General features: G+C 37.3%; 19 protein-coding genes and 1 long non-coding RNA gene across 28 annotated transcripts in view; 8 read left to right on the top strand and 12 right to left on the bottom strand.

Annotated features, from left to right (window-relative positions):
* Positions 1-1540, top strand: part of LOC119071660 (F-box/WD repeat-containing protein 4) — a 1647-nt gene extending 107 nt beyond the window's left edge. Inside the window, exons 1-4 of the mRNA XM_037176627.1 lie at positions 1-47; positions 123-337; positions 406-999; positions 1065-1540. The exon at positions 1-47 is cut by the window's left edge and continues 107 nt beyond it. Coding sequence (XP_037032522.1) covers positions 141-337; positions 406-999; positions 1065-1494 — 1221 coding nt within the window. The 5' untranslated portion in view covers positions 1-47; positions 123-140 and the 3' untranslated portion in view covers positions 1495-1540. The remainder of the gene's footprint in view (positions 48-122; positions 338-405; positions 1000-1064) is intronic.
* Positions 1541-1766: 226 nt separating this feature from the next.
* Positions 1767-2995, top strand: LOC119071662 (2',3'-cyclic-nucleotide 3'-phosphodiesterase-like). Its single transcript, XM_037176629.1, has 4 exons — positions 1767-1829; positions 1905-1940; positions 2010-2568; positions 2631-2995. The coding sequence occupies exons 2-4, from the start codon at positions 1926-1928 to the stop codon at positions 2948-2950; spliced, it is 894 nt and encodes a 297-aa protein (XP_037032524.1). The 5' UTR covers positions 1767-1829; positions 1905-1925; the 3' UTR covers positions 2951-2995.
* Positions 2996-3019: 24 nt separating this feature from the next.
* On the bottom strand, positions 3020-5557 carry LOC119071657 (zinc finger protein 2-like). Of its 2 annotated transcripts, XR_005086703.1 has the most exons (7): positions 5329-5557; positions 5094-5258; positions 4876-5034; positions 4761-4814; positions 4104-4703; positions 3193-4036; positions 3020-3141 (listed from the first exon to the last, which is right to left on the bottom strand). XR_005086703.1 is itself a non-coding variant. In XM_037176619.1 (6 exons), exons 1-6 carry the CDS (start codon positions 5524-5526, stop codon positions 3251-3253), a joined length of 1962 nt encoding a protein of 653 aa, XP_037032514.1. In that variant the 5' UTR covers positions 5527-5557; the 3' UTR covers positions 3094-3250. The 2 variants fall into 2 exon arrangements, 1 of the variants encoding a protein (XP_037032514.1); XM_037176619.1 differs by having other exon boundaries at positions 3094-4036.
* A 1307-nt stretch (positions 5558-6864) lies between these two features.
* Positions 6865-9583, bottom strand: LOC119071656 (gastrula zinc finger protein XlCGF26.1-like). The gene is made up of 7 exons (XM_037176618.1): positions 9346-9583; positions 9164-9283; positions 9037-9099; positions 8805-8978; positions 8544-8600; positions 8181-8489; positions 6865-8117 (listed from the first exon to the last, which is right to left on the bottom strand). The coding sequence occupies exons 1-7, from the start codon at positions 9541-9543 to the stop codon at positions 7059-7061; spliced, it is 1980 nt and encodes a 659-aa protein (XP_037032513.1). The 5' UTR covers positions 9544-9583; the 3' UTR covers positions 6865-7058.
* Positions 9584-10495: 912 nt separating this feature from the next.
* On the bottom strand, positions 10496-21484 carry LOC119071658. 4 transcript variants are annotated; one of them, XM_037176620.1, is made up of 3 exons: positions 11082-12582; positions 10928-11022; positions 10496-10831 (listed from the first exon to the last, which is right to left on the bottom strand). In XM_037176620.1, exons 1-3 carry the CDS (start codon positions 12083-12085, stop codon positions 10545-10547), a joined length of 1386 nt encoding a protein of 461 aa, XP_037032515.1. In that variant the 5' UTR covers positions 12086-12582; the 3' UTR covers positions 10496-10544. The 4 variants fall into 4 exon arrangements, 2 of the variants coding, with proteins under 2 accessions (XP_037032515.1, XP_037032516.1); XR_005086704.1 differs by lacking the exon at positions 11082-12582 and adding an exon at positions 21438-21484 and having other exon boundaries at positions 10496-11022; XM_037176621.1 differs by having other exon boundaries at positions 10496-11022; positions 11082-12392.
* A 6044-nt stretch (positions 21485-27528) lies between these two features.
* On the bottom strand, positions 27529-38767 carry LOC119072030. The gene is made up of 16 exons (XM_037177149.1): positions 38507-38767; positions 38326-38442; positions 38191-38259; positions 37956-38126; positions 37782-37850; positions 36302-37719; positions 32367-32512; positions 31724-32166; positions 31365-31659; positions 30882-30908; positions 30007-30197; positions 29823-29942; positions 29688-29750; positions 29452-29622; positions 29089-29172; positions 27529-29028 (listed from the first exon to the last, which is right to left on the bottom strand). Exons 1-16 carry the CDS (start codon positions 38702-38704, stop codon positions 27628-27630), a joined length of 4983 nt encoding a protein of 1660 aa, XP_037033044.1. The 5' UTR covers positions 38705-38767; the 3' UTR covers positions 27529-27627.
* On the bottom strand, positions 31109-32560 carry LOC119071661 (trypsin 3A1-like). The gene is made up of 3 exons (XM_037176628.1): positions 32220-32560; positions 31724-32166; positions 31109-31659 (listed from the first exon to the last, which is right to left on the bottom strand). The coding sequence occupies exons 1-3, from the start codon at positions 32527-32529 to the stop codon at positions 31360-31362; spliced, it is 1053 nt and encodes a 350-aa protein (XP_037032523.1). The 5' UTR covers positions 32530-32560; the 3' UTR covers positions 31109-31359.
* A 3230-nt stretch (positions 38768-41997) lies between the features above and the next one.
* LOC119071659 (pantothenate kinase 3) lies at positions 41998-52782 on the bottom strand. Of its 4 annotated transcripts, none has more exons than XM_037176624.1 (9): positions 52436-52777; positions 47583-47820; positions 45629-45807; positions 44262-44435; positions 44065-44192; positions 43861-43986; positions 43606-43782; positions 42861-42996; positions 41998-42549 (listed from the first exon to the last, which is right to left on the bottom strand). In XM_037176624.1, exons 2-9 carry the CDS (start codon positions 47722-47724, stop codon positions 42328-42330), a joined length of 1284 nt encoding a protein of 427 aa, XP_037032519.1. In that variant the 5' UTR covers positions 47725-47820; positions 52436-52777; the 3' UTR covers positions 41998-42327. The 4 variants fall into 4 exon arrangements, with proteins under 4 accessions (XP_037032519.1, XP_037032518.1, XP_037032520.1 ...); XM_037176623.1 differs by lacking the exon at positions 52436-52777 and adding an exon at positions 49690-50526; XM_037176625.1 differs by lacking the exon at positions 52436-52777 and adding an exon at positions 47920-48053.
* Positions 52783-55043: 2261 nt separating this feature from the next.
* On the top strand, positions 55044-57872 carry LOC119071654 (copper amine oxidase 1-like). The gene is made up of 9 exons (XM_037176616.1): positions 55044-55719; positions 55775-55893; positions 55956-56199; positions 56257-56398; positions 56469-56631; positions 56703-57341; positions 57397-57498; positions 57590-57638; positions 57704-57872. Exons 1-9 carry the CDS (start codon positions 55295-55297, stop codon positions 57804-57806), a joined length of 1986 nt encoding a protein of 661 aa, XP_037032511.1. The 5' UTR covers positions 55044-55294; the 3' UTR covers positions 57807-57872.
* A 149-nt stretch (positions 57873-58021) lies between these two features.
* On the bottom strand, positions 58022-60975 carry LOC119071655 (esterase B1-like). Its single transcript, XM_037176617.1, has 8 exons — positions 60572-60975; positions 59955-60390; positions 59524-59891; positions 59336-59455; positions 59060-59259; positions 58897-58992; positions 58536-58649; positions 58022-58267 (listed from the first exon to the last, which is right to left on the bottom strand). Exons 1-8 carry the CDS (start codon positions 60872-60874, stop codon positions 58024-58026), a joined length of 1881 nt encoding a protein of 626 aa, XP_037032512.1. The 5' UTR covers positions 60875-60975; the 3' UTR covers positions 58022-58023.
* Positions 60976-71545: 10570 nt separating this feature from the next.
* LOC119071649 (insulin-degrading enzyme) lies at positions 71546-83632 on the top strand. The gene is made up of 15 exons (XM_037176611.1): positions 71546-71762; positions 71921-72315; positions 72424-72671; positions 72739-73080; positions 73146-73231; positions 73295-73409; positions 73488-73599; positions 73664-73896; positions 73973-74186; positions 81954-82090; positions 82170-82401; positions 82460-82554; positions 82613-82897; positions 82962-83081; positions 83145-83632. The coding sequence occupies exons 1-15, from the start codon at positions 71698-71700 to the stop codon at positions 83580-83582; spliced, it is 3117 nt and encodes a 1038-aa protein (XP_037032506.1). The 5' UTR covers positions 71546-71697; the 3' UTR covers positions 83583-83632.
* A 142-nt stretch (positions 83633-83774) lies between these two features.
* Positions 83775-85446, bottom strand: LOC119071652 (beta-1,3-glucan-binding protein-like). 2 transcript variants are annotated; one of them, XM_037176613.1, is made up of 6 exons: positions 85201-85446; positions 85045-85139; positions 84832-84986; positions 84607-84770; positions 84140-84540; positions 83775-84083 (listed from the first exon to the last, which is right to left on the bottom strand). In XM_037176613.1, exons 1-6 carry the CDS (start codon positions 85352-85354, stop codon positions 83877-83879), a joined length of 1176 nt encoding a protein of 391 aa, XP_037032508.1. In that variant the 5' UTR covers positions 85355-85446; the 3' UTR covers positions 83775-83876. The 2 variants fall into 2 exon arrangements, with proteins under 2 accessions (XP_037032508.1, XP_037032507.1); XM_037176612.1 differs by having other exon boundaries at positions 84832-84996; positions 85046-85139.
* A 3570-nt stretch (positions 85447-89016) lies between these two features.
* On the bottom strand, positions 89017-101030 carry LOC119071648 (leucine-rich repeat serine/threonine-protein kinase 1). The gene is made up of 32 exons (XM_037176610.1): positions 100720-101030; positions 100371-100524; positions 100150-100306; positions 99539-99654; positions 99294-99465; positions 98979-99229; positions 98659-98916; positions 98441-98599; positions 98122-98380; positions 97951-98042; positions 97675-97878; positions 97470-97612; positions 97284-97404; positions 97041-97221; positions 96709-96982; positions 96417-96648; positions 96057-96356; positions 95513-95998; positions 95318-95435; positions 95031-95246; positions 94485-94967; positions 91944-92060; positions 91689-91880; positions 91250-91620; positions 91020-91176; positions 90779-90964; positions 90586-90715; positions 90316-90514; positions 89991-90245; positions 89630-89933; positions 89445-89564; positions 89017-89382 (listed from the first exon to the last, which is right to left on the bottom strand). Exons 1-32 carry the CDS (start codon positions 100817-100819, stop codon positions 89200-89202), a joined length of 6690 nt encoding a protein of 2229 aa, XP_037032505.1. The 5' UTR covers positions 100820-101030; the 3' UTR covers positions 89017-89199.
* Positions 92831-93735, bottom strand: LOC119071653 (phospholipase A and acyltransferase 2-like). The gene is made up of 2 exons (XM_037176614.1): positions 93184-93735; positions 92831-93122 (listed from the first exon to the last, which is right to left on the bottom strand). The coding sequence occupies exons 1-2, from the start codon at positions 93670-93672 to the stop codon at positions 92925-92927; spliced, it is 687 nt and encodes a 228-aa protein (XP_037032509.1). The 5' UTR covers positions 93673-93735; the 3' UTR covers positions 92831-92924.
* Positions 101031-101864: 834 nt separating the features above from the next.
* LOC119072029 (NAD(P)H-dependent FMN reductase LOT6-like) lies at positions 101865-102500 on the top strand. Its single transcript, XM_037177148.1, has one exon. The coding sequence runs from the start codon at positions 101865-101867 to the stop codon at positions 102498-102500; it is 636 nt and encodes a 211-aa protein (XP_037033043.1).
* Positions 102501-103227: 727 nt separating this feature from the next.
* Positions 103228-108054, bottom strand: LOC119071645 (facilitated trehalose transporter Tret1-like). The gene is made up of 8 exons (XM_037176608.1): positions 107641-108054; positions 107342-107574; positions 104663-104793; positions 104306-104498; positions 104094-104244; positions 103813-104027; positions 103554-103754; positions 103228-103493 (listed from the first exon to the last, which is right to left on the bottom strand). Exons 1-8 carry the CDS (start codon positions 107684-107686, stop codon positions 103275-103277), a joined length of 1389 nt encoding a protein of 462 aa, XP_037032503.1. The 5' UTR covers positions 107687-108054; the 3' UTR covers positions 103228-103274.
* Positions 108055-109809: 1755 nt separating this feature from the next.
* LOC119071646 (CD151 antigen-like) lies at positions 109810-121223 on the bottom strand. Its single transcript, XM_037176609.1, has 7 exons — positions 120619-121223; positions 111711-111886; positions 111447-111591; positions 111157-111348; positions 110720-110893; positions 110478-110651; positions 109810-110404 (listed from the first exon to the last, which is right to left on the bottom strand). The coding sequence occupies exons 3-7, from the start codon at positions 111534-111536 to the stop codon at positions 110261-110263; spliced, it is 774 nt and encodes a 257-aa protein (XP_037032504.1). The 5' UTR covers positions 111537-111591; positions 111711-111886; positions 120619-121223; the 3' UTR covers positions 109810-110260.
* A 1818-nt stretch (positions 121224-123041) lies between these two features.
* On the top strand, positions 123042-123521 carry LOC119071647. The gene is made up of 2 exons (XR_005086702.1): positions 123042-123175; positions 123241-123521. It is a non-coding gene; the product is annotated as an uncharacterized LOC119071647 (long non-coding RNA).
* A 4690-nt stretch (positions 123522-128211) lies between these two features.
* LOC119071644 (probable cytochrome P450 4ac1) lies at positions 128212-131357 on the top strand. The gene is made up of 6 exons (XM_037176607.1): positions 128212-128574; positions 128642-128924; positions 128986-129095; positions 129171-129770; positions 129825-130010; positions 130126-131357. Exons 1-6 carry the CDS (start codon positions 128409-128411, stop codon positions 130281-130283), a joined length of 1503 nt encoding a protein of 500 aa, XP_037032502.1. The 5' UTR covers positions 128212-128408; the 3' UTR covers positions 130284-131357.
* Positions 131358-135367: 4010 nt separating this feature from the next.
* On the top strand, positions 135368-136709 carry LOC119071643 (lipase member H-like). Its single transcript, XM_037176606.1, has 3 exons — positions 135368-135498; positions 135568-136075; positions 136155-136709. The coding sequence occupies exons 1-3, from the start codon at positions 135462-135464 to the stop codon at positions 136651-136653; spliced, it is 1044 nt and encodes a 347-aa protein (XP_037032501.1). The 5' UTR covers positions 135368-135461; the 3' UTR covers positions 136654-136709.
* The last annotated feature ends 2103 nt before the right edge of the window (positions 136710-138812 follow it).

Genomic DNA, 138812 nt, shown 5'->3' with positions numbered 1-138812 from the left:
AGAGTATTTACGTTTTATAAGAAGTAAACAAACTCTGTAGCCTAGTGGTACGTATCAGTTTCCTTACTAGATCAAATTACTGTTGGTGTTGTTATTTATACTGATGCTGTGACAATCGCTAGGTCTTTACCATTATTGCCATGAATTTACTCGATCTGAACGAACACACATTGCTGATTATATTCGTCTTTTGTTCTCTTGCCGATCTACAAAATCTTTACTTAACATGCAAAAAACTTCAAGAATTCTTTGTTCGGTTCGACCGTCACTTGTTCAAGGGCCATAGTTTCGATCTTGTAATGACTGGCAGTCGAAACAGTGGAAAAATCCATCAAAAGTACGTCTTATGTTTCTATGTTTTTTTATTCAACTATTTTGGTCTCTAAACACCAGTTTCTCAATTAGCACCTTACATGACTTAACATACTTGAAACGGATAAAACTATCGCACAATTGGCGCTATGGCAAATACGACGAGAAAATACTGTTCAAGCACAATGTAATGTATCCATCGCAAGTGTTGCTGGAAAAGGATTTATTTCACATGACCCACGGTGGACAGTTACGTATTCATCGACGACTGAAGTCAAAAAAATTGGTAAAAGAACAAGCCCACGAATTGATAGGCAAAAGTCGTGACGGTGATATTACGGGATTCGTGAAAGAGGGAAACACCATCTTCGGGGGACGTGATAATGGTTACGCTTTTATTTATGAGGACGGCGAATACTTTGAGGAACGGATTTCGGATCACATCGGGCAACGTAGAGCCTTCATAAATGCGGTAGATATTCATGCGGAGACATTTCTAACTGCTTCGATGACCTCAATGAAAATTTGGCACAAAATATACGAATTGGATATGGTGTCGCTGGAGCTGCAGGTGGAGAACGATGGTATATTCAAATGTATGAAATTGTCGCCGAATGGTGATGAATGCTTGGCTGGGAAATACTCGGATCGGCTGAAGGAAGCGCTAAGGCTGTTCGATATGGAAACGTAATTTGTTTTTCATTGAATGCCGGATCATGCAAATCTAAAAACAGTTCTCTCTTTTTAAACAGAAATACTGAACGGATTCTCAGCTCACCAACCAGTTCGGTATACAGTCTACTGTGGAAGGACGATAATACTGTACTCACAGCAAATTATGACTCAACCTTACGTCTGTTCGACATTCGTAGCAACGATGAACAAGTCTGGATGGATCCATACGATTCGTCCATATATTCCCTCGATTATGACGGACAGTACGGTGTTCTGTGCGGCATGATGTACCATTGTCGAGTGAATTTATTTGATTTAAGAATGGCAAAGAAATTCGTTCAGGTGTATTTTCCGTCACTGCAAAATGTTCGTGGTTCGCCGGCATACAGTATAGCATGCGATTCGACTCAACTTTTTATTGCGACAGATCACAATCTGAGGATATTGAATTTTGATGCAGACTGGGCGAATGCGAAAGATTATTGTGATATCTTCAATTTTGGTTGAGACGAGCCAAGTCGAATAAATTGTTTGGGAGTACTGTTGAGGAAAACGTTTTTCTTTTAAATTTAGATTTAGGAATGATTTTTGCTAATGCTAAGTCCACAACATAGTCCCCTCCAAGAAGCATCTGGTTTTAGCTAATTTTATCGTAACTCTTCGCTACTTTCACAGTCCGACCTACAGTGGATTAGAGCTTCATACCTGGAGCGGTCAAATTTAACACAGATGAAGAGAAATGTTGAATTCCCCCACACAAAACAAAATCTTAGTCCACCTTGAAAGTCTCACACGATATCAATATCTTGCAACGGAACGAGATAATCTTATCATCCAAATGTGTAATCTAATAGAACGTTGAACAAGTTGCATTGACACACAAATTTAGTAATTTCGTTTCTCGTTTTTCATTCCAGGAGGAAGCAAACCCCATAAAAATGCGAATCTTAAATGTGAGTGTGTGAAAGTGAACCTTTTGGCTTGAAATTCAACTTACAATGAAGTGAAAACATTTCTTTCAGATTGTGGGATTACTTCTAACCATAGTCACGACGCAGGTATGCAGTCAGAAAAGTCCGTATTTTTATGGTTGGTTCTTCAACGAAACTATAGCCAGTGGACTTGTCCAAATCACTACGGATTACTTAACACAATTGTATGCTGATGTCGAAGAAGTCCAAAAATTCCTACGTAATGTATCTACAACGGCAGACGTCGACAATCCATTGCTGTATTACACCAAGCCAGTTGATCCGAATACAGGAGATTACGACAAATTTTTCCACATCACAACGTTTTATTGTGGCACTGCTGATTGCAGCAATTATACGAGTCAGGTGACACAATACATTGATCAAGCCTTTACTACCCATCTTGTCGGAGTTTATTTCACACCAAGAACATATGGAATCAGAGTAAATTTGACGAGTGTCCAAAAAGAAATATTCGACCTAAATGAAGCGAATGCTGTGACATTGAGCCGGCTCAATAGAAACGATGAACCGTGTGATGCCCAGCTGGTGAATGGGATTCAATTCTGTCCTCAAGACGACACAAACTTCCATCCTACAGATACAAGAGGTGAGTGGCTTTGATCAAGACTTTATTGAAGGAATGAAACAAATGTTCAATCTTTTTCGTAGCTCACGTAACCTTAGGATGCGCACCGAATGTATCGGCAGTGACCACTGGATTGGATTTGATAGAAATTTTGAATTTGGAAATGAGTCCCAGCCAATTCTGTGCACAGATTCAGATCGACGAAGGAAATTTGATTCAAATGGGAGAGAAATGTGACATTTTTGTGGTTTATTTGAAGAAGAAAATGGTAGCTGAGTCAACGTTTGAAGCTTACTATCGCAGTGATGCTATGCTAACAATGTCGGTGCAGTGTAGGTTGCAAAATTTTGTGTTCTTGGTGCTAGTGGTCGTATTCCATAAATCCTTCCTACAATTTAACTGAGTTGTCGTTGTCGTTACCTGACAATTTAAATAAAGAACTGTTTGAATGAAGAACTTTTTTTTTGTCCAACAGAATGCTGAGCATATGACCTGACCTCAGTTTTAAGCGGAACTCGGAGTTCAATCCGAAACAAGTACTTTTAAGTTTTCCATTGAATTATATTTCTTCGCTAAAATTAACCAAACTAACACCTGGCTAACTCGTTCAATATTCCGAACACAAAAGATATGTACACCTTCTACACCCAAACGATACAATCGATTCCAGTGAAAATAACAAAACCTTCGTCTTACCGAACTCTTACTCATTCTCCTCTGGTGCCTGCACAAGATGAAACTGTCGTATATGCCGCCTCAGCCCATGTCGTTTGCTAAACGATTTGTTGCAGTACTCGCATAATATTGTTTGTTCGTGCACCTGGGTGGTGTGACTGTTCAGTATTTTCTGTTCGCGGAATGTCTGAAGACAAATGGTACACTTGTAGGGATTGTTTGGATTGTGAAGTGCTCTCATGTGCGGCTTTAAACGATTCGGTCGTCCCAATATGGTTTCGCATAATTCACAGGTGACTGGTTTCTTTGGGTCGGTATGTAGCTTGACATGTCGCTTTAACGCAGCCTCCTGATTGTATTTCTTCGGGCAGATGTAGCATTTGTACACGTACTCGTGTTCGGGAGCGTGAGTACGTAACGCATGCTGGCTCATCAAAAACTCGGTTGGAAATGTTTGTTGGCAAGTGGCACATTTGTGTTGGAACTCTGGATTGTGAAGCTTTAACCGGTGCAGTTTTAAGCGATATGGACTATGTAGGGTAATGTTGCAGTCGTCGCACCTGTTGATCGTTTTCTCTTTGGCACGGTGCGGATGAGCTGCCTTTGTATGACCTTCCAGTTCAAATTGTGATGGAAATTTTCGCGGACATTTGTTGCAAAGAAAGGTACTGTTGGGGTCGTGAAACTTTTTGCGATGTGTTAGCAGCGCCGATGGTTGACTGAATTTGATTTTGCAAATTTCACATCTGTATGGATTAACGTCGCTGTGATGTACATTGATGTGAACTTTCAGATGTGCCACCGATGTAAATGTCTAGGGCAAAGGGATTTAATTATGGCGCACCATTTAACAGTTTCAAAATGTTATATCAAATACTCACCTTCGAACACTTGGAGCAAAGTACTCGAGCCACTTCCGAATGTGATTTGGCCTTATGCTGCCTGAGCAAGTAGTTTGCAGGAAATCGTTTGCCACATTCATCGCATATGTACCGTTTATCTGTAACGTGTGTCAGTTTGTGCCTGCGAAGATTATTGGCTCTAGCAAACGGACGCGAACACACCTCGCACAGATACGGTTTCACCGCCATGTGTGTCGGGAAATGAACTTTCAGATGTAGTCTCGTTCGAAACACTTTCTGGCAAACATCGCATTCGAATGTCTTTTTGTGGTTTATGCTGTGCTTCAGGTAATCGTCCCGACTGGAAAACGTCTTATTGCATTCTGTACACGAGATAAGTTTTCCATCGGGCTCGTCGTCTGTTTTCGATTCACATTCAATGTTCTCGTGGTTGTTAGTGGTGTCGTGGTCATCGTGGAGTGACTGGGTATGGCGCCTTAACGATCGCAGCGATGACATATTTTTCCCGCAAATCGGACAACGGTGCTTCGAAGTTTTGGAGTTAATTTTGGCGGATCGACTCGATTTTTTCTTGACCATCGGATAGGAGTCCACACTTGAATCGTCATCGGTCTTTATCTGTAAAAAGATTTGCTTGTGCAATCGTAATTTCCTTAAAATTGAATTGCGATTTACTTCTCCAATATCACTGTTGTCATCGTCGTCGTCGGACAAGTACACATCAGATTTCTGTATATTGGAAATTGAGGAACGTTAACGACAACAAAAAAAAAATCTGAACATGACTTACGACAACGATTTCCTCACTACGTCCTGGGCATGAAACATTCAATTCATCAGGAGGCCAGTCTGGTTCAATTTTGATTTCAACTTTATCTGTCTCGCACTCTGGAGTTTGCGTTTCACTCACAGCATCTCTATCGTCAGAGATCGACAACGGGTCTACAGACTGCGTGTGTTTACAGACAATGTGGTCAATTTCTTGCATATGGTGCTGTATTGACTTACCTCATCACATTGTTCGAAGCAAGGTTCTTCTTTCGGCAAAACTTCTTCTACTTTCTCGAACTCACTGTAATCACCTAACTGTTTCGATGGAACTGCATTATCCATCAGCTTAATTCTACCACCAAAATATTTGTAGAAATCGTAGCCCTCGACATCCTTTCGTACCTGATCAAAGAACAAAGAGGAAAACCGTTGAATCTCTGCCACAAAAAAAAACGTAAACAGTGCACCTTACGTCAAAGTGATTTTCACAACAAAAGAGACGTTTCTTTGGTTTAATACAGCTGATGTCCCCTCCGACTAGTTCCAGCCATTGTTTCTTCTTAGTTTCGGGCACAGCAAAAAATATCCGCTCCGGATAGTCAGAATTCTTAGCATTACACACTGGAACTATACAAACTCGATTCTGTCGTGCAACTTCCTTGGAAGGCATTTTTTACTAAAAAAAAGTTTTTATTTTCATTACTGTCAAATTTGACAGTGGAGTTGACGTTTACTGATAACAGATGTCGTTGGGACAACTTCACCACCAGGCGATATTTTTTGAAATATGTTTGTCGTTTCAAATTAATTATTTGTGACGTGAGTTTGTACTTGTACTTGAATGCTTTGCAGTCTTGCAGGTCTATGTACCTAAAATTGTCCCAACCTTTTTGAAGTGCGTCTGAACTGAACGATCGCAGTTCATTTTCGGAACCGTTAACCAATTCGTATTGACTACACTTGAAAGATTTTAAATGAGTCAGTCCGCTAGTCACGCCATAAGTCCACTAAACATTTAAATTTTTTCAACTGACCCGAAAAAGTCCCGAAAAGCACTATCTTTTGAAAGACGTATTATGAGTTTGCATAATCGTTCTGACAATTTCCGTCGATTGAATAATTTAAGACTCAACGGTCTAAGGATTATTTCGCAAAAGATTTAACTTAGAGAATGGTTAGAAAGATCTAACTATAGATTGCCCCAACGAAAATGATTGTTGGCATAGCACTGCTTCTAGCATAGAAAGTATTTGGAAGTTGATGAAATCACATTAGGCACCGTGTTACTTTTGTAAAGATAGATGAATTGTTTTCGTTATATGAGTTAAAACATACAACAGATCCGTGTCCAATAGCAGTTTCGTCTAGTGTCAAATAAGTTGTTAATTTCAGAAAGCTAACCTCAAACAACGACAAATTCATATAAGTTATTTTAACATTGCTGTTAGCTCTGTGAAAATGACAGCTTATTTGACATCTCAAACGACATTGATAATGATCTATTCAAACAATCTTAAGCGGTAACTGAAGCCTTCAAATTTGACACTTGTCAATACAATTTTCATGCTAGGAGCAGTGCTGTGGTTTTTGGTGTTCATGATACTAAATTAAATATTATTTGCCTGATAAGTGCTTCAGCTCCGACGGACTACGGTTATGAGGCTATGACTACATACATACCATACCATACGCAGTGGAAGCGTGCTGGGCCCATAACCTATTAACGGAGTTCAGGTTCGATGAATCAAGGAAAAGATCCGAGACACTAAATTAACAGTTCTTTATTGTTCAGCTAATTTCCACAGAATGAAGAAGAAAATTATATCGAGAAAAGCGGTTGCTTTTGTTATAAACAAATTAAAAAATTTCATTGCATAGTAGATCTCCAACAATTCGATAAGTTTCTAAGCCTCAGACCAGATGTATTTGAAGTGATCGGTTCATTTATCATTTATCTGATTATAGGCGAACGAGAAAGGTTTCTAAAGAATAAGAAAGACATCAAGCTTGTACAACATCGTTATATTTGAATAAGAAAATAATAAAAAAAAAACTTTTTAAGTTTAATAACACAAGCTCCAGCTGTAATAAGACCTAATAACTAATGCAGCGTTGACTAAAAACAAACTGAGCCAAAATTTTCGTCCGAACACCAAAAAATCGATTTTGATTAACAGCTGCGTTGCATACCCTCCCGCTCAATCATTCCAATTTTATCCGTCTCGCCAACGACAGCATTTCACTGTGATTCCTGCGAAGATGCTGCCGCAATCCATCCCGTTTTCCGAATGTTTTATCGCAATACTGACACAGTATTGTCTGTTCATGCACTTGAGTGGTATGACTGTCCAACATTTTCTGTTCCCGGAACGTTTGCAGACAAATGTCACATTTGAACGGATTGTACGGGCTATGGAGCGCTCTCATGTGCGGCTTTAAACGATTCGGACGACCTAATATCTTCCCACACAATTCGCACGTAACCGGTTTCTTTGGATCGGTGTGGAGCTTGACATGTCGCTTTAACGCAGCCTCCTGATTGTATTTCTTCGGGCAGATGTAGCATTTGTAAATGTATTCGTACTCGGGGGCGTGCAGTCGCATAGCATGCTGGTTCATTAGGATCTCAGTTGGAAATGTTTGACGGCATGTATCACATTTGTGCGGATTGGCTGGATTATGCAATTTGGCCAAGTGTGCTCTTAATCGGTCTGGCCGACAGAGTGTGATGCCACATTCTTCGCATCGAATTATAACTTTTTGCGGCGGTTGCATTGACTTAATGGGATGGGTTTTCATATGGCGCTCCAGCAGAATTTGTTGGGTGAATTTTTTCGGACATTCTTTGCATGGAAAGGAGCTCGTTGGGTCGTGGAATCGCTTTCGGTGGCGTAACAAAGCCGATGGATGGTTAAATTGCAGTTGACAAATCTCACATTTATAGGGATTGACTTCGCTGTGATGCACGTTCATGTGTATTTTCAAATGAGCGTTGGTTGTGAAAACTTTACTACACTGTGCACACATAACGGTCGCCGCATCTGTGTGTGATTGGGTAATGTGTAGTTTCAACAAGTATTGAGCTGGAAATCGACGTCCACAGGTTTCGCAGACAAAACGCTTTTCTGTCGCATGTGTGTATCGGTGCCTTCGCAGAGTGGAGGCTCTCGCAAATGGTCTTGAACACACTTCGCACAAGAACGACTTTACAGTCATGTGCATCACATAGTGTGTCGACAAACGGAAACGTGTTTGAAATACCTGAAATGTAGATCGCACTATGCTAATGTCGCCCAGTTTGAACTATTCATGACAAAGACATACCTTCTGGCAGACATCGCATTCAAATGACTTCTTGTGTGTCGATTTGTGTTTGTGATACTCGTCTCGGGTCGTAAAAACACTTTCGCATTCCTTACACGTCACTGTGTTTTTTCCTGCTGCTGCTGGCTCCCGCTTTATTTTCCCTTCACCATCATGAACGGATTTCATGTGTCGCTTTAATGATTTCGCCGACGATAAGATCTTTTCGCACTGTGGGCAGTTATGATTGGCATCTATTTGACCAGAATTGATTTCATCAGAATTTAGATTGACGAAAGGATCTGGGGTTGAATCGATCTCCGTCTTTATCTGCACAGAACATTTACGATTAGAGAATACCGAATGTCACTTTTAATAACCTACTTCCGGCGGAGTATCAACTTCATCATCGTGGTCGTCTTGCACGTAAACATCGGATGTCTGAAATTGAGTTTTCGAACAATTAGTTATTTGTTTCCCATACCTTATATAATTCATGACAAAATTTTCTAAAGACAAAAGTTTTGCAAACTAATTTCGAGTTCTAATAAGTAGAAAACAGTTGAATAGTGAGACGATAACGAGTAAGTAATAGCTCTAAAGGATATTCCTTTCCCGATACGACCAAAACGTCGAATTACTTACGACAATGATTTCTTCACTGCGAGGTAGCTGCTTATCGACTTTGCTATCCTCTGTGTCCGAATCGGAATGTCCATTAAACTCGTTATCACTGCTATCTGAAAACGACTCTCCTTCGCTTCCATTTTCGTTCTCTCTGTCACTTGGTGTCGTTGGTGTCGCAAGTGGATCCACAGACTACAATAGAAATCAAATTTCAATTCAAAAATCAACTAAAGTTCTGCAGATTAATTACTTCGTCGTCACCAGCCTCATCCGATTCTTTCGTCTGCGGAAGCTGTTCTATCGTTATTGGAAGCTGCAGATTATATAAATATCTCTTTGTAAAAAGAATTCTAAAATAAAGCTAGTCGAGCGCTTACTTGGGGCGCTGGCACTGTGATATTGACGCCCAAATTTTTGTATGGATAGGCATGATTTTCTAACTTGATTCTTCCACCGAAATGTTTGTAAAAATAGTAACCTTCAATGTCTCTTTGCACCTTAGAAATGAAAAGAACATTACAGCAATTCGATTGAAGTCAGCGAAAACAAATTTCTTTACATCAAAATGTTTTTCACAACAGTAGAGACGTTTATTAGATTTAATGGAACTGGCCTTCGCTCCAACTATATCCAGCCAATTGTCCCTTTTACTATCTGGCACCGGAAAAAATATTCGATCGGGAAAGTCTGAATTCACTGCTTTACACGCTGGAACGATACATATTCTGTTTCGTCTTAATATTTCTTTTGAAGGCATTTTTCTATAAACAATAATTTGACAACAACTGTCAATTGTACTTGGGATTTTTCATCACAATCATCATCATCATCATCACAATCATTAAGGGGACATTCAAAAGGGACGTAACGCGATTTTCGAGAATTTTAGACCCACTTTTAGACCTGACCACTTTTTTTCAATCCCTCAACATGGTGTGTCCTTTTTTGCTAGACCCCTCCCCACTGAAGACATGAACGTCCTTTTTGAATGGTCCCCAAAAGAACAGCTGATTAGGTATTTGTCACTAATGTCATTTTAAAGATAATAACAAAGTCAAAGTACATATTGAAGAAGTAAGATGTCGCGACATGTCTCTTTGATCTATTGGAGTCAATATCGAATTAAATCTTATAGATTCGAATTGCAGTAAACGTTTTACGACCTCATACGTTACCATCACCAACGTCCTTACATCCTCATTTCCAAAGTTCTGAAAGAACAGGTTAAGACAACCACGAAGGCGGGTGACACCAAATTCTAAAAACAGATGCTGTGAGAAATCAAATTAAAGAAAATATTTTTCTCGAAAATTCAGAATTTTGTTTTTGTCTATTTGTATTTTTCATATAAACTTCGCAGCCCTTGACGCATTTGTGTGTCACCGCCCTCGTGATCAACTCAGAGTTATCTTAACCTGTTCTTTCAGAACCTTGCTCATTTCACCAGATCACTGGTGCTACCCAAGAAAAAACGAAGTTTCGAAATTTGTTGATGTATGTATACATGTTTATTTAATTAATTCACAGAAGGCTATCTATCATCTCTCTGATGTCGCACATAAATTACAATTTCATAACATGAACTCTAAACCTTTTCATTCGATTCTCATCTTGTCTTCATACAAACATAGAGAGAGAGAGAGAGAGAGAAAACATCAAAAGAGAGCATAAGAGAAATCGTTAAACCTAATAAAAATTTACTATACAACTGATGGTAACACTGAATTCAATAAATTTTATTTTGATAAATAACTTAAATCATTGTACATGGATTTTAGTCAAAGACAACAGATCTTTCAATTCATCATGCATCAGCTTATGAGTAATTAAATCTAATCTCTGTTTGTTCTGAAATATACTCTGTGGATTGGCACCCAACACCACTTCCATTCTCCCGGAATGGGAAAATGTGAAGCAACTTAGCGGAACATATGGCATATTGTCGGGAATCCCCAAAAGAGGATGAACTCGTTCAACGGGACAACCCAATAAATTATAAGTATCGGCGCCAATTCCAGTGACAAGATTATTAGCTGCTCCCATATCTGTGGTATTCGATGGTGTTAATAATGACGACATGACTCTTACGGGAATCAATTTAACTACTGGAACGATAGATAGTTTCAAAAATTTGTCCATACCGATGTCGAACAGTGAGACGTATTTCTGTTCTATTTTCTGCAAACGAAGCAGTGCATCTGATTCTCGCAAGGGAAACGTGTAGAAACCGCCTGTCCTGTATACAAACACATTTTTAGAGTATTTTTTGAGTATTAGAAAGACTAATGAATTTACCATTGATTTTGCAATCTGTCCGGTCCACGAAGATTTTCATTCATTGCCGGATGCTTTGGCCACGGTAATGAATTGCCCATCTTTATCTCCAATGGCAGTTCGTGCTCTTTAAATTTCACCTCTTCAATTAGAAATCGTCTTAAGGCACCCACAAGTATAGTAAAAATTACAGAAGCCATTCTGACACTTCCATTCCATTTCCTTAACACTTTCATATCATCAACTGGAATGCTGGTGAAAGAAAACATCCACTCCTTCTTACGCTCAGGAGATGACACAGGGTATATGCAGTGGAAGGGATTCTGCTCTCTAGGTAATCCTTTCATAGCACCGAGATGTGTTGGACCTTCAATGATCTGCTTAAACTTGCCGCAAAAATTCTCTCGAAAGTCTTTTACAAGATAGGGCGCCTTCGAGCCGGTAAGTTTGTCAAGGATGTGAATGAAAGAGTACACGTCGATGAGATTATGATCCATTTTAAAGGCTACTGCAGTTGTATCTTCCGAGAGAGGAATTATTGCTACCTGCCATCTCGATCGCTTCTCTTCATACCCGATAAGCATCCATCGAACTAGAAAATTCTCCAATAGTTCGTCTTCCTCCAGTTTAGTGTCAACGATAGTCTTAGATAAATCTAAGCAGTCTCTCATAATGGCTCGAAAGACGTAGCCCCCACGAATCACAAAATAGGAAAAGAATTTATCGTAAGGATCTTTTTCACCATTGAGATTAAACGTGCTCGAAAAATGGTTACGAAATTCGTTGACACTAATGTTCCCTTGCACTCTCAAACAAAATCCAATGTTATAAGGAATTTCCCATTGAGGACTGCCTGATGCACCGTCATCTCCCTTCAGTGGTACAAGTTTTTCACCCTGTATATTTTCAGAACTCCTGCAACTGATTGCAGTTACGACTAGTTTCACCAGCACTAATATGAATATCGGAATACCGAACAATAGCAAACAAATACACCAAATTAGCGCTCCTAAGACCACCCGCATTTTGAAATAAACTATTTTCTACGGTTCATTAGTGTGAGCCGCGAAATGTAACTGGGCTTCGTATAAACGTTCCGCTAAATTTACACCACAGAATTAGATTTTGTTTACAGAACTGCGATAAGATAAACAATTAAAGTAAATACTTCGATTACCAAATTTATATAAAATGACGAATAGATATGATTATCTATGAGAAAACTAGTTTTAAGCTCGGTTTTTCCGTACAGAAGGAAACCGGTTTGCAATCCCTAATTGCGTATACAACCAAAGTAATTAAACTGGGCAAGGCCTCTCACAACAGAATAGAACAAAATGCCGAAGAAAAAATTAATGAAAAATCAACTCTTGAATGTGTGTGTGACGTACTTTACCTCTATGACATCATAATGATTCGTATTTTTGTCTATTCTATAAATAGACAGAGATCATCGACATTAATTTGAGTAAATTACTGGATATGGATTCGAGTATTTATTTCCTATTTGATTGTACTTAAACGTTCAACGCCCAAACTCAACCGTCTACTACAGATATGTGCACAACCGTTAAATGAAAAGTAAAGGGGCCAAATTATGAGAAAAATTGCAAAATTCGGCCCGGGGAATAGAAAAAAAAAACATTTAAATGGGAAAGAACTTAAAGACAAAATTAATTTCAGTTCCTATTCGTCTCCTAATGAATCACGTTGTTTAAAAAAAAAAAAAAATGAAATCACAATGAAAGAACATCCTAAACAAAGATGGTAAACATAACAAACTTCTGCTTCTTCTGATGACTTCTTAAGACGGTCTGAACTCTTCATGTCATATGAAACGAAAAGATTGATACAAAAACGTTTGGTTATATTTCGAAAGCAAAATTTAGGCGCATAAAAAAGGTGTTGGATAAATATTTGAAATTGTTACTTTGGTCATCGTAGAGAATTTCGATGAATCGAGTAATACTATAAAGTAAAAGAAATCAATATTTAATGTTCACACTAAAATATCCGCACCCTCACACTTCGGTGACCGGCCAAAATCAGGACGCACAAAATACGGAGCCTCAAAATGCGGACAAAAAAATCCGGACGACACAAAATCCGGATGCTTCAAAATCCGGACACCCCAAAATCCGGATGCTTCAAAATACGGTAGAATCATCCAGGAAAAATCAGGAATTCCGGATTTTTAGCCCCGTACGAAGTACGAAGGGGCTTATAGGATTACGATGCCGTGTGTAATTGATGGAATTCGAAGCAGACGGTAAGGGCAAAGTGTTTGCCTATGTTCATAGATAACGAATCCGCAATAAAAATTTTGTCTGTCCGTCTGTCCTTCTGTCCGTCTGTCCGTCTGTCCGTCTGTCCGTCTGTCCGTCTGTCCGTCTGTCCGTCTGTCCGTCTGTCACGTCGATATCTTGAGTAAATCAAATCCGATTTCAAAAAAAAAAATTTTCCCTGAAAGGTAGTTGAAATAGTGAGGCTAAGTTCGAAGATGGGCGATTTTGGGTCGACCCCTCCAGAGCTGGGGCCCCATAAGTGCTTTAACGTTTTCCAAAGATTTCTCTGGCCATTTAAAGGCTACACTTGTAAGTGATACATCAAATGAAAGGTATTTACAATACCTATCCACAAAAAAAAAGTTTATGGAAATTGGATGACCGACTCGTGAGTTAGACCCCTTGGTGTGAACTAGGTACAGGGCGGCAATCCGTTTTTGCTTGTAGGTTAGTCAAATTTGAACGGATTTAGATGGATTTTGATTTATTAGATAGGTATTGACCGTACCAATCAGGGAAAAAAAAGTTTATGAAATTCGGTTTACCGGAGCGTGAGCTAGGTCTCTTGGAGTGAGCTTATATGTGGCTACTCGGCCGTACAGTGAAGGTGGTGTTTTTTGTTAATATCTCGAGTAAAATTTAACCGAATTTCATGAATTTTTTTTTGTTTGAAAGGTACTAACGAATGTAAAGCAGCCGTTGTACTTTCCACCTCCTAACAAAATGGCCGTCGGCCGCCATTTTGGATTTTTTTAAAATCAATATAAATAGGTGAAAATGATAATTCCAAAATCACTGATCAGTGGGAAGTGTAGTTTGTGTTACTTTTGAAAGGAACGTCGTACGGGGCTTCGTAATTGCGCTATGCGCAATTTTTAAGACGTACACATTGCATAAGAATTTTACGACGTTTACGGGCGCAATAGGCTTACGGTAAGAGTAGGGCGACGGACGAAGTAGGTTCATGTGCGCAAAAGATGTACGGGTTTGTACGGGGCTCAGTCGCAGCAAACGCTCCGACTGTTCTGACGGCTCGTTTTTTTAAATCTCATTAGTCCAAAGTGGAAGTTACAGAATATTAAAATGTAAAAGATTTTAAAAAATTTTCGCTTGCAACAATAAAAAAGGTAAAAATCTAAATAACTGCGACGTTAGGTAACGGTGTTGTTGTTGTTTTTCGTTGGAGATGGCACAGTACCGAAGGAAATAAAAAAAACGGGGGTACAGGAACGGTAGCCCCCTGCTTCTTCAAAAAATCTAAATGTTATTGCGGCATTAGTCAACGATGTTGTTTTTCTGAAATTGTTTTGTAGTGATGAAATAGCGCCGCAGGCAACAAAAAAAGCGGGGGTACAGGGGCGGCAGCCCCCTGCTTCATCAAAGAATCTAAATGTTATTGCGACATTAGTTAACGAAGTTGTTTTTCTGAAAATCTTTTGTAGTGATGACATAGCACCGCAGGCAACAAAAAAAGCGGGGGTACAGGGGGCGGCAGCCACCTGCTTCTTCAAAGAATCTAAATGTTATGCGGAATTATTTAACGATGTTGTTTTTCTGAAATTTTTTTTGTAGTGATGGCATAGCGCCGCAGGCAACAAAAAAAGGCGAGGGTACTTCATAAAAAAAGATTTATAGATATGTAGATAATTTGTTCATGACAAATTGGAGGTCACTCATCAACTGTGTTCTGTGCTACATCCGGAATCCCACAGGGGAGTCACCTAGGCCCCCTTCTCTTCATATTATTCTTCGACGACATAACAAAAGTAATACAACGTGCGAAGTGTCTATTGTACGCAGACGATTTGAAGATCTTTCGGAAAATACGAACAGTATTGGACTGCTCAGCTTTGCAACGTGATCTTGATGACGTCACACATTGGCTCAGGATTAACGGCCTCACAGTCAGCATAAATAAATGCAATTCGATCTCATTTCATCTGAACTATCATCCAATTCACTTCGATTACAAAATGGACGGTGAAAGTCTGGTGCGAGTCAACCGAATTCGTGACTTGGGTGTGATTCTGGATACAAAATTAGACTTTTCAGCCCACATCGAACATATAACAAGTAAAGCGTACTCAATGCTCGGCTTCTTGAAGAGGATTTGTTACGAGTTTCGTTCCGTCAGCGCCCTAAAAAGCGTCTACTGTGCTCACGTAAGATCACGTCTAGAATACGCATTCAACGTTTGGCAACCGCACTGCACTAAACAGCCTCGATGAAGCGGGTAACAGTGGCAGAGTCGTTTTGTCGTTGCGTCATTTTGCGACAAAGTGGTTCAACGAAAAAGTGACAGTTGAGAAAATTCTAAATTAGATTTTTTGTTTTGATGTGGTTGTTGTGATGATTTTTCGTTTTCTTTCGTACAAAAGTATGAAAATTTGTGATTTCATTATCAACAATAAGCTTTCAATATACTATGTAGTAAAGTTCGTGTGTAGTGTTCTCCAAAAAATTAAAATCCGTGTTCAATGTTCTCATAAACATAAACATCAAAGGCTAAATGTTCTCCAAAAATGTCCTGTGATTGATTTAAATAAGATTTTCTCAGTTCAGGTTTGTGCTGTTGCGAGCATTAGCTATGAACAATTACGGGCGTTAGCTAGGAACATTTTGAATATTATTTTGCACAAAAACCTCAACCCAAGCTAATTTAAAGCCTCAAACCAACCTGATTTAAATTAGATTTTATCGTTTCAGACAAGGTTTGAGCTGTAGTGAGCATTACTTAGGAATATTTTGATTATTTTTTGCATTCAATCAATTAAATCCAATTCTAAAAACTTCACATTCAAAAATGCTGCGCTAAAAAAAATCCAAATTTTACGACAGAACCACTTTGTCGCATTTTCTCATGTCGCAAATTTCCGTCTCTGCCACTGTTACCCGCTTCATCGAGGCTGTTTACACTGCACCACGAAAATATCTGCAATTGAGTCCATTCAGAGACAATTCATCATCTACGCCCTAAGACGAACTGTACGGCGTGACAATACCTTCAGACTGCCTTCATATGATTCTCGCTGTAGGACAGTTGGTATTGGGGCATTATCAAGAAGGCGCATCAATTTGAGTGTAACTTTCATGTACGATGTCCTCACCGAACGAATTGACGCTCCCGAGGCTCGGGCGTTTTTAAGCTTTTTGAGTTTTTCCACACTTTTTTTCTATCAATTCCTAGACTCTTACTTTCCGAAAAAGTGTGTATAATACCTTTTTGCAATTACACACTTTTTCATTTTTTTAGAGTAAAATGTGTAATGATTACACACTCGTAGACTGAAGAGTGTGTAATTATTACACATTTAACGCAGCTCCAAATTTACTCCTTACAAATCACAAATTCAGCGTCGAACGTGGCTTCGCTTTTATCTTTCGTTGCTTTTCACAAAAGGAGCACTCACACAATGCGCTAAGAATCTGTTTGCGAATTGGAACGGCTTGTTCCACTTTTTCGTCTTCGGACGATGATGATTTCTTCGATGTATTGAGCGTCTGGATACTTTTTTACTCTTAGCTCTAACCAATTGTTCAACTTTCTCTTTATTCTTTCGAAAAGACTTGCAGTAATGTACAGAAAATATTAAAAGAGCGAAGTAAGGTTCGAGTGTCTCATTTGAAATTAAAAAATATTAATTATCAGTTAAATGGATTAAGCTCATAAAGCTTCGTTTGGAATGAAGCCTCAGTTTTTTTTTGCAATAAGTCGATTTTTTACATTTTTTATTAGGCATAGTGTGTAATTTTACACACTTTTACTACGAACAAAAAAGTGTGTAAAATACACACTTTCAAAAAGTTTTTACACACAATGTGTAAAATACACGCTTAAAAAAGCCCGTGTCCCGAGCTGAAGTCTAAGATAAACATTCGACGACCTGCCCGCGATCTTCGTTCGAATGAATTTCTGCAAATCGACCAACACCGAACCAACTATGGATTATATGAATCAGTCAATTATATGAGCATGATCTTCAATCGATTTGCACATTTGTACGACAGATCAACCTCTAGGATTACGTTCCGTAATCGCATTCGTGCCATGGAGCTACCAGAGCGCTATTCGTTTATCACCTACAGGATGAGCTAAGTGTTTAGCTGCCGTTTCGTTCATTGCAATTTGATTGATTTGATTTACTGATTTGTTTTCCTCTTTTCCTTTTCTTTTTCTTTTTCTTGTTTTTGAATTTTCTTCAGCTTTTTTTATCTTTTTGACGAATATTTTTTCTTCAATTGTTTGAATATGATTCTTGTTTTCATCTTTAATTTCTATTTTTGTCATAAATATCAGTTAGTTTTATACTGTTGATAAATGAAAAAAAAAAAAAAAATAATAAGTAGTTGTACGCGCCGCTGGCCGTAGGTTAAATAAACCAACCAAAAAGCGGGGTCGAGGGGCGGCAGCCCCCGTTTAGGGGGGTCAAGGGTGGAGTATCCCCCTTGCAAGTAATTGGTGTGGATTGGCACAAATCTAACATATATCAAGACATTGCAGATATTTCATACTAAACAGCCTCGATGAAGCGGGTAACAGTGGAAGAGTCGTTTTGTCGTTGCGTAATTTTGTGACAAAGTGGTTCAACGAAAAAGTGACAGTTGACAGAATTCTAATTTAGATTTGTTGTTTTGATGTGGTTGATTGTGATGACTTTTCGTTTTCTTTCGTAAAAAGTATACAAATTTGTGATTTAATTAACAACAATAAGCTTACAGTATACTATTGAATAAAAGTCGTGTATAGTGTTCTCCAAAAAATTAAAATCCGTGTTCAATGTTCTCATCAACATAAAAATTCACGGCAAATGGTCTCCAAAAATTTCCTATGATTGATTGAATGGTTATTTGTGTACCTGTTTTGGACGATTGATTTTAGGCAATTTCGCGGATTGTAGGCCGAACGAAGTGAGGCTTACAAGCGAAAGTGCCTTAAATCAACCGTCCCAAACAGGTGCACATGTAAGTTTTCATGCAGAGGGCCGGAAACCCGAGAAAATTCAAAAAATTGCCCTCATTTTCGGCCCCGAAGCATGAAAATTAGATTTTCTTAGTTCAGATTTGAGCTGTTGCGAAAATTAGCTATGAACAATTGCGGGCATTAGCTAGGAACATTTTGAATATTATTTTGCACAAAAACATCAACCCAACCTGATTTAAGGACTCAAACCAACCTGATTCAAATTAGATTTTATCGTTTCAGACAATAAATTCCTACTTTACTTGATTGAGCTACTGAGAAATATTGGTGGCTACAAAATACGGACTACAAATTCGGCTAGATTTTGAAGCATCCGGATTTTGGGGTGTCCGGATTTTGAAGCATCCGGATTTTGTGTCGTCTGGATTTTTTTGTCCGTATTTTGAGGCTCCGTATTTTGTGCGTCCTGATTTAGGCCGGGAGCCCACACTTCACATGACAGTATTCATCATTATCATTCGGCACTCGTCTATCAAGTTACTTCATTCGAATATTTTTATTGCTTGCCCCATGCGAAAATTGATTCTTACATATCAATTTGGCCCCTGCGAAAATTGTCGATTACATGAGGGATATTTACGTGACACTTTCGTCAGGAAATCTCTATTTTCGCGGGGTGCTCGAGTCATTCATGTAAAATCAGTTTTCGTGGGGTGCAGCCATATGAAGGTGAATGCGTCATCTGAAATATTTTATGCTCTCTAACATGAAAACGGGAATAATTATTGATGTTTTGTGTTTTTGGACAATTATTTTGCAGTGGCGAGAGTTCAGTGTGGCAAAAGAATTTCAATTCTTAAAAAGAAAAATCACAAAACTGAAAGCGTCAGCCATATTTGTTCTAGCAATAATTTCAATGTTTGTTATGAACACACATGGCGAGCACTTTTAGTTGCGTATTTTTCACTTCAATTCGAAAACACTTCACACATTGATTAATTTTAGATACAATTCATTTCACTTCACTGCAAAATTTTTCGTCTAAATAACAAAAACAACAAAATCATTGCCTAGAATGTATTATCATGGAACGGAATAACAATTCAATGACAATATGGCACCTGCTATGGTGTGATCACTTCGATCACTTTCGGTACGGAAAATATTGGTATTGGTACAGCAGTACCAATACTGCTGTACCAATACCAATATTTTCGGGATATTTTTATGAAGAAGTATGAGCCGATTTCGGCTGTGTACTATTTGTTTTGTTGATTTTGTCTACGGAGATAGTTGTATTTAAATCAGCTTTTGTTGCTATTTATAGAAATTGATATGTAAGAATCAATTTTCGCATGGGCAAGCAATAAAATAGAATACAGTGCACTCTGCTGCAATGATTCATTACATGGTGGAACAATTTTGAAACTCGCAACTCACGCGTGTATGTTTAAGCGCCTCGATTTGAAAACTGTTATTTTGACGCGGGTAGTTACATACCTCGCCTTCGGCTCGGATATGCAAACTCTACCCTTGTCAAAATAACAGTTTTCAAACCTTGGCGCTTAAACACACACTTGTGAGTTGCTCGTATCTCAAAATTGTTCCCCCATGTAATGAATCATTTTCGCAGGGTACACTGTAACCTACTATTACTTGTATGTGGCATAAGAAAACTTGAAGATTTGGCGATTCCCGCATAGCTTTCTTCAATTTTTCAATCAAAAAATTTATCAAATGTTTTATTAGGACAACTGAATTTGGACATCGTTGACATCGAAATCAAAAAATTGATCGATGATCTGCCGTCCAGCCTGGTACCAGACACAGAAGCAAAACGTGAAAACCAAACAAATTGGGATTACCCGAATATGAAATTAATTTTCGAAACATTTTTGAGCAATGCTGACCAAACTGATGGAGCGAGCTTACTTGCATCATCCAAAAACGAATCGTCAAAGTGGTTGCAAGTGATACCGTCGTCTGAGTTGGGCTTACTTTTGAACAACAATACAGCTCGAATTCGGATTGTCATACGTTTGGGTGGGAGAGTATGCGAAAAATACACTTGCCGATGTGGAAAAACTGTCGAAGAAAACGGCCACCACGGTCTATCATGTATTAGGAGCGCTGGCAGAACTCCGAGACACGTAGGATTCATGAAAATAACCTTGAATGTCTTATCTAAAATCGATTTCCCGAGCATGCTTGAACCGCCTTGAATAAGCAGATTGGACGGTAAGCGCGTTGACGGTATAACCATCACTCCTTGGGAACGAGGAAAATATTTGGTTTGGGATGCTACAGTTAGCGACACTGTTGCTCCATCGTACGTGACCTAATCTGCGAAAATCGCTGGCTCGGTCGCAGACCAATCAGAATGCTGACTACAATTACCCCAAGAAAAAACGAACTTTCGAAATTCATTGATAGTTACTATGCTTTTTATGGTCGGACATTTTTTTTTTGACTCGGTTTTCCGAGGAAATCGCAAGTGTTACAACGACATCATTAAACATAATAAAATTTTACTTCGAAACACTTATCAGTTTCGAAGTAAAATTTTATTATGTTTTCTGAATTACACTGAATTCAATAAATTTTATTTTGATAAATAGCTTAAATCATTGTACATGGATTTTAGTCAAAGACAACAGATCTTTCAATTCATCATGCATCAGCTTCTGAGTAATTAAATCTAATCTCTGTTTGTTCTGAAATATACTCTGTGGATTGGCACCCAACACCACTTCCATTCTCCCGGAATGGGAAAATGTGAAGCAACTTAGCGGAACATATGGCATATTGTCGGGAATGCCCAAAAGCGGATGAACTCGTTCAACGGGACAACCCAATAAATTGTAAGTATCGGCGCCAATGCCAGTGACAAGATTATTAGCAGATCCCATATCTGTGGTATTCGATGATGTTAGTAATGACGACATGACTCTTACGGGAATCAATTTAACTACTGGAGCTATAGATAGTTTCAAAAATTTGTCCATACCGGTGTCGAACAGTGAGACGTATTTCTGTTCTATTTTCTGCAAACGAAGTAGTGGATCTGATTCTCGCAAGGGAAACGTGTAGAAACCGCCTGTCCTGTGTAAATTTTTTTTTTGCGTTTTTACTTTACAAATGAATAAGTATTAGAAAGTTTAATGAATTTACCATTGATTTTGCAATCTGTCCGGTCCACGAAGGTTTTCATTCATTGCTTTATGCTTAGGCCATGGTAATGAACTGCCCATCTTTATCTCCAATGGCAGTTCGTGCTCTTTAACATTCACCTCTTCAATTAGAAATCGTCTTAAGGCACCCACAAGTATAGTAAAAATGACAGAAGCCATTCTGACACTTCCATTCCATTTCCTTAACACCTTCATATCATCAACTGGAATGCTGGTGAAAGAAAACATCCACTCCTTCTTACGCTCAGGAGATGACACAGGGTATATGCAGCGGAAGGGATTCTGCTCTCTAGGTAATCCTTTCATAGCACCGAGATGTGTTGGACCTTCAATGATCTGCTTAAACTTGCCGCAAAAATTCTCTCGAAAGTCTTTTACAAGATAAGGCGCCTTCGAGCCGGTAAGTTTGTCAAGGATGTGAATGAAAGAGTACATGTCGATGAGATTATGATCCATTTTAAAGGCTACTGCAGTTGTATCTTCCGAGAGAGGAATTATTGCTACCTGCCATCTCGATCGCTTCTCTTCATACCCGATAAGCATCCATCGAACTAGAAAATTCTCCAATAGTTCGTCTTCCTCCAGTTTAGTGTCAACGATAGTCTTAGATAAATCTAAGCAGTCTCTCATAATGGCTCGAAAGACGTAACCCCCACGAATCACAAAATAGGAAAAGAATTTATCGTAAGGATCTTTTTCACCATTGAGATTAAACGTGCTCGAAAAATGGTTACGAAATTCGTTGACACTAATGTTCCCTTGCACTCTCAAACAAAATCCAATGTTATAAGGAATTTCCCATTGAGGACTGCCTGATGCACCGTCATCTCCCTTTAGTGGTACAAGTTTTTCACTCTGTATATTTTGAGAACTCCTGCAACTCCTTGCAGTTATGACTAGTTTCACCAGCACTAATATGAATATCGGAATGCCAAATAACAGAAAACAAATACACCAAATTAGCGCTCCTAAGACCACCCGCATTTTGAAATAAACTATTTTCTACGGTTCATCAGTGTGAAGCGTGAAATGTAACTGTACTTCTCGTATAAACGTTCCGTTAAATTTACAAAATAGAATTAGATTTTGCTTACGGAACTGCGATAAAATAAACAATTAAAGTAAATACTTCGATTACCAAATTTATATAAAATGACGAATAGATATGATTATCTATGAGAAAACTAGTTTTAAGCTCGGTTTTTCCGTACAGAAGCAAACCGGTTTGCAATCCCTAATTGCCTTTACCACCAAAGTAATTAAACTAGGCAAGGCCCCTCTCAACATAATAGAACAAAATGCCAAAAAAATGAATGAAAAATCAACTCTTGAATGTGGGTGTGACGTACTTTACCTCTATGAAATCATAATGATTCGTATTTTTGTCTAACAGAGATCATCGACATTGATTAATAGTAGATTATTCACCTCTGTCCACATGTTTATTTATACACTTGAGGAGTTATTGCATGAGCTGAAGGCGAGTGTTATAACCCCAAGTGTCTAAATAAACATTTGGACAGAGGTGAATACGCTATTTTACGAGGGGTGACGCACTTCCATTTAATCCATTTAATCCAAAAAAAATTTTTTTAGTTTTACCGAAATAATTAGGCTACCCACCTGAAAAATTTGTAAAGTAATTGCGAAAAATAGATTTGCACGATCCCCAGCTCGTTTAAGTACTCGTGAGGTATAAGAAAATTTTTTTTGTTAAAAATCATTTTTTTTTTTTTATTATAACAAATATTCCGTATTGATTGACATAAAAAGCGTTTATAAAATTAAAATTAAACGTCGTTTGATAAAATATAAAAAATTTCATCCAATTGCTTATCGTATTCAAATGTTCCCATGATACGAGCAGCATTTGTCCTTTGTATAGCGAGGCTTATGCGTTGCGTCAAGTATTGCTTTGATCGTGGTTCTCCTGTTGACATTTTAAGAATATTTCCCAACTTTCCAACGAACTCCAAAGCCTCCGCGCACCATGGTCCCAGTGTTTCACATGCAAAAGGTAAAAAGATGTAGTTGTCTTCAACAATTTTTTTGTAGTCATTACATTTATCTGTTGCTCCTCGTTGCGCCACACTGCCAGTTCTTAACGATGATGAATGTATGTATGAAGGTGCGAGTGTATCTCTTATCGTAGCATCCCATACAAGCATTTTACCATTGTACCATGGGACCAATGTAACGCCATCTGCTCTTTTTCCGCTGTCTCTGAAAATTTGCGGTTCGAGTCTTGCTGGGATATTGGCTGACCGAAGACCTCTGCACAAAATGTTGTTCATGTCGCTGTGACAGGCGTGTCTTCCAGCACTATATTTACAGGACAGGCCGTGAATTCCATTCTTGTTCACTTGGGCTCCACATTTGCACCTGTGTGGTATACAAATATCACATCCTAAACGTAATGCAACAGAGATACGAAAAGTATTGTTGTCGAGTAAGCTTCCAATTTGTCGTGATGGTAATACAGTTAACCAGGCACTAGATTCCTTTGCAATTGAAGCGTTGTATCGTGCTTTTTGTTCTTCGGTTGATAGCGTTAATGAATTTACGATTTTTTCAATGGAGATGATGTCCCATGTTTTTTGGATCGTTTTGTTTTCTGGCAATTCGTTGTCATATATCGCAGACCACAAGTGTAAGCTGTCCATGTAACTTGCAATAACCGCCTCATCCGAAATTTGTGGAAACATCATGTTGACGAGTTCGGCCACCGAATTGACGGAAGCTAGAAATGCTGGTAGTGCGATATCTTTGATTTTTCTGATTCCAAGGCCTCCATTTTGTATTGGAAGAGTTGCAATTGTCCACTGTTTATTATTTAGGCAAGAATTTATTGTTTTTTTCCAAAGCGAGCTTAATCATGTTGTCCATGTCATAAAGATGTTCTTCAAAATTGAAACAGCAGCTGGTTCTCAGTAAGTATGTTAGTTTCGGTATCGTGAAGCAGTGTTTCAGGATATAGAAAGCGACGTGATGTTTCAAATTACTGAGACGTTCAATCAATGTCGACAACTCAATTTTCTTTTTCGCCAGGATTCTTTTCGTTGCAGTTTCTGTCAGAGGTGCTCCAAGTAATTCCAGATCTTCAGTTATGATTTTTATTCCTGGTGTTACTTCGTTGAAATTCGCTATTATGGAGTCCTCCGGTGTCGAACAGAAGAACAGTTCGCATTTTGATGGATTCACATTCAGGCCGATTTTTTTGCATTCAATTATTCAATTCAATTATTCAATTATCATTAAAAATGGTATTAAATTTATTTAATCCATTTAATCCATTTAATCCACCTTACATCAAAAACTACTAAAAGTGGATTTCTTCGCTTTTTAACATTGTAGTATGAGTTGTTGTAAGTGGTTCGATCAAAATCAACAATTTTTGAGACTTTTACAGTATTTGGTAAAATGAAGTTTTTTTCTAATTAATCCATTTAATCCAATTTTTATTCCATTTAATCCATTAAATCCATTTAATCCATTTAATCCATTAAATCCATTTAATCCATTCAATCTAGAAGTGAGTTACCCCTCGCTATTTTATCTACCGACGGCGAAATAATAGCACTTTTTCACTGCTATTATTTCACCTAGGTAGATAAAGTAAATTACTGGATATGGATTCGAGTTTTTATTTCCTATTTGATTGTACTTTAACGGCTTAAACTTCGAATATTTACGTATCTGTTGTGGACGGTAGATTTTAGGCAATTTTGCGAGTTGTAGCCCGAACGAAATGAGGGTGACAATCCGAAGCGCCTAAAATCAACCGTCTACAACAGGTACGTGCACAACCGTTAAATGAAAAGGGGTTAAATTATGAGAAAAATTCTAAAATTCGGCGACGGGGAATAAACGAGCTATCAGAACAGTCGGAGCGTTTGCTGCGACTGAGCCCCGTACAAACCCGTATATCTATTGCGTACGTGACCCTAGTGCGTCTGTCACCATACTTTGACCGTAAGCCTATTGCGCCGGTAAATGTAGTTAAAGTAAAATTATTATGTAATGTGTACATCTTACAAATTGCGCATAGCGCCCCGTACGACGTAAACGAAAAACGAATGAAATTTACTCGAGTTCTATGTAAAATACACATAGGGCCCTAGTAGCATTTCACTTCTAAGGCCCTCACTCACGGTCCACTCACCCGATTTAAAAAAACTTTTTTTTCCTGGATTGGTATTGACAATACCTATCATTTGCCGTGTCATTTACATTTCCATCGATTATTTTGCCATAAGTATCACCAAAAGACCTTAAATCACTTAGGTGGCCCTAACTCACGAAGGGCCGACCCAAATATGCCCATCTTCGAACTTAGCCTCACTATTTCGACTATCTTTCAGGGAAAAATTTTTGAAATCGGATTTGATTTACTCAAGATATCGACGTGACGGACCGATGGACAGACGGACAGACAAAATTTTTATTGCAGATTCGTCATCTATGAACATAGGCAAACACTTTGCCCTTACCGTCTGCTTCGAATTCCATCAATTACACTCGGCATCGTAATCCTATAAGCCCCTTTGTACGTCGTACGGGGCTAAAAACGTTTAAATGGGAAAGAACTTAAAAATAAAAATAATTTCAGTTCCTGTTCGTCTGCTAATGCATCAAATAAAAGAACATCCTTAACACATATAAACAAACTTCTGCTTCTTCTGATGACTTCTTAAGACAGTCTGAACTCTTTATATCATATTATATTATATGAAACGAAAAGTTTGATACAAAAACGTTTGGTTAGATTTCAAAAGCAAAATTTACGCGCTTAAAAAAGATGTTGGTTATCAAATATTTGAAATTGTTATTTTGTTCATCGTAGGGAATATCTATGAATCCAGTACTATAAAGTCAAAGAAGTAAATATTTAATATTCACACTAAAATATCCGCACCCTCACACTTCACATCACAATATTCGTCATTCGGTACCCTCTTCAAGTTACTTCATTCGATGTTCACATTAAAGCTTAATGTTGGTAGGTTTCTTTATACGCAATAACGATCTAAGAAGGACTTTAAAGTCTGTTAGAAATTGCGCAAACTAGTTTGCTAACATTACTCTTATAGACGAGGAAAAATATGAAGTTATATTTACTATCAAATTCTCCTTATTCAATCCATAAGCACTGCCAATGTTACGATATTATTACGTAATTATAATTACACTTAAACTCAACTCAATTAAAGTTTGTAATTAGTTAGCATTCTACAGTTTTAATTGTCAACAAAAGAGGCGTACAAAGTATGGTTTCACTCACACGTGGGTGTGGAATTGAAGAAACGTAAGGTCTATGTGGTGGAATACGTGTGCGACAAAAAATAAAACGAAAGAAACAAACCAAACCCACCAAAAATACATTCTTATGATGAGTTCAGTTTAGTGTATTTTCTTTGCAAAATTGAAATTAACAGTTCAGAGCTTTCGACTGACCGTGTTTTAGCTTAGCACGGCAGTATAACGTGTGGATATTAAACAACTTCAATTGGATTCTATTCGATGAAAATTTGATTTGTTTATTTTCTAGAACCACGACAGAGTAAAGTTAACCAGGCAGGAGCGCAGATTTGACCAGGGACCTGAATGATCTAGTAGCCCTATATTTTTTGCGAGCAAATTTTTTCAATTTATGTCAGTGTTCATTTGAGTTCATTTTCATCCAGTGTATTAGGTCCCTTATTTGACGTTTCGAAAATGAACCGCTCCTGCCTGGTTTATTTTACTCTGCCGTGCTAGAACTGTACGCTTTTATACAAAACCGACGAAACCATAAAGTTTACTGCACTACGACCGCTAATTTTCTGTAATAAAAATATTGGAACAAACTTAATTTGTAATAAAAAGTATAGAAACGAGAAAAATTGGTCTAGCATCGCTTTCAAATAGGGCTGATTAAAATGTTTCGGTCTGGCTTCACAGCAAAATACAGCTGATGAATAAGATAATCGTGTTGACAAAGGCATGGTTGTCCCATCATTCCAGTTATACTCAAAATTTTGTATTCGCAAACATCCACAAAACATTGAGGGGAAAGAATTACATCTCTACTATACTATCTCAAGGTCAATTTTAATTCGGACAAACAAATTATTTTCCTAAAATTTTAATTTTACAATCAAATACGCAAACCTTAGAACGAATATATTCAATTAATCATCAGTCTCCATCTTAATTTCTTTTCCAATTGACAGCAAATCGCTGTGATTCCTGCGAATATGTTGTAGCAATCCTTCGTGTTTGCCAAACGACTTGGCACAATACTGGCATAGTATCGTTTGCTCGTGCATTTGAGTAGTGTGACTGTCCAGCATTTTTTGTTCACGGAACGTTTGGTGACAAACGGGGCATTTGTGGAGATTGTCGGGATTGTGAAGCGCTCTCATGTGCGGCTTCAATCGATTCGGTCGGCCCAGTACCTTGCCACACAATTCACATCTGACCGGTTTCTTTGGATCCGTATGCAATTTGACATGCCGCTTTAACGCCGCTTCTTGATTATATTTCTTCGGGCATATGTGGCATTTGTAAATGTATTCATGCTCAGGTGCGTGCAATCGCATTACATGCTGGTTCATCAACATCTCGGTTGGAAATGTCTGACGGCACGTAACGCATCTGTGCGGGTTTTTCGGATTGTGGAGACTGGCCAGGTGCGCTCTTAAACGATCTGGCCGACAGAGTGTGATGCCACATTCGTCGCATTTGAACACCGGCTTTTCGACAATTTTTTGGACCTTGTCCTTTAGTTTCAATTTTGAATCAAGAGTCATGGGTCTGTTCGGATGTGTTTTCATGTGGCGTTCCAGCATCTCCAGTTTTGAAAACTTTTTCGGACACATTTCGCAAGGGTACGAACTCCTCGGATCGTGAAAACGTTTTCGATGACGCAACAAAGCGGACGGATGTTTGAAATGCATGTGACAAATCTCACATTCGTATGGGTTGACCTCATCGTGATAAGCCTTGATGTGAATGTTTAACAGAGCCGTCGATGAAAAGGTTTTCGAACATGACGAACACATAACGGTGGTGTTGTTGGTATGGTATTGGTGTACATGTTGCTTCAGTAGGAAATTTGCAGAGAACGCTTTGCCGCACTCTTCGCACATGTGTGTCTTCTCAGTTACATGAGTGAATCTATGCTTCTGTAGTGTGGCCATCCGTGCAAATGGACGCGAGCAAATTTCGCACAGAAATGGCTTTTCGTTGAGGTGCTGCACGTAATGTGATTTGAGCAGAAACCGAGTTCGAAATGTCTTTTCGCAGACATCGCATTCAATAGTCTTTTTGTGCGTCGCTTTGTGTTTGATGTAATCTTCTCGAACCAAAAACGTTTCCTTACATTCCGGACACGAAATAGTGCGCGGCTTCTGATCAACGTGAAAGGTTTTGATGTGCCGTTTCAATGATCTGGACGATGACAAATTCTTTGGACATTGCGAGCAATTGTATCGGTTCGAACTGCTGCTATCGCCCACATCAGCTTTGCTCACTTTGGCCTTTTTACTGGTGGACACATCCGAATTGGACTTCTTTTCGGTCTTTACGGCCTGCCGGGTACGGTAGTCGTTAAATAAACTTTCTATTTTCTTCAAAATTATCAACTTTACCTTCAATGGAAAATCATCGCTGTCGCTGAAGTCGTCACCGTCGTCAACGTCGTCAACGTTCTCCATAGGATAGACATCAGATGTCTGAAATTTTAATAATTTGAGCATCTCGTCTACCCTTGTATAGTTTGAAGCGACTCAATAGAGTGACCAAAAACTGAAGAATATTTTTGACCGAAGATTTCAGCAACAACCGAACGCTTCAAGTGAAAATAACTACTCAAACGCTGCAATCTTTAGCCAGAAGACATCTCTAAGTGTCAATACACATTCGTATTAGTCTTTGGTCACTAAATTAAATCACAGCTTCTAGAGACATCTAGTTCGACTCTGCCGCAGAGTGAACGCAAACAATTCACTTACAACAACAATTTCTTCACTTCTCGATACCGCAGACGGTTTCTTGGATGGGTCGATCTTCGCTTCTTCGTCATCTTCTGAATATTGGTCGATATCGAAACCAGTATCATTGTTAGCACAATCTGAATCTTCCCCGCGGTCAGAATCATTTACAGTTGCAAGTGGATCTAAGGACTATGGAAGGATTGCATGTTAGTGTCGTATAGTAAACAAACAATCAGTGAATCATATTGAATTACATCGTCGGCACCAGGCTCATCATTTTCTTGTGGTTTTGTAGGCTCTGTAGTAATTATTGGTATCTACAAGGAGCCAAATAGAATCGAGCTTGTTAATTTTGTAAATGTTTTCGTCCATTTTATTAATATACTCACTCGACACGGCGGAGTAAATTTCTTTTCTCCCAAATTCTTGCAGGGATAAGCATGATCTTCCAATTTTATCCTGCCGCCGAACACTTTGTAGAAATGATAACCGACTATGTCCCGTTTTGTCTATAAATGAGAAAGACTGGCATTTGTGGAGTGCAAGTAAATAAATGAAGCAAATCAACCGTACACTGAAATGATTTTCACAGCAAAACAGTCGTTCCTTTGGGTCAACATAGTCACTGTGTTGACCAACGATTTCCAACCAGCGCCTTTTTTTAGCTTCCGGTACCGTAAAGAATATTCGATCGGGGAAGGCAGAGTTGTCGGCTCTGCATACGGGAACCATACACGTTTTGCATTTTTCTGTCGACGGCATTTTTCAGTTGAAATTTTACTTTTTTTTGTGTGTGAAACACGTATTTTGACAAGTTTGACAAGTCAACAGTCATCAACAGAGAGAGAGGATGGAGAGCATTGAAAAAAGAGAGAAATTTAAGTTTATTTCTTGAGACATTTATAGAGATGTCGTTGCAATCAGCAATGGATTATGAAAGTTTAAACCAAGGTAAATATAGTGAGGAGGTAATGCCATATATAACCGAATCAGATGTGCGGTGGCACGAAAGTTCGATACAAACGCCATCTCATCCCTTCGTTGAAAGCAAAAAATGGAATAGAAGGTCGGGTCATCTGTTGTGAGATAGTGAAAATATGTTTGTGAAATACAAGTAAATCGTAGTCAACCATTTAAGAAAAAAAGATGTCATTGGCATCGAACTTATGTGCTAGGCCGCGCGTCTGAATGGCATTACCTAGGTAATGCCATATATAACCGAATCAGATGCGCGGTGGCACGAAAGTTCGATACAAACGCCATCTCATCCCTTCGTTGAAAGCAAAAGATGGAATAGAAGGTCGGGTCATCTGTTGTGAGATAGTGAAAATATGTTTGTGAAATACAAGTAAATCGTAGTCAACCATTTACAAAAAAAGATGTCATTGGCATCGAACTTATGTGCTAGGCCGCGCGTCTGAATGGCATTACCTCCTCATTATATTTACCTTGGTTTAAACTAACGGTAAAAGACACTAAATGCCATAAAGGGTCTACAAAATGATTTCTTTATGAATCCATTGAAAAACGTGATGAAGAACACAATTGCAATTCGATCAATCTAGTTGTCTCGCCAACAGTGATTGGCATAAGGTAAGATAAGAGGGACCTTTTGATATTTGAACTCATGGCTACGATAAATCTCATTGAACCAACAGCGTGTATACTATGCACTGTATTTATTTGAATGCTTGCTTATAGTCTACAATTTCAGGCAAGTAGGAATAGCAATGCTCCTAGCATTAACATAGAATGTATTAGAATATATTCGGAGGCTGATGAAGGCACAGTAGGCTCTACGTTTATTTTGTTTCGATATAAGAGGTTAAACAAGCAGCTCCAAGAGTGTCCAAATTAGACGTTTGGTAATTCAGTGTTAATGCTAGAAGCAGTGCCATGCATATAGACACTTCAATTTTACTATGATCAACAATTTTCTTCGTCTTTGTCTTTATCTTCGTCTTTGGCCTTATCTTCGTCTTTATCTTCTTCGTCTTTATGTTTGTCTTCGTCATTATCTTCATCTTCGACTTTGTCTTCGTCGCTATCTTCGTCGTCATCTTGTTCTTTGGATCCAGAAATTACTTTCTTGATCCAAGCCAGATTGTCTGCAATTTTAGCATAGACGCCAGGTGAACGTTCTCCATTTTTTTGAGGACAATCTCCTCCATATGAAACTACTCCAATTTGTTGATTTCCATGCAAAAGTGGTCCACCTGAGTCCCCCTAATATAAAAGAATTTTTCAATTTTGGGTAGTTTAGAGCATAACTTTATATAACCCATCTCACCTCACATACGTCACCATTTTTAGGTTTAGGTCCTAAAGCGCAAATTTTATGTTTTTTATATCCGGTCGCTGAATCGCGATATGACCTAGCACACTGTGCTGTGTCAACAATTTTCAAGGAAACTTTGTAGATGTTTAGTGTTTTAGGATTTTCTGGATTTTCCCCCCATCCCATACTCGACACCTTTTCTCCAGCTTTGTACGCTCCATTGTTACGGTCCAGATGTACGTTCTTCACGGTTCTTTTGTTGTATGTAATCTTCTTTGTAAGTTTTAGAAGAGCCACATCGTGAGGCATATCAACTGGCTCATAGCTTGGGTGAGGTATCACTTTAGCTACCTTGTAAACACTACCTCCTTGGCTCCTGTTTGACGAGCCTATTCTAACTACGTATTGTGAAGCGTTGTTCTTTCGTAAACCACCCCGTACTTCCGTATAAGCACCTGACAAATATTTAAATTAAACGACCAATTGTGATAAATATTGATAAAGTTACAATGTGCAGCAGTTAGGATGAACATTTGATTGACGATGGTTCCACCACAAAATGAATAGCTTGACTTTTTATTGTACTGAATATAGGCCATCCAAGGCGCGGCAGTAATATCAATTTTATATCCTCCATAGATTCTCGATGAACTACCTCCATCGATTTTGGAGTCACCACCTCCATCGACTTTCGTGTCACCACCTCCATTAACTTTCGATTCGCCACCTACATTGGCTTTCGATTCACCACCTCCATCAGCAAACGCAGCAGGATCGAGTGACAAAAATATGATTAAAAAACTTAGAAACAATTTCATTGTTCGGTAACAGCTCTAATACTAATGTAATTGTCGTTCATTTCAAGCCTTTTATATGTTGAAAAGTAGTCCAACCTATGCATTATTGATGATTCACAATCAAAATCACTTTCAATCGCTGTAATTTGTAGCGTAATTACATTAAGTCTATGATAATTAATCGGATAATTATACGTGGCGCATTCCGACGTAATCGATAATAAGTTTAACAAAGTTGTTATTATGCACCTGTTGCCAAGATTGATATTTTGACGTGTAGGACATTACTGCCCTAGCCGAAGGCGTGGGCCATAATGCCTACACGTCAAAAAAACAGTCTGGCAATAGGTGCATATCATATTTTATCTGTCGAGAACAGATATATCGAGATAAACAAAAACTCCCTAGAGGGATAAGCTCGAGATTATCGTTCTAGACAGATAAAAATATTCCCTCTATGGAGTTTTTGTTTATCTCGATATATCTGTTCTCGACAGATAAAATATGATATGCACCGCACCTATTGCCAGACTGTTATTTTGACGTGTAGGCATTATGACCCACGCCTTCGGCTAGGGCAATAATGTCCTACACGTCAAAATACCAGTCTTGGCAACAGGTGCATAATATATATTACCCACTCGACCAATTTTGATGATTTTTGGCATACAAAAAGGGAAAAATTCACAGTTCCTGAAATACTGTGGTAACGCCCTTTGGTGATGTTGCCCTCATAGTATATGGTCATTGAAGTTGTCACAAAAGCTGATTAGTCATCCGATCAGTTATCGCCAGAAACGAAAAACACCCGGAGTACGTAATGTGGCTTTATATAATATAACGGATGAAGTAAAGTAATAAGGATCAGTGTAAAAATTTGGTTATCTACGAGTAACAAGCTTGTATCTTGAGCCTAAGACGAGAAATATAGCCTACCAAGTGGATAACCAAATATTCCAGCAGAAACATAAAGTATTTTATTCAAAAACGTAAGGTAAAGTTAAATTTACAACTTTACCTCAAGTTTCTGAATAATATTAGATTCCATACTTGTGCGGAAAATCGTTGTTTTGAAGAGTGTGGAGTCAACCACACGAGTCAAAACAATGATTTTCCGCACACTTATATAGTTTATTTTACCTCTTAAGTGCGGCGAAAGTGAATTTTTCTTTTGCAAGCCCCCTGCGAAAAATGAATTTTCGCTCACATAGGAGGTAAAATTGTTAGTTTTCCGTTAATTCCAGGAACAATGGACAAACAAGGACAGGTACAAAATTTAAAGAATTTATTAAAGTACAACCAAACAGTTCCAGTAGTAGAAACACACTAACTGAAAATCTTTTCTTCAAGGCACTCTTGACTTAAAGGCCGAATGCTTGATTATTACGATTATTCATAATCCAACACACCCCCTTAATCGTAATATATCTAGTATTCGTAATTGCGCTCCCTTAACATCAACGTAAACAAAATTTGTTATGAATATAAACAAATGACTTCAATCATTCGATAATTTCACTTTCCAATCACTAGATAAATTCCGTACCAGCTGGACTATGGCAAATAGATCCCACTCCCAACACCACTGATACCGTAACATCAAGCCCTCTGTATTTCCCTTATAATCGTGCATTCAATTCCGATGGTTCTATAATAACAATGCTGATCGTTTCCAATTCCAATTGTTTGTCAATTCATGTTCCAGACGTTAATTCCGATTATCTCACAAATGCCGGTCTGCGCGCAGGTTTCAGTATCGTTTATATTCCAGTACCGTTGGTCAATTCAATTTCTATCATGATCAATTCGAATCCATGATCAATTCTTCGCCATGATAACTTCAATTCCTGCCATGACCGCACCACGACTTTTTTCCAGTACCCATGACCATTTCTACCATTTCCCGTACGAAATTTCCAGCATCTACGGTCACTTCCAGTTCCAAAGTCGATTCTACGATATTTCCTCAGTAACTCAATTTCACATTGCGTTCCCTGGGCCCATAACCTGTTAGTTTTCCGTTAATTCCAGGAACAATGGACAAACAAGGACAGGTACAAAATTTAAAGAATTTATTAAAATGCCATCAAACAGTTCCAGTAGTAGAAACACACTAACTGAAAATCTTTTCTTCAAGGCACTCTTGACTTAAAGACCGAATGCTTGATTATTACGATTATTCATAATCCAACAAAAATACCTTACTTGGCCATGGGGTAAATGATGGAAATATGACTTCTTGTGTGCTTACAGACCTTGGCTACACCTTGATCGGCAAATTTGCCACAAGAAGTACCATTTTCATCATTTGTCCCATTGGTAAGAAATGTACTATTATTTGCCTAGAACGATAAAATTGCATTTATTCCTCTAGTGCAAAACTGTTTATCTCAATATATCTACTCTCAAGTGATAAAATAGTGTAAAACACCTCTGGTTAAAAGTAGCTTAGGACAAAATTCTTCAAACAAATCATTTTTGTGACGACGTGGTAAATACCTTAGAGCTATTTTTTCACAAAGAAAAGGAAGTTATTTTCAAAACCTATCGAGAATCATGATTTTGGTGGATATTATTTATCTAAATGCTGTGAGGCATTAAGAAAGAGCACAAAAGTGCTAAATTGGAGCCTTCTTATGAAATTTCTTAAAAACATCAAAGTATCGACCAATTTGTTTATTTGAGGAACATTTAAATATATCGGACACCATTTTGTAATAACCAAGTTTCTACCATTTAAAAAATGTCTTTAAACATGGTTATTACAAAATGCTGCTGATCTGTTCATGCCCATCAAAATGAAAGTTCACAAAATCGAACTTCTATTACTTTCTCCCAAATACTTCCATATCGTTGGCAACGGAAGATTGGCGAAACAAAGAAAGTAAAAAAATTTCTTTGTTTGAATATGCGACCCATTCTACATTTTTAATTCTCTCAAAAAACCAATTAGAAACCGAAATCGGTATAATTCATTTTCCGCAGCTCCCATCAACATTTTATTTTCATTTATGTCCAGTATAATAATAAAGAACTTTCCCTTAATTTTCCCATCTGACGAACAATTGCAAAAGTGTCCTCTTACACCACAACAAAGGAAGTAAAAGATTTTGCATCAAACAGTACGCAGAACTTTAAACAAATAAATGATCTAGTCATTATATCAAGACATGGCTGCCTTTTCTATATTTAAATCATTTCGAGGCGTTGGTCTTTTGGATGGCAAGTGAAATTCATTGAACCAAGTTAAAAGTTTAAACTACGAAAACCACATTGTGACCAGAAGATTTCTTAACAAACGTTGCAGACGCAGAATTTTGTCCCAAAAACATTTTCCACAGAGTCAGCCATGCAAAGCCTTTAGTCGGTTGCAATGATAGATATTTTCCCTCATGTAATGAACTACCTCCGCAGCATCCAATGTAATCTACTATTACTTTACTAGTGAGGTAATGTGGCCATTACCCTTTCCCTTACTCGTAAAGTAAAACGCCATACTTTACACGTGAAATAATTTGATATCTCGTATCACGATGAGTCAAAGTACCTCGGCTGAAGCCCTCGGATACTTTCTCATCTGGATACGAGATTTCAAATTCCTTCACTGGTACTGTAATCTACTCGCGTGAACATTTATTTATTTGATTAAATTAGAAATTCCTTTTCGTTGTCAATAGAGAGAGAACGTGATGTATTTTCTGAGCCCTGGCCACAAAAACGCAAAAGTTATTTGAGGTTTTTTTGATTTTATATTTTGTGATGTTACCGGTTCCTTATTATTTTACAATCAAATCAATTCGTTTGTTCGGATGATAGAAACTCACTGTGTATTCTACGCAGGTGCCTTCGCAGACCGTCACGTTTACCGAATGCTTTGTTGCAAAACTCGCATAAAATTGTCTGTTTGTGTGCCTGCACAATATGACTATCGAGAAGTTTCTGTTCTTTAAACGTTTGCCGACATGTGTCGCATTTGAACGGATGGTTGGGATTGTGAAGCGCTCTCATGTGTGCTTTTAGACGTTCCGCACGACCCAATATAGCGTCACACAATTCGCAGCGAACACTTTTTTTCATGTCCGTGTGCAGTTTGACATGACGTTTTAGGGCAGCTTCCTGGTTAAATTTCTTCGGACATAGCATGCACTTATACACGTATTCGTATTCCGGTGCGTGCAGTCGCGTAACATGCTGCGTTAATAAAATCTCAGTCGGGAATGTCTGGCGACAAGTCACACACTTGTAAGGGAATTCAGGATTATGAAGCTTGAGCCGGTGAGCTTTTAGGCGATCGGCCCGACACAACGTTATTCCGCAGTCTTCACACCGAATGATTGACCGTTTGATCGGATGCGTTTTCATGTGTCGTTCCAATTCCACTTGTTGCGTAAACTTTTTCGGACACTCTTGACAATGAAAAGAGCTATTCGGATCGTGAAAACGTTTGCGATGACGCAACAAAGCGGAAGGCTGATTAAACTGAAGCTTGCACACGTCACACTTGTACGGATTGACGTCACTATGATGCACGTTTACGTGCACTTTTAGATGAGTCGTTGACGAAAATATCTTCGAACATTGCGAACACATCACCGTTGCAGTTTCGGTGTGAGATTTGGTCATGTGCAATCGAAGCAAAAATTTTGCAGGAAATGCTCGACCACACGTGTCGCATATGAATTTTTTCTCTGTTACGTGCGTATAACGATGTCTGCGCAAGTTTGTAGCCCTTGCGAATGGACGCGAACATACTTCGCACAAGTAAGGTTTGACTTCCATGTGCATCGGATAGTGAACTTTTAAGCGGAATCGCGACTGAAATACCTTCTGACAAACGTCGCATTCGAACGTTTTTTTGTGGACAATTTTGTGCCTTAAATACTCTTCGTTGGTGCTAAACCTTTCGCTACATTCACTACATGAAATCGTTTTGTTATCATCTACGTTATCCTCGGCATTGTCTAATTGCGTCTCACACTTTCTCTGACTGCGAGTTGTCCGTTCATTTTTGGACTTATGAACGGATTGTTCGTGTCGGCGCAATGATATAGCTGATGAATAACTTTTCCCACATTTCCTACAATCGAATTGACTGTCCATCGAATCTTCGTCGCTATCATCGACGTGATTCGTTTCGATGTCATCTTGTTGTTCCTTCTTAACACCGTCGAATGGATCTGGATCTGAATCAGAATCATCATCTGACTTTACCTGCAACCATTATTTCGTTATTGAAGGACATCAACTTAGCACTAAAATTGTTTCAGGCTTACACTGCAAGCAGCATCGTCTCCGCCACAGCCATTTTCAATCGTCTCGTCGTTTATGTACACTTCAGGTATCTGGAATGAGATCATTTTACTGTCATTGTTGCTTTTCACCTTAACAATATGCGTTTTCAGGGGGTCGGTTCGAATTTGCTAATCCTCATTTCACATAACACTTACGACAACGATTTCCTCACTCCGTGTTTTCCGCGAAGGTTCAACTATTTTTTGGTCAGTATCGGTGTCTGAATCGGCCGCATCAAATTTGTTGCCATCATCATCACATCTCGATTCATTGTCGTCTTCATCTGCAACTATTCTGTCATCAGATATGGACAGAGGATCCACAGACTGACGACGAAAGAAAGCTTTTAAAATTCAACCTAAGCATCAGTTTAAAATGAAAAGAACTCACATCATCCAACGGTTCCTCTTTATGGTTTCGTTTTGCTTTCGGCAGTTGTGCTATAGTAATTGGCAGTCGCTGTGAAATTAACAGAAATTCATCAATTCTTCACGGCTGTCCATCAAACACTATCTTTCCACTTACTTCTGGTGGAGGTACAACGATATCACCCAAATTTTTGAACGGATATGCATGATCTTCCAACTTAATTCTACCTCCGAATTGCTTGTAAAAATCATATCCAACAATGTCCCGTTTAACCTAATCCAAAATAAACACGTTCAGAAACACTCTTCAACGTAAATGGTAAACAAACTCGCATTACATCAAAGTGGTTTTCACAACAAAACAGCCGTTTGTTTGGTTTGATGGATGTAATGTCGCCTCCAACTTTATCCACCCAATTCTCTCGTTTGTTCTCAGGGACAGGAAAGAATATCCGATCTGGGACGTCGGCACTTACAGCCTTGCACACAGGTACTATACAAATTTTTCCCCGTCTGGCTACTTCTTTGGAAGGCATTTTACGATACACATAATTTTCGTCTTAAAGAACTGCACAATTTGACATATTTACTGTCACTTATCATGAAGAAAGAGAGAATTCGTCAGGGAGAGAAAAACAGATGATTGAAGATAGTTTCAACTGTTGATAGCCTTTAATAGTGTTTCGCTGTTGTTCGAATTTTGGCGCGTTAAGTCGAAATACCAGCTTGTCGATAATAAGTACTACTCACCTGTTTGCTGACTATTTACGGGTGGAGACGTCAACTAATGAAGTAAAAGATGTTTTGAGAATCTGTTGGAATGCTCACAACAAAAGAAGTAATAGATTCGATATTACAGATTTACTTGTCAGAGTGTGAGGCTAAATTTTCTAGTAAGAATGTGCTTTATGGAAAGGAAAATTATGTGAAGCAAAGACAATATGTGTCTCAACATTGAGGTAAATGTGCTATTACCTGTCGTCATTAGGTACTGTTCAACTATACGCACTGCCATAATCTTTAACAGGGAGATGCGGGAAATCAGAAACAAAACTACATTTTTTATTTACATCTTTAAAAAAAAATTCTATTTAAAATCGCTAGATAAGATTTTAGTGCAGACAATTGAGTCGTACAACTTTACTATTGCATAGAAAAATAGGTCAGCATCCTCTTAAATTTTTTGTGTAACAGTAACTTATTAACCGTACGAAGAAACACCTTTGGATTTTTGGCTAAGACATGAAGAATCGATTTTTTTAACTGTGAAAATTCTATGTCTCCAGTTTCATGGCTGATCACAATGTGAATGTGAGATACTCTCAGAGTTCTACAACAACCAAATACAAAGTATACAGTAGAAGGTTCCAAAAATAACCAAATAAAATTGTACCAAGTCATACAAATCGAAACACTCCGATCCGAAACATGTTTCGAAGACTCTGCAGAATTCTGTGAATCTTGGAGACAGTGATACCGTACATCAAATGCAATGGAAGCGAAGGGAAAATGAATTTTGCCTGGTTTATGGTCCTCATAGACAGAGGACCTCGGCATTGCACGATATTTGTTTCTAAATTTGGTCACCCATGTCAAAAATGGTCTAAAATATCAGTCGATACTTTCCAGAATCTGGAAATAATCTGCAATTCTGGAAAAATTGGTCACTTACATCAAACGCAATGGAGGCGAAACGAAATTTAATTTTGTCTGGTTTATGGCATACATAGACAGAGGACCTGGGCATTGCACGATATTTATTCCAAAACAGGGTCACCCATATCAAAAATAAGTCGAAATATTAGTTTGAAATCAGTCGATACCGTGCAATATTGCACGGTAACGACGGTTTATTTACCCATTTTTCACGCTATTTTTGATATGGGTGACCCTGTTTTGGAATAAATATCGTGCAATGCCCAGGTTCTCTGTCTATGTATGCCATAAACCAGACAAAATTAAATTTCGTTTCGCCTCCATTGCGTTTGATGTAAGTGACCAATTTTTCCAGAATTGCAGATTATTTCCAGATTCTGGAAAGTATCGACTGATATTTTAGACCATTTTTGACATGGGTGACCAAATTTAGAAACAAATATCGTGCAATGCCGAGGTCCTCTGTCTATGAGGACCATAAACCAGGCAAAATTCATTTTCCCTTCGCTTCCATTGCATTTGATGTACGGTATCACTGTCTCCAAGATTCACAGAATTCTGCAGAGTCTTCGAAACATGTTTCGGATCGGAGTGTTTCGATTTGTATGACTTGGTACAATTTTATTTGGTTATTTTTGGAACCTTCTACTGTATACTTTGTATTTGGTTGTTGTAGAACTCTGAGAGTATCTCACATTCACATTGTGATCAGCCACGAAACTGGAGACATAGAATTTTCACAGTTAAAAAAATCGATTCTTCATGTCTTAGCCAAAAATCCAAAGGTGTTTCTTCGTACGGTTAATAAGTTACTGTTACACAAAAAATTTAAGAGGATGCTGACCTATTTTTCTATGCAATAGTAAAGTTGTACGACTCAATTGTCTGCACTAAAATCTTATCAAGCGATTTTAAATAGAATTTTTTTTTTAAAGATGTAAATAAAAAATGTAGTTTTGTTTCCGATTTCCCGCATCTCCCAGGAAAGAATTGATTTACTTTTTAATAAAATCAAACAAAACAAACTTAAAATTAAACATCGTTTGATAAAATATAAAATATTTCATCCAACTGTTCATCGTTTACAAATGTTCCCATTATACGGGCAGCATTTGTCCTTTGTATTGCGAGGCTTATGCGTTGCGTCATATATTGCGTTGATCGTGGTTCTCCTGTTGACATTTTAAGAAGATTTCCCAATTTTACAATAAAGTCCAAAGCCTCCGCGCACCATGGTCCCAGTGTTTCACATGAAAAAGGTAAAAAGATGTAAGTATCTTCAACGATTTTTTTGTAGTCATTACATTTTTCTGTTGCTCCTCGTCGCGCCACACTGCCAGTTCTTAACGATGATGAATGTACGTATGAAGGCGCGAGCGTATCTCTTATCGTAGCATCCCATACGAGCATTTTACCATTGTACCATGGGACCAAAGTAACGCCATCTGCTCTTTTTCCACTGTCTCTGAAAATTTGCGGTTCGAGTCTTGCTGGGATATTGGCTGATCGAAGACCTCTGCACAAAATGTTGTTCAGAAACAGGAAAGATTGTTTCAACCTCACCACTTATTATAGTCCAAAAGTCCAGAGATTTTAATCGGTCTACGAATGGGGTTGTAAAAATGGAGTGAGTGATCATGATGGCTCGCGCTTTTTTAAGATATCCACTCATGCAGAGCTCATACTTAGCGAATTTAAACAGGTAAGCTCTCAGTGCTCTCTAAAAATGCGAATGAAATTTTGATTGAAAGGTTTGTCGGGGAGAAAGGTTGAAGATTTGACTCTTGTCTGGAACTACCAGAATACAAATTGCATTCTACATTGGGGACCAATAGGGTAAAGGTTCTCCTCGCCTCATTTGATGCTAGTTTGTAACCAGGTGCCAGGCTCTCGGTCCATTAGGGAGTGGAGACGGAAATCGTTTTTCACAGTCTGGTGAAAGTCGCGGATTATTCCAAATGAAAGAAAAATGCCTGATTTAACCGACATCATCACATTTTTATTTTTCGTGTGTGTCTGTGAAGCCTTTGATGTTGTTTCTTCTCTCTTTCTCTCTCGTCAATACAAAAAATAAAATTTTAGATTCCTTTTCACAAAAGTATATCACTTGGCTGCGTTTAGCATAAACTAGTAAAGAGTAAAAGTAGTAAGATGTTTGCTTGCGTCACATTTTGTTGTAAAAAAAAACTTTTCTCTTTATTTAGAAAAAAAATTCGTTTTGTTTGTTCACTTAACTATACAATCTTGTACTTAAAAAATATTACACCCAACCCATTCTACTGTTTTATCTATCTAAAATGCCCGCCCAACATCGTTTTGCGGAACGTCAAATCGTGTTTAAGCACTTTGTCAATATAAGCACCGCGCATAATTTAAAAATTTATACAACAAAATTGTCAGCAACACAAAAGTTCTCTGGTTTTCTTGTTCGAAACGTCGTTGATTCACGCAAAATCTATGTAACACAATGATGTCCGTTTGTACGTAGTCACAAAACCATTTACTAAATTACACAATCACCGTTTTCGAAATTCGTTTGTGTTGTCTCAGTCTCGGTGCAACTAATTTCATTGTTGAATTGACATAAACAACCCATAGCGCCGAAGTATCCTTCATGTTCTAAAAACAACGCCTTTAGTGTACCCTTGGACCAGTAGTCCATTGCATAGGCCAACAGTTTCATTGAAATTGGATTGACGCGAAGGAAATTGCCAACGAACACCACCTGCAATCGATTGAAAGTTTAGTTAGATTTCAGTACCAATGGCCAAGGAACTATAGTAAGAAAGATTACACTGAAATATATGAATAAGGATCGCGATCCTTTACTTTATAGCGACACAAAACCTAAGGTGATTTATGACAAAGTAGGCATTAAGCTGAACGAACATACACCATTTTGTGGTGAAGGACTATGCGATGTGGTCCTTAATCATAACAATTTCTTGATATCAAAAGGATTTTGAACATTTCAGTACTGTCTTCCTTTCGACTATTTCCCATACAACGTGCACGTTACAACAGTACAGTACATACCTTTTCAATTTTCTCATTGATGGCACACATTTTTGCTATCGATCCAATATTGTTTGTAATGGTGACTAATGTTGCATTGGCTAAATCAGCTCTGGATACACTTCCTTGCCTGTCTTTTGAATTCATTTGACCGAAACTAAATGAAAAAGAACACAAAAATTGGAAATTTATTAATCTTTAGCTTAAAAAGGGTTTCTTAGCATTGACGTACGAAGCGACAAAATATTGCGGATTGGGCGCTACCTCACCGAAAATTCGACTCTCTCAATGACAAATTCACTAGACCACTACGAGAATTTAGATCTAGATCTGCAGAGAGTATCGGTGCTATTGGGTTTGAAATCAACTTTGTTAAGCTTTGCTAATGTGTAGAGGACATAAACCACATCAGCACTAGGGGGAAGGAAACGTTTTAACTCTAGTGTAAAAGTGTTGGTTCTACGGTGGGGGGGCTCGAAAATTCAAGAAAAATGCTAACATGGTTCATGGATGTCTCCTGTATGTTTCTTGGGGGAAACGACACGGCTCAAATCCCTTCAGTTGGAGCATATTTCAACCAACAGAAACGTTACTTGTCCAGGTTGATTTTCAATTAGACGACATTTTTGTACAGAATTTTTTCATGGCAGGACTTTTGATATCGCTTTAGGATTTCTAGGCAGCATGATACAACTTTCTACGGAATGCTACAGTGTTTAGTTCTACATATGCTACAGTGTCGCGTACAATGCATATATTTCCTTACCTAGCTGCAACTAACTCGCCCGGTAACCCGAATCGCTCATAATCGCCACCGTATATGTCTCGCACTAATTTATCTACTTTTGTGTGATCGCCCTCCGTTGCCAATTGTACCGCTTCCTCGAACGACTCACAGCCGGTTAGAAGGCAACACAAACCAAGGAATGTTCCGCCGCCCAAACTGTAATCCAAAAGGAGCATGATTGTGGTGGATGGAGTTTCATTTTTCCGATTATAATAGAATCAATCGAAGTTTTACCTTGTGCCTGATATTCGTTTGTAATGGTCGGGTCCCCAAACCGCTAACACCGACACACCAGAACCAACGTTTACTAAAATAAATGGATATGGTTGCGAGAAATCGTACACTTTCTTTTCGCCTTTTCTGTAAAAATGCGACAAAATTCAGATTTAGATTGAACAGATTGAAGAAGGACTCAATAGTTCTGGCATTAAGACTTACGAAATACATGATACACTACTAGCATTCTCAAAGTAATAGCATTCGGTTGGATTGTGTGTCTCAGCGAATAGTATTCCTTTGATCAAAGCATCCAATTCATCAAACTTTGCTAATCTCATATTGACTTCCTGCAAAAATTTCGTTTTTCTATCACATTTGAATTGTCCAACAAATGAATGCAATACAACGTCACCAACCTCTTTGAATTCCTTTTCAAATTTGAATGCTCCGCCGCCAGTCGCACAAACCGTTGTCACTAATTCGGCCATACCTTTCGACTTGGCCAATAATAAAAAGTTTACCATCTCTGACGTCGGAAAGCGGATGCAATGCAATGATCCACGTCGCCCGCGTATTGTTATATCGTCCATCTGTTGAAATTGTATTTAATATTAGTGTGAACGTGGAAGTCTCCTACGTTGTCCCAAAAACGGATAATATTGTTTTAGAGGTTGCACAACCTGTCATGAAGACTTTTGTAGAGCTTCCAAAGTAAAGTTCACCGTGAAAACACAGGAAGACAAGGATTTTCCAAGAGCGTTTGCATTCAAGGATGTCGTTTTCTTTCATTTTTTTAAGGATTTAAATTCCTTTGGATTTTTTATCAGTTTGAGGATCTTCAATTCCGAATGGATTTTCAAAGCAATAAGGAAGTACCTGCCACTCGTTTACAATGAACGAAATCATGGAAAGTTTGTGGAAGTAAATTTTTATGTGAATCTGTGAGTTTCTCAAAGGAGCCCTGGATTACGTGTTTTGTACCCGTGATAGATCAATCATTCAGGAAAATAACCAGGTATTTTCGTCATTCGCACAACGGAAATTCTGACATTGACCTAAGTGGAAAATTTATTCTAAAAAAGATTTGAATTACGTAAAAATCAAATTGAAAGCGGTGCAACTGTACTAAACGTGGCATTAATTTTTATAGAATCAGTGATGCACCATAGATCAATTGAACATTTTGCGACTGATATTGGCAGGAGAGCTATAAATTATCAAGATTATTGACGCAGTTGTTACGTAAATTGAATACGGTTTTGTTGGTGCGTAAAAACCGCTAATGTATGCAAACATAGAGTTCACTGTATTTCGTTGCACTTGACATTATCATTTTATAGGATGTTGTTAAACGTTTTTTCGTATTATAAACTGATGTTCGTTACGTTATTGCTAGATTGTTGCTGATTTATTAAATATTATATTGCCCAAATGCAAATTCTCGATTATAAACAACGTTCAACACATTTTTAATGGTGGAAAATTTGTTGTGAAACAATTTTGTTTTGCAATAAATTCATGTTTGCAATTGAGCTGTCTAATGAAATTTGTATTATTACGACGAAATGTGTTGAAAAATAAATTAAATTCAGCGATTTATTATTTATTAAAGGTAAGGTCATTTTAATGAATAATATTCGGCAATATTGACCGGGTATGACTTAGATTACAATTTATCGGGAAAATGAATGTCGTTGAACCTTAACATTAATTTTCACTTTAATTGAATTTCAACTGTGACAAAACTACAATATTTCAGATTTTGTTTATTTCTTGAACCCACCTGAAGATGTGTGTCCCTATGCCCTGTTTTACCATACGCAGAGTTCTTTGTCAAATATCGGCGAATGTTTCGCAGGATTTCCGCTTCCTGATCCAATTCGTCTGGTGTAATATCCTTTGGTTCGAAATATACTAATTTTGTTAATGTGCCGCCTATGTCCATGCCAAACCAAGGCATTGCTAAAAGACAAAAACAAAAAAAAGAAAATTTGTTATTGTAATTTGTTTGTTCGCAGTATTTTGCATAAACAAATATTTTAAGTCGATCAAGTGATAATTATAGAATATTCGTTGTCGTTAGTGACGACATATAAAATGCATGGTACAGTTCTGGACGTTCAGCGATTTTGTTGTACGTAATAACCCTTTGACTTCCATTCATAAAAATATAACAAACAAAATTTTGTGCTGCTAAGTACAGTTAATGTCAACCAAATTTGTTTCTTCGTTTGCTTCAGCAGCTTTAACAGCTGGTCCACTCATCGCATATACAATTTACTTGAGTAGATCATGTTCATAAAGATATTGTCTTGTCATTAAGGTTCCAGCTGTATTAACCTTTCCATTAAAAAAATGCTGTATAAGAGCGGCTTGGACAAGCTAAACGTCTCTCAGTATCAGTGGTCCGAAACACCGAAATATTGCGATTTAAAATGTATAAGCTCTGTAGCATCACGCTTCCCAGATGCTATACATTCTTATGAAACCTAGAAGCGCATTGAAAACGATTCGAGTAAGTTAAGTAATTCAATGAATCGGCTGTTGGTAACAATACCGTTAAGTAACAATACAGTTACTTAACATATAAAGCTAGCGTGAAATTTTAATCTAGAACGCTGCTTGCATTTAGTTTTTTAAATGGTGACACTACCAGTGACCTTGTATTTAATTTATTGCTTTGCCAACGCAAATAAGTGGACTGAATATTCATTGTTTTTCTTGATTTTGTTTCCAGTTGTAGCTGAAACTACTTTTTTCAAATACATTTCACTGAATCGAACAAACGTTTTTAAATTTCTAATTAATCCTTTGTTGATTCCTAGAGACTTGTTTCAAGATGTCTAAATGACTTGTAGCTTGTAGCTCGGATACGGTTTACCAGAATGCGGATCTTTTATTTACTTATTTTGTATGCACTTTGAGAAATACTTTGTTGCGCTTAGAGGTGCGTGCTGATATCTGTAGAAAGTTTCGTAAATATGACGTGAGATTGAACAATCGACCACTAAAAATGGTTTTGGTTTATATGAGAAATCAGAAGCCGACAACATATCTATCATTTCCATAGACAATAAAGATCAATTCGTTGGTGCACGATACATTTTCGAACAAATAAAAAACAACAACTTGAGGAGTAAACCACTATAGAAAGAGGTGATACCGACCGATGGAATTTTCGTTATTGAAAATGGAATATATTTTTTTTAAATCCAATTTCCGGACAGACGAATTTGAATTTGTGGTACAAATTTTTGAGAGTTCCTCCTTCAGGCAACCCTCAATTAGTACTTTGACTTAAAACTTAAAAATACATAAGAGGAGCTAAGAGGAGCTACTGCTCCGGATCATCTGAGCAAATTGTCTATTTATTAAATGGAGACAAAAGTCTAATCTAATTCTTCTCAATTTTTGTATTTTCCGGTACTAAGGTCTCTAAGGTCTCAATGGCTCTCACGCCTAGTATCACTCAACTAATCGTCACTTTAACACTATACTTGCATGTGAAGCACCAGCTAAACTTTGTTTCCATTTAATTGGAGAAAGAGAGAAAAAATGATAAAACGGAAAAGTGACACGCAAATCCTCTTATCAGAAGTAACAGCTATCACCGATTATTAGTAGAAAACCAACAACAGGTACTCTTCAGAAGAATCTTTATTTATCTTAAACAATATCAATGAACCTTATCAATTAGCCATGAAATACATTCTCAGATTTATAATTGGAAAACTTACTTGCATACACATCGACTATGCTATTCAAATTAACATCTTCTTCCATGGCATCGTCTTTGCAACGAAGCACTTTCATATTGAACGAACGTGATCGTAAGCACTCTTCACAATTATTTACAACTCTTGGTCCACCCGGCGCCATTGTGCTTGCTTTAGAATTGTTTGATGGAAGAGATGCCGATTGACGGTCTCTTCGCGAACGGATTCGCTTGTGCGGTAACACAACAAACAGTGCCACCTTTAAAAATTATAATAACAAATTTGTGGCATTATGTCGACTTGTTTACTTAATTTGATGTGATGTTGATTTGAAAAACAAATGCAGTTTGGGATTTACCGAGACGTCTAGTCCAATTGTCAATTAATGAATTAACGACTTCGGTCGTTAATTAGTTCTGGGTTTCCGTTTAGTTTTAATTGATTTTACTTAGAACGAATTCTTAACATTAAAAGACCCACTACCCGCTGCGTTGAACACAAACTTCGAAATCATTTTCTCGTTAATAATAAAAATATTGTTAACACTCTCCGCTATCTGATTAACCTCCTGTTATCAGTTAATTTATTACTTTCTACTCTTTTTCAATCGTATTCACTATATCACGAACTGATCAATTAGAACGTCCCTCATGAACTTGATACTACAGTTAATTAATTGCGGAAAAGGCGTAGAATTGGTAGGATTTGAACTTTGAGCTTGAACTTGATGGCAAATGGAGGGATTCTTTTGAAAAACAGCCTACCGAAATCGAACGCATTTTCCAGTGGACTTTATCTGTGCCTAGAAAGGTATTCAACCCTAGATGCCAAAACCACTTTCAAAAAAATTCTTCGAAGTTTGTGTAGCTGGTGAAAGGTGATCAAAAACCGAAAACTGGCACTTTTCTTACAAAAATTTCTCCAGTTACTCGAGCCGTACAGGGTCGTGTGGGGTGTCATTAGAAAGGTAATCACATGTACTATTGAGCCGAATAATACTTATGGGTTTAAAATTCATCGACACTGAAATGTGTGCAGTTGAAGTTTTGGCTCGCGTGACTGGAGAAATTTTTGTAAGAAAAGTGCAAGTTTTCGGTTTTTGATCACCTTTCACCAGCCACACAAACTTCGAAGAATTTTTTTGAAAGTGGTTTTGGCTTCTAGGGTCGAATACCTTTCTAGGCACAGATAAGAAAGTCCACTGGAAAATGCGTCCGATTTCGGTAGGCTGTTTTTCAAAAGAATCCCTCTGGATGTTTTAGAGCAGAACTTTTTGAAAGTTTAATTGACTTTTTACGATTATGAAAACGGCATGATGTAGTCGAATTGCAATAGTTTCGAAGACTATGTGGAATTTCTAAAGTTTTTAATTTTATGTGCGTGAAAAGGTGACTCATTCAACATTCAACTCGTCTTTGTGCACTATAAAGATATAATCTTAAACTGGGTCAATTTCTGAATGATACTAGTGCCTGTGTTAAGTTGACTGTATGACGCAAAGAAACTGAGCTCAGTACAACAAACATTGATTTACAGAATTGGTGAATTACCGTAAAAAACGCCAATGCATTGAAAATAAACGAAATGAGGTCGCAAGATTGGTAACGGTCAGGTAATCGTTAAGAAAGTTGACGATTAGAATTGCTTAAACGATTAGAGACGAATACGGAACCTTTTCTCAAGAACCACTTAAGCTTTTAGACCGGTAACAACAACCACTCTGTACTTTGCTATAGAGTTTCCCTCTGACTACCCTCTGACATGATGATCATACGAATTATTTATCAAAATTACAAAACCGAGAAAGAAGAGTCGAATGAACTATCATTTGCTTAAGACTACGGACATTACCGTAACACAAGATAAATTGTCAAATTGTTTGAAAATTGTTCACATTAAGATCACTCTAAAATAAACGCCTCCCAATGAACTTTATCATACAAAAGTGACTTTGAACCACACATCATACGAGATAAAAAAAACATTATCTCGAAAGTGACAAGATTGTGTTGCAAAAAATTGCCTAAAAAACCGCAACAAAATTCATCGATTTATTTTCGTTGAGCGCACACCGACTGCAATATGTTTTCCAAATAACATCATCTCCCGTGTGAACTGATTTATGTACCTTGATAATTAAATCGAACGAACAATGCGAAAGATTGTATACCCAAGCTCACACCACACACAGTATCAATAAATACACCCAGATGGAAAGATCTTAATTTCGTTGAATAATCTTTAACAAAAATTGCGCTGCTGTTTGGCGCGTTGCGTGTTTTGATGTGTGTTTGAAAATGTTAATCACATACATGAAATATGCGGATAGATTTTTATGCTTGAAACAGGCCAAGGTACGAATTGCATTACGTAAATGATGTACAATCGAAACGTGAAACCATCAACATCTCACCACAAAAAACGACAGAAATATACCGACGACGATTTCTGTTAATTCGATATTATTGTTTCTGATTTTATGTCATTTAGTTCATTAGTCGAACGATTTGGTTAGATAATTTCTCTTTTGTCGTACCATAATACACAGATCATTTAATATTACGCGCACGTTACAACAGTCAGTGGCTATGCATTACATAACACTTTCTTTTACAACTAAGTGCGGCAAACCGATTTCTTAACAATCTTTCTGTTCTCAGACTGACTGGGCAATAATCAATTACATAAAAGAGATAGCCCGATAGCCGATAATAACTGTTCTGTCTGGTGTTCTTTGAACTTTTAACGATTGTACTATGACACTTTTTAAATCGGTAATTTCATTCAAACAAAAAAAAAAAAAAATGAACAACGTTGATAAAACAACAGACCAGAGTATCGCGTGTTTTTTCGTTCACACATTCACAAAACTATCAACGCTGTGAAGAGAGTATAATTTGCCACGGGCGAAACGTTTATTTTCATCCGGTAATGTTAACTTCATCGATATCACTGGTCAACTGAAACACATGAAGTGATTTTGTAATGAATTCAGGCCCAAGCTTCGGTTGGAAAGTCAATGTCGTGTATAGATGTTTTTGAATTACATTCGTTTGTGTACGGCAAAAAAAAAAATCATCGATAAACAATACATAGACATCATAGCAGACCGCGAGGGGGAATCGTCTCCCAGTGTATTGTCGTCCAAGACCTATACTTAACAGTGAAACGTTTATCGCTGATGCTAAGGTGTCGTGAAAGCAGACTTATCGGAAACTGTAAAGAATTCTAGGCATACCGACGACAATACACCGTCACTTCCCCCTCTTCAGTCAATAAAATCAAATAAATTTTACTTAATGAAATGGTTTTTAGGCTAAATTCACATTGACATCAGTTAACGTGCAAAACATACACACAAAGCTGGTGGACAGAAATGAATGAAATTTGCATTTAAACGATTTAATTTAAAAAAGAAAATTATAAATTTATGAAGGCACGTGGATAGTCGCTGTTCCACTGATGTGCTGTTTAAGTGTGTATGCGAGACGAAGGTATCAGTTGATAGAACTTGTAAAACGCAAATGCAAATGAGTCAAGATATGCAAATATGACAACACAAACTTCACATAAAATATGTAAGTTTCAGAATCACTACGCTTTCGGCACGAAAATGAATTTGTTTAGCCCACTTCACTACTTTGACTTCGTTTAGGGTCCAATATCCTATCTTCACCATAAGAGAATGGTGAGAATGGTGTTCTGAATAGCAATCCATAACATTCAGTACTGTGAACTTTCTAGGTCAAGTTATCTTCAAAAGATTAAGTCACTGGTTAGTCAGCGTTCCAAATCAGAGCCTATTTTTGAAAAATATATTTCTCAAAAATAGGCCCTGTTCCAAATGAACTATGACGTGACCAGAAGACCTTCAATTAGACATTTGATCGATCGATACACAGCTGTGAATTACATTAATGTAATGTTGTCAGTCGGAATCAGCGGCTTTCCGTTGTATATATTTCTGTTACAGGTCAACTTCAGCCTTTAATGTTAGGTTCCAATCAATCATCAATGTTAGGTTGAACCTGGAGTTTATGCTCTGTATGGAAGCTGAGACACACTTAACTCAAAGAAACTGATACAGAATAACAACAATGCTACTGAAACTCCCGATCACATGATTGACGGCGATTCAATTTATTTTCGTAGAGCTGGAATTTACTTGTTCTGACTCCTATGTGTAACCAACTACTCAAACATCGGTCGATGTTTTGTCCTGTATAACAGACTTTCTAGACAATGTCTCGAACGTTGAGTGTGGTTATCTATCGTCAGTTATTGAGCCTGCATATTTACGTAGCATGCCAAACAGCGAAAGAGAATCTATGTGTCTTTTGCTTATGAAGAAGGAGAAACAAACTTTCATGTCGAGACAACAAAATTCGGATAAAGTCCTTTTTTGTCGAAAATTACAGTCCTGGCCTTTGACATTTCACAGTCATCGAAAAAAAAACTCTTTGTCTGTGTTACGTAAAAAATTATCTTCGCTGCAATATTGCTAAATGTCGTTATTACGACTAATGAAGTCGAAGTAAATTTTAGGTTGAGAATGAGTATACTTTAACCGCGTCGGATATGTTCAAATTTTACAAAAGTTTTAGTTTTATCAACTTATCTATCAACACCTTGTAATCTATACATGAACCATATAACATCACTTAAGCCATATATCCTCCATTAGCAACATTTTATCTCACTTTTTTTTGTACAAAAAGCGATTATTACGAAAAACATAGAGATAATGTACCCTTGATGGCCTTAACATATTCTGGATATAAATTAACATACGAACGCAACTTAACAATGTTGCCAATGACGTTGGGGTTTAAGAACCGCGAAAAAAAATCTGAAACTTTTGAAGGTTAAATTACCTTGAATACCGTCCACAGCCATAATTGAAATATGTGAAAATCCGGCGAAAAACAAACACTGCACAATCAATCGTTTTAATTGTTAAAAATTGGAAATTGAAAATTAACTATTTTGCCATGCCTTGACGTACAACAAAAAAAATGTTTGTTACAAAATCACACACTCATGGTCAGATAAGATTTGGGTAGACGACAGTGCGAAGATGCTACGAAATATTCTTTAGCGAATTGGTGGTATGTACATCCGTATTTTAATTTACTTCAAACATTAATTTAATTTTACAACTCGGGCCGATTTTTTTCCGTCTAATATTCCATCATGTTATAAACACAAAATACGAAAATGACGAAATTAAATTTGACAATTTGTGTAATTCACATGAATTTGATAACAGCGCAATCTGTAAGGAAATTAAGTTTTATTTCCATTTTTTAGAGCGGGATTTTTGTAAAATGTTTTTCCAACATTCCAACACAAAATGTTAAAGTTGAATTTGATCGATAAAATCCAACTCAACATTGAATCTTCAAACCGAATTAATTTTTCGATTCTAAATTTCAATAAAAAGTTTAATCGACTGGAAATACAGATGTCGATTCAATGGTTTTAACATTAACATTTAACACCGCAGATTGTCAGTAAATTCTAAATCAGTTTGATTTTTTGAAAAAAGTAAATAGGAAATTAGGAACAAGAGATAGAATATTGGTTCTTGGTACTTTTAGTGAAAGCGTTACGAGTCAGCAACAGAACTGGTAGCGCCAAGAAAGATAAGCTTCGAACAATGACCTTTCATTTAAGTCGAGTGGGAAACCACTCGGATTACATACACTGCTCGGAATTGCCGGAGAACCCGGTAATTAAACGAAATTGACAGGAATGGAAAGAAATTGACAGTAAGTATGTACCTATAGAAATTGAAATGGAATTGAAAGGAATTGAACAGAATTGCAGGAAATTGAAAGGAGATAGAGCCGGCAATTAGACGAGTTGCATCGGTAATTAAGGTAATTAAACGGAATTGAAAGGAATTCGAAATTGATTTGCCACCCTTTCGGCTAGTGGTTTTCTCCTCGATTTAAGGCGCTAGCCAGCATTTGAGTTGTAATAATAATTGAACCAAGTCACTTAAGGGCGGAAATTTCGTTGAATAAAAATGTCACCTTTTTAAATCCTATTACAATTGCTAAAAGTTTCTTATATGCAGAATGAGCACCAGCTGAATATCACCACTTGGTGTACAAACAAAAACACTTTTTGAAAATCCACCTATCAAAATCGGACCCATTTCGTCTGCGATGGATATATACATGGTTTGAAAGGTCTTTGCCAGTAGACCTCAAAACAGGCCTCACACAGTCTCAAGCCACACCTGGTTGCTGGCGGAAGATCTCCGAAGCTGGAAAGATAGTGTTTTTTAACCGAATTTTTTGGCCGTTATAAATGGACGTTCCGGTTGAGAGTGGGCTTGTTCGAAAGCTGAGCTTAAGTACTTTCGGGTCATGCCTAGTTTGATTAGATTCATTGATATATGTTTGCAAAAATTAGCAAGAACAATTTTCAAAATCTGTGTGAACTTTATACAGGTCTGGTATGGTACTAACGACGCTTAATGTGAACCTAACACGCTAGTCGTAACATACATTGTCTAAGCTTTCCGTTGATACCTCGTTTGCGGTTCTGGTGATTGTCGACATAACAGAATTTTATGTTAGTACAGTCAAAGGCAGTCAATTTTCAGCATAAATTTGCTTCAGATGTTTTTAGCTGATCCACACATACAATCAAAACGGTTTATACTTGTTTATACGGTTGAAGCTGCTACACGCACGCGCATGATTGTGGTAAAACCGTATAAAGACGTATAAACGGTGCTGATTGTTTGTATGGATCAGCTGAAAAACAGCTGAAGCTAATTTATGCTGAAAATTGACTGCCTTCGACTGTACAACCGCTACTCGTAAAACTCGCCAGCAATCATCAGCACTGCAAATGAGGTATCAATGGAAAGCTTAGACAATGTATGTTACGACTAGCATGTTAGGTTCCCATTAAGCGTCATCAGTACCAGCCCAGACCTGTCTAAAGTTCACACAGATTTTGAATTATTTTTCTTGCTAATTTTTGCAAACATATATCAATGAATCTAATCAAACTAGGCATGACCCGAAAGTACTTAAGCTCAGCTTTCGAACAAGCTCACTCTCAACCGGAACGTCCATTTATAACGGGCAAAAAATTCGGATAAAAAACACTATCTTCCAGCTTCGGAGATCTTCGGCCAGCAACCAGGTGTGGCTCGGGACTGTGTGAGGCCTGTTTTGAGGTCTACTTGCAAAAACCTTTTGATAACAGATGACTAAATTGAACTGTATTTCGAGCCTACAAATAGTAGAGACCCGCTCTATTGAATTCATCTACAAAATTAAGTTCTTATTTAAAGCCAATAATCTATAAAGAGCAGCTACACATAATGATTGCATAATAAATGTTTACTGAGTGATAACCTCTCTATTTGATTATTGGTATAACATTGTTTGTTATTATATGTGTATAATTGTGCATATAACCGAAATTGTCTGAAGCTGAAGTAAAACCAAATTATTCAATATAGACTACGAACGTGAATCAATTACTAAAAATATCTACACTGAGGAACGTTGTGTTCGATATAGAAAAGAAACGATTGTTTGTGGTACGTCTTTTCCTTGAACAGTTTGTATTTTCCGAAGAAGATATTCTAGTGTACATAATATACCGGTTTATCGTGCAAAATTCGTGAAAAATTATTTAACGGATATTTTCTTCCCCGTTGAAGCTAGGCATTCCTTAAAAATTAGATAACGTCTGACACCAAAATGCATCCGCTAGATCCCTTAACCACCGTTGAAATATCCAAATCATCCGGACTCATTCGGGAAAAACATCCAAACAAGAATGGCTGGATTTTCAATTCCATCACTCTGTTGGAGCCGCCCAAAAATGTACTGCTTCCCTTTCTTTCAAAAGAAGTCGAATTAAACCGGAAAGATATGGTATCAATTCCACGGAAGTCATTTACAATTTTAATTGAGAAAGGAACAGGGAAGGTATACGAGGCCGTTATAAACCTATCTGACGATACGATTGAACGTTTTGATGCTGTTCCATCTGGTTTTCAACCAACACTAACACCCGAAGATTGCATTGAAGCTGAAAAAATTTGTAAATCGAATTCGGAAGTCCAACTACGATGCCTACGTTTGGGACTGGAAGATATGGATCTGGTAGTTGGTGATCCATGGTAAGATTTCCGCGTCTAATTTGAAATGAATTGAATTATAAATGAAAAATGGTAGGTCGATTGGATATAACGGCGAGCCTGAATTTGCAAGCAAGCGAGCCGTACAATTATTTATGTACGCGCGCATGTTCCCAGAAGACAATCATTATGCACACCCATTGGACTTTGTCGTAGGTATGGAGGGTTTGACTTAAATTAAAACGTGGTCCTTATACGCTGTACTGATGACGTTATAGTCGTTGATTTGAACGCGTTCGAAGTTATACTAATCGAAGATTTGCCAATCCATACGGATTTCAAATCAAAACGGGAAGATGAGGTGGAAATACCAAAGGAAACCAGCAACTATGATCCAAAATTCTTGCCAGAAGCATTCTTAAGAAAGGATTTGAAGCCTTTGCAAGTGATACAACCGGAAGGGCCTAGTTTTACCGTCGAAGGAAATGAAATACAATGGCAACTATGGAATTTCCGAATAAGGTATATGAACGGCCATACCACCAGTTCCATCTTTATTTTTTTTTATATAAATTACAGTTTCAACTACCGTGAAGGGCTTGTTCTCCACAATGTCTCTTACAGAGATGGTAACAAGACACGACCACTTTTCTACAGAATTTCTTTGTCTGAAATGGTTGTTCCGTACGGTGATCCAAGACCACCATATCACCGAAAAAGTGTAAGCTGTAAAGCTTCATAACATTACGATTTTCGTAATTAATCTTTTACTCGACGGCATATCGCATCAGGCATTTGATATTGGCGACTACGGATTAGGCTTTTGCGCAAATTCTCTTTTACTTGGATGCGACTGTTTGGGAACTATTAGATATTTCGATGGGATCCTCAATACCCACGATGGAAAGGCGACGGTTATTAAAAATGTTATTTGCTTACATGAAGAAGACGCTGGTAATGTGCGCTTTTCTTGAATTAGTTGGAAGCTGCTGTGATTCTCAACACAACTTCTTTATATTCACTAGGAACTCTCCACAAGCACACCGAATACCGAACGGGAAAAGTGAATGTAACACGTTCACGTCGTCTCGTTCTCAGCTTCGTCGTAACAGTTGTGAATTACGAGTACGCTTTCTACTACACATTTTACCAAGATGGCACAATATCGTTTGAAATAAAAGCAACTGGCGAACTAAGCACAAATTTGTTAGCAGAAGGAGTGAATCCTGCAAATTATGGATCGGTTGTGTTTGATCGAGTGGCTGCACAGTATCATCAACACATATTTTGCGCTCGAGTCGATCCGATGATTGATGGCAGCGAGAACACTGTATCCGTTGTCGATGTAAAAGCCTTGGATGAACCATTCCAATCTGATACAAACCCGTACGGCCAAGGATTCGCCATAGAAGAGACACCATTGAAAACGTCTCTGGCATCTGTAACGGACATTAAAGCCGAGACTTCACGGTTCTGGAAAATTTCCAATTATTCATCCATTCATCCGTATACGCAAAAACCAGTTGGGTGGAAATTGATTTCTTTTGGTGGATCGTTTCAGAGATTACTTGCAGGACCTGGCAGTTTCATCAGAAAACGAGCTGGATTTGCTACGCACTCAGTGTGGGTTACGCCATATAACGATAGCCAGTTGTATGCTGGAGGTGAAAATTTGAATTTTCTTGAAGTAGCTTTTGCAACTAAACGAAAATTTATTAGGATTGTACATCAATCAAAGTCCAGGAGGTCAGGGATTGGAGTCATGGGTGAAAGAAGACAATCCCATCGAGGACAAAGACATCGTTTTGTATCATTCCTTTGGTAGGAGATTTTTGATTTCGATTTTTGCTTATGACTTTCAGACTAACTTTTCTTCGACTTTCCCTCCTAAAATTTCACTTTTGTTTTTCAGGTGTAACACACATACCGAGAGTTGAGGACTTTCCAATAATGCCCGTTGAGTAAGATTGAATTCCGTTTTCATTCCTTACACGCTGTTATGAATATTACCTTCGTACCTTTTCAGAACGTTTGGATACACTCTAAAGCCAGTGAACTTTTTCTTGTGTAACCCTGGACTATCTGTTCCTCCGCCCTGCAAATCAGCTAATAAAAGTCGATTAGCGTAAGATTGACATAGTTTATGCTTTAGAACTATTAAAATCGCAAAATAAACATAAGAATTCTTTGGTTTAGCTACACAAAACGAGTAGCACACTTTTACACTCAAAATCGTGAATTCATAAAAAGCTTTTAAGTGCAATGCAATGACAACTATCAGTATACTATAGGATGTGTATGGGGTCACTGTTGTAGAGTGTGGGTTTCTCTAAATGCATAAAGAAGTTAAAACAGTTTATGGGCCAATAGAAGGATGAAAATGTACAGCGATGAACTTTTCACATTGATTGTATGGTTTCTGCTGATTCTTCTGTATGTCTCTTCGATTTCACGCCATGTATCGTAGTGAAATTGATCTTTAATATCAGTTGTAACACTTGACTTCGGATCGTTTGTAATTTCTTGGCAGAAAAGTTCATTTTGTGAGGTGATTGCTTTAAACGGAGTATCATTTTCGATTGAGGGATTTCTGTTGTGTTTACAGGATAGAACAAAAAGATAATTTTTGAATCGTTAAATCAGAGATTGAAGCCCTAGCCTTTTGCAGACAATGACCACAAAAATTAGCACTGAACGCTTACTGATTTGCTCTTACATAACAAAGTGCATGGCTGAAGTACTGAAGTAATAGATTTTTTTATCAATCTTTTAACAGCCTTTCATCAAAAGACGTACCTTGATGATATATGGTTACATTGTCTGTGTCAGGTTAAGGATACATGCATGACATAACTTACCCAGTTCTGGCAAAATTTGTGACTATTTTCACCATTCGCATGATCACATCATAAGCCGTATCTTTTTGCTCCAAATGACTGTCGTACAATTTATTTTTATCGAAGGCATGGCAACTAGAAAAATTGAAAATTAGTTACAATTGGTAGGGAGAGGTACACTCCAATGTCTTTAAAATAGTTCGTTTGGTCTAAATGATGATGATGCTGTGAACTGCAGCAAGGGTTCCTAGTCTCACCTCAGTTGACACCATTACACTATCAAAACTTAAATGAACAGATTTAATGTGCAGCATCACGACATAGGTATTAAAGACTATAAGAGCAGCCTCACTAATTTGATTTATCAAATAAATGCACTTACTGGAACATGTAGCACAGCTCATCGGCATGTGAAGCACCCTCATAAGTAAAGTTAGTGTTGACTTTCACATAGTTCAGTCCGGCATCGAATGAAAACCTAATAAAATGAAATCGGAACAATGACAAGCCTTTCGTTATTCTCATTAAATTATCGCTATGCTCACCGGAAGAAAAAAGTGTTTTTACGACCGTTGTTGTCAGTACTTCTGTTGTTCATCGTTGTTTGAAGAATGATACCTTTGAGAATAACATCACTGAACATAATATCAGACATCAGTGCAATATTGGCGTTTTCGACAGCTGCTGGATTAGTTGGATCGGTGTAGTAGACTTTCCTTAATTTTTCTAGTGTTTGATTGTATTCCTTAAAGTTACAACGAAAAATCGGAAATGTTATTACACGTTAAGTCAAAGAGGTTCCACAATAGCACAGTAATTACTTTTGGATATGTACTCCTATCGAAGTCGTGAAATGGCAACTCTAAATCTGATTTTTCAACATTCTCTTTAATCAACGGTTCTGTTTTTCCAATCAATTCTGGCATGAGCCCAACACTTTCCTAAATATCGGAATAGAGTGGGATAAGTATATTTAACTTAAAGTTTGAACTTCTTCCAAAATGAATACCTTTGAAGCAATGCTGAACATTGTGTCCATTATCGGTGCGTCATTTGAGCTGTAAATTTCTTCAGGAGTTTTGGTCATGAATGCACCAACCGTGTTAGGATTCTCGATAGTTGGAACCCAAGGCACATAAAGAGATTTTCCCTTTGGTGAGAGCGGATAAAATGATGCAAGAAGATCTTTGTTCGTCGTTCTCAAATACTCGATCAACTTGCTTTTGTCATCAATTTTGGAAAATTCTTTCAACTGTTGCGAGTGATCGACCTTTGATATGGCGTAGAAATTGAAAGCTGAGCTACTGCCTAGATAGGCTCGATTGAAATACTTGCGGGATTCTACATTCAGCATTTGTAAGCCAACGGATGTTGCACCTAATGATTTTTTTTCTCAGTAAATTTTCCAAAAAATAAAAAATTAAAATTTAGAAAGCCTACCAGCACTTTCCCCAAACAACAAAATCTCATTCCGATTCCCCGAGAAAGCTTCAATATTTCCATGCACCCATTTAATAGCCAATTGTTGATCTTTCAAACCCATATTGCCGGTATATTCACCAGAAGCCAAGGTCAAGAATCCAAAGATACCGATTCGATATTGTACAGTCACGACAATATTGTCTTGAGATAGAAGAAAGTCGGGTCCGTATGTCAAGTCACTGGCATCGCCCAGAACAAAACCGCCCCCATATATCGAAACTAGAACAGTTTTCTTTTCCGCACCACCACTTGGCACATATATATTGACAAATAGGCAGTCTTCGCTTGTCGTTGAGTCATCTGTGATATTTCCGAAAAGTGAAGGTATACAAAAGCCACCGAAATTGTGTGCTTTTAAATTCTCAGTCCATATTCGTTTCAGTGGCACTGGTGCCTACAAATCATTTTTATTAGATTTATGAATATATTTAATGACGTAATCATTGTTGACTACAACAGTAAAGCTACCAGCGAACTCATACCATCGAAGGTCATTTTTTAACTTAAGTTTTTATCAGTAGAATTATCGGAACAGCTCAAATAGTAAATATTTCGCCAATATATTTTTATCATACCTTGAATCTCAGATCGACCTCTTTGCCTGTGTGCGGATTTTTCCCAGTGATCGGCGATTCGGCAAATGGAATTCCTCTGAATGCATAGTACGTTTGACCTAATGAACTCGTTTGCTCGATACCTTCGACAGGACCATTTGAAGTTATCCTAACAAGCGGATTACCAGCACAATGAATGCCACCCAACGTGAGCAACGGAATGAAAAATGCACAGAAAAATTTGTACATTTTGTCGCACTTTATTCTGTGACTGTTAATACACCGAAAAGCTTTGTATCGAAAACTTAAATAATGTTTGTTCATACAGACATCTAATCTGAGTGGACGTCAATAAACAACTGATTGATCATTATTTTATGACTAAGTAAATACTCAATTCAAACAGTTTGCACGCAATGTAGCGTAACATAATCGGTTGGAAACAAATAAAAAAGTCTGAGCTTTCTCATGTGTGTATAATAGTAGAAGGTTTCCGGAGAGCAGTGCAAACAATGAATTATACTTCGTTCTTTGGAGAATTTCAAACTTGAGAGTGAATATCTTTCTTCTTTTCCAATTAATATTTACTAATCGTTCGTAGGGCACTACGACCACATGTATCTCTTTTTCGGAAGTTGTAGGTGCACTGATAGAAAATTTAATGCGCTGGACGTATACTATACGTAGTGGACGTGTAAATTATCTGGCAGACAGCTATTTTCGGATCGTACTTTGGGTACGTTAGTACATGTGTGGTGCACGCTAAAAAAGATACTTATAGTCCTAGGTACGAAATGTACTATTTTATTCTAATTAGAATTATGGTATGACAATGACCTAATATTGAACATCGTAATTGTAATTCCTTCTTCTTTTTTGCGTAATATTTCCATATTTCAACAATATGAGATTAATTGAACTCAGGGAATAAAATGTTTTGAAATTTAAATGACTGAAAATCATTTCATATTTCAGTTTTTAGTGAATCCTAAAATCCTGATACATTCACCTCATGTAAAAGGGACTTGACATAGTTGTCAATCATATAAAATCAGTCAAAAACACTCGAAGAGTAAGAGTGACGCAAGTCCCTGGGCATACTTCCAAAACAACTGATATCGCTGTAGGTGACGCATTCTGCGCTTGTACGCAAAAATTGTCAAAGCAAAAATTAGGCCAAAAAAATTGTAGAAGAAGAATTTTACCAAAAAAAATTTGTGTCACAAAGTGTCACTCTTTGAGTGTTTTTGATTGATATCAGTTTGTTTGGAAGTTTGGTTTGATTTTCTGTTACGTTATTTGGTCGCAATTTATATCCTCTATATCTTCCATCCAGGGCCTATTTTCGATAACTTAAATTCTCTAAATTATCAAAAAATTCTCTAAATTATCGAAAAATTATCGAAATTCTCTAAAATTAAATTCAATAATTTTGATAATTTTTCGCGAATTTAGAGAATTTTTTGATAATTTAGCGAATTTAAATTATCGAAAATAGGCCCTGCTTCCATCCAAAAACGTGAAAACCGCGAAATTTCGCGAACACACGTTTTCCCAAAAAGTGTTCTCTCGACGTTTAAGATGGTTCTCTATCCGAATCTACAATAAAAAATTTTGATCACGAAAACCACGAAATTTCGCGAACACACTTTTTCTAAAGATGTGTTTTCTCGACGTTTCAAAAGGCACTCTATCCGAATATGTAATAATTTGTTGAGCAATATGAAGTAATCTTTCTAGCGACTTAAGCAATATCAGTTGCTCACTTTATTAATTACAAAAGTATTCATGAATATGTATGCTTTTCTAAAACGTGTTGGGCGTATGAGGTAACTTTGCATACCAAAATTTTACACATGTCCTACGTCAACTACACGCGTGAGATGGATGGTACACATATTGTAAACTTTACATACGACATTTTTGCCATACATACCCGACGCATGCAATGTATAACAGAAGTATTTCATACATATCCGAAGTATATCAAACATATCCGTAGTACACAGCCAAAATCTTTTTTATCAGTGTACCAATGTCCAGTCACAATTATACACAAGTACTGTCCTATACCATCTGTTATCGAGATTGATTTTTCAAGGCAGCTCTCTAGCAACCGCATAGGGTAGTAGAGTTGGTGAAGCTCACTATCAGTGGTTATTACTTTATCGTCATGTGAAAATTGATATCTAACTGTTTATGATTGTGATATATCAGCGTAGTAATATATGTACACAACACAAAACTGCATCAGAACAAGCTACAAGTACAAGATAAGCCTGATCCATTGATTAATAAAAATTATGATCATTCTTGAAATCGATCATTGTTGCGTCGTTTGTAAAGTAAATCGGCATAGTAGCTACAGCACAAACAAAAATATTGGTCAGACAGGAAGCGGATTGATTCCAATTTAATCGTGAAAATTTTCAGAATTCTTTGTGGCTGAAAATAGATTAAACTCGAACTTCCATAAAAAATTCGACAGATTAAACTGTAATTAATTGTAGTCAGGTGAGTGGAATATCGTGGAATATAAATTCAAACTTATAAATGGTTTAAGCAAGTGCAACAGGCACAGGTGTTTAACGACCAACTAGTGCCAACAGTTTTCTTAATAAAACCGATTAAATAAACCAAACCAATAAGTGAATGCAAAAAACGAGTCAGTGACGTGAATTTCTTCTGGTGAAATTCTAATATTCAAGAATGAATTTGCCAAGGTATCGAACAACTGAGATTCAAGCCACATCCGATCCGAACGATCGATGGCTCTATAGAATCGTTAGTCTCTCCTGACAATTTTGTGGAACAACTTTTTTCAATTTTCAATTTTCTCAATTTCTTGTCACACCCTTGGACAGCGACGGCCAACGGCTTCCGTAGTATCGTTGGCCTCCTGGTGGACTGCTCTCTACTATCCACAATCAAACTTTTTCGGTCGCTGATGTCCAAGAGATTCCGAAGCCGATAACCGCACACTGTATTTAGAAGTCTAGCGCTTCCACACACGGACTTTTCGACCCTTTTTGGGTATGTATCGCACCGTCTTTCTAAGCACAACAAACCTGCACACTTCCAAATAAATCGTCTGTTTATTCACGCCGTAAGTGCGGTCGAAATTCAAAATGGAAAGTGCGGAGGTCTTTCTAACGTAGCGTCATTCTCATACAATGAAGCGTTGAAATGCACTTTCCGGTTCACTTTTTCATCGAATCGTTCACTTAAAATTCAAATTTTAGGCACACTTACGGCGTGAATTGGCCAGATAATTCAACTTTAAGGTCACAAATAATTTTTTTTCAACACAGCAAACTTTTTCAACTCTGCTGCCAAAAATAAAAAGACAAAGAGAAAAAAGTTGTTCCACAAAATTATCAGGGGAGACTAACGATTCTATAGAGCCATCGATCATTCAGATCGGATGTGGCTTGAATTTGATTTTCATATAAGCTAGATGAAGATTTCGCAAATTCATTCTCAAGCACTATTGAAATAGTAAGTGCGTGGATAGAAAATAGGGTTCCGCAGAGAGCTTTCAATAACTTCAATTGTTTTATGAGACCAACCAGGTCCAATGTTACTAAATCATTTATTTATTTCATTTATTTCAGTTATCAAAATTACAAATACAACAAGAATAGACCGGTGGTAGTCAACTATCATCGTGGTAGTCAACTATCATCGTGGTAGTCAACTATCATCGTGGTAGTCAACTATCATCGTGGTAGTCAACTATCATCGTGGTAGTCAACTATCATCGTGGTAGTCAACTATCATCGTGGTAGTCAACTATCATCGTGGTAGTCAACTATCATCGTGGTAGTCAACTACCAAATTTTCGAATTGCAATACCAACTATGAGCGATCGGTTATCAGATAACAAATTATTATTATTTGCCTGGTGTTGATTTGATCATAGTAGCATTGCAATTTATCATCGTGGTAGCCAACTACCAAATTCTCGAGTTATAAAAAGACAAGCAGGCAGAATAATTGCATCAGTCGGTGCGAAGCTCTCGAATAGTAAACGTCTCGTTGGTAATTAATTCGGTTGTTAACTATCACCGTGGTAGTCCAACTACCAAATTTTCAAATTGCAATGCCAACTATGAGCAATTTGGTTATCAGATAACAAATAATTATTATTTGCCTGGTGTTGATTTGCTCATAGTAGCATTGCAATTTTGAATCATTGCTGTTATCGTCTCATTTTTGATTTGTGACACAGACACATGGACAGACAGACAGACGGACGGACAGATGTAGTGTCCACAATAGGGTTTTTTTCTAAAAGAAAAAAGACCTAAAAACATCTGCGTAGCTGTGACGAAGTCAATTCGAAAGAGCTACATGTAAATTTGAAATCGTACTACTTAGCTAGGCAATGCTTAAAAAAACAACTTCTGCAGAGGACTTCGACTGTTATTTGAAATTTAAATTTCAGAAATTTTTCGAAAATGTGTTGAAAATCACCGAAAAACTGTTTTGATAAATTTCGGAAATTTAATAAAGTTAAATTTTAACTTTAAATTTTAAAGGAAATTTTCATAAACTGCTCACGTTTCTCAGAGCCAGTCAAATTGCTACAATCAAATGTTTTTTATGTTTGTTGAAAGCTACCACATTCCAAGGTAAATAAATGGGCGGCTTCGCACATACCAATTCTGCTTAACCTGAGACGAAAAGCTCAGGGGCGCAAATTGCAAGAACCGGACATCTGCACACAAACCAAAACAGGACTCCTTTTCACATTCACTAAATCACAAAGAAACTATCCTTCGGAACGACAAACAGAGCTATAGCTCTTCCCTTGCCCACACATCACGTAAAGTGACAAAAAAGAAGAAAGAAAAGCTGTTTCGACCTCGAGAACTAACGGCGGTCACTGGTCAGAGTGGACTGACCATCTTCAGTTGCTCCCGCTAGCCTCTTACACAAGACAGCAGCAAAACGTTCCATGAACAAGTGTAGGATAGTTTGCATTGAGACATTGCCATCTGCTGATGGTAAATTTGGGGAAATAGCGGAAAGCTGCTAAGAAACAAGTAAGGCCACTGACGTGGCTTACCCGTTTCTCCATTTTTTTTTACGTGTTTGAAAAAATTCTCAAGAGTAATTGAGCTCAAATCAAGATATACTACTGATATTTTAGACAAATTCTGGAAAATATTCCAGCACAACACTAATTGCTAGGGTCTCTCGATTTTTGAAAAATGTGAAGCGATGCTTTAGTACATTTATCAATACCATCTAAAAGAGTCTTTTTAAAGATGTTCCTGCAAAATACGTATAAATTAGTCACACAATATCTGATTCTAAAGTTATTTTGATGGGAAACTTAGAACTAAAAAGACTATGAGAAAAGTTTTACACTGGTCCGAGTTATTGCCTTACAGTGAACGACATCTCAAATGTCTCACTGTCAAATTTTTCTGAGAATTTTATTGTCATTGCAAATTCACAATGACATTCTCTGAAAAAAATGACAGTGAGACATTTGAGATGTCGTTCACTGTAAGACGAACTAAAAATTAGCCATTTTCGATCTAGAAACCTAGAATTTAATAAAAGCTAACGTCTCTACTCTACTCGAGGACATTTTAAACTTTTCATAAAAGGGGTACCCCATCAAAGTAGCTTTAAAATAAGATATTGTGCAACAAAATCTACAAAAAAAGACTATTAAAAGATAAATATCAGACTCCTGTGAAACTTTTATCACAAAAAAAATATTTTTCTAACTAAAAGGATGTATCGTTTGGGATCGTTTATTAGAATAGAGATCTAAAACTTAATGACAGTTTTACTAACAATTCACATTTTAGACTAACCAGAAAAACCCTTTTTCAAAAAATCGTCTGTATTTAATGTATGTTCGTTGATTTTGCCCTCTCATTTATTTACTAGGCCCCACCTTTTGGGTGGGTCAGGTCCCTTGACTGGCTGGGATTTTCTCAATAGATTTTTGTAACAAAAATATAATATCATAGATTGGTATTTGCTCAAAGCAGATCCATTTTAAGTCAGTGTGGATCTTTGAGATGTGAATTTTTGTGATGCCACCATAATTTTTTTGATTGAACAAGCCTTTACGTTGTAGTTTGTAAATGGATGAATTCCCTAAGATCAAACAAAACGCCTTTACGTTTGATTTCGTAAAAAGATAAATAACTTATTAATTAATAAGATTAATAATAAACAGTTTATCATTAATAGTACTTTATTTCATATGGAGTAGGATCCTCGAGCGACAGCGAGAATCCTACTCCATATGAAATACAATGCTTTATTGCATGAGCGAAAACGAGACAACAACATATGACTGTTTTGACAGCAAACTATTAATGTATGAATTAGCGCTCTAGATAAGTAATTTTTCGGGTAATCACACCGCGAATGCAATAAAAAAATTAACAAATTACTTGTGAAATCCTAGCGAAAATTTTTTGATTTTTCGCTGAGATTTCACAAATATTTTGTGACATCACAAAAATTCGAATCACAAAGATACGCACGGCATTAAAGCAGCTCTTTGTCTTATTTTGTCATAAATGGTTCAATCCTTTTATTTGATTGAAAATAAATTTTCAGAACATACAAAAGATGCTTCAGGGTTATGCAGTCTCCTGAGAGATGCTTTGAAGAGGAGGTATTTCTTGCCTACCTCTTGAATAAAAATTAAACTCTTGTAAATACGACCGCAAAGCTCACACTCGTGGACATTTTCTAGATTGAAAAACAATTTTAGCAAATTAATCTACTGAATTGACCCGATTTGCTCATAAATAAGGTATGCAACTCGTGTGATTACGCAAAGTTCACACTCGTCGGTTTTTTCTAGCATAGACAGCAAGAAATCACGCATAAAAGTCTTTTCAGAACAAATCATAGATTATTGATCCATCATTTTCCATTAACGTTAACTTCAGTACTGTCGAAAATTACTCCGTATGATAAGGAGACAGAGCCGTTACAAATTTGATTCTTAGTCGATTTTTTTTTTTGAGATCTGTTGAGGATTATTTAAGCTATCGAGCTGTCAAGCGACCGACGAGACGAAAATTCTTTTGGGAATATCTCGAAGACCTGTTCTAAGGTGACTCGTCCGTTATAGTCCATTTTCAAACTTAACCTCAAGAATTTAATTCCCCTCGATTAAAAAAAAATGGAAATCCGTTGAGAAATACTCAAATTATCGTGGTGTCAAGCGATGACCTAAAAATTCGATTTTCCTAATTTCTGTTTCATTTGGAAGGTAATCGAAGGCCGAATAGAATACTGTTGAAAAAAAAAATTGGGTCGTTGGACTAAGGCCTTAGGCCTCTCAATAAATTAAAATTTTAGGTCAACTTGAAATTTGTGTTACATTTGAAAGGAACGTCGTACGGGGCTTCGTAATTGCGCTATGCGCAATTTCTAAGATGTACACATTTCATAATAATTTGACTTCAACTACGTTTACGGGTGCAATAGGTCTACGGTCAAAGTAGGGTGACAGACGCACTAGGGTCACGTACGCAATAGATATACGGGTTCGTACGGGGCTCAGTCGCAGCAAACGCTCCGACTGTTCTGATGGCTCGTTATAAATCCGTTTAGAATTACTCAAGTTATCGTGTCATCAAAAAATGAACAAAGTGTGACAAACATTTTCTGTATTTAAGGTTTTTGGTCATACATTCATGTATTTTCAATCATAGTAGTGAACATTGTGTGACAAACATTTTAGAGTGTTTATCATTCGTAAGACCGATAACTTTCAGTCAAGGGAAAATAAAATTATCTAGAGAAAACCCACTTGCTGGACTGTCCAAGTCAGTTTGTTGGGAAATATCCTTATTGAACGAACCGAGTGAGTTATCTGACAGCGTTTTTAAAAAACGGTCTCGGACGTAGTATCGCCTAGCCCCTGCGACGCCGTTTTTCAAAAATGGCCTTCGAGGTACTTCTGGTTAACCGCTGGGAGGCCATTTTTGAAAAACGACCTCGTTGCTCCTACCGGTTGACCATTGGGAGACCGTTTCTGAAAAATGGCCTCGGAGGTCGTAGCGGCTGATCCCTAGGAGACCGTTTTTGAAAAACAGCCTCGTAGGTCGTAGCGGCTGATTCCCCGGAGGCCGTTTTTGAAAAACAGCCTCGAAGGTCTTATCGCCTAATTCTTGAGAGGCCATTTTTGAAAAACGGCCTCGGAGGTCATACGCGGGGACCTCCAGGAGGCCTGCGGACAGACAGACTCAAATTTTTTTTTGGACCAGCCCCAGACACAACTCATTAGTAGTAATAACTCATACAGGTAGATAAATAGATAAACAAATAAATAAACATATAGATAGATAGATAGATGGATGGATAGATAGATCTAGATAGATAGATAGATCTAGATAGATAGATGGATAGATGGATAGATGGATAGATAGATCTAGATAGATCTAGATAGATAGATAGATAGATCTAGATATATTGATAGTACTGCTATATTTCTGTATGATCTACTGATGTTGGGTTGCGGACAGACAGACTCAATTTTTTTTGAAGACCCGTTTCTCTGACGAGAAACGGGAATCACCAAAAAATGCAGCAAAGCAAACAAAAGAATTGAGCCTGAGCTTCAAAAGCAAAAATAAAAAATAAAAATTCTCAATTAAAATTAAATTTTTTAAATTTTTTGATAGCCATTGTATGAAAAAGAATAGCCAACTTTGATCGGTTCAGTCCTCTATTTGAATGACGTCAAAGTCAGCTTCGGTGCTAGACAGTGCGTTGGTCGTACTCACAATTCTTACGTCACCAACCGTCTGATCCGCTCATTTGATTTAGTGAATGTGAAAAGGAGTCCTGTTTTGGTTTGTGTGCAGATGTCCGGTTCTTGCAATTTGCGCCCCTGAGCTTTTCGTCTCAGGTTAAGCAAAATTGGTATGTGCGAAGTTGTTTATGTCCGCCCATATATTTACCTTGCCACATTCCTGGTCGGAATTGCAGTCGTACATTTTTCAAAAAGGATTCTGATGGAAAGATATCATCAAAAGTAAACTAAAATCCAGTATTTAAAAATCCACCTAATGTATGTTTTTCAGCAAAGCACCGATGCCTCTCAAGGAGACAGTGCTTCAGCGAGGTCAAGACAAAGGTATGTAGATATAGTGTGGAGGTAATGCCATTCAGACGCGCTGCTTCACATATATTTTTAGCCCCGTACGAAGTACTGGGGGCTTATAAGATTAATATGCCGTTTGTAACACGTCGAATTGGAAGCAGACAGTAAGGGCAAAGCTTTTGGTTATGTTCATAGATGACGAATCCGCAATAAAAAAAATGTCCGTCCGTCCGTCCGTCCGTCCGTCCGTCCGTCCGTCCGTCCGTCCGTGACCCCTCTAGCTTGAGCAAATCACAACCTTTTTTCAAAATTCTTTTTTTCCCCGATTGGTATCGACAAAAGTAAGGTCAAGTTCGAAAATGGGCATGGTAGGGTCGGCCCTTCCAGAGCTAGGGCCCTATAGGTGTTTTTCAGTCTTTCGACGATATCTACCGAAATACGCACGTAATAGCTGCTTGTGATATATCAAATGAAAGGTATTGACGAGTAGAACAAAGTTGCTGAACATTGTTTTTGTGTAGGATGCAACGCGAGCTTGTTGGGAGGGCTCAAAGGTCGTTACTCGGCCCTAAGTGTTTTTTCCACATAAATCGAGTAAATCTCATCCGATTTTGCTAGATTTTGTTTTATTTGAGAGATAATTGAATGCCGAATAGAATGATGGCAAAAAAAGTTTCAAATTTGGGCCCTTGGACTAAGGCCGCTACTCGGCCCTAAGTGTTTTTTGCACATAAATCGAGTAAATCTCAACCGATTTTGCTAGTTTTTGTTTTATTTGAGAGATAATTGAATGCCGAATAGAATGATGGCAAAAAAAGTTTCAAATTTGGGCCCTTGGACTAAGGCCGCTACTCGGCCCTAAGTGCTTTTTGCACATAAATCGAGTAAATCTCAACCGATTTTGCTAGTTTTTGTTTTATTTGAGAGGTAATTGAATACCCAATGGAAAGTTGGCAAAAAAATTTGGGTTTCTAAAATAATGTCGTAAATTGTTGGTTTTATTTGAGAGGTACTTCGTACGGGCTTTCGTAATTGCGCTATGCGCAATTTTAAAAATGAACACTTTCAGTAAATTTGACCATGCCCAACTTGACTTGCATTTTGGTAACAGACGCATTAGAGGGTTGTAGACGTATTAGGGTTCCGGGCGTATTACGGCTACGGACGTATTATGGTTACGGACGAAATAGGATTACGGATCGTACGGGGCTAAGTCGCAGCAAACGCTCCGACTGTTCTGATGCCTTGTTTTTTTATTAAGGCTAGTTGTTGCTCGTCCTATACCGGACTGTTTGCTGTTTGGCTGAATTTTCCTGAGCTAGCAATGTAACTCAAGATATCATGGGGTTGCAAAGTTCTAATTCTGTTGTAACCGATGGTGTAACCACCCAAGTGCTTCCTCCTTTGTGTGATAAAAGCTTCACATAAGTTCTAATGCTAATGACATTTTTGTTTAAATGTTTATGATTTTCCCGTGCCTATCACAAAATAGATGGTCCAGATTTTTAAGCAATTTTGTGTTTTTAAAGAACTTTCGTGCTACCGCACGTCTGATTCGATTTTATACGGCATTAACTACGCCCATAACAAAACATTTTAAATTTTATATATCTTTATCTGAACTTTGTACGAAGATGTAAAATTGTCGTTATCTACCTCAGTTCCTCAGTTGTGCCTCGGATAGTAAAAAAGCTAACCTTTCTTCTTTAGTTATCCAAGTATAATTGGCTCGTTACATGCTAAGTAATAAGACAATTTACCGTTAACGTACTTATAGCAACAACACCATATCAGAATGTCGAGGTTGCATGATTCCGGTTTTTATTCAGTAACCTTGCGATTTATATTTATATGATCGTTTTGTTGTAGGAAAATTTTTTGAAAAATAAAATAAGAATGTCGATGTCATCACTACTAGCTGTCAAGTTGAGTTGCATATTTTTCATTTACCACTTTTCAGTAATATTTATGTAAAACGTGTGGATCTATTTATTTTGCTGATTTAATTTTGGTTATATTGTCTAGCTAAGATACTATTTCGTTTTAGTTAATGTATAATCAAATCTGTCGGCGACTAACTATATCAATATGTGAGAAACACATTCTGCGAACAAGGTAGTTACAAAAAGTGGCAAAATAGTTGAGCAAAAAAAAAATCGCTTTAACAAAAATCGAACATTTCACGTCACTCGCAAATATTTTTTTTTTATCTCTTGTCACAAAAAACGATAATCTAGTTTCAATTTTATCGACAACGACAAAAAAACTTTCAGACAATTTCAGGTAATAAAAGAAAAGTCATCAGTACTTATTGCCCGAGGCATTCATTCAACGAACATCATGAGTGCCAATGTGTTAAATAGTTCAAGCACAATAGTGCCTGCAATTGAAATTTCAATGGATTGCGGGAACATTGAACGTTTCAATAACATTGGCAAATCGCAGCAAGACAATCGTGATTATCGAGGCCTGAAGCTTGCGAATGGATTAAAAGTTTTACTCGTCAGCGATCCGGTCACGGATAAATCTTCTGCTGCGCTAACTGTCGATGTGGGTCATATGAGCGATCCGAATGACATTCCTGGCCTAGCTCATTTCTGCGAACATATGTTGTTCTTGGGAACGGAAAAGTATCCGAATGAAAATGCGTATTCAACGTTTTTATCAGGTAAATTTACCATTCTAGTGCAAGTCGTCGATTTACATATGAAGTTGGTTACCTGGACTTGAAATTCCCGAGTCGAAACTAGAAATTCATAAATTGAATTTTCCTCAGAAAATGGCGGCTCCTCAAATGCATCGACTTATGCAGACAACACCAAGTATTACTTCGATATTGTACCGAGCCAATTGGAAGGTGCATTGGACAGATTTGCGCAGTTCTTCATCTCTCCATTGTTCACCGAAAGTGCAACAGAACGGGAAATAAATGCAGTCGATTCGGAACACGATAAAAATGTTGCCATCGATGTTTGGCGTATCCGACAAGTGTCCAAATCACTGGCCGATCCCAATCATCCATACGTAAGCATCCTGAATTTATTCACTCGCGGAACGGAATGGATAAAACCAAAACTTGCATGCATTTCAGAGTAAATTCGGAACAGGAAACAAGAAGACACTGTTGGAGGAACCGTTGGCTAGAGGAATTAATGTTCGCGACGAATTGATCAAGTTTCATGACAAATGGTATTCGGCTAACATAATGAGTCTGGCTGTGTACGGCAAAGAAACGTTGGACGAATTGGAGACGATGGTCGTTTCAAAGTTCTCTGGAATTGTGAACAAAAATGTTGACGCTCCCCGATGGAACGATGCACCGTTTCTTGCCGACCAAGAAGCGACTAAGGTGTCTATCGTGCCGGTCAAGGATTCTCGATCGCTAACGATTTCATTTCCAACTGGGGACTTGGAGAAACACTACAAATCATCGGTGAGTCTGGCTTTTAAAATCGTTACCGTTGAATTTTCCTCAAATTAAAATCGGTTCGTCTACAGCCTGAACAGTATCTGAGTCATTTACTTGGACACGAGGGCAAGGGTAGCATTTTGTCAGAACTGAAAAGCAAGGGATGGTGCAATAGGTGAGATTCCATAGTTTTTGAGTGCGGTTCACATGTCACAAATGTTTCGGTATTTTTTTTCAGTTTAATGGCTGGACATAGTACATCAGCCCGAGGATTTGGATTTTTCGACATATCTGTCGATCTATCGAAAGAAGGCTTCGAGAATGTCGATGAAATAATTAAAATAATTTTTCAGGTAAAAAACTGAGAATTCATATCGTCGCTCGGACGTGTAATAACCAAAATTTTCTATTTCATTACGTTCCCCCTAAAGTACATCAATATGTTGAAAGCAAACGATCCGAAGAAATGGATTTTTGAAGAATATTGCAATTTAAGCGAAATGCAGTTCCGCTTTAAGGACAAAGACACTCCACTCACTTTGGGTACTTACGAATATTGATTCCACTGGCTGAACTCGTTAACGAATCACAATTTATTAACTTACAGTGTCTGGTGTTGTACATTCGATGCAATTGTATCCGTTGGAAGAAGTGTTAACGGCACCTTACCTAGTCAGTGAATGGCGTCCCGATTTAATCGAAGACTTGCAAAAGGACCTAACGCCTACGACCTGTCGCATTATCGTTGTTGGTCAGAAGTTGGAGTCGATTGCTAACAATGCTGAGAAATGGTACGGAACCAAATATCACTGGGAAAAACTCGATAAGAAGTTATTAGAGGTAAATGACGATAATCAGGTGCTCAGACACCGTTTTCACTATCAAGATGGTTTTCACCACGGTATGCATTTCACAGGAATGGTTAAATTGTGGATTCAATCCAAAGCTATCGTTTCCGAATACAAACCCATTCATACCAACAGACTTCAATTTGTATCCGATCGAGGCGGATGTGCAAAAAATTCCGATCATTATTCATGATACACCGGTCATGCGTGTATGGTACAAACAGGACACTGAATTTTTGAAACCGAAAGCCATCATGAATTTCGACTTTTCCAGTCCGTTGGGTGAGTTTGCACTTACAATTTTTAGGCATTCCAGTAGATCGGTCAATTATTCTTCGAGTAAAGGTTATTTTAGCACCAAACAAAACTGCAGGTATTTCGTTTCAAGTGAATTTATTCACAGAAATAAAATCTCGTCGCGCACTTTCATATTAACAACTTAATTAGAATCACGTCGAGCTCCGACATCAAGCTCGGATCATTTTTTCTGGTCGTTTAGGGCTTTACGATACTCCTCACCATGGGACTTGCATCTGCTCGCATGCCGAACGAAAGCCGGATTGTTGACATCGCATTTCCACTTCTCAGACGGATCGTTGTATTTGTAGTTCGGATTGTAGCCGGAGGATTTTCCATCGTTGCCATTGCTGTTGTTATATTTGTTCTGGTCCATGGCTTTGCAGTAAAACGTTTTAAATATTTTTCGCTTGTCGGTATACTGAACCGTTCGATAATTCGGACACAAGACGTGAAATTAAAATAAATTAAAATCGGCGATGCCTGAGTGTAATATAGGCCGCATGTTTATTTTGCTGATTTTTCTTAGTGAAATGGAGATTGTGCAAACGACCCATCATTTTGAAAGAACTTAACACTAAAGACAATATTTTGTCTCTCTACCAACCGTATCTTACTCACAATTTTCAATTTTGTAGACTCAGTAATAAACAAGTAGCTTGCGCAAATGCTCTAATGACTTATCCGAGTAAACAAAATCTTATCTGTACGTGGACCTCACACCAATTTTATGGTTTTGCTGCTGAAATAAAAATTGGTTTTTCGATAGATCGATGAAGATTTTATGAAATGTTGCAATTTTTACTGAATATATTTTTGGCTGATCTCATTTCTTTTTCGTGTGATGATGAGATATTATAAGGAATTAATTCCTAATGGGTAATTGGTTCGAACAATCTGCTTTGCTAATGATTTTAATAAATGTGTCGTTCAAAACACATTAAATTGTCCTGTACCTAATGAACACAAGTGACCAAAGATAATCCAGATTTTATTTTGCTTCTAATGAATCATCGACCTCTGTTTAAACATGTATTAACAGATCGACTTGAGATTATAATAATTTCCGTCAATTGACATTGGGTTGGCTATGATGATGTTAAATCAAAGAAGAATTGAAATTGTTTTCAATTAAACGTATATTTCGGATGTTGTTGTGTCATCCATCTTCAGCTAGCACAACATTAAAATTCTCTTTAGGCTAAAACTAGATAACATGAAAAGTCGTGTAAACAAATTATCATAAACTTTATGCGATTCCAATTACATTAAAATTCTAATTCGCAAAACTACTTTCTCTTGAAATTCCAACACGATCGTCAAAAATTGAAACTTGTTTCACCTGTTTTGATATAAGAGAAATGACATAACGTAAAACGAAGGATTAACCAGCATGAAGTTGTTTGAACGAATTCATCACATGAGTGTAGGTCGCATGCAGCATGTTAAACGATTTGAAATTTTGAGCAGAATCGTTGTAGAGCCAAATGTAGCACGCTTCTAGCGTTTTTCGCTTGTACCAATCTTATTCGACGTCCAGTATTTTCACTTCTTTCTCATTAAAATCTGGTTCGTGATTAACAATGTCTAATTAATGTCGGACTAGAGCAGTTTTTGAGCGAGGATTGAACCTTGATCTAAAATCATAGTCATGCTCCTTCGTTCGGGTACAAAGGCAGGAATCTTTTTGTCTCACCAATGTAAAACGTGGAACATTTCTTGCATCTGATTCTGATAACGATTCCTTTCCGATTTCCGAATCATCTTCGGAGTTTTCGTTTTCATGTTCGAGTAAATGTTCCGTAGTCTCGTTATCGTTTTGGGTGCTGATCTTAACCTAGGATTGACCTTCTTCAGTAGTTGTTGAGATTATAATACCAGGAATGCGAGGCCCATAAAAACTGAATTTCGAAATATTTTGAATATTGTGATTGGTTGTTCGTTCGCTTCAAGTAGCTACAAGTCATTCTAAAAAAACTTAAAAATTGTCACAGTCCTCCCTTTGAATAAATTTGTTAAAATTGCATTTGCTTACATATTCATATGCATGTGAACAATACGAGTGCTACGAATTGTGGTTCTCTACAGATCAGATACAGTTTGTTCAAAAATGAAATGCACAGTTTTTAGTATTTCGAGACAGTTGAAAATTTCAATCTGTCAGATAGTAAAGGATGCGTTTAATTAACCGGCGCATTAACAGATTTGAAATTTGAATGGTTTTTTTCCACAGCTACAGATTTTTGCATGTTAAGTTTCTTACATTTTTTGCAAATAGCATTTTAATAGTAGGAAACTTAGATTTCGTCAGAAGAATTTGCGAACGGAAAAATGTAAATTTATTTTTAGTCTGAGTATTGTTCTACATCTATAATTTATCTTAGATCGTGTCTTTATTCAAAGAAATCGATGGTGTTGTACAGCGGCTAACTGTTCAACTTCAATTAGCAGCAAAAAATCATCACGGAAAAAAATTCAATTATTCGAAGCAAATTTAATGTTGAAAATTTGGTTCGAATATTTAAATATTTGTCACAAATATTTCAAATATTTATGAGAAATAAATTCAAAATTATTTGTGACAAATATTTTAAATTATTTGTCACAATTTTTTTTAAATATTTATGACAAATAATTTTGAATTTATTTCTACAGTGAACGACATCTCAAATGTCTCACTGTCAAATTTTTCTGAGAATTTTATTGTGTCATTGCAAATTCACAATGAAATTCTCTGAAAACAAGGCATCAGAACAGTCGGAGCGTTTGCTGCGACTTAGCCCCGTACAACCCGTAATCCAATTTTGTCCGCACCATTATACGTCCGTAGCCCTAATAAGCTCGGAACCCTAATACGTCCACAACCCTCTAATGCGTATGTTACCAAAATGCAAGTCAAGTTGCGCATTGTCAAATTTACTGAAACTGTTCATTTTTAAAATTGCGCATAGCGCAATTACGAAAGCCCGTACGAAGTACCTTTCAAATAAAACCAACAATTTACGACATTATTTTAGAAACCCAAAATTTTTTGCCAACTTTCCATTGGGTATTCAATTACCTCTCAAATGAAACAAAAACAAGCAAAATCGGTTGAGATTTACTCGATTTATGTGCAAAAAGCACTTAGGGCCGAGTAGCGGCCTTAGTGCAAGGGCCCAAATTTGAAACTTTTTTTGCCATCATTCTATTCGTCATTCAATTATCTCTCAAATGAAACAAAAACTAGCAAAATCGGATGAGATTTACTCGATTTATGTGCAAAAAACACTTAGGGCCGAGTAGCGGCCTTAGTCCAAGGGCCCAAATTTGAAACTTTTTTCGCCACGTTCTTTTCGGTATTCAATTAGACTCCATAAAAAACTAAATCTAGCAAAATCGGATGAGATTTACTCGATTTATGTGCAAAAAACACTTAGGGCCGAGTAGCGGCCTTAGTCCAAGAGCCCAAATTTGAAACTTTTTTCGCCACGTTCTTTTCGGTATTCAATTAGACTCCATAAAAAACTAAATCTAGCAAAATCGGATGAGATTTACTCGATTTATGTGCAAAAAACACTTAGGGCCGAGTAGCGGCCTTAGTCCAAGGGCCCAAATTTGAAACTTTTTTTGCCATCATTCTATTCGTCATTCAATTATCTCTCAAATGAAACAAAAACTAGCAAAATCGGATGAGATTTACTCGATTTATGTGCAAAAAACACTTAGGGCCGAGTAGCGGCCTTAGTCCAAGGGCCCAAATTTGAAACTTTTTTCGCCATCATTCTATTCGGTATTCAATTAGACTCCATAAAAAACTAAATCTAGCAAAATCGGATGAGATTTACTCGATTTATGTGCAAAAAACACTTAGGGCCGAGTAGCGGCCTTAGTCCAAGGGCCCTAATTTGAAACTTTTTTCGTCACGTTCTTTTCGGTATTCAATTACCTTCCATAAAAAACTAAAACTAGCAAAATCGGATGAGATTTACTCGATTTATGTGCAAAAAACACTTAGGGCCGAGTAACGACCTTTGAGCCTTCCCAACAAGCCCACGTTGCATCTTACCCAAAAACAATGTTCAGCAACTTTGTTCTACTCGTCAATACCTTTCATTTGATATATCACAAGCAGCTATTGCGTGCATATTTCGGTAGATATCGTCGAAAGACTGAAAAACACCTATAGGGCCCTAGCTCTGGAAGGGCCGACCCTACCATGCCCATTTTCGAACTTGACCTTACTTTTGTCGATACCAATCGGGAAAAAAAAGAATTTTGAAAAAAGGTTGCGATTTACTCTAGCTAGAGGGGTCACGGACGGACGGACGGACGGACGGACGGACATTTTTTTTATTGCGGATTCGTCATCTATGAACATAACCAAATGCTTTGCCCTTACTGTCTGCTTCCAATTCGACGTGTTACAAACGGCATATTAATCTTATAAGCCCCCAGTACTTCGTACGGGGCTAAAAATGACAGTGAGACATTTGAGATGTCGTTCACTGTAATAAATAATTTAAATATTTGTTGCAAATTTATAAAATATGTGTCACAAATAATTTAAATATTTGTCACAATAAATTTGGAATTTATTTGTCACAAATATTTAAAACATTTATAACAAATAATTTAAAATTATTTTATATTTTATATATTTGTCACAAATAAATTGCGAATTTATTTGTTACAAATATTTACATATTTGTGCCAAATATTTATATATTTGTAGAAAATAATTGTTGACAAATTTTTAGCCCCGTACGAAGTACTGGGGGCTTATAAGATTAATATGCCGTTTGTAACACGTCGAATTGGAAGCAGACAGTAAGGGCAAAGCATTTGGTTATGTTCATAGACTACGAATCCGCAATAAAAAAAATGTCCGTCCGTCCGTCCGTCCGTCCGTCCGTCCGTCCATCCGTCCGTCCGTCCGTCCGTCCGTCCGTCCGTCCGTCCGTCCGTCCGTCCGTCCGTCCGTCCGTCCGTCCGTCCGTGACCCCTCTAGCTTGAGTAAATCACAACCTTTTTTCAAAATTCTTTTTTTCCCTGATTGGTATCGACAAATGTAAGGTCAAGTTCGAAAATGGGCATGGTACGGTCGGCCCTTCCAGAGCTAGGGCCCTATAGGTGTTTTTCAGTCTTTCGACGATATCTACCGAAATACGCACGCAATAGCTGCTTGTGATATATCAAATGAAAGGTATTGACGAGTAGAACAAAGTTGCTGAACATTGTTTTTGGGTAAGATGCAACCCGGGCTTGTTGGGAGGGCTCAAAGGTCGGTACTCGGCCCTAAGTGTTTTTTGCACATAAATCGAGTAAATCTCATCCGATTTTGCTAGATTTAGTTTTTTATGGAAGGTAATTGAATACCGAAAAGAACGTGGCGAAAAAAGTTTCAAATTTGGGCCTTTGGACTAAGGCCGCTACGCGGCCCTAAGTGTTTTTTGCACATAAATCGAGTAAATCTCATCCGATTTTGCTAGTTTTTGTTTCGTTTGAGAGATAATTGAATGCCGAATAGAATGATGGCAAAAAAAGTTTCAAATTTGGGCCCTAGGACTAAGGCCGCTACGCGGCCCTAAGTGTTTTTTAAACATAAATCGAGTAAATCTCATCCGATTTTGCTAGTTTTTGTTTCGTTTGAGAGATAATTGAATACCGAAAAGAACGTGGCGAAAAAAGTTTCAAATTTGGGCCCTTCGACTAAGGCCGCTACGCGGCCCTAAGTGTTTTTTGCACATAAATCGAGTAAATCTCATCCGATTTTGCTAGATTTAGTTTTTTATGGAAGGTAATTGAATGCCGAAAAGAATGATGGCGAAAAAAGTTTCAAATTTGGGCCCTTGGACCAAGGCCGCTACTCGGCACTAAGTGTTTTTTGCACATAAATCGAGTAAATATCATCCGATTTTGCTAATTTTTGTTTTATTTGAGAGGTAATTAAATACCCAATGGAAAGTTGGCAAAAAATTTTGGGTTTCTAAAATAATGTCGTAAATTGTTGGTTTTATTTGAGAGGTACTTCGTACGGGCTTTCGTAATTGCGCTCTGCGCAATTTTAAAAATGAACACTTTCAGTAAATTTGTCTTGCATTTTGGTAACAGACGCATTAGAGGGTTGTAGACGTATTAGGGTTCCGGGCGTATTACGGCTACGGACGTATTATGGTTACGGACGAAATAGGATTACGGGTCGTACGGGGCTAAGTCGCAGCAAACGCTCCGACTGTTCTGATGCCTTGTTTTTCCCTGATGCTTATTCGTGTTTCCAATATCGTCACTTCAAGTGCCGATAAAACTTCTTGTAAAAAATTTGCTAAATGTATGTCTTTCTACAGATTTGAGTATTCAAAGACCATCGATTTGTTTGAATAGAAACACGATCTAAGAGAAATCATAGATGCACGGAAAAAAAAGATTTGGAAAGAATTGTTTGCTAGAAATATATTTATAGTTGTGACAAATATATTTATATTTGTCACAAAATTTCAGGTAATTTGCTTGTCACAATTATATTTAATTATTTGTGACAAATTATTTCAAAATATATTCGTTACAAATATATAAATATTTGTAGCAAATATGTAAATGGACGTATTATGGTTGCGGACGAAATAGGATTACGGGTTGTACGGGGCTAAGTCGCAGCAAACGCTCCGACTGTTCTGATGCCTTGTTTTTATTGCGGATTCGTCATCTATGAACATAACCAAATGCTTTGACCTTACTGTCTGCTTCCAATTCGACGTGTTACAAACGGCATATTAATCTTATAAGCCCCCAGTACTTCGTACGGGGCTAAAAATGTCCGTCCGTCCGTCCGTGACCCCTCTAGCTTGAGTAAATCACAACCTTTTTTCAAAATTCTTTTTTTCCCCGATTGGTATCGACAAAAGTAAGGTCAAGTTCGAAAATGGGCATGGTAGGGTCGGCCCCTCCAGAGCTAGGGCCCTATAGGTGTTTTTCAGTCTTTCGACGATATCTACCGAAATACGCACGGAATAGCTGCTTGTGATATATCAAATGAAAGGTATTGACGAGTAGAACAAAGTTGCTGAACATTGTTTTTGGGTAAGATGCAACGTGGGCTTGTTGGGAGGGCTCAAAGGTCGTTACTCGGCCCTAAGTGTTTTTTGCACATAAATCGAGTAAATCTCATCCGATTTTGCTAGTTTTAGTTTTTTATGGTAATTGAATGCCGAATAGAATGATGACAAAAAAAGTTTCAAATTAGGGCCCTTGGACTAAAGCCGCTACTCGGCCCTAAGTGTTTTTTGCACATAAATCGAGTAAATCTCAACCGATTTTGCTAGTTTCTGTTTCATTTGAGAGGTAATTGAATACCCAATGGAAAGTTGGCAAAAAATTTTGGGTTTCTAAAATAATATCGTAAATTGTTGGTTTTATTTGAGAGGTACTTAGTACGGGCTTTCGTAATTGCGCTATGCGCAATTTTAAAAATGAACACTTTCAGTAAATTTGACCATGCCCAACTTGACTTGCATTTTGGTAACAGACGCATTAGAGGGTTGTAGACGTATTAGGGTTCCGGGCTTATTAGTGCTACGGACGTATTATGGTTGCAGACGAAATAGGATTACGGGTTGTACGGGGCTAAGTCGCAGCAAACGCTCCGACTGTTCTGATGCCTTGTTTTTTTTCGTTCCACCACAGTTCAGAATGCAACGGCTTTGTAAATGTTCCTCATCATTCTTTGAACGCGTAACAAGCGTTCTGTCTTTAATATAATTGATTTGATTACAGCTTACGCCGATCCACTCAACTGTGACTTGACTCACATGTTTGTGCATTTGTTCAAAGACGAACTAAACGAATATCTATACGAGGCTGACTTGGCTGGCCTGCGAATGGGTGTCTCAAACACTGCAAATGGAATCAGCGTACGTGTGAAATATAACAGAAAATTTAAGTAAATTCAACCATCAGATCCCACAATAATTCGTATTCCGTCGATTTCAGTTGTCAGTGAGTGGATACAGTGACAAGCAGCAAGTTCTGCTGGCAAAGATTCTAGATCAAATGTTCACTTTTGAATTTGACGAGAAACGATTCGAAATTATAAAGGAACAGCTGATGCGTGCATTGAAAAACTTTAAAGCCGAACAACCCTATCAGCATGCAGTCTACTTTTTAGCTTTACTGTTGACGGAACATGCGTGGACTAAGCAAGAATTGATTGATGCAGTCGCATGTAAGTGTATTGCGTCACATAGTAAAATGCTTGAAAAATTTACGCGTTTCGTTGACAGTGATCACGATCGAACGTCTTCAGCAGTACATTAAGGATTTCTTGTCTCGCATGCATGTGGAATGTTTCATTCATGGGAATGTAAATAAGCAAAAGGTATTCTTGACGCGCCGCTGTTGGTTCCATTCATTTCTAATCGATTTTTTTTTGATAGGCATTAGATCTAGCTGGATTAGTTGAAAAGAAATTGGATGCAACGCATGCCAATGTCTTGCCGCTACTGTCAAGACAATTGATGCTCAAACGAGAATACAAATTGGTTACCGGCGAACGGTACTTGTTCGAAACGGAAAACGAATTCCACAAAAGTTCATGTGCTTCCGTCTATTTGCAATGTGGTCCACAGGACGACCGCTCAAATGTTTTCATTGATTTGGTGTCACAAATACTGAGTGAGCCGTGCTACAATCAACTCCGTACGAAGGAACAATTGGGCTACGTGAGTTGTTTCGTAATCTGACTTAGCGGTACGAACAATCAGTCAATTTTGTTTTTCTTATCAGATTGTCTTTTGTGGCGCCCGAAAGGCGAACGGTGTGCATGGAATTAGATTCATTGTACAATCGACTAAGCATCCGGTTTTCGTTGAGGAAAGGATAAAAGTCTTTCTGGATAGTATGGTGGTATGAGAACATTTCGAATCAGATCAATTTACAATGTCTACAGAACTGCAATTGTGTTTACAGGAACAACTTACGAACATGACCGACGAAGAATTCGAACGGCATAAGGAAGCTCTAGCCGCTCAAAAATTGGAAAAACCGAAACGCTTATCCACCCAATTCAACAAATTTCTGAACGAAATATCACTGCAGCAGTATCACTTCGAACGAGCCGAGAAAGAAGTTGTAATCCTGCGGACAATAACGAAGGCCGACCTGATCGAGTACTACGAAAATTTCATTCTATTTTCGGGACCGCGAAATTGTGCTCTGTCCATACACATTGTGTCGACGGCCGAAGGTGGTATCGGCCACTCAGATGTGACTGAGGATAAGCCTGCCCGACCGGATGATATGGTCGTCATTTCAGATCTGGCAGCGTTTAAATCTAGTAAAGAATTGTATGCTGTTGCACAGCCATATATAAACATTCAGCCGAAAGGAGGCAAAAGTAAATTGTAAACAGGACACCCTCCGACTAAACGATAATATAGAAGCAAGTTCAAATTTCAGTTTGTTTTAGTGATTTATTTGCAACTTCCTTTCATGGGGAAGCCGTCTTCTATTGGCGAAAAAGATCTTTTCCTTTCTGGATCCGAAATGAGGAATGTTTGCCGGCTAAAAAAATTGTCATCCAACTCGATAACTCACTGCTACAGTCAATTAAATCCTTTATTTGCTCTGTTGGTTGTGCACAGTTGAATAAATGTTCCTAGTACTTACTACTACATCTCTAAACATCTTACAAACATCTTATTAAAGTGCCCTAACACGAACATAGTCGATGACAAAAGCGGCATCAGAGTTTTCCACATTCCATGTTGGTAGCCATTGATTTTTTCCGTCCCAAAAACTGGTCATCGAAGTGGGACTGGTATTCATCCAAGGCTTACCACCCGGATTTACACTATCATCGGGAAAATTGCTGTTACCACCGACAGCCAAATTGAGAACAATATAAAACTAAAAGAGAAATCCGATAAAAAATGAAATCCACAAGTCAATTACGCAATTCTCACTTCCTGATCGAATGGTGCCATTTTCGTCGATTGTATCCATGGATTCTGTAGTCCCGGGGCATTTATATCGAAATTGCCACGATCCCAAAATCCGGCATTTGCTATGACCACTCCGATCTCAACATCGTCAACGCTAAAGATGATTTTCTCTGGCGACCATTCCATTTGGTAGCGATGAAAGTCGTTACTCCATGCATTTCCAGTTGGTGAATTTCGAGGAAAATTTGTGGAAATGTGTTGCGTTGGAAATGGACCGAAATGTACGGTCGATTGTATCTGTTCGGATCCGATATTGATTCCGTTTTGTATTAATTCTTTGTTGCCTCTGGATCCGACCAAACTTATTTCACCGGATGACGGCCAAGCACCATAAGAGTTGTCTCGAGGCATGAGTCCAACCCCTATTTGCATTTTATTTCTATTATTCGAATGTTTGAATTTACTGTGAAACTATGAAATACACTAACCCGACCATAACCAATCCCCTGACGGCAGTTTTGCATTAATCTCCACTTTTCCATATTTAAATGAAAACGAATTCACCGTTCTGAGACTGGCACTTCGAATGGGATTCAAAATATTTTGATGAGTTCCAGTACGTTCACAACCAAAGAATGAAGGATCTGAGCAGCTAGAAATCGAAAGGTGAAATCTTTCAGTTCATTTCAATCACAATCACACAAAATAGTTACTAGTCAGCTGGTGTCCTTCCATGAAGATTCAGAGAACCGTGCGTTAAAAATGTTTCTCCAAATGCGTCCGATGTTAGCGCTGGCTTGATGAATAAGTGACCCTCATCACAAAATGAAATCGACCGATTGTTTGTATACCATTGGAATTCGAAATTCTGCGTCGACGTAACATTATCTTTTCATTTAATCAGAAAAACTTTCATGTGAAATTACCCCTCCTCCTGCCAATGTATTCTCATGTTCCCATTTCTTCAAATCCAGCTTATCGAACGTATCCTCGAAAATAACGTCGCCTGAACAATACGTCCCTGTGGACCAATTTTGTATTATCAAAAAGATCGGATAAAGAAAGGATTTAAGAAACACCACCTGCATGGGTACCATAAGTTCCACTGGTCGTTGTTGGTGAAGGTTCACATTTAGGTACCTTTCCCAAATTCCCAATGCCAAATGAACCGATAGGACCGATTGCGGATGCTCGAGATAGCACCGCTGCCACACAATAAATCGCAAAGACATTCATGGTGTATCGACGAACGAACCAAAGAATATTTTTCTCTACTTCAAAAACGACTGGCTTGATACACGAATCAACTAATTTGTCGTCAGAATCGTCAGTTCATTTTATATGCATTTCCACTGGATATGGACCATTGATTCTGTATTGTTTTCAATTAAACAACTTTTTTTTATCAGTTTTGCATCAATTTTCGTCATTTAGTTTTTTTGCTCGAAATGGTTTATTGTTCATTATTGATTTGATTTATTAGTCGTCGTAAGTGTTGCATTAATTACCTGCTTTGTCAAATAAATTCTGATTCAAAGTTTTACCGGATTGTTTTCGATATTCATAAGAACTTTGATTCATTATCAACCTTAAAATTAGACACCAAAATCGGACGGTGAAACCAATTATTTTTTACGGTGCAATTATTTTGCATAAACAGTATAGTACCAACGCACTTCAAGCATGAGTGTTACTCTAAATAGATTACTGAAACTTGACAACTGTAAAACACTGTAAAAAACCATTTCATACAAATTGGCATATGACGGCAGCTTTTGACTATAATCACTTTTGCTTGAAGTGCGTTGATAGTACCCAACCCATAGTCATCTAATCGAAATTTTAACTAAAAATTATTGCGTTCATGGTTTGGTTCAATCTTTCATAAACGGCTTATCATTGCAACGTCGTTCATAGTGAATGATGATCTCTAGCTAGGTTTCTCTTATATAGCAAGAAGTATAATGCAACTAACGAAGTACTTGATTTGGTATAAAAGGTTAAATAAACGTAAGCTTTTACAGACGGCAAGGTCTGTTTCAGAGTGTTCTTTAAGTCATTGTTAATTGAATTATTGTTGATGCTGAGATATCTTTCATGAAAACGTTTTGTTGGTAACGTGTGAACTTAGCAATTGTCTCACACGCTTCCCAAAAAAAAAAACACCAAAACGTAAATAACAATTTTGTTCTTAAGACAATCTGCGGAAAGCTTGGTTTTCAATTTCCAGTGCCAGTGGACTAAAGCAGGTTCAATGTTCTTCTCATGGAAAATACGCTAAACTTAAGTTATGTTATGATTTTGAGCCAAATAGATTCATTCAATTTATTTCCGCATGTATGACCATAGATCAAAAATTAAATATTTGTTCAATGACAAAATGTTAGATTGTTTTTGAAATGCAATCGGAAAATTTTAAAACAATAGACTTCCCTTTGTCGTAAAACTGCAACATATTTTCATCACCAGACAAAAAAAGTTGACATTGACAATTTCTCAGTCGTTATTCATTATGCATTAATAAGACTGTAGAAATCATCAGTTATCGACAGCTACAACAGCAACAAAGAAAGAGATCCAGTTAATGTCGTCTTATATAGTAAAATTATTGTGAGAACGGTTCAACGAATGGAGTGAAAGATCTAATTTCAGTGTGTTGAAAATATGCTTTGATCCCCAGACAAATCCCCATGGGGTGATTAGTCTAAGATAGGTTCTACCTTCATTTGATTTATGGTAATGGTAATTTTAATTGCGTCACAACTAGGAAAGAAAAAAATTGAGGATGTTAACTATTTTACAAGACTGCTGAATATTACGTTCCGAATATATTTACATTTTACATACTGAGCACACTAAGTGCAACAATGTGCATCGTACTGCTATGTTAACAATTGTACTTGTCCCGAATTTGTACAGTATAGTCTCGAGTATATAGCAGTACATTTTCGGTGGTAGTTGAACATTACTGTTGTACTGTTGTACTATTGTACTATTGTCTATAGAGCTATACTGTGTACAAGATAGATGAGAATGATGCCCTGCTCAGCTGAATATTAGTGCATTTTAGTTGCAAGTCTATACTGCTACGTTACACATTTGTACTTGTCCCGCTTCAAAAAAAAATGTTCAGCTGTGCTGAATAAAATTTTTTTGGGTGAAGGGAAAAGGGTTCAGTCGACTCGTCTTATTGTCGAAATCATTATTATTAATGCCAGTTAGAATTTAGAGTATCAGAAAAAAACAACACTTCAATTTCAATCCTGCAAGCACTTAATCGCTACCAAATTTGTGACGAAATTTGCTTCAGCTGTTTTTCTGCTGGTATACTCATACAAATTAGTTTTTTACACACGGTAAGCATTTGAACAGTATTATTATCGGGTCTACTACTTCTATCGATCGAAGCATTTTCCAGATTTAAATTTCGAATCTTGTACTTCAATTTTTTTTAACAAGCATTTTATTATATAAAGAATCACATTACCCAGAGCTTGTCATTATTTTTGGCGTCGTTATCGATAACAGATGAATCACGCTCACGTGACATCGGTAAAACCGAATATAAACACATTATGAAAAACTAGTGTGTCCGCTAAGGCAAAAGATTGTGCAAATTGAGGTAAAATTGATTTCATGATTTTATTATGATCTGTATGAAATGCTGATTCCAAAATCATCAGGGGCAACTCCGGCAGCTCACTCGTTCCGCCAGGAGCGGCCGTTATGTCACTTTGTCTTCACTGAATTTTCATGTCAATTTCCAAACAGATATCGATGTGGAATAAGCTGTAAAATATTCTTAAATGTTCAAAATATTTTTTAGAATAATTTTTTTTACAAGAAAATTAAAAATGGCAAAAGAAAATGGCGGAAGTTGGAAGTTCATCTTATTTTCTGCTTATAACCTTTTAATCCGATCGAAATACTAAAAAATCCAGAAAACTTTCTTCGGCAAGTTTGTAGCAAATTTTAATCGGTCAAAAACTTCAAGAGATATCCCGGCTAGAGTGCACTTTTTCAGAGGGTATTTCAAAAGTGTCAAAAATAATTTACGAAAAATACGAAAAAACCGAAATATCTCGGCGAACTTTGAACCACCCTATATCGCACTCAATTTATTTTACTGTCCAAAATTTAATTTTATCTGAAACTATTTCATCGCCTTTGTTAACAATATTACAACAATATTTGAACAAATTTAAACAAGAATTGGATTTTTGGCTGAGCCTGAAATCCACCCAGAGTCGTGCTACTCGAAAGAAGAAAGCACCTCAATGTAATCCTTGAGGAAGACGCAATTACAGTTTTGTGCAGTTTTGTATTGTTTTGGAGGAAGTGGATTAGGCTGTAAGGAAAAAGAAAAAAAGGTGGTTGAGTGATCAATTCAGGGCGGCACAGGGCCCTCAAAAGAGAGGGACTTAGGTATAATTTTGATTTCATGAATCCTCATTAAGAATATGCCTGAGCTGTGGAAAATACAGGACATACGGAATCGAGTTTGTCGTGAATATGTACATGCAGGACCAGACTGGGCAATAGGGAAAAATGTCAGTAAAAAAAAGAATTATTCTAAAAAAAAACTTTGAACATTTAAGAATATTTTACTGCTTCTTCCACATCGATATCTGTTTGGAAATTAGCATGAAAATTCAGTGAAGCCAAAGTGACATAACGGCCGCTGCCGGCGGAACGAGTGAGCTGCCGGAGTTGCCCCTGATGATTTTGAAGTCAGCATAATAAAATCAATTTTACATCAAATTGCACAATCCCAGTGTATTTCACAGTCTTAGCGGACGCACTAAACAATCTGAAGCAAATCGCGTGACAAATTTGGTTTGGTATTAACTGCATAAATTTCCACGCCACCAGTCGATGTCTACCATTGCAAAGTCTCGTTTTATTTTCAATTTTATTCTCTAATTTATTTAGTCTTTTGTTAAAAGTGCCATTTAGCCAGAACACAAAAACTCTACTACTTACAAGTATAACGTCAATGAAAATAACACATAAATTTAAGACGAAAAATAAATAATTTGGTAATGTTGTTAGGAACGTTTAAACTAAAGATGTCTGTCATTTTATCCTGGTATCCAGTTATCAGCTCGCCACAAAATGGCATGAGTAGCATAATTAGTTTCCAGAACGGAGTATTTGTGACTACCATCTGTGAACCGGCTGAGTAAAGGTCGGTAGCCTCGTCCAAATGTAGCAACTAACGGTATACCATCCTTGTCATTGTGGATTGGCACGATTGACATCACCTACATCAAATGGATGCCAAATCAAATCATAAGACAATCAAAGCGCAACAGATTTTACTTACATGCTCTTCAAATGGTCGGAAAATCGTTATCGGCCTCAAGGTGTCTTGTTCGGTGACTATAATACATCCCCATGAAGTACCGATGTACAGGAACATATTAAAAACGCAGAGTGCCGATATCTGTACAATAAACACAATGAACTAGAAGCTGAAACGAGAAGTGCACCAATCCAAGCCAAAATTACCTGACACTTCCCTGGGCTCAAATTTTCCTCAATCGATATGCTCCACAGACTTTCCGAGCATGGCACCAATTTCGAGCAATCCAATCGATTTTTAATTGTCTTCGTTTGATTGTTCCATTGGTACAGGGTGCTGCCGGGCGATACGTACGAATAAACGTAACTCTCCGACGTAACCATTAATGATACGAATGTGTCATTAGCCAAATCGAAATGACACAACGTTTTACACTCCAGCACAACGGATTGTTTGATCGAAAAAACGTTGATGTTCGCCTCGGAGATGCCACACCACAGTTCGCATTCCCTGAGTCATAAGGTCAATTGAAATGTCGGACCTGGAATGGTCATTGGAAAAACTCACATATCATCGTCCGAATGCCATATCACACACGACGAATAGAGCAAAGATCCAGTGGCACCCAATTCACTCAACACAAAACTGCCTTCGCCGAGCACAGAAGTTAATGGAATCAACGTTGAATCCAAAATGAAAATTCTTCCATTTTCTAACGTTGCAGCCACACGATCGATTTTGTCCAGATTCACTAAGGCAGTGACTGCATTCTGGGTGTTCGTTTCCAGGGCGTATGAGAAAATGTGGCTGAAATTTGTTGAACTGAAATAAAAAGAAAGGCGTCTGTTTAAAGAGAGAATCACACTTCCGAGTCATTCAAATGTGTAAGTACCAGTACGCATGAATGATTGCATTCGAATCACCAATCCATATTGCATTACCAACCGTACAAATGGCTGTAAATTTCGAAGCTCTCGGCGCTGACAGATGACTTGTTACTCTTTGATGGCTCAGCCATCGATTGTTTGTGCTGCACAGTAGTTCAACGCGGTGATTTGAATTTGCTAAGCATATTTCGAAGGCGGAACTATCTGTTGAGCAATGAAGGGTCAAGAGGGTAAAGAACTCATCTGATTCAATCGACGTAAGCTTTTCATTTTACCATGAAAATTTTCACAATTTCCTGACACAGCCAGTACATTACTTTCGTGAGACAGAGAAACGACATCGATGAGATGAGGAAATTCAGGTGCACTGGCAATCGAAACAATTTGGCTAGCAGACGGACGTACCTGTAACAAATGTACACCTAATGTGTAAGGACATTGTCATTGTTCATCGTTAATAGATGTTACCTTAGGTAATTGATCCCAGCAAAGAACCATCAAATCCAAGTAATTACAAGGAAAATTTGTCTCACGCCGAGAGAGTAAAGGTCGTCCTCCTTCTAAAATACATTCTTTGACGGCCTCGTGTCCTTCAAACGGTTGACGTAACGCAATCAATTCATACAAATACATTCCGAACGAGAAACAATCCACCTAGAGTCAAGTCAAATGTTTAATTGACGAATCTTCAAGACAGCAGCAGTCATACCTTTTCCGTATACTCTTCTTCTCCATTGTGTTTCATTATTTCGGGCGCCATGAACCCTTCTGTACCACCAAAGCCTTTAATTCCAGACGGTAAAGTTACACGACTTATCCCGTAGTCTGCGATTTTGATATTAATTTTAGTTGACGGAAGATCCTCTCTGCAACAACAAAACTTCCTTGTAGTCTGTTCATACAGAAATGTTAAGGAAATTTTAAGGAACTGGTACTCACTGATGTGGCGTTGGAAAACTCCATACCAAAACATTTTCTCCTTTTAAGTCTCTGTACACAATATGATTCCTGTGCAGATATTCAATCGCTCGTGATGTTTGCACCACAACGTTTTGCATAGTGTAGATACCAATTTTTGCACCATTACGTCGAAATTCTCGAATCACTTCGTTGAGAGCCCCTCTCGGAGCCCATTCTAATACTAGAGCAAGCGGTTGAACACATATGCCTACCAGAGACACAATGTTCGGATGTTTTAACATTAAAATTACGGCTAGTTCCTGCCTAGCCATGCAATATGCTTTACAGGAATGCTGAAGTGGATCACGTTTCCATCTAGCCAGTACGGCTTTGTAGGCAAATATGTCGGTCTGAAGTGATTGGTTGAAATGTAAAGCTTTAGTTAAACGAAAATATTTTTGTGTGTTTCGCATTCCACCTTGGATATTAAGTTTTGATACACCTGGCCAGATGGTTGTAACATTTTCATTGCAACATGCTCGGAGCTGGTACCTTTTGGTTTGGCATAAGTTGCTTTGAATACAAAACCAAATGCACCTCTACCGATTAGGGGTCCTTTAACGATATCTTCATTTTTCAACAGGTAATCTTCGTCTAAATCCAGAAACATCTGCACAAGAAATGAATATTTAATTGAAAGGGCTAGAGAATGAGACAGGATGTCATATCATACGATATCGGGTGCTATTGCAGAAATATTTGATTTTCCATGCAGTGGACATTCCAAGTAGTTTTGTTCATAGAGAGCCAGTATGCATTCTTCCATCATCCACAAGTAAACTTTTTTGTTCTGCAATGAAACGTAGCGTAAAAATAGTGAGTTAACACTCGTAACTCGTATGATCGGTAAAATTGGTAGAAGTATGTTAATGTTGTATCTGTAAACAGGAAATCCCTTCCCAACGGATTGACTGCCAATTTTTTAAATTTCGGTTTGAAAGTCCGGACAGCACTGACCAGTAGACCACGAACCTACTCATATACACAATCTAATTGTCAGTGTCTATGGTGTTTTGTTGTTTACAATTTGCTGTTAGCTGATTATCATGATTTCGATGATGAAACTAACAAAATATTATGAGTAATCATGCGTACCATGCGTCCCTATCAGGTGCGTGCCACAGATATGTTGCCTTATCTAATCAAGAAGTATATGAATGAATTGATGACTCCACACTCTATGAAATTATTACTTAATGGGGAACAAGGCATTGCCGATTAAATCGACTGATAAATATGTGATTTTGTCGTTCAAATTTAGGAAATAGTTTCTTTGCACTTTTTGTCTGCTTACGACGATATCGTTGATCACAAGCGAAGCGATCTGTGAGCATCAGACTTACCGACTTTCATATATGAGCCTAACTTATTTATTAAACCTGACCTGATAATGACCTGAAACATAAAATTCGTCAGTTCAAGTTCAGACAATCTGTTCGTCTGAAGTTTACTTGAAGGTAAGCAACCTTACCTAAATTTGATGGAATATCACCTTAAAACGAAGAACGTTTTACGATTTTTTGACTACATAAAAATGTGTGAATTGAATAAAGAGTTTGCATCTAGAAAATAAGTTTATTCGGTGTTCTGTTGTCATGTACATCATGTTTGGAATCTATGAATTTGATTTCGCTAGAAATGCCTAGGGAGAGGCTCAATAACACCACGTCCTGTGCTCGAAAGTGGTAAGAAGATACTTGAGACCAATCCCAAGGATTGCAAAACCAATTCCAGCTCCCAATGTTAGTCCAACGATTAAAAATACGTTCTGTAGAAAAACACCACAGAGAGTGCCTGCTACAGCTAGTCCAATCAAACTGAAAATGCCTCCTATTACCAGAAAGTCTTTGACCTATCCGAGAAGAGTAACAAGTAAGTGTCTCTGCATTTCCCATGAATATCAAATACTTTACTTGGGTACTAATGGTCATGTTGTAGTCTTGCCGACCGCTGATCCAATATTTAACTTGATGTTCACAATTTTCGCTCGTCAAAACGTAAGGAAATGTTTTGCCTATATCTTCAATAGCTCTTTCCACAATAGCCACCTGTTCTTCCGGTGTGGCATGTGTTTTCCGAAGGCCAACTAAACGATTCTTAGCTACACTGGTCAACGGATCTTTCGCCACCCGAGTCTTGCCGGGAAAGAATCCCGTTTTATCGACTTCGGTTACATGTACCACCTTTCCTCGGCCAATGTACAAAGTTACGTGCGAATACCCAGCGGTGTCTTTTTTAACCCACACTTCATCGCCCACAGTTAGTTGAGGAAGAAATGTTTCCTCATCGAAAGGTATATAATCGGACACGGCCCATATTTCCCATACGAACGGAGTCATTTCAATGTTGGTATTATCGTCCACCATCGTAGAATCGTTATTCGTATAAGGTGCGTGTGCCATTTTCAATCACTTTTCTTATATTAATTTTTGCAGAAGCCAACTATAAATTACAGTTTTGCCGAATGAAAACACATTAACGGTAATTATCATGTCCAACGAAGGAATGGTCCGGAGAAGATCTTTTGTTACAACGAACCCGTTAGTGTTTTTCTGCAAACTTTACACAACTGATAGGCCTCAACTTTCGGATAGTAAAATTAATCATCAACTCAAATTTATCTTATCAATACTATCATCGTGGCCTCTGAGTAGCTTAACAGCTGTGACGCAAGTCGATTAAAGAGAAACGAAAAAAAAAAACTTGACTTTCATATTAGCGTTTAACGGTTGCAGAGATAAATGCAACGGAAAGCTTCTGACACCGTCGATTTTGCTGAAATTTTCTCGGGTATTCGGCCCGAAAATGTATTTCTTCACTACGTAGGCGAGAAAATACTCATTTTACAATCATACTTACAATCGTGCCCATTCACAAGAATATTGCAATTATTCCAAGACCTGACACCGTTTGAATAACAGAGCAGAAAGTGCCTGAAAGTGATCTAAAAGTGACCGGGTCCTTCAACTTTCAATGAACATTAGCTCGTATTACTTTATTTACTTTACAAGTATATAGGCACGGACAGAGACCGGCGTCACACTTCCACCTTTGGAAGTGCTGTATTCACTGATAACACAAATAATCAACACAACATCAGTAGAAATATTTTTCGGAAGCCTTGTGCGTTATGCAAACATAGTCTAACTGCACCTCTGCTCCAGTTCACATGGCAGTAACTTTGTTAGTAAATAAAAATTATCTTCAGACTCACCTGATCCGGAGTTTGAGGTTTACCGCTGGAAATGATGCTAAAGCACTTCGGGCAAGGAATTAGTCGTGTCACCAAGAATCGACCCTCCGATGTGTGCACGAATCGCGTACCCAATGTTGGATACCAATCCTCCAGCAGAATGTCAATGTGATCGACGCATATCGACAAAATTTGTGTGAGATTTTGTACACTAATTTCATGTTTTGTGGTTTTAACACTTTTGCCACTGTCGTCCGATGCACTGACACACAACACATTCATTGGGAAAAATATTTCCATCAAACAGGATTTGCTGATTGCAATCGGTGACCAGTTGTCGTCATGCTTCAAAGCAAAGTTGATGTTCGGTTTTCGAAATATCGAATGTTCGCATTGCATGGACACTTCGTGCAATCTGAATATTAAATTGTCTTGCAGATACAGTGCTATACCGCATTGCCATAGTTGCCATTTCATGTCACTGATTTTATAGATTTGATCCGACTGTAATGATGGAACGATAGATATTGAGGTGGATTGTCTCATCAAAGGGTTTGTCATTCTTACGTTTCGTGGCGTTGTGTAGATCTTGCCGATTGCATTAACTATTTGATCATCGGCCAGGATTCTTGTTATCAGTCTGGACCAGAAACCGGATGGGAAGTAGGACATTAGCAGCAATCGTGTTATTGACTTGTCTTGTCGTTCGAAAGAAATGGCGTACGAGAGGAGGTCATTTTCACTGGAATACGATTTGCTTTGCTGGAATGATTTTTGGGAAACCTGCAACCGAAAGGTATTAAGTCAGGGAGAGTATGTAGCGAGTCATTATACCAAACAGAAAATGTTATTACCTTGATCACGACTTCATTCGCACTTTTTTCTGCATCTGGCAGTAACGAAGGGATCAATAGCGTCCTTGAATCCCAGCTAAGGGCAACTTCGAACTTATTCAGCAATGTGACGATGTAACTGGAAAAACAGATAAATCAGCCGTAATTAGAACCTGGGTTAAGTGCGTAAGAAAAGCGTTTTTCAGTCGCAATTACCTGTACTGATTCTTAGCAATTGCGGACGAACTCTTGAAAATATGCTGAAGGTCTTCGATTTTCATCAGTCCATTCCTGGCGAATGGATTGATCTCTCTTATGGTAACAACATGCGCCAAAACATCGCACAACCACTGTGGATCCAGAAAATACAGGTCACGCAACGTCGCATCGTCGTAATGAAGAATGACACCGTTATCATGCAGAAACATCGTTGCTTGATGTAATTCCTCTGTGTCTCTGAAAGTCTTGTAGTTGTTGTACAGCATTTCTTGCGTGACCAGGTGTTTGTAGCCTTCGAAATTCAGAACCGGATCCGTTCCACTGCTCTTGAACTGATAGCAAATATTGCTGATGACATCTTCTAATGCTAAGTAGGTGGAAGGCACTTTCTGGTACAACATCAGTTCCTTGGAACCGGGCAATCGCAACGAAAACGCAGCATCGTAGATCAAATTAGCTAGCACTGGGATGTTGTATTTTGTCCTTGTGAGAAGCGTGGATGGTTAGAGTAAATTTAACACGAATTTATCGTTACACTTACTTGCAACTGACTTCAATCGAATCCAACACCTTCGGCAAACCGAGCTTTTCGGAGTCCATCACAACAATAAATCTCTCGCGAATCGTCTGTTGCAGTAGCATTGCTTCTTCAACGGATATCGATGCGCCGATTTCGTCGTAATGAGTACCCACAATGATCACAGGTGAATTTGGTGCACGAGCTTGAATGTTTGACAGCCACTGTAAAATGGCAGTCAGGCCTTGCTTCCCATCTGATATACGCCATACGACTAGATACAAACTTCGCTTGGACAGAAAGTATTGGTGTGTCGTGTAGTATCTGCACAAAATTTATAAGTCGATCAAATAGGCAAAAGGGAAACGTTCCGATGAATCTTACTCTTTTTGTCCTCCGAAGTCCCATGTTCGAAATACTACCGGACCGTGCTGTGAAGCTCCTTTCACTTTCTTCTCGCAGACCCAGTCACTGATGTCGACGCCAACGGTTGAAATGTTTGAGTATTTGTCGCTTTTTGAAGTGCTATTTCCCATTCGCCTCGTCCAGTGATCCGCGCCTTTCTTATTTTTTACTGTACTCTCTTGTCGCAGCAATTCCAACAAACTCGTTTTTCCTGAAGAGAATGGGATTTAGTTTACGAGCACCAGGGGGATGGTGACATTAGGTTTCTCACCGATTCCCTGAACACCGACAACCATCAACTTCATACGCGCGTATGCCTTTGCATCTTCAAAAATTGACTTCAAATAGCCGATGATGTCCATGGTCTTGTATTTTCCGCTTTCAATCATGGAATGTAACGGTCCTTGAATTGAACATCCTTTGGTGTTCAAGTTCCACAGTCTTGATAACAGACCCATATTTGCCGGAAGATCGGTTATGTCAATGTTTCCGCTTATATTCAAGACACTGAGGTTGCTCAACTCGTACAGATTCGAAGGAATTTCCTTAAATTTACAACATGAAAATCGACTTAACAGATACAATATCACCAATTTGACCTACCTTCAGACAATTGTTGCTGATGTCCAACATGGACAAGTTTGGAAACATTAGCCGAACTTTTGATGTTCCCACAATATTCCAGTCATTCTCTTCGGTATCGGTCAATTCAATATCGTCGGTGGTCAGCTGTATTCGCGATAACGAATTGTCGCTCAAAATAAGCGTTCGCAACGATTCCAATCTGAAGAAACGAAAAATCATCAAATGGTTCTTTGGGTTATGCCGTTTCACTGAAAACCTTACCTCAAATGCTTTCTATGGTGACAGACACTTTTTAGCACCACATTTCTTAACGACCGTGACACATCCTCCACATCTTCGTTCTTATGTATCGAATTTGATGATGAGTGAGAGGAGGCTGTTGCTGAAATAATGAAAGTTCTTTGTAATGTTCTGTTCTTCATAAACTCAAATAACAGGAGCACGCACTTCTTGAACAGTCAATGTTGTAACACATCAAATGTGGATCCGACGATGTCAATCTGGGTAAACTTGGCCAACACGTTATTTCGTTATGACTTAGATCGAGTTGTCTTAAGCTTGCCGGGTAGCTTGTAACATATCCCATTGTTCTAAATAAGACGGGAATGGTGAATATCGAATTATTCAGCGCAGCATTGTTAGTAATCTATACCTTAGGCTATTGTAAGAAATGTTTAGTCTTGTCAAGTTCGGTGCTAGACACGGCAACGATGCCGGAATGCTTGTGAATAGATTGTTGGCAATATTTAGGTTTGTCAATTGTAGCTGTCCGCAGTCTAAACTCGAGAATGATAAATCGTTTTCGGTGATTTCCAAATTGTCAATCCAGACGGGCAGATGCTTCATGTCGAGTTTCCTTTTGGAATTGGAACAGAAAAATTTGATTAAATTTTGCAAATTAATTCAGCGAAAATCGGAGGGGAATTACATCAATTTCTGGCGTTTAGTGTTGACGACAGGTTCGCTGTCATTAAATGATTTTGCCCGCTGTATTTCCATCGGACTTTCTGGCTGTTGATCCTGGAATGAATTTACAGATTCGATTCTTGAATATATCTCAGTTACTCCAATGGTTTGTGTTCACTCAACAACAACTTACATTCAACGGAAAGCTCCTCAACAAATTGAAGGCAACATTTAGATCCCTTAAGTTAAGCGCTTTCCACATCTCTTTCGGCAATTTTTGTATTTTATTGTTGGAAACATCCAGAGTTTTCAGTTCGGGAAACAGGAAATATCGGGCAGGGATTTCATCTAACTTGTTGTTTTGCAGGTAAATTTCCTCAAGGAACGGACAATCAAACGTAGCACTTTCTTGTGGGAGAGTTTCCAGTTTATTTTGTGACAAATTAAGGTATCTGTAGTGGAAGTAAATTTTAACGAAAATATGAAACGATATCCACATGAGGCACAACTACCGTAAACTGCACAGGTAAAATATTTCACTAGGAATCGCTGTCAACGAATTATGCGAAAGATCTATCCTCGTAATCGCACCGAGCACATTATTTTTCATCGACGCGGTGACCATCAAATTTGGATTTACAAATTTGGCAGCGTCCGTAAGCCATTGTTCCCTGTCGAATCGAATACTTTTTGGTCATTTACTATTCAAAAATTGACTCGCGAAACCTACTTGATGTATGGAAGCTGACAATTGCTGAAGTGCCAGTTAACGATAACTCCATTGACCGGATATAGATTGCTGTACGTTACGTTCGAATCGGATTTCCGGCCAATGTTACTTTCGAATGCGTTGAGCATTTTCTTTTTGTTAATTTTAAATTCAGGATCTGCATAGCAGCTCACTGATAGCAGTCTACCGAGTATATAGTCGTCATTGTTCGCAACAGCTATAGAGAGTGCTGTATTTGATGAGTCGCTAGCACCATTTCTAACACACACAAAAATGCCATTCAAAAAACAAAATCAAACCTCCGTTCCCCTTGTACTCACTCCAGTAATATTTCGATAATTTCATAGAACTTCTGACGTGCTGCTTCGGCAATCGGTGAATTTGATAGTTCGATTATGCTTTGATCGTCTACTGGTTTTGAGTATGTATTTGGATCAGCGCCGTTCTGTAGCAACAGTTTCACGACACCGGTATAGCCACCACGCACACTAGCTAACAGTGCAGTCTCCCTTGGAGCACCACATAGTTTGTTCAGCAAAAATGGACAATGAAATTTCTCTTCTTCATCATCCTAAAATCAATTAATTTTCCAATTTATTGATGGAAGCTACTTTCGCTTGTGGTCTTGTACTCACTGTTCCCATGGTTGATGCCTTGACATATCTCACTTTCCACGACAGCAATGTGGAAATTAGTGATATATTGCCTAGTAAGCACGACACATACATTGAGGTTTGTCCAGTTACATCTTGAGTATTTGGATCGAATGCTAGCCTACATTCCCATGAATCGTCGTCAAAGTCGCGTCTATAACGGCGAACGCATATGAAATCATTTTTTAACATTCAACTGATGGTACTGCCCATTCAATCATTCTTACCTGTACGACTTTAAAATGTGGTCGGGATACTCGTAAAACAGTAATAATTTAACAATGTCAATGTGACCATTTATGCAAGCAGCATGTAATGGTGTCCAATGCTCTAAGGTTGAATGCTGTGGAGAGGTGAAAATATTTTACAGGGTTTTATCATCCATAGATTCGAATATGTCGGTCAATGTAATCATGCTTTGCGGCTTCGTAGCTCAGACAATGTGAATTGGTTTAGTGAAGCTTTCGATGAGTGTGAAAGTCTAAGTAAATATTTACAGTCTGCCGTATAGTCTTTTGAGTGTCTCTGACCGAGAATTTAGAGTCAGAAGATGGAATATAAGCTCCTATAGTGCGTTACACTTTGCAGTAGTTCAAAGGCAGTTCTGAACCTTTACAAAAGTCCAATAATCTTCTAACTCGACTCGAATAAAGCAGTTGTTCATCAAGAATCATCAGAACTCTTGGTGTACTACTTTGGCAAATTGAAGTGACAAGCAGAGACAGCGTAACCAATCACTTCGACGGAATTTTCTTTTGGAACACTTTGAACTTAGTTCCTCACAAATCTAGTACCACGAATTGACCAGCACGTCTCGATTGCATAATCCATATCTTACCTGAATTAGCTCAGGTACTGAATTTAAAATACATTGCACAACCTCGATGTGGCCACCGTTGATGGCAGAAATTAAACACGAACAAGATGCTGTCATTCCATCTGCTCCTGCTTTGAACAATAATTCAACAATCTTTTTGTGACCCAACTGACACGCTCTGTGTGAAATTAATCTCTCGTTAGGTTCGCTAAATTCTCTTTTCGTTTAATCGCAAAACTTACAAAAACAGCAAGTTACTGCCTTCCTCTGCTGCCATATCAATGTTCCATTTATTGTCGTTTTGTGATTTAATGATTGACTCCACCGACCCTACATCGCCGTTCATAACTGATTTTCGCAATTGAGTGTACTGATTATCTTGGTTTGTACTGAGCCCTGAAATAGAATGAATTATTTCGTTAAGAATGTAGACAGACAGAACACACAACTTCATATAAACTTTATCAAGTGTTTGTCCACTATTGATACAATGTAATAACAACTGAAGCCGTATGTAAACATCGAGTCGTTTACTTTGTTCGACTGTTCGGACAGTTGAAATGATTGAAAGTTTAACCAATTTTAATTTACCTGAAACGGATCCACAACTTTCTTCATTGGTAAAATAGTCACAGACATCGATAGCAGCCTCTGTTCCCGATTTGGTTGATATCCCAAGTTTCCAAGCCATTGCATATGGAGAGTTGCGATTAATTTCTAAATCAATTTGTTCCCCACTATCACAATGTGCGAAGTCTAAATCTACGTTCCTTGTTCCAATTCACATTACATTCAGTCAGTTGGAATCAAATAAATAAAAACAATTTCACTTAAATATACCCATCAAGTACATAAATAAATCCAATTTCCTCTTTATTTTCTTATTTTGATTTTCAGTGACAGATGGTAGCTGTCACTCGAAGACCAGTGTTTTGGAACGATGTACTAGAATGAACTAGCGATGATTCCGTATACGTATTCCAGTACTGCTAACACTAGTTCAACAAAATCACATCAAAATTATGCTTATAATTACTTATATCGTTTACAATCGAATACAGCGTTCCCACTCCTCCTGGAACTACGAAAAGTTCTTCTAAAGTCGTTCAATGTTCATAATAATGTCATCATCCAACGCACTTGAAGCAAAAGTGCTATTAATGACAACTGCCAAATTGAGTACTAATTTGTATGAAAAAATTTACCAGATTTTTTTACAGTGCCAAAATTTGTCCAGTTTCAGTGCCCTATTTAGAGTACCACTCATGCTTGAAGTGCGTTGCATCATTGAAAAAAAAGTAACTGACGAACTCAGTTATTACTTCGGTCAGAAGTCAGAAGGGTCAGGGGTGTAATTTTAGATCCTGTCAGAGACAGTTCTGCCAGAATCAAATATTAACGTTCAAGCAAGCAACGCACTTCAAACATTAATGGTACTCTAAACAGAGTACTGAAACTGGACAGTGTATCATACAAACGTAAAACACTCTAAAAACATTATCATGTAAAATAAAGTCCTTTCTGCAGCTGACAACTATGATCAATCATGCTTGTAGTGCGTTGGTGCAAGAAAAAATTTTTGATTTGATTTTCGAGGTTTCGTGAGAAGTGGTGGAACCTCTGAGATAAGATAAAGTTGACAATCACCACGCACTCCATAAATACATTTAAGTTTATCTTAGTGCTACACAGAGTTTATATTTGTAAAGTCGTAAATTTTAGTCAACTTGTCACTCATGGATGTTATTCGAATTTGTATATTGGTGGGTAGCGCCCGGACGGGTGGTAACAGTATTGGTATATCGAAATGGGTGAATAATGTTCTCGATGACTTACTGCAAGATTCGAGCTATGGAATCACTAAATCCAATATCACAATCATTGATCCACACACGAAACCGCATCCAACTCATCCTGTTCTAGACGAAATAATTCCTGCCTTACGACAAGATTCAACGTCTTATTCCAGCCAGGAGGTGAGAGAATGGAGTGAATTCATACAGTCGTGTAATGCGTTAATCGTGGTAACTCCTCAATACAATTGGGGCTATCCGAGTACGCTTAAACTAGCTATCGACGTTTTGTACCGTGAATGGCGTGCGAAGCCTGCAGCTGTTATTACTCTAGGAGGTCATGGTGGCAGTAAGTGCGATGAACAGCTACGTCAAGTTATGGCCGGAGTTAAAATGGATACGGTGGAGCAGAGAGTACAGATAACGTTACCGGAACAGTACATACGTGGAAATGAACGTGTCACACCATCGGAGGAACGGGATACTTTTCTGGAAGATTACAAAGACGCTTTACAGATAGCATTGAAGCAGTTGATTGAAAAAATTGGGAACAGAAAATCGGGAAGTGAAACCAAGTAAATTAACAGAAATTGTTTTGATTGATAAATAAATTGATTGATTTTCCAAAATTGTTATGAGTGTAACTGATGTTCTAATAAGAATCAAAATTATCACGTCTCGAATCGATGAAAAATGAATGAAAACCGGTTTTGTTACACGGTGTATGGCTGTACATAGTCATACAAATTTCAAGCTCAAAAGTTTACCAAATTTTTTTCGCGATTCGTAACGATGTATATGTTCACATCACTAACGGAAATATACCAATTAGGTTGACTTGATTTATTTATTTGGCGTAATTGGATTTATTCATAAATAAATAGTCAAATGGTCGACATCATACAGTTTTATACTATAACTGCGTTGCCATGAAGGGATGATAATAAATCATTCCAGAGTAACTCTTTGAGAGTTATGAACTTTCCATAATACTCTTAACTTACCACTGCTTTGATGTAGTGTAGGGGTAATCCATTATGGTTCGTAAAGTTCGTAAGTATAGCATATTCATAAACTTTTGACGTTTCTACCATATACTATGTCAAAAGTCCATAATGGGTTACCTCTATTGTATGTTTACGTAAGCGGATACACTGCGCTGAGTGCAACGAAATTTTGTTGTATGAAACATTAGCGTTCATCTTTGATCCATTTTTAGTGAGAAGTTTTTCTCACTCAATAATCGGACCCTTTACGATTACGATCTCCAGAACAGAATCTGCACAAAATAGGACGACGCCAATAATTGTTGGAATTAAATTTATTCGAAGTTGATCAACATTTTCATTCACTTTATCCTTTCATAATTTCCATAATTTCATCGAAACTCTTGCCTTTGGTTTCCGGCAATACTGCCAAAACGAATACGACTCCACCAAAAGCGACTGCTGCGAATAAAAACCAGCATCCATACATACCGACTGTAGCGGCAATGATGGGGAAAGCTTTGACCATAATAAACGCAAATCCCCATAACACTACCATACAGATCGTTGAGCCAATAGCTTTAGCCTGTAGCAAAGATTAAACTGTTACAGTTACGGAACTTTATATGAAAAGAAGAAACTGAACCTCTCGAGGTAATATTTCGGATATAACAACAAACGGAAGTGGGACGACACCACAAGACTGTGCGAATAATACCACTGAAAAGCTTATTAGAGGAATTAGGCCTAGGCCAGTGAGATCATATCCTTTCGACTGCAAACACATATAAACGCCTAAGCAAACCAGTCCAATACCGGTTAGACCAGATGACACTACCAGCAACACCTCAAAAAAGAATTATTGATAAAAATTCATTTGAAAAAGTATGAAAATTGAAAATTACTTTGCGTCCGGCTCTATCAACAAGAAGTGTAGGCGTAAATGTTCCGACCAATTGAATGATTCCAATAATTATAGCTGACATATTTGGTCCGAGATGGGAACCAGACACTTTAAATATCTCTCCGGCATAATTTAACATAGTCGTGTTACCAGTGAACTGTTTTAAAGCTAGAAGTGCTACACCCAAAAATATAGCCTTTCTGGCTACGGGAGTATCTGTTTGACGAAAGGTTCTCGTATTCATCTAACATCTTAGGTCTTTTATTATAAAAATGGTCTTACTGAATGCACTCCACGTAGATTTGTAATTTGATTTATCGTCTTTTGAGACAATAACTGGTTTGAACTTATCCAGCTCGTTATGAAGTAAGTCCATTTCATGGTTCTGTTGAGGCTCAATGTTTCGATAAAAGCAATACGATTTCTTAGCTTCCTGAGAATTTCGTTTTTCGTTTAAATCCATGTTAACAAACCTGCGTAATGTAGTAACTTACCGTCTCTTGCCCACTTTGCATGAGATATTGTGGTGATTCCGGAAAGAAACACATGCCGACAAAGAATACTACCGGCACGACTGACAGAATAATCGGCATCATAACGTATGAACAAACGTGTCCCAGCACAAATGCCAAAAGTATTCCAATATTAACACATAATATGAAAAGGGATCCTAGGGTACCACGAACTCTGTTTTAGTTGTGAAAACTTTTGAATTAAAATTTTTGTACGACATGATGCTGTGCTTACACTGAGAAAAAGATCAACTTGAACTCCAGAAAAACTGCGATGAACTCTCTCTAATCAATTAATCCAAGTCCAGTTGTTGCTTTTTCTCAGTGTACTCTACTAACTTAGTGTCGGCAATTTCTGCAACAAATACGGGCAATATTACATAGTTGGCACTACCCGAAAATCCAGACATGAATCGCGAAATGTAGAGGTAGTAAGGATTTTGTGCATAAATAATGAGCAGCCAACCGACCTATAGTAAAATGTTTTTGATTTAGCTGAAATTGCAATTTCAAAAATTGTGTCTTATACTATCGGCCACTGCCACCGTTCTATGCATTAAGATAACCGTTGACCCACATAATTGAATTGTTATGAGATAGCTAAGTTTACTGAAAGATAATTCGAATCTAAGTCAACTTTCGTATCAAGGTCAATGCTGTGGCTAATTCACTCTTAGTTTAAGTCAAAACTAAACAAATTACATCTATACAACAAGGAGATGGAGGGGTCTAACACTAACCGTTTTACAGACCAACTAAGTTATCTGGACGGTCATCTGCTATCTACAGCGAAAATGAGGAGAATCAAAGTGAGTTTTTGTTACACTCTTCTTCTTTGTATCTAGCCCCTGTCACTTCACTATGCATACTATGAACTAGCCCGCGTTTGTGATAGTCCTCAATCTAGAGTCTTAGGACGAGCTTTATCCTAAGCCTATTAAGGGAATGTAATATTTTGCCTGTATTTATGCTATTTCTATGTTTAGTATAGTGTGTGGTTCGTCGCACGCATCAAACACTACAACTAATGATTGTATGGTTTTAGGGACATATTAATGTTGCCTTTCTATATCGAAGAAAATTACAGAATGTTTTAATACCAGGCGCCGTCTAAATGTCTAAACTGATTTAACTGAGGCAACTTAGAGGGTGATAAGGTGTTGAAATTTGCCCTACGATATGTTAGTATACACTTTGATGATAAAAAAAGATAATTTTACGAATTCATTGACGAGAATATCTACTCATAACAGACGAATATAACGGCTATATTCATCAGTTATGAGTGGATATTGTAGCCCTATCAGTGTGACCGTGTGACGTCCAAAGTCAAACATAGTGTAATTCTCCTTATCACGCTTAATATCATTTAATGATCATGTTCGCATTATTAACCTTGACGTAGACTCTTGTCTATAAGAACTTAACATCTGCGTGTAAGTAATTAAATTGTATAATAGCCACTTTTATACCCGCGTTATGGGAATAATTTGCAGAAAGAAAATGTAAAAAGTAGGTAAACGACCGCTGTAACAAAAGTTGCGGAGAATTTATTTACTTTGTACTTTAATGTCTAATTTTATTTATAGATGTTACAGGCCCCGTTGATTATCATCTTTATTAATTTATAAGATGATTCGAAACTAGTCAAATTCAGTTTGCACCGAGTAAGCGGGTCACATGTCTATACCATGCTTTGAAAGATGAATGCAGTAATAGTTATTTGTTCAACGATGTAAACACAACGTTTTTGACAACAAGGGCGTGCGAAGTTTCAGCGGAGGGAAGTAAATGACTAGTTTCTCGCCTGAGTTGTGAAAATAGCTTTATCATGCAAGCGATGCGAAAATCCTTATTTTGCCCAATAAAATCTTAATTGAGAAAGGAATAGGGTGAGGGATGAATATGGACGGATAGAATGTTGTTCCTGTCGCATCCACATGATCTCATCTGATAGGGATGAGCGGGTTGGGGTTTTTTCAAAACCCGCCCGAACCCGACCCGACCCGTTTTTCATTTCTGAAACCCGATCCGAAGTCAACCCGAAAGTTTTATAACCCGTCAAAGTTTTTTAGCAAATTTAGTTCAAATTTATGTGAGAAATGCTTGAAATGTTTGAATGCTTTCAGAATTACGTTAAAAACGTGAAGAAACAACTTATATTGATACTTTTTATAAAATTTTAAATACTTCTGGTTGAAACTTTTAAATACTCCTAGAAGCCCAAGCCCGACCCGACCGAATCTTATTTTTGAAACCCGATCCAAAGCAAACCCGAAGACTCTACAACCCGCCCGCCCAAAACCCGACGGGTCGGGTCGGGTTTGCGGGTTACCCGAATCTTCGGGCCAACCCGATCATCCCTACATCTGATAATGGCAAACTATCGACGATACTAAATCTTTTGAATGTCTTTCTGTTTCTGCTTTTAAAAAGTCGGATCGGTTCTGCGCGGATCGGGAAGTCATGACCTGGTTATTTATAAAGTAAAACGAATCTTTGAGAGTTGAAGTTAAAGTTTTTTTTTTTAATGCACGTCGATCAAAAGCTGTCAAAAGCAGTAGTAAGTAGACTCGATAACCGGGGCTATTGGTGAAATGCTTTGTTAGTAAACAAACAAGTGTAAACAAAATATTTTTATAACTAATAATTTCTGTTATGTAAGTTCCACCCCGTTTTAATTAAAATTAAGTGTGTGAAAGAAGTGGTAAAACTAGACTAATAAACACATAAAATGAATAAATTTGTCAGAAAATCAAGGAGAGTGTACGTCGACTGAATATTGATAATGATTTTTTGTGTAGAAAAACTTTTTTTAATGAACCCGACTTTCAAAAGCAGACACTATCAATCAACAAAATAGTAGATAAGACAACGTGCTTGGTAGTCAAGCGTTTACTTTTGTGATATAGCCAAGCGTTTACTTTTGTGATAGTGCCACAACTTATTGTTGTACCGAGAAAAATTATTACCGCTCGCGCTCACCGACGATGCGTGAATAAAACATTATGGATTTACCAATTGCGGTAAAGCTGCTCCCATCAGAGGATATTTACGTCCATATCTATTCGACGCCCAACCAAAAAATATGCAACCAAGCGAACCGCCAAGGTACATGAGCGCACTGACCCATGACTTTTCGGCTACAGTTAATGGTCCAGATGGCAGTGGCGAGTCTTCAGCCTCGAGAACTAATAGACTGGCAGACGGCCATCCTAATACAGCTCCGAATCCGATTTGTAGAATGTTGACTAAATTAAACCAAATTTTCATTCATTTCGTTCAATATATTTTCGCTTTCAAATATATCATTTTACCGGTCACTGTAGCTAGGAACTGGTTTCGAACATCTCTTGAAAACATTTTAGAGTATTATTGATAACTAGGCGATGAATCGATTATTTATTTTATAAATTTTGGTTAAATTTAGCTAATGCGATCGCTCTGATTTAATTTGTCCGCGAAAGGTTGAAGGTTGCACTGTACACTCATAAATTTAAAATTGAATTTCCACAAGAACACCAGATTTTTTATTCATCACACTCATACACTTGAGTTATAACAGTCGTTGCCTCCCGGTCGCATTATTCAATATCGCGAATAATTCAACGCAACTATCAATAAACGATTGATTTATTCGTCGATTTTGAACCAAAGTTTTCCGCTGTGAGTGCGTTACACAATTTCTTGAAGAGTTAGCGAACTGTCTGATGGTGAAGAATATCTCGAACAATAATATGCTTCAAATTGTACAATGTATAGCGTTATCGCACAATTTTGTACATGCTTATCAAACGAACATTATATGCAAAGTTCGGGATCAGAACCGAATTTCGAAGAGTTTTTTGTAATTTCCATTACCTGATTTAAGGTGGCATCTTTTTGTGGACTCTAAGGTTAAGACTGAACAGAATGTGAATAAGGCTGACTACATAAAACTTTTGTTGAACTCTCTCAGCTTGAAGGAATTCATCAGATTTCCCATGTAGGTTTTAGGTTTTCATTTAGACTAAAAATCTAGACAGTTTCGTTTCTTTTACCGCTTTTCAGTTTGCGGCTGCTACTGACGATGAAATAAATCTTCCGCAGTAATAATCAGTCATTGTAAAACATTTTCTTTTATCAGCGTTTACAGAGCATTCATACAGACGCTACATGCTTTGATTATCTACTCTTATTTTACTCCAGCATTATCATTAAATTACGCAGTCATAACAGAAACAAGCTCGCACCATTATTTGATGAAGGTGACGTCCACAAATTACGTAACGTTTGAGATAGGGATCACGCATGAACCACTTAAATTGAACTTTCTTCTGAGCGATTTCTGAAACATCGCTAACAAGAGTCTATGAAGCAGATCATTTTCTTCTGGCTGAAAACGTATCCACGTTTCTAAATTATGGCTGTCCATAGAGTGTTTTGAGAAATATTAAATTATTGATCAGCCCACCAGTGATTCGCACATGCACAATTTGTCCAATTGGTTTTTCATCAAATTTTCTCGACGATTTCTCGTAGCTCCTTTAAGTCTAGACTCAAGTCAACGCCTCATCCACAGCAATACGAATTATATTCTACGTAGAGACTTCATCTGTTATCAACAGCGATGACAAAAATAAATGGCGAGCTGTGGCCAATGTTCTCTTATGTAATAGCAAAATGTGTGTTGCACCAGACGAAGTAATAGATTTTGCATTGATATGTTGGTTACCCCAAAAAACTTATTGATTTGGCTAGAATGACTCTGTCACATGTGAGAGCCAAGGTCAAAATTCGAAACAATCTATCTGATACCTTTGAAGTACTAGAAGTACTTGGAAGGAATTAGACAAGGCGATGGACTGGCAGATCTATTCTTTAACATTGTTCTTGAGAAGGTGATAAGAGAGAGCGACATGGAAACCAGCGGTACAATCTTCAGAAAGTTGAGTCAGTTGTTGGGATATGCTGACGACCTGGACTGAATTGTACGTTGACGTCGTTAATTTCACGAAAATCGAAGATAAGGGTGCTGAGTTCGGTCTAAAGGTCAGTGAGAGAAAAACCAAGTACATGACAACTTCATTGTCTGATGGTGGACCAACGGACCATATGCTGGAGGTGAATGAAATCCTTTTCGATCAATTTTTGAAGAGTGAGCGACTGGAGAACGTTTGCGCGGAATAGGTCCAATTGGAGAAGATTGCTGGAGAAGGCCAAAACCAATAGTAGGTTGTAGTGCCCGCCTAAGTAAGTAGGTAAGTATGTTAAAAATGCTGTGAGTGAAAGGTTAATGTTGCTTCAGCATTCCATTAGTTGTCATGAATCCCTTCTCAGAATTATATGAGTCTATGTATAGAGGTGGATGTGATTGTTCTGCAAAATCTATGGCTCTAGATCAGCCATACCGGTGTTGTCATGGGTATTAGAACACTAACCATTTATTCTTGATGTTCGTGTACTAAAACAAAATATTTGCCGATGTACGAAAGAATTCTATTAAAACACAGAAAAGAGTCGATTGTAATGTCAATGTTTTATTCATTTATTTCGTACAAAAACTTGTACTTCGCGTCTTGATATATTTACAACAATTTTCAACAGAAAGAGGTATTTTCGACATGAGGACATTAAGTAGTAACATAAATTAGTTTAACTAAAGATTCACCTCTGTAACACTTAAGTATTAAGCTGACTTTGACTTAAAATTGATAAATTAGTAAAAAAAATTAGTATTTTGACCCGTTCTACATAAATACAATGTACACACTCATTCACTCACTCCCTTTACAATGGGACATCCATTAAATGCAAACTATCTGCATTTTGAGATTCACGACACATTCGCACATTCCTAGGATGGATAGGACACTGTTCCTGCTCATAAATGACACTAATACCATCGATGTAGGGATCCTCTATTTTATAGAATAGATTTGGATCCGCATACGTATGTCATTGAATCACGTCCTTTAATTTGATGTACAGTACTATTGCTATAATCATACCAAAAATCTTAACTACACAAATACCGGAACCAACTGCCGCAACAATATTCAAATGATCGCGAAGCTCATCCGAAAATTTATAAATGCAGCCCTTAAAGAAAGAGAAGAAATTTCCCTTTGAGTGCCATTTTTTACAACCGAATTTTGTAAAATTCTATACTCACGGTGTAAGGAATGTTACTTGGATGATCCCGTAGGCCACATTTATCCCTCATGCTTATGCAACACGAATCGGGAACTAGTCGATTTTCCGTCGATCGCAGTAGATCGGTCCGTTCGGATTTCAACCAAAGACTGTACCGCCAGTCTTCGAAGCGAAACGCTCCACAACAGCTGTACTAGAAAAAGGAACGGTAAATTGTTCCATGAACCTTGGTGAGAATTTCTAAAAAAAAAAACTGTTTACATCTTGTTGCATTTGATCTATGGCAGTGGTTTTCTCCTCATCTATGGCGTAGTGTTCCAGAAACGTTGTGTTCAACGAGTCTTGGAGTTCTTCGGTTATTTGGTTCTCGTATATATAAGCCAGACCACCAACTGTAGCTTCCAAGAGAAATACGATCAGCAAGAGGTAGATGTACTAAGAAATGAGGTCAATGTACGTTTTAGTGATAATTTAAATACATTTTTGTGAAGAAGCTAGTCTAGGCTCTTTGGTTATTGGTCTTGGAGTTTCTGGAACCAAACAATTCTTGCATTTCAAATCCAAAAATCAATTTGAAATATGACAGCAAGCACTCCGACCGATTGAATTCGTCCGAATTCGTAACATTTTTTATACATCCCTCTCTCCTTTCGAAGGTAACATCATTTTTAAACGGTCCAAATCCGTTGAACACTTACACATAAAATCAGCGTTTTGTACTGCCGGCAAATTCCGCATAGCCCCATAAAACTACCAAAAACACTTAGACAACCAGCTCCTAGTAGCGAATAAGTTCCGATGAGATAACTTGGTGTTGGTAGAAGAGAAACATATTGATGTTTCCAAAATAACGTCCATATACTAACAGCCGAAACTAGAACACCGGAGACCTAAAAATTAAAGGACAAGGTTTTATTTTTCAGTTTCGTGCCACTAAAAGACTCTCACAATATCTTATTACGTATTGTTTGGCAGACGTTGTACTTACAAAGAAAATAAAGTTGAAGATGTGAAGAACGCAACTGACAAAATTCACGCTACAACATTCAGATTTACGAGACTTCTTTGGTGTATTCATGGCCACATATACAATGTATTTTTGTTATAATTTTGTTGTGTGCGCGAAGCTTATTCTGTAAAATAAAAATAAAAGAATTTTTTTACAATTTCGTGTGTTAACAGATTCGAACAGACGATAAGAAAAACTAATTTAAATTTTGTCTAATAAAAGTAAGACAAATGGTTTTCGTACCGAAGAGATTATCCAGATTTTATCTTAAAAGACTTTCGGATACAATTTTGTCGTTGTGCTTCGATGTTTTGGTGTTGCGAAACACAGTAAAGTAAATTTCAATAAATTTTTATTTTAAATTTCTGCTTCTTTCTGTGTCTTTCCATCAGCTTCATTGTCAGCTGCGACAGAAGTATCTGCAATGTTTAAAATATTAAATTAGTTATCGAATAATGATTAAAGTTGAACGCATATCAACCGATATAATAATTAGGTCTGCTATTGAGCACAATAGGCCCAACGGAGGCCTCCGTGCGCGTTCTGCACAGAAATGAGCAGAACAACACTACCCTTAATAGGTCTGCTACTTCTTTTGTTGTGAATCTTCTACTTCATTTAATGTAACTCATATTTGCTACATAAGACAACATGAGGTAGCTAAACGTTTATTTTTGTCGCTGCTGTCAATAACAGATGATTATGCCTTATATTTGCCTTTCTGTGAGGTCGATTTTATTCGTAGGATCTTTGGATGAGGTAGAGGTCAGCGCCGGCGCCAGTCGCGCCGATCACCGCCGAAAATTTCAATAAAAAGTCAGCCGCCGCCGGTCGAAATTTTAAATTGTTCAGCCGATTGCGCCGCCGTCGGTAAAAATAAAACACAGCGCCGCCGGTTTATTTTTTCCTCATGTTTCGGCGCAAAGTAGAGGTAATTGGGAATGAATTTGTTTCACTAAGTACGAGAAAAAAATTTTTTTTATCAAAAAACATAATAGAATTGAGTGAGGAAAACCACCATATTGCATGTGTCCAAAATGAGAACGCATGTTAGAGAACTAATACTCGAAAAAATCTGTATAAGTGATGGTATATTGAGAAAAATGTACTCGTGTGTAAAGTAAACTCCTTCGCTGCGCTCGTATACGTTGATGTTGATAAAAAGAGAAAATAATATTTTGGTAATTATATATAACCAATCAATAACGTCAATAAGCGAAGCATATAGCTTTTGGCAGATTTTTCAACTTTCTTCTTTATTGACCATGGAAAAGTATGAAACTAGTGCAGATTTCGAAAAATCTGCCAAAATAAGTTTGAGTTTCGGCTGGTATATAGCTGATTAGAAAATCCCGACTTTATCGGATACTTAAAGAGGCACCGGTACTTAGCTAAATTTGAAGCCTACATTTGCGTGTTTCGTATTTCCTTTTTAATGATATCTTTTCATCAGAATTCTTTTTGAAAAATGTACGACCACAATTCCGACCACTAATGTGTTAGCTTAATGTATGCTTAAAATTAGTGGAATATTGGTGGTCTTTTTACATGAAGTTTAATAGAAAGTCAATTACTTATTTTTCCGTTTGAATGTCCAATTTTGAGTAACAACAAGATTAAAAAATGGTTTCTGAGCTATTAGTTTCACTGAGAATGTCTTGGACCGCTTTTTGTCGAAACAAGAAATTGAATATTTAGCAATTATCTTCAAATACAATATTATAAATCTAGAGTGAAGCGAAAAAACTTTTCCGAAAAGTAGTAACAATTCGCCATATAGCGTCGATTTTTGCGCCGAAATGCGCCGCCGCCGCCGTTTAAAAATTCTATTGCGCCGAAGCGAGCCGCCGAAAAAAAAACTTCAGTCGATTCACGCCGCCGCCGATACTCTGAAAAATGTTTACAGCCGCCGCCGAAAAGTTGACCAGCACACCTCTAGATGAGAGCTCTAGTATTCACACAAAGGGTAATGGTTTTACAAAAATTGGAAGGGCAGTCCGTGTCTCAAATCTGCTCAAATAATCGAAATTCCGCCACAACTTTGTTATTGATCATAATTTGTCTAAACACATGAACCATAGATTAATACCTCCTCTAGACATTAGTGTAGCTAACAGATGACGGCTAGACATAATCACAATGTCATATAGAAGAGAATGTCTTAGCAAATAAATATTTTGATTGCTAAAAGTATTGAAACAAAATCTATTACTTCATTTAGTTTTAACATATATTTGATTACAAAAGACCGTAATAGCCAGAGCACATCCCGTATTTTTATTGCTGATGCTATTCGCACGCGCGTGCGAATAGCCATTCCTTATTGTAATTAACTATTCGCACGCGCGTACGAATAGCCACAGTGTATTTTTATCTTCACGTCAATAACAGTTGTAGATAATGTAATAATAGCCTTAATTGTTTGGTAAGTTACATCTAATCTTTTGTGTCAGTAATTCCATCGTACAAAAAGGATTCGAGTCGTAGCTAAGATGAACCGTTACATTTAACTACATTAGTACGTATTTCAATTGAATGTAAACTCCTATTCGAGTTGAAAATGTAGTACGAATGAACGTTCGACCGTTATGACTTTTTTTTATCAATATCATATCAACTCAGTGACATACAAGTTCTATTTAGCTTTCGTCATTTTCCATATACACACATGTCTAGTGAAATTATTCATGCGAGAGCTACAGGAAAAACTAGCAAACTGAGAAAACGACCAGTAAATACCTCGCCATATACAGAGAACAAGTTCAATGTGAATCTTTTTAACATGATTATCATTTTGTATGAAAACAATAAACTAGATGACAAAAAAAAACTATGGACACGCTCTGTGACTGAATGCAGTAGATTATTTTACATGAGTACGTAAAACGCTGTAAAAACATCCACAGGTCTTGCTTTCTTCAGTATATATATGCTGAATAAACATTTTTATGTTCTAAACAAAATACGTAATTAGCATTCAGTCATCAAGAGTGATCTGTGATCTTCATTCTATTGTGAAGCCTAGCTAAAGTCATTCATTTTCTCAGTACATACATCGTAATAAAGAAGGTTTTTGTTTCGGTTTTACGATGTAAATAACTTAAGCCATACGAACTAGAAATGGATTATTGTTGATGCTTGTTGCGGCTTGTTGATGAGGAAAATATTTAGAATTTTAATTGATGCAACGCAGCCATGTGCGATAATGTGCAAGCTTAAATAAATTTTAGTAACTTACACAAATAGTGTGGTCATTCACTGCTATAAAAAGTGAAAGGTTGTCTGGTTACTGTGAAACATTTTACTACGTAGAATAACATTATTTTTATGGTGATGCCCGAATCGTATATGGAAACAGATGAAATGTTTATTAAAAACAAGTGGAAGTTATATGTTCGAAGCATTGTATTTACAATTAATCAAAACGAATTTGTTGTTTGTCTCATTTGTGCCCACCATCAAAAAACAGAAATTGATACTGTTGGGTTGGATTGCGGTTAGTAACAAGATTTTACAATTGAACAAATGTATTAGCCAGAAAAAAAAACCACTTTAACCAGCCGAACGTACACAGTGAAAGCATTTTTAAATAAAAATCTATTTGTAACATTAAATGCTAACGATGCAGTGCATTATAACACAAGTGTATCGACCATTGACGTGAAAATAAAAACTGAAAAAAACTCGAAACTATTAAGAATAGGTCGTACACACTAAAATATGATAAATGTTACAACACATGGCTAAGATCCATCAAAGTTGAAATAAGGTTTTAGTATAACTAAAAGATATCACGTGAAAGAATTTATGTTTTCTGTTATTATTTGATGTGCATTTATGCGCTTATCTTGCAGTATAGAACCAACAAAAAACCAAGAATTTAATTACCGAACCCCGAAATGATTTACTGGTTGATATTAATTTCAATCAAAATAAAACGAAATCCATTTCATATTTTCCACTATAAACTAGAACATAGAATCGATTTTTTTAATTAATTTATGACTGATAATGTTGATGGTGCAAATCAACTTACTATTTCCAACGATTGTAATTTGTGTGTGGTATAAGATTGAAATGTTTTTGTTACTCGTAACGTACTGCATGTTACCCAATAAATGGACTTAATTTATGTAAATGTTGTGAGTATAACAACATTTCGCTGTAATTGGTTTGATTATTGATTGCAGCATCAACAGCGCTTTGTCGAAAAATCTTCTAGGCTGATTTTTTTGGAATGACTAAGAAGTACATAGTGCTAAGGTCTGGGTCGAAAGTTATTGATTAGAGGACGAGAAATATAAAACATCATAGACCGAAAAAACGCTAAAGAAGCATGCAAAAAGGTGGTGGTTCTAATTTTCTATCGACTTGTTTAATTGTAGCACTGATTTTTCATAATCTCGAAGCACAAAACCTTTGGCTTATATGAGCTTATGAACGACTTATGTTGAAATTAATGAAGTAAAAGATTTAGCGTAAATCTTCCGAAAATATAGTTTTAAGAAGTAATTAACTCGAATCGTGATAATGATACAGATTGATGTCTGTGAGTAAGCCTCAATCGTCTCCAAGGTCCTGAAAGAACAAGTTACGGCACTTCTCAGTTGATCACGAAGGCGGTGTAACACAAATTTAGACAATTTAGGCATATATTGTTAAACACACTCATTACAGATTGTGTGAAAAAACGAAAATCATTCATCGTAAAAACTGCACTCGTCAAAACGAAAATTTGGACCCCCGGACGTAATGTACTATTACTTTATATGGACAGTAGTAATGACACATTTACGTATCGCAGGCACATAAAACCTTTCCAGTAATTAGTCACTATTACGAGTCGACAAAGCTATGATAAAACAGTTGATTATTATGATTCGAAGAGTAAAATATTGATATCCAACATTTATTTTTTGTTTAAATAGCACGATAATCATAATCATAATATGTATAAATTGGAGTAGGGAGCCATGTGTTCCAATGCACGCCTCTTGTTCGTCTCTGTTTTTATGAATTTCAAGTCAATGTTCGATAAAGCATTTAATTGAAAATTTCTTTTATCTATCCAAAAGTAATTTTCTTTGCTCGCATTTATTTATAATTGGATCATTAGATAAAAATCCATTTTATAATTTCGAAGCCGAAAGAAGGTTACATCTTTTCGATGATGCTCTTAAAAGCGATTAATTCAAGAGTTTACCGATTATACCATTTCATGGTAATTCGGTCATCTACTCTTTCGGCTCCGATCATCACCCATTAGCATATTGTAGAAAGACGTAGGAAACAAAAAATTTATAGTTCTGCTTAATGATTCAAATGAAGTGGTATTTATTAACACAAACTTCTATAAAAAAGACATACAGAACCGGCAAAAATGTTTTTTTTAGAATATATTGATGTATCACTATTCTGAGGAAATATTTATTTAAAACAATTTTTTTTCATCTCATTTTTCGAAGGTGAGTTTGTTTTAAATTATAATTTCAAATGGAAACTCAATTATTCATGAATTTGTTTCGTATTTATTTTCGTGAAACTAATACACCTAGCAATAACTACATAAACGGCGGTGCGGAATTGAATTCAATCTTACAACGAAAAATGTAAACAGCAAAATTTATGAGTTCGGTTAGCCGGAATAGAAACTTTTGGATTGTTTATGTATTTATAAGATGCTATGACCAAAAATTGAATAATATTTGATTGCAACTCGTTTAAATGTAATTAGCAGCTGTTGATACAAAAGGCGTTATCACCTTGAAAGTAGTCGAATGTTTTGGTTACAAACAGAATGTTGAAGATAATTTTTGTTAAATTTGTGTATCCTGTGAAAAAAAACATCAGAAATTTTACACATTCAAAATTTAAGACTTCCCAAGAATATTCTTAGAGTCTGAGGATTTTTATTTACTGCTTGATTACTTAATTCAGTACATGAAGCATTCAAGACTCTAGCTGAAATATTTAATTCGTTTGTCTTACTAAACGTCTTACTTTTCTTCCTAAACGTTTACAATGACTCTTCCATTGGACAAGTATAGTCACTCAAAGCTCACAACTGTTATACATAGATCATTCAATTGGTCAAAAAGAGACTGATACAAGTAAAAGAGATTATTGAAGAGAATGTTTTTGCCTTATTGTGTTATCTTCGGTCATTGATGGTCGACTTTATATTAAACAGTTTTTCACACAAAGCGTGGGTTGTTTTGTGTCACCAACAAGATCATATTTCGATAAATTATTGTCATCAATTAGGGCCTCAATATAAGTCAACCAAGTAGATTTTATGTATCCTTCCTTACATGGTTTGTAATCTTTCTCTGCAACTTAGACAGTGTTGGATAGTGTTGGATATCCCGAGGTGTGTAAATTTGTCACTTTCACAAAGGATTTTCAAAAAGGAAATCTTATAAGGATTTTCTATGATTGGGAGAAGACTTCCTTAAACGTTAAACTGTATTTTCTTTTTAAGTTTTTAGGTTTTGTTTTCTAGTTTTCTGAGGATTTCCTTTGTTCAAATGTTTTCAAACAGTTCTAGTTTATCTTCCACTCGGGATATCCCGGATATCCCTTGTGCGTAACGTTTTAATTGTATATTCAAAATGAGATGCTCGGACATGCTACATGCTATAGTAGTAATACTGTCCAATTTCAATTGGTATCGTCATTTTGACACATTATTCACGGCTAGACGCAACTTTTTATCGCAACGTCAACAAATATAATGTTAAATCTGATGAAGTAAAAGATTTGGTAGCATGCTCTAGGAAACAGTTCAGCAACAGAAGTAATAGATTTAAGGAGTGCGTCGTGCAGTTCCAGTTCCATACGGAATTAAACACAGATCTAAATAATTAGCTCTAAAAAATTCTAACTCAATTTAATGCCGGGCTGGATGAAATCATTTCTGAAACGACAATCTTGTTTACTGCTCGTGTTTCATTCACTGCTTTTATTTGGAAATGACGGTATGTATATGTGCGCAAGTTTCGCGTATACTCTATCGCATATGTACATTGTACAAGGAATCATAAAAACGTAATTAAATTTGCTTTAATTAAATGTAAGGTAATACTTGTTGTATAACACTGTTTATTATACAACAACAAAAATAATAATCGTTTAGCTCTGCGACAATAATGTTGAAGTAAATCCGTTCACTACACGATCATACATTGTATGGTATATAATATGAGAGTATTTAACAAAATACGCAGATAGGCTAGGTATATGCTAATATATTAATATTGAATGACTTCGTGCTAGTTTCTAATTTTGGCAGAAACTCTCTGTATGTACACTGTGGTATGATGACATCATAAAACTTTTTTTTCTATACCTCCCAAAAGCTGCTTTAATCACGTCTGTGATTTCAATTTTTAATATTTCAATAATATTATGTCTGTGCCCATATTTACTCTGGTTAGCGTACAATGAAATTTGTCAACGAAGAAAAGAAAAAGAAAAAAATTGGTAAGTACCTTCATCGATTATTTGATAACAGCCGCATTCAATATGCTTGAGATCATAAATAGGAAAATATGACGCAAATGAACATTTTTATGTTAATGACGAAAGTGTTTTCAAAAAATGTATGCAAATACATAGCTCAATCAGTGTTTTATATATGTGAGACCGTACAAGGGGAAATGGAATTAATGAGTTCGGGGGTATGTATAGCAGCCGCACCCTGATAGTTTTAGGTCAAAAAGGCGCACCTGTAAGTAATGAAGTAGCAAAAAAAATCCCAGATTTAAATTTAGTTCAAACACATTAAAGTGCACCACTAATTTTAATGTTGTGCAAAACGATTCTGAAGGAACTTTACAACTAAAAAAGTCTTGAGTCATGCTGAAAATAAGACATTTCTCTTTAATATACATTTAATTTGCTCAATTTAAACATCACTAACAGCTGTCAATATATTGCCTATGATAATCACAAGGTATTCGAGGAATTCACCTCTTTTTTGGCTGTGCCCAAAATTCTACAAAAAAATATTTAAGATTGCAGCAGGAAGTCAATACATTGTGTTTGTGCAGTAATAGATAACGACAATTATGTTTCAACTACAAAATGTATTGTGATGACTATTTGCTTGCTAAATTTAAATGTATTTCAAAAACAAAAAAATATTAAATTTCATGTTTAAATAGTGAGGGCCCGAGCAAAAAAGAATGACCTAAGGAATAAAAACTATAGAACTTCGCAAAGAATACTCAATCGTCGGATATTTTACTAGCCACAAGTTCTATTTTTGCAGACTCCCACAAAGCAAAGCTAGGAACAGATCAGGTATTCCTTGAAACTGAAACCAGATTTTACCTGAACTGGCCTTCAGTTCATAAACGTACCTGATCTGAAATCATCAGACTCATTGAATCATGAATCTGACCTGACCTGAATTGAAAAATGCAATGTTCAAGTTCAAGTTAGTCCCTTTCAGGTAGAATCAGGCTTTAGGTTAATTCAGGTAAAGTATAAATTCAATAATCAGACTTCAAGTTAAATCAAGTTTTAGATATTTCATGTTGATTCAACATTGTTGAACTGACCTGTTCCAAGCCTTACACAAAGCTTTCCTTAAGTCATATCCTTAATTTCTATTAGAATCCGACCTGTCAACATTAATGACTAAAATTGTTATTTTAACGGAAATACAATTTATCGGACGATTCTTGATACTTTTTATCCCTCCACGACTTTACAAAAATTTCCAACAACAGCATTTATTGGCTTGAGAACATGTATCATCTTCAACTTTATCATCTGCTATTATCACCGTTGACCAGAATAAGCAATCAACTTGGCTAATGTGGTCGCATATATCGAAATGCAGGTTAAAACAAATCAAGTAGAAGATTTGGTATCAATCGGTGTTTCGGTATATCAGCGTACTTATTACTTAGATCAAAAGAAGTAAGAGTCGCAACACTTACTATCTGTAAAAGGTTGGAATCGTTTAAATAATTAAACAATTAATTCCCATTGCCCAACATAAATGATTTGATTTAATAACTCATTTATAATAAACAAACATTTTTTTCTCGATTTAATATTTATTGCCATTGCTGAGTAAATTCATTCAAAATATAATAGAACATGCTGTTCACGTCTAATTAAATATGATTTTCGTAATTACCTTTATTGTTACTAATGGCCATCCATTTAGCACTTAGCGTGATATTTTTATAAATTCGTTTCTTTTTTGTTATCGCATTTTAAAATATGAATTTCACGTCATCGATTAACAAACAAAAATAAATTTGCTGGCGAAAATGTTAAACCGATTTATAACAAATTTTGTATTTCTCAATAGAACACACAGTCTAACTTATATCTAACAGCTTGTGCTATGTAGCTCACTGTTGTTTTTGCATAATAGCAAAAAAAATCCAACTTTTTTTTTCAGTTAATCACTTTAGAATTTGAATTATCAATAATGTATACGCATTTAAGTAGGACACAGAAACTAATTAATTTCAAAACGTAAATTAAATTTTCATACTTTGCATCGCAATTTATAAATATATTCGAATCATCCGTCAATTGACTATGTATAATAATGTTGTATACACACAAAAGCGAAGCCTAGTTATTCGATCAAAGAATCTCGTTGTTTCATTCAATTTTCTTTAACTATTACGCTGAGCGCGCTTAATGAAAACGTGTGTACCGATTCGATCTAAATTCCGTCAGTGACTGAGATGTATACAATATTCACCGTTTGCTGTTACCAGTCGTAATGAAAAAAAAGTGTAAAGCAAAACCGAAATAGCATAAACTCATAAAAATTACGCTCAGTTCATGTCGGTTCTCCGTATCAGTGGTATAAAAAACAAATTGGTTTTTGGTTTAAGAATTATTGGACACGATTTTTTGGCCACTTTTAATTATTTAACTTTCGAAGAAAACTGTAATAGATTCAATGGTACATCTCGTGTGACTCTCGCCAGAACGTATGGATATTACCATACAAATCGGCTAAGTGTGCGGATTTCCGTTTGAAGACATATGCCATAACTTCTTCAAAAATATAAACAGTTAACACGAATTCGAATAAATTTATTACCGAATATCGTTTAAGCAAGGTGGGTGTCATAGAAAGTAAAATTTGATTATTTAGATTCACCTGGGAGAGAATAAAACGTTGAATACATTATCAATGAATTTAATTTCGAGAGATAATTTGGTTTACGTAAAACTCTCCGTAGTCTTGAACATATGTTTTCATTCATTCATAATTATATCCAATTCTCGCAAAAACGAGAATCAATTCATATTGAAATTACTGATTGTTGGTTTTAATTGGAGCGTAATTCAATTTTAAATTAAAACGTTTTTTTATGTTATGGCAGTCGAACACATGAGTCTAAAAATAATAAATCCATTTTCTCATTAGTAGAATTCTTCTTTACAATCCGGAAAAATAACTAAAGTTTGTATGAGGGAAAAGTATCCACTTATTTTCCACATAATCACCATTTGGTGATTTTTCCTGACCGGAAAAACGAATCTTAATAGTTATTTATCTACCAAGGTAGGTATGAAGGTATTTTTTCGCATTAGATGTCAATTGTCGACCCGAGGCGAAGCCGAGGTCGACAAGACGTCGTGTGCGAAAAAATACCGGCATACCTACCGTGGTAGATACAACGTTTTTCGCAATTTCGGGCCATAATCACCTCTCCAATGCAAAACATGTCCTACATTTTGTTCCAAAGTTCTTGTGTATACAGAAATTCATTTGAACGATCAAGAAGGCTGCATTATAATACACATTGCAATGTGATGTAAAGAGACGCGTTGAATGAAATCGAGTAGTCAATGCTTAGTATATACGCTTCAACAATACGTTCGGTATAATTGTGTGACTCTATAGCCGAATGGCTATAGTTGCTGCTTTGTGTTCGAAAACCTTTTGGTGTCGGGGGTTCGGTTTCTGGTCAATGCAAGATTTTAATTAATAAAAATTTAGCCTTCGCTGAAGGTAATTGGTTCTTTAGCGTGCGAAAAAAAGTTGATATCGCACTGTGTCCAGGAATACAGTGAAATAAATACGTTCAAAACGACATTAAATGGATGCATGGAAAGGTGATGATTATGGACCGGAATTGCGAAAATGTTTTTAAAACATTTTTATTGCCTACTCACCAAGACAATATTTTAAGTTGGAACTGAACTTTCAAAAATCACCCTAGCATGTTGAATGTTCAAGGTGTGAACGAAGAACGACTGCTTTATGTTGTTTTAAGCTCACATTTTACATTCAAGGAAATATGGAAAATGTTTATTGAACTTCAAGTATAGTTTCCACTCAACAAACAGTACGCCGTGAGAGAGCGAGCTGTCCACTAAACAAAGCAAAAATTGAATAAAAAAATTGTCGCTCACACGAAGTACTTACTTGGTAAGTGGAAATCAAGCCTAAGAAAAGAAACGTTTTCCATTCATTTTAATCTAAGTGAAATATTCGTAAGAGTGCTCTTAAACTCAGGGGCATAAGCTAGCTTTATATTCACCAAAATACCTAAACTAACAAAAAAATACGAAAATTTTTCATGCTCTGAGCAAAAATTTGGCTGATGTCTGTGAGTCGTACGACACGATGCTAAATTTTTACACTAAGATATGATAAGAGCAATAAATTGTACCGAAGATTTTCACAGTCATTTAGTGCTTTCAATATTGTGTCCACCGTAAGACATATAGCTAATCTTAAAGTTTTATTTTTTGTTCATTCACTAAAAACGACAACTTTCAGATGTCCAAATTCTTCATGCTAACGTACAAATTCGTTCCGGATGTTCTAACTAAGAGGGTACCCGTGCGTGCTGAACATCTGCAGCTAGCAGAGAAATACGCAACGGAAGGAAAGTTACTTCTTGGTGGCGCTTTCGCCGATCCAGTAGATTCATCTGCTGCGATTTTTAAAACCGATACTAAAGAAGATATTGAGAAATTTGTTCGAGCCGATCCATATGTACAGAAAGGAATTGTGACTGAGTGGAGTATTCGTGAGTGGACAGTTGTGGTGGGAGCATTGCATAAGTCTTCTTGATCGGAATGTAATGTAGATCTATGACTTAAGAACTTATGTCTTATCATATGACTTAAGAAATTATGTTTTATCATTAAGACAGGTCATTGTGGACCTATTTTACCTTACTGATTGTGAGTTACTTCAAATTGTTTACTCTGTTCCACTTCGTGTTCCTGTTCTTTTAAACTTTAAGCTTACGTTCGAGTAAATATACAAAATATTTATGGAACCTAAATAAAGAAACACAAAATCTTTCTACTTTAATGTTACTGAGCCACTATCTCTCTCTCTCCCCAAAAATTTGACGCTTACGCTCATTAGCTAGCTTTATATTCACCAAAATACCTAAACTAACGAAAAAATTATGAAAAATTGTGCTGTGCTCTGAGCAAAAATATATACATCTTTTCGTGTCTCTGAGTCGTATGACACGATGCTAAATTTACATACGAAGATAAGATAACAGCAAAAAATTGTATTGAAGATTACCAAAAGTCATTCAGTGTTTTAGATATTGTGTTCAACGTAAGACCTAGCCCAGCTAATCTTTACGTTTTTTTTTTGTCATATCACTAAAAAAACGACAAATTTCAGATGTCGAAATTCTTCTTGCTAACGTACAAATACGTTCCGGATGTTCTTACTAAGAGGGCCCCTCTACGTGCGGAACATCTCCAGTTAGCACAGAAATACTCATCGGAAGGGAAGTTACTCTTGGGAGGCGCTTTCGCCGATCCAGTTGACTCAGCTGCTGTGATTTTTAAAACCGATACTAAAGAGGATATTGAGAAATTTGTTCAAGCTGATCCGTACGTACAGAAAGGAATTGTGACTGAGTGGAATATACGTGAATGGACAGTTGTGGTTGGAGCTTTACAAAAATCGTCTTAATCGAAGAAGATTGTATTGTGTAACCCGGCATTTCATTTTTTATCAGTTTAGTTCTTCAGTGCTATTAGAGACTGTACTATACACTGGTGTATGAAACGACAGCATTAAACTTTACTAACAGTAAATGCAACTTAATATATGAATTGAACCATTAAAAGATTTCAAACATACTATTCGGATGATAACACTTGCTTCCTTTGAAGGTAGATGGACGAGGAGAAGGCTTGTAAGCAGCGGTCGGAAAACTATAAGTCCAGTAACATCCATTACCTTGATTGTATATCAAAACAAATGAAGTAACAGATGCACTGATAAAAAAGATTTTGGCGGTGTAACTACTTCGGATATGTATGATATACTTCTGTTATGCATAGTATGCGTCGGGTATGTATGGCAAACCTGTCGTATGTAAGTTTACGTACGATATGTGTGCCATACATCTCACGCTTGTAGTCGACGTAGGACATGTGTAAAATTTTGGTATGTGTAACTTCATCGCAAAATTACCTCATACGCCCAACACGTTTGAGAAAAGCACACGTTTAGGATGTTTGTATACGCATGGTAAGTATGATGTCAAAAGATCGTACTTGTTGTGCGTTAACATTGTACACTGTGCATTTTATATTAATAGCAACTATGTCAAGTCCTTTACGTACATGAGATGAATGTATCTGTATCAGGATTTTAGGATTCACTTAAAAACAGAAATATTAAATTCAGTCATTTAAATTTCAAAACGTTTTATTCCCTGAGTTCCAATCTCATACTGTTGAAATATCGAAATATTACGCAAAAAGAAGAAGAAGGAATTACGATTACGATTCTCGATATTAGGTCATTGTTAAATAACCTCCATACAAACTGCACACACACTCTATACGGGGAATAATGATCGAGATGTCCGTTGCATTGCGTTATGCTATCTTAAAAGAACCACTACTTGCGTAAAATTTGAACTGTCAAAATTTATTTTCGTTTGTAACATGAAATTGTTGTTTTGATAAAATTTGTAACGTTATTCTTGGACAATGTTGGGTCGGCGAGTAAATATGTGTTTGCATTTACTTCTTTTGTTCTGTGATGTAATCGAAAATTTTCAGTTTATAAAAATTGGAATGAAACCTCTTGGCTGTTGTAGCTTCACTGAGGAATGAGGATTTGACAATAAACTTTAGCTCTGACGAATCCGGTCTACGATCATCAAACATATATGTATGTAAGAAAATTTCCAGCGACCAGCGAAATAGTAAGATGTAACAATTTTAAAAGAGCTTTTACAAAGATCGCGCGTAGGAAAGAAGGGTAAATTATTTTGTACATGACCAACATCCACTGCAAATCTCATCCCAGTACACTGAATGAAGTTTTTTTTATGAATCGTTCAGTTTACAGGACTAAAAATGTCAATTAATAACATCACCAACATATTTTTCGCAATATTTGTCCGTGTCCCGTTTTCAGTAACCCGAACTTTTTCACTGATGTGTTGCCTTTGTTCAAAAAGTTCATGTTACAGCGTTGTTTGAACTATGAAAACTCATTTTCAGAACTGATTGTGAAAGTGAAACGCAGATTTCACTTCACGTAGTTTAACCTGATTCAATTAAAAACTAAATAAATGAACCATTTAATGAAACGCAAATTAAATGTAACTTAACTCATTCAAATTTTTCGCGCGTTAAAAAACGACAGTGGTCCCTGACGCATGAAATACAAAAAACGCTGACGGACATCTCGATCATTATTCTCCGTAGAGTGTGTGGGCAGTTTGTATGGAGGTTATTTAATGTAAGTAAACGTATAGCATGTATAAGTACTTTGTGTGCAAACGTGCTCCACGTTTACCTACTTCTACCAACGCTTCACAATACAACTATCAATGTAACATTGTAACATTGTAGTATGTCTTAATTGCAACATTGGTTGAAGCGCCGCTTTGAGATCAAGAGGTCCCCAGTTCAAACCCAGCACCAAACATGGAGAAAATTTTTATCTAAGAAAAAGTTACGATATAAATGAATAAAAACACGAAAAATAAAAAAATTAAAATTAAAAAGAACGAAATTTGACGAAATAATGTACATCAAAATTTCATTTTATTTCGGATACCAGAGCAAACGTACTGGACGTTTACTGACGCAGTGCACGTGTACTAAACGTTCCCGAAGTTCGATCCAAAAATAGCTGTCTGCCAGCCAATTTACACGTCCACTACGTACAGTACACTTCCAGCGCGTTAACTTTTCTATCAGTGTGTTGCATTAATCTTTTGAAAATGCTATTGTGAGAAAAAGTAACAGATTCGATCATACTTGTAATATCATGATTGCGTCTGCGAAATTTTTGAACAATTAGGGTGGGTCGATTTTTCCAACGGCTTGCGTAGCTGGAAGAAACTAAACTTTTCATCATTACTTTTTCGTTTCCGCACACTTTGCAGTATCCTTCGGATGACTAAATATGAACAAACGATTTCGATAAAGTAATGATCGAATGCCACAAGCCAGCTAAATAAGCCGCTCTGGATGTGGATCTTAAAGTTGGTAAATCGACTCACTCTACTGAACATCGTGCTGAAATTTCTCTCATTTCCTCTGTAGAAAAGTAAGAATCAGTCGCAAAACTCGGAAACTTGGAGATTCGGAAAATTCAAGGTCTTTGCATTTCTTGCGTTTGATTTCAAGATTTGCACAGAAAATTTAGAAGGGCAAAAACTACTCTCGTAAAACTGCAACTAAGATTGTGGAAAGTTTTCTCCAAATTTTTTTTAGAGATATGTTGTGTTGATCCTGTGGAGACTACAAAAATCATTAACGAGTTATGAATCTTATGTTGATCAGGTAATCTGACCGGGCCAGGCAAGTACTTCAACTAGTAGAAATTCTATAACATCATCAATAGAAAAAGATGCTCAAAGCAGCATTATGGTTTATTATAACACAGGACCGATATTCGGGTGTGTGTAGACGAGGTGAAGTGAATGATCCGAGTACTTCATCTTCAAATCTATTCAATTGACCGAAGTATAGTGAATGATTCGAAGGCTTTAGTCGGTGGAAAAAGGTGTGTGTTGAAAATCTTCCTAATTAATCAGTCGTTTTGTTGTCTGTTTCCACTTGAAATCAATTCGGTAGATGAAAACGCGACAATTAACGAAGAATCGTAGCATGGTAACTCACTACCAAAACGTTGTCAAAGAACCACGGCAGAGTAAAGTTAACCAGGCAGGAGTGGACGTTTGACAAGGGACCTGAATAATCTACTAGCCCTATATTTTTTTAGAATAAAATTTTTCAATTTATGTCAGTGTTCATTTGAGTTCATTTTCGTACAGTGTATTAGGTCCCTTATTTGACGTTTCGAAAATGAACCGGTTTATTTTACTCTGCCGTGCAAAGAACTGAAACTTTATGATTTGAACTTAAAAGTGTGGAAGAAAAAGTGGTTGTGCGTTCAGTTCAAAAATCACTTTTCGGTATAATTTTTCACTTTCTCTGCTTTCTCTTTACTAAGGTTCCTCTAAGAAATTTACTTGACTTTGAAACACGAATTTTCAAAAATCCTTCGAAGATCGAAGCGAAAACGTGTTTCTGTCGAGAACATGCTGTCGCAATATAGTCAGATGTTATACGATGTTATATCAACATCATTTTCGCCTCTGGTTGACAATTTCTTCGCAAAATTTCCATTAACGCACATATTTGGAAAATAGCCATTCTATCTGTGGCAGGCCGTAGGAAGAGCATTGACGTTCTCTACTGTTGTGAAAATCATGGTGCATAAAGACTTCTAACTTAATTTCTATTCACACTTTTTTGCAATCTATATACCCTGTTGCATTCGTCTACGTAAACGATCAATCAACGAGAACCGGTTATATGTGTGTAATTATGACCGAATTAATTAGTAAATCAGTCAGCTATAATGCATCTTTCAGTATACAGTGCACCGTCGTTTGTTTTGTGTGCGTATTTTACCGATTACAATATTGAACTATGATCTGGATTATTTCAACAATCCTTTGTTCGGTTGTGTCGTTTGTTCTGATTCTCGATTTTTATGTGAAGAAATTCACCTCATATGAATTGGCAAAATCACTGCCTGGGCCGCACATGTACCCAATAATCGGTGCCACAGATTTCTTATACAGTAGTAACGAAAGTGAATAAAGAAAATTATTTTCTAACGTTGCCAGATGGACGATGACACCATTCTGATTTAATTTCAGATCAGACATTAGACATCGCTTTAAGATTCTGCAACACTTATCCGAGTGGATTTCCATACTGGACCTTCGGAAAACTAGTGTATCATTGTTATTCAGCAGAGTCGCTAGAGAAAATTTTAACCAATCCAAAGCATATAGAAAAGAGTTTGTCGTACAAATTTCTACATTCTTTGCTCGGCACTGGTTTGCTCACAAGTACAGGTGAAAAATGGCTAAAGCGAAGAAAACTTCTGACGCCTGCTTTCCACTTTAGTGTGTTGCACGGATTCCAATCGACTTTTAGGTTGGTTTAAGTAGTAAAAATCAGTCGAACAATACTGATGCTAAGTTTCATCCCGAAAAAGCGAACAAACTTCTCTATTGGTCACTTGGATCCGAGAAACAGAAATAAAACGGTTGGAAGGTACAAATTTACAGCAACTAATTTCCAGATTCACATTGAACACAATTTGCGGTAAGAAAGATTTCAATATCTGGTGACAGACCATAGACTAGACTCTGTCTTTTGATGATTTGTTCATTTGTTCAGAATCGGCAATGGGCGTTAAGTTAACAAGAATCGACGAGTTAGATGATTACCGAAAGCAGATAAACATAATAGGAAAATTGCACGTTGAACGTCTTACGGTACCGTGGTTGTTCGTAGATTGGATCTATAGCACGTTTGGTAACGGAGATATTGAACATAAACATGTTCAAGAAGCTCACGATTTCACTGGAAGCATAATTGACAAGAAACGAAAGCAATTTCAATCCGATAATTGTCGATTGGGAACTGCACCAGCTGCGATCGATTCAACAGTCAAAAAAGAACGTTACGCCATGCTCGACACACTACTACATGCCGAACAAAACGGTAACCAAATCGATGCCGATGGAATTCAAGAGGAAGTCGATACATTCGTTTTCGAAGGATTTGATACAACTATGACGGCTATTACGTTTATCCTGTTTATGGTAGCCCATCATGGTGATGTGCAGCAACGTTTATTCGATGAAGTGCAGTCATTCAACGACCAAAACGACTACAATAATTTTCCCTACTTAGATGCAGTTATTAAGGAGACACTCAGACTCTATCCGAGTGTACCGTTTATCGGTCGACTACTCGGCGAAGAAACAGATATTGGTATGTGATTGCAGTTTCTTAGGCACTTGTAGCTTCTATTCATTTATCATACAGATAATGCAAAGCTCCCGCAAGGAACCCTTGTACACATTATGATTAGTGTTTTACATCGTGATCCTCGCTACTTCAAAGACCCCGAAAAATTCGAACCGAATAGATTTCTCGACAGTGAATTCGAGTCGGGCCCAAGACATCCATTTGCGTATATACCATTCAGTGCGAGTCATCGGAATTGCATCGGTAGGTATTTGAGTCAGAAAAGTTCATCCTGTCCGGGAGAGCCATGCATTTAAATTAATATAATTAGGACGACGACAGTTTAATAATTTTTGCAACGTTATTGCTTGCCTTGCAGGTCAGAAATTTGCTATGATGGAACTAAGAACAGCTGTTACCGAGATTGTACGAAATTTTAAACTGAAACCAATAACGAGAGTCGAAGATGTAAAAATCATATCTGATTTAGTACTTCGGGCCAAAGACCCGATTTATATACAGTTTGTGTCGAGATAGATTGGGATATATTCAATATTAAAAGACAAACGGCAGCAATTTCAAAATTCTATTCACAGCTATACCCGAAATTTTTAGGTTATCGGGTTTCAACATTTAATTCGGATTGACCTGAAATTTGCGTACCAGTCAGGTTTGACCTGATCACTATGTGGGTTTCAGATAAATTTAGGTTAGGTCAATATTGATTGAATCAGGTTAAGGTTAAAATAGGCTCAGGTATTTTCAGATCAGGTTTCAGGTAAGCCTGACATCTGTTTCGAGCTTTAGCAAGATTTGCCGAGCAGATTTATAAGATAGATTTGTCAATTATCTCATTAACCGATTGCTTGGACTGGGCGATGAAAGCTTATCTTTTCTGAAAATGATTAATTGTTTGTGAGCTGAAACAACTGACCACAATGCCGAAATAGCGGCAAGTGAATTTCGCAAGCTTTTTACTCAGATACAAAGAAACACAGAGCTTAAAGCTCTTTAAAGCTAATAAATTATCATTTAAGCTGCTTTGGTCAGTGCAGTTCCACTTACTATCATTATATTTGTGTGTTGTTGCCGACAATTTGTAAATAATGCTTTGCTTGCAATTTTTTTCGAATTCATATGGTAGTACAGGAAATTGTAGTTACAGATTTGAAATATTTAAATTCTTAACGATCTGGAGCGTAGGTTTGACAAATTGGTAGAAAGTTGTTTGGGAGCTATATAATGCAGATGTACAATATTTGTAAAATATCCTGTTTTGTGAGTTTTTATGTAGTTTGTTATGAGGAAAAAGCGGAAGAATTTAACAAAATAAAGAATTCAAGAAGAAAATTTAAAATTGAAGTGAAGATTGCTAATGCGTTTCATAAATCTGAGTTAGTGAATGGAATGGATAAATGCCTACATCTATAACAGTTATGCGATTTCCTGTACTAACAAAATTCTCACGTTTCATACCCATACTCACCAGGTTGGTATCTCTCAGCAGATAAACAAAAATTTCAAGCACTTCAAAGTGACGCTCATCGACAGTTTTTGATGTGTAGATAATTGAATTGCTTTCATTCAATCAAAATAAACGACAAACTTATTTTCTTCGGTAGATTTGCAATTTGACTCGGATTTATCATTTCTGCTATGTATAATGTATCTTCTGGTTTGGGGTTATTTAGGATCAAAGATCAATGGATCACCAGTCGAATGAGTGAACATTTTTGCCCGATAATGTCCATCTGTTAACGGTTTAGGAAGCAAATATACGAAAAAGGTTTGTGTTGTTTTGTATTGATATAGTCTGCTTAGCTGTAAGCTCATTTGAAATGAATTAGTAAGTAAACAAATAGAGGCAATGCATCAGTACAGCGAAAAAAGAGTAGAGCAATCTCTGGCCTTTCTAATAGAAGCGAAGCTCCAGTTTAACAACAAAAAGAACGAAATACCCTTCTTTTACGAAATTTGAATCCAATGAGTCTCCGATCTTTGTGAGTTATATCTTGTTCGAAAGCTTTCTTCAAACACTTTCACCTTAGGTGTGGACCTTTGGGAAAAATGCACTACACCGAATGGGGCAAAAGTGTATTTAGGCAATATTCTCCATACAACTAATCAGATAAATGTGTAATTATGATCATGTCCGGAGCGATAGCGGAGGACTTGACGCAGTCTAACTTCCAAAAAAAGAACGAAGAAATTTTTTTGAGACGCGGCAACTATATATAGGCGAGAATTTAAGTTTCTTTCCTTTGGCCTGTATCACCACAAGTCCTATTCTATCTTATTCGCGCTTCAAATACGAGCAAAACGAGCTATCACTCGACTATGTAACTTTAAAATTGCCGGAGATACATCGTTTTGAAGTTGGTCATTTTGATAGAAAATGCACCAAATTGACGTTTTCCAAACAATCAAAATCTTTCAACTTACTCTGTATGTTTCTATCTGTCTATCTGCCTATCTGTCTATCTGTCTATCTATCGACGGTCGATCTCGGAAACTAGTCAGCCAATCTCCATGAAATTTTGCAGGAACCTCAGGGTGGGCATAAAAATGAAAATGTGATACGCCATTACACCAGGAAAAACCAGAATTTTGTTTTATTGGCCTCAGATTCGTTTGAGCTAGAGTGATTAGAGTGACCAAATTTTGAGCTACTCGAGCGTAGGATGAAAGGACTAATATTTTTGCGATTATGAGAGATAGAGAGTTACTTTCTTCGGCAAAGTCTCAGAGTTTTACGAGTAGAAAAGAAGGGCATTTGCGAAAAATGTCGAAAGTTGGAAATGGGTGGGTCAATTGGGGTTTTGGAGATATTTCTTGAATGGTGGCAGATAAAGAATTACTTTCTTCGTCAAATTTTCGAATTTCGTCAAATTTTCGAATTTCGTCAAATTTTCAATTTTCGTCGAATTTTCGAATTTCGTCAAATTTTCGAATTTCGTCAAATTTTCGATTTTCGTTAAATTTTCAAATTTTGCCAAATTTCCGAATTTCTGTTATAAACTTATTTGCAAGCATTCAAATATAAATAAATATTTGCGACAAAAAAGACTGCTCACAATAGTGGCGCAGCCAGTAAAAAGTCGATCTTTTCATAAAAAAAACTGTTATAAAAAGCAGTGTTCTAAAACTTCTAAAACGACTGATATCCCAACAAAAATCTCTTCGAGAAAGTGTGACGCAGTCTTTGAAGTACAATTTCTAAAATGAATGATATCGCTAGAGTTGACGCTTTCAGCTTCGTTACGCAAAAATTAAATTTTACAATCAATTTTAGTTCAAACAAGCTGGCTTAGTTTTTCTCATCATCTGCCAAATAATTTTTACCAAAAAAAAATTTGACTGGAAACAACCAAAATTTTACCAAAAAAATCTGCGTCGCGTCGCAAAGTGGCAAATGTTCAGGAACAGACCAGCAAGAAAATTTATCTGCCACATGCGACGCAGATTTTTTTGGTAAAATTTTGGTTGTTTCCAGTCAAATTTTTTTTTGGTAAACATTATTTGGCAGATGATGAGAAAAACTAAGCCAGCTTGTTTGAACTAAAATTGATTGTAAAATTTAATTTTTGCGTAACGAAGCTGAAAGCGTCAACTCTAGCGATATCATTCATTTTAGAAATTGTACTTCAAAGACTGCGTCACACTTTCTCGAAGAGATTTTTGTTGGGATCAAATACTAGCCTTAACAAGGTACACATTTAGCAGTATCAATATGTTCGAAAACGTTCTGCAACGTGGCTCCAGCATTACTTTTACCTCGAAACATTGACGATTTTCGAAGAGGTCCGGAGGACAGCACGATCATACCTCCAAAGTAATGGTATGGGATGTCATCACTAGGTACCTACATTAGAACCCTATAAAAATTGCCAAGGTCAAGTGGTCGCGCCGGCAACAGTATCACTTTTTCAAAAAAAGAGCTCAAAAATGACACCCCATGAAAATTTAGTCACTCTAGCTAATCCGTATCAAAACTTTTGTTAGAAAATTTTTGTCTGATATTCTTCCCTGAACGCTAACATTTCGATTGACATCTCAAACGATATGATCCGACCGCGATAAGTGTGATCTGTAGTCACGTTTTAGCAGTAAAGTCGACCTACGACGAAGCTGAAAAAACTTAAATTTTTGATCGGCAAAAAATTATGGTAAATTAATTTTTTTTCCTGGATTAGTATTGACAATACCTATCATTTGCCGTGTCATTTACTTTTCCATCGTTTATTTTGCCATAAATATCACCAAAAGAGCTTAAATCACTTAGGTGGCCCTAACTCACGTAGGACCGACCCGAATATGCCCATCTTCGCCTCACTATTTTGACTATCTTTCAGGGAAAAAATCGGATTTGATTTACTCAAGATATCGACGTGACAGACAGACGGACAGACAAAATTTTTATTGCGTATTCGTCATCTATGAACATGGGCAAACACTTTGCCCTTACTGTCTGCATCGAATTCAATCAATTACACGCGGCATCGTAATCCTATGAGCCCCTTTGTACTTCGTACGGGGCTGAAAAGCTGTATTCAGAGACTCCTTGGATTTCAATCGGTCGAAGATTTCGCAAAAGGACTCTTAAGAACCCTTTCAATAGAGGTTACAGATATTTCTAAAAAAGTATAATATTTCGAAGTCGAATTCACTCGGTTGGTTAGAATACTTGTTGTATACAACGTTAGTCCGAGAGCATTGTGTGCTAACCGAATACTCAATGATACGATTCCAATATTATTTCATTGTAAGTTCGAACCATTGTTTTTTACCATTTTTGACCATACAATTCAACAATTCTTACATAAAAGTTAGGGTATCTTGAATCTTGACGTGATACTTACGTCGTTTAAGGCCGAAACAAGGAAGAATGTTGAATTGGTGGTATCGACAATTATAATGGATTTTCCATTGTTAAGCCTATGGTGAATATCTAGTTACAGTGGAAAACGCAGCATAATTGTCGATCCAATCAAAACAAAATTACTTTTGTGTTTTCGGCCTTAAGGAAATTACGTGGTTAACTTTCTGCAGTTTTATTTGTTCACATGCTGTGGAATGGAAGAAAGCTCAATGAATACACTTGTCTTGTAATAGATATTTAAGCTACTAGAACTGTTAAATTGTATCTCGGTTCGAGGTAGAGAAAACGGTTCGAGACGAAGTCGAAAACCTCGAGTGCCACATCCTAGATCCGAGATAGCGGTTTTAAGCAACGAAATAAGCCTTTGATCAATCCTAAGTAGTGCTACTGTTCCGGTGAACGATACTTATTTAACGCATGCTAAAATGCTTTTTTAGCGAATGAGAAGTTTCCAGCACGAGTCGGAGGCGATCTAGATAATGTTGAAATGCGTATTTCCGACGTCGTTTTGGAAAAACGTTGTTCCTAACTTATGCTAGGAATTCGCTAAAAAAAGCCTTGTATCATGTGTTAGGAAAATAACTGTCATGATACCCCATTTCATTCATAAGAAAGGTGAGAAACACAACAAAAGTAGGTTTATGATGGACCCACTCGAAGACTATACATCAATAGATAATAGGCAGAGATTACATTTGCCATTATCTTCTATCCAATGTTTTGCCTACACGAAGAGTGTCGCCATTATCGAAAAACGTTTCGCGATACCGCACTTAAGATAACCGTTGATTTTGGTATAAAATGCAGCAGCAAGTTAACATCAACAACAGTTAACAATGAAGTTAATTGCTGTGATTCTGTTTGTAGCTGCGGGTAAGATACTCAGTGCTCAATGTTCTCTTTAAGGTTAATATAAACTAATCCGAATTCGTACAACTTCAGCTACTGCCAATCCCATTTATGAGACTGAAGTGGCAGAAAATGTCATCGTATCCAACAACGAAGACTGGCAATTGGTGCCAGACACTAACGGTCATTTGCATTTGGTTGATATAAATGCGGTCGATAGTGATATGGAACCACAATTCAACGCTAGAAACGACATGACTTTCCGTTTATTTACGCGTTTGAACCCAACCATTAGTCGTACCGTTAGAATCGCCAACAACGCTGATTTATCCGGAAGCAACTTTAATGGAGCTAATCCAAGTAGATACCACATTCACGGATGGCAAGGCGGTGGCGTCTTCACAGGATCTGGAATCCGTAGAGCTTGGCTCGATCGCATCAGTTGCAATGTATTTACAGTCGATTGGGGAGCGGGTGCTAGTACTATCAACTATCTTACAGCTCGTAATCGTGTTCCGGCAGTTGCCACAGTAGTCGCTGAATTTATTGACTGGGTAAACGCACAGACAAACACCCCTTTCTCTGCTGTTTCAGTTATTGGGTAAGATCCAAAGTGAAGTTGAATTGACTTACGGAATTTGAGTTCTCATTTTCCATTCCTATTAATTTTCTTTATACAGACACAGTCTTGGAGGACATATCGCTGGACTCACCGGAAAGAGAGTACGACGAGGCCGACTTCAATCAGTCGTTGCAATGGACCCAGCTGGACCACTATTTTCAATCAGAAATCCAACTGAGCGCGTTCACCACACAGACGCTAACTATGTTGAAGTAATTTACACCGATCAGGGCAATTTAGGATTCGATGAACCTCTTGGACATGCTAACTTCTATCCCAATTGGGGCTCAAGACAACCCGGTTGCGGCTTGGACATTGGCGGACTTTGCAGTCATAACATTGTTGAAGATTTCTTCGAAGCTTCGATCAATCCATCAAACGTCTTTGGAGCAAGACAATGCCGTAGTTTCTCTGGTATCAGACTTAGAACTTGCATCACCAGTGGACCATCAAGACGGATGGGTGGTGAGCCCGTCATGGACGGAACATCTGCTCCGGACACCGTATTTTTCTTGGAAACAAATGCACGCAGTCCATTCGCCCAAGGACCCATCTAAACTAACAAGCAATGCTTCTGCTTACTATGACTGGAATAAATTTATTTTCTGCATAATTTTGACTGTGTTAAATCCATTGTTTAGTAACGTTTTAAGTTGTTAGTTGTGGTGTTGACTTTCTGATAATAATAAATCTTCAAAAAAGACAATTTCTAGAGTCGTGCATAGTTAGGGTTGGTGCATTTACTACGTACGTAATCATATTTTCTGGTTTTTCTGGTACATAATCATAACCAAAAGGAATAAAAGTGATCATTTGCTGCTCATGGAATTCTTTAAGAGCAACACCACGAGAGTATTGGTACGAGTCGATTTCAGAATTCTACATCGATTTCTTAAAAACAAAGTTCCCCAGCGAATCTGTCTTAATTCTACTTTCCGAAATAATTCATTTATCAGATTAAATTTAATAGAATTGAAGAGTCTTCCTAGTTTTTTCCAACATTTTTGCGATTATTTATCTGTCGATGTCGTATATAATGTTTCAAATGTTTTGGTTTTTATAACTAAATCAAGAAAGGTGTCTTAGGGTCAGTGAAGAACTGATTAGTTTTCGCTATTTATGCTAATTCATCAAATCCAAAAATTGTTAGTCACATTCGACAGATAAGTCAAGTTAAGTCAAGACAGCAGAGTGTAGTGAAAGTACCAAGAAGAATGAAGTTAAGCTCAACGGCATTCATTGTTTTTATCATTGGCGTAACAGTAGAAGCCGACCTCATATTCAGGCTTGCAAAGTCTGGATTCGGATTTAACGTCAACAATCCAGGCGAGTTCCATTCGGTTGTTTCACGAATGTCCGATAATTGCAGTGAAAGTTCGAAAACTGTTTTTAAATTCGATATCGACACCGGTATACGGAAATGGAGTTTGCTGGAGTTCAGCTCCCCAATGCCTATTAAAGAGTCAGTGCCAGACAGTTATGCGAACGACACTTTCGTACACAGTAGCATTTCTGTTGTTCAAGATGGAAAATGTCAAATCGACGCTAAGATTTATCTTCGGCCGGTTTTGTAACCGGAAGTATGTATACGTGTGGAACAAACAAAAATAAATTTTATTTGTATTCCAATTTTATGACACTTTTAATGCGGTATGTGCTCCGCCTCCAACAAAAATATTCCAGTCCGAATCAATTGCCTTTTAATTAATATCGACATTTACAATAACAACACCGTGAATAATTCGATGTACACACACCAATTCTAACATCATAGAGACGAAATATATGTAGTGTTAGACGAACTTCAGCTTCAGACGTGACTTTCAAGATTCCTATCAGCAATATCAATTTAACGTCACAAAGTAATACCAAGATACTTGACAGCGCAGTGTGGCCTTACGACAGCTCATTCAAGTCAGAAGTACGATGACCAGTGGAGATTAGCACGGTTACTCAACATTACCATTAGAGCGAACTGTAGACTGAAGACAATTGTTGAAGAGCCAGTGATCAGCTACTTGGAGAGAGTCTTAGATTTTCGTTCCGTAAGTAGAAAAGTTGGTGGACATGGTAAAATCCTTAGAGTTTATGTTACCTAGACATGAGAAGTGTCGTGAATACAACATCGACATAGTCTTGCTATTCATAGACTTCGAAAAAGCTTTCGATTCAGTGGAAAGTTTCCACTGGAAACATGGTCGATATTGGACGCATTAGACGAATGTAGAGTAGACTCAAGGTACTCCAACACAATTCGATATGTGTACAAAAATGCTACTTCATGTACTTCATAAGAGCACGGAGAAATTCAGAATTGGCCGAGGTGTAAGGCAGGGTGACACCATTTCACCGAAATTATTCACGGCGATTCTGCAGAGTATTTTTAGGAAGTTAAACTGGAGTAAAATGGGAATAAAGATAAATGGAGAGTACCTGAGCAATCTCCGCTTCGCTGATGACATTGTACCGATAGCAGCGAATCTAGGTCAGGCTCAGCTTATGCTACAACAGTTAAGTGAAGAGGCGAGCAAAGTTGGCCTCAAGATGAACTTATCGAAAACAAAAGTCATGACCAACATCGGGGACGATAGAGAAATCAAAATTGGTGACACTGTCATTGAACGAGTCGACAGCTATGTATATCTAGGACATAAACTGAAGTTAGGTCTGGACAACCAAACTGCAGAAATAAGACGTAGGATTGGTCTTGCATGGG

The sequence above is a fragment of the Bradysia coprophila genome, assembly GCF_014529535.1.
Source record: "Bradysia coprophila strain Holo2 chromosome IV unlocalized genomic scaffold, BU_Bcop_v1 contig_5, whole genome shotgun sequence".
NCBI classification, from domain to species: Eukaryota; Metazoa; Arthropoda; class Insecta; order Diptera; family Sciaridae; genus Bradysia; species Bradysia coprophila.
This window is presented reverse-complemented; position numbering and strand designations above follow the sequence as displayed.

Coding starts and splice junctions, on each gene's coding strand:
- LOC119071652 (XM_037176612.1), bottom strand. CDS start 85,354: ATGAATGTCTTTGCGATTTATTGTGTGGCAGCGGTGCTATCTCGAGCA. Junction 85,140..85,200: donor AACTTATGGTACCCATGCAG/GTGGTGTTTCTT, acceptor ATTGGTCCACAG/GGACGTATTGTTCAGGCGAC. Junction 84,541..84,606: donor AGGGGATTGGTTATGGTCGG/GTTAGTGTATTT, acceptor AAATGCAAATAG/GGGTTGGACTCATGCCTCGA.
- LOC119071656 (XM_037176618.1), bottom strand. CDS start 9,543: ATGCCTTCAAAAGAAATATTAAGACGAAACAGAATATGTATCGTTCCA. Junction 9,100..9,163: donor TCACAGTGCCAGCGCCCCAA/GTAAGCGCTCGA, acceptor TATAATCTGCAG/CTTCCAATAACGATAGAACA. Junction 8,490..8,543: donor AAGTTGATACTCCGCCGGAA/GTAGGTTATTAA, acceptor TGTTCTGTGCAG/ATAAAGACGGAGATCGATTC.
- LOC119071657 (XM_037176619.1), bottom strand. CDS start 5,526: ATGCCTTCCAAGGAAGTTGCACGACAGAATCGAGTTTGTATAGTTCCA. Junction 5,035..5,093: donor GCTTCGAACAATGTGATGAG/GTAAGTCAATAC, acceptor AAACACACGCAG/TCTGTAGACCCGTTGTCGAT. Junction 4,037..4,103: donor TTTGCTCCAAGTGTTCGAAG/GTGAGTATTTGA, acceptor CCTTTGCCCTAG/ACATTTACATCGGTGGCACA.
- LOC119072029 (XM_037177148.1), top strand. CDS start 101,865: ATGGATGTTATTCGAATTTGTATATTGGTGGGTAGCGCCCGGACGGGT.
- LOC119071649 (XM_037176611.1), top strand. CDS start 71,698: ATGTATAATCAAATCTGTCGGCGACTAACTATATCAATATGTGAGAAA. Junction 72,316..72,423: donor GTATTCAACGTTTTTATCAG/GTAAATTTACCA, acceptor AATTTTCCTCAG/AAAATGGCGGCTCCTCAAAT. Junction 74,187..81,953: donor CGACTTTTCCAGTCCGTTGG/GTGAGTTTGCAC, acceptor ATTTGATTACAG/CTTACGCCGATCCACTCAAC.
- LOC119071661 (XM_037176628.1), bottom strand. CDS start 32,529: ATGAAATTGTTTCTAAGTTTTTTAATCATATTTTTGTCACTCGATCCT. Junction 32,167..32,219: donor CATCCTAACTGCTGCACATT/GTAACTTTATCA, acceptor AATATTTGTCAG/GTGCTTATACGGAAGTACGG. Junction 31,660..31,723: donor AAAATGGTGACGTATGTGAG/GTGAGATGGGTT, acceptor CTTTTATATTAG/GGGGACTCAGGTGGACCACT.
- LOC119071646 (XM_037176609.1), bottom strand. CDS start 111,536: ATGAATACACCAAAGAAGTCTCGTAAATCTGAATGTTGTAGCGTGAAT. Junction 111,349..111,446: donor TCTTCAACTTTATTTTCTTT/GTAAGTACAACG, acceptor TTTAATTTTTAG/GTCTCCGGTGTTCTAGTTTC. Junction 110,405..110,477: donor CAAGTAACATTCCTTACACC/GTGAGTATAGAA, acceptor TCTTTCTTTAAG/GGCTGCATTTATAAATTTTC.
- LOC119071655 (XM_037176617.1), bottom strand. CDS start 60,874: ATGAACAAACATTATTTAAGTTTTCGATACAAAGCTTTTCGGTGTATT. Junction 59,892..59,954: donor GTTGTTTGGGGAAAGTGCTG/GTAGGCTTTCTA, acceptor AAAAATCATTAG/GTGCAACATCCGTTGGCTTA. Junction 59,456..59,523: donor TGTTCAGCATTGCTTCAAAG/GTATTCATTTTG, acceptor TCCGATATTTAG/GAAAGTGTTGGGCTCATGCC.
- LOC119072030 (XM_037177149.1), bottom strand. CDS start 38,704: ATGCCTTCCAAAGAAGTAGCCAGACGGGGAAAAATTTGTATAGTACCT. Junction 29,943..30,006: donor GCTGTGAAAATCATTTCAGT/GTACGGTTGATT, acceptor TCTCATTTATAG/ACAAAACGGGACATAGTCGG. Junction 29,173..29,451: donor GAAGTGAAGAAATTGTTGTT/GTAAGTGAATTG, acceptor TTAAAATTTCAG/ACATCTGATGTCTATCCTAT.
- LOC119071653 (XM_037176614.1), bottom strand. CDS start 93,672: ATGGCACACGCACCTTATACGAATAACGATTCTACGATGGTGGACGAT. Junction 93,123..93,183: donor ACATGACCATTAGTACCCAA/GTAAAGTATTTG, acceptor CTTCTCGGATAG/GTCAAAGACTTTCTGGTAAT.
- LOC119071644 (XM_037176607.1), top strand. CDS start 128,409: ATGATCTGGATTATTTCAACAATCCTTTGTTCGGTTGTGTCGTTTGTT. Junction 129,096..129,170: donor CACATTGAACACAATTTGCG/GTAAGAAAGATT, acceptor TCATTTGTTCAG/AATCGGCAATGGGCGTTAAG. Junction 129,771..129,824: donor CGGCGAAGAAACAGATATTG/GTATGTGATTGC, acceptor TTTATCATACAG/ATAATGCAAAGCTCCCGCAA.
- LOC119071648 (XM_037176610.1), bottom strand. CDS start 100,819: ATGGCTTGGAAACTTGGGATATCAACCAAATCGGGAACAGAGGCTGCT. Junction 95,247..95,317: donor CGAATGAAGTCGTGATCAAG/GTAATAACATTT, acceptor TTTCGGTTGCAG/GTTTCCCAAAAATCATTCCA. Junction 92,061..94,484: donor AACCTCAAACTCCGGATCAG/GTGAGTCTGAAG, acceptor GTTTCATTGCAG/AACAAAAAAGTTTACTTGTG.
- LOC119071645 (XM_037176608.1), bottom strand. CDS start 107,686: ATGTTTTCAAGAGATGTTCGAAACCAGTTCCTAGCTACAGTGACCG. Junction 104,499..104,662: donor GCAGAAATTGCCGACACTAA/GTTAGTAGAGTA, acceptor CAACTAAAACAG/AGTTCGTGGTACCCTAGGAT. Junction 103,755..103,812: donor TTGATAGAGCCGGACGCAAA/GTAATTTTCAAT, acceptor TTCTTTTTTGAG/GTGTTGCTGGTAGTGTCATC.
- LOC119071662 (XM_037176629.1), top strand. Junction 2,569..2,630: donor CCATCCTACAGATACAAGAG/GTGAGTGGCTTT, acceptor TCTTTTTCGTAG/CTCACGTAACCTTAGGATGC.
- LOC119071654 (XM_037176616.1), top strand. CDS start 55,295: ATGCATCCGCTAGATCCCTTAACCACCGTTGAAATATCCAAATCATCC. Junction 55,720..55,774: donor CTGGTAGTTGGTGATCCATG/GTAAGATTTCCG, acceptor GAAAAATGGTAG/GTCGATTGGATATAACGGCG. Junction 56,399..56,468: donor CACCATATCACCGAAAAAGT/GTAAGCTGTAAA, acceptor ATATCGCATCAG/GCATTTGATATTGGCGACTA.
- LOC119071659 (XM_037176624.1), bottom strand. CDS start 47,724: ATGGCGCCGGGTGGACCAAGAGTTGTAAATAATTGTGAAGAGTGCTTA. Junction 44,193..44,261: donor TTGAAAAGGAATTCAAAGAG/GTTGGTGACGTT, acceptor AAATTTTTGCAG/GAAGTCAATATGAGATTAGC. Junction 43,987..44,064: donor AGTAGTGTATCATGTATTTC/GTAAGTCTTAAT, acceptor GCATTTTTACAG/AAAAGGCGAAAAGAAAGTGT.
- LOC119071643 (XM_037176606.1), top strand. CDS start 135,462: ATGAAGTTAATTGCTGTGATTCTGTTTGTAGCTGCGG. Junction 135,499..135,567: donor GATTCTGTTTGTAGCTGCGG/GTAAGATACTCA, acceptor GTACAACTTCAG/CTACTGCCAATCCCATTTAT. Junction 136,076..136,154: donor TCTGCTGTTTCAGTTATTGG/GTAAGATCCAAA, acceptor TTCTTTATACAG/ACACAGTCTTGGAGGACATA.
- LOC119071658 (XM_037176621.1), bottom strand. CDS start 12,085: ATGCGGGTGGTCTTAGGAGCGCTAATTTGGTGTATTTGTTTGCTATTG. Junction 11,023..11,081: donor GACAGATTGCAAAATCAATG/GTAAATTCATTA, acceptor GTTTGTATACAG/GACAGGCGGTTTCTACACGT.